Source organism: Gallinula chloropus (genome assembly GCF_964237585.1).
Source record: "Gallinula chloropus genome assembly, chromosome: 4".
Classification (NCBI taxonomy): Eukaryota; Metazoa; Chordata; class Aves; order Gruiformes; family Rallidae; genus Gallinula; species Gallinula chloropus.
The window spans coordinates 81,698,797-81,842,975 of record NC_140088.1 but is presented as its reverse complement, the minus strand read 5'-3'; the positions used below and the strand labels follow the sequence as shown (position 1 = coordinate 81,842,975).

The 144,179-nt window shown below is 37.8% G+C and overlaps 1 protein-coding gene across 1 annotated transcript; it reads left to right on the top strand.

Annotated features, from left to right (window-relative positions):
* Positions 1–55,235: 55,235 nt before the first annotated feature.
* Positions 55,236–141,401, top strand: MARCHF1 (membrane associated ring-CH-type finger 1; the record flags this gene model as incomplete). Its single annotated transcript, XM_084263487.1, has 6 exons — positions 55,236–55,337; positions 94,477–94,527; positions 105,221–105,300; positions 118,912–119,092; positions 137,429–137,576; positions 141,000–141,401. The coding sequence occupies 6 exons, from the start codon at positions 55,236–55,238 to the stop codon at positions 141,299–141,301; spliced, it is 864 nt and encodes a 287-aa protein (XP_084119613.1). The 3' UTR covers positions 141,302–141,401.
* Positions 141,402–144,179: the final 2,778 nt, after the last annotated feature.

The window sequence follows — 144,179 nt, the reverse complement described above, 5'->3', positions numbered from 1 at the left end:
ATTAGAGGGCAGGAAGATCATAGAATTATAGAATGGCTTGGTTTGGAAGAGACTTTAACCACCATCTAGTTCCCAACCCCCTGCCATGGGCAGGGACACCCACCACTACACCAGATTGCCCGAAGCCCCATTCAACCTGGCCTTGAACAGTGCCAGGGATTCAGGGGCAGCCACAGCTTCTCTGGGCAACTAGTTTCAGTGCCTCACAACCCTTACAGTGATATATGTAATCTAAATCTACCACTTGTTAATTTATACCCATTATGCCTTGTCCTATCACCAGCTGACCTTATAAACAGTGTCAGTTCCCTCAGTACCCACAGATGCATCTCATCGGGTCCTATGGACTTGTTCACCTTTAGGTTCCTTAGTCTCAAACCTGATCTCCTTCAGTGGGTGGTTTTTCATTCTCCCAGCCCATGTCTTTGCCTTCTGCAACTTGGATGGTGTGTCTAGAGCACTTGCCTTGAATGATCCTGGAATGATCCTTTCAGCCTTGGTTTCCTAGCTGTTCCCATCAGGAGTGTATCATGATTTCACCAGGTCTGACTGCCTGGCTTCCTTCTACCCAACTCTGTTGTTGGCATTTTTCTTTCTGACCATATTACACACTGTTTAAATGGAACCGAATATATGAAGCATAGAAGTTATGTGGAAGTAAAATTATAATGGGAGAAACAAATGAAAGGTTTTTTTTCCTAGAAGATTTATATAATCTGCAAACTTTTTATAATCTATATAAAGCAATTTTCAGAGATATCACTGTGACTAATAATGTTATATTTCATACATATTTCAGCACAGCTGTAATAATATTAATATTATAATAAAATGGAATGATGCTCTGTTAAACACTGAAACAGGCAGATGTGAACCTGTCTGAAGCAATATATTCATGACCAGTAATAATTAAAAATTATCATTTTATTAGCTTTTACCAGTCTCAGATGAGACCTAAATTTGAATTTTGCTATTGTATCCTAGAAAATATTCTTTAAACAAAATGTCTAGTCATCTTCTGATTCTTAATGTCATTGTGGCCTTAACGCAATTTGCAACTGAATTCTTTGCTCTAATTTGATGCTTTATCAGAATTCCAGCCTTTTAAAATTTATGGATTTTCTTCCTTACAATTTCATTTAATAGGCCCTTGCTTTCTGTCCTGACAAACTTCTTCATCTACTTTTTCTGTGTGTCTTTCAGTACTTTACTCATTTTTGTTTATCATCATTCATCTCTTCCAATTAAATGATCTGTCCTTTTCATCTGTGTTTCTGCAGATGGATGGTTTGTAGATTCTATACTGTTCAAGTGAATCCAACAGGGTGGGAGTGTTCATGGTGAATATTTATGATCTTGTGGTAGCTGTTTATGTGAAAATGAGTTTCCTCAAAAAGTAGAGAGGGGGTACATGAATAGTTTGTTGTTTTTTCTTTTAGTATAATTTTTACCCATTGATGCTGTCAAGTCTCCATTCATTTTGTTGGTTATACAAAGCTTCCATTTGATCCTAGTAGATTGTACCTATAATATGCTTACTTTTATGTTAGAATGAGTCATAATGATAGTTTCTTGTTTGTTGCAATAAGAATACCCCAATACCCCTGCTTTGTGGTTTTCATGATTAATTGTGTGCTCTGAATGGAAGATGGTATTTGCTGAGAGAAGACTTCTATTGTTGTAGGAAGTAGGAAGGGTTATAAAGATTCTTTGTAATCAGTGAATTTTCTCTTTTTGTTGTTTTTAACAAACCATACCAGTTTATGTTGATATTGCCTAAAATTTCTAATTTTAGTAAGACCAGGATTCTAATTGAGTAGACATGATGTGCATTAATATTCTTTTCCTGTAGGAGTAATACCTATCATCTAAATATAGGAAAAAAAATGTGTGGGTTGAAAATAAGGTATTACAGTTGTAGCACTTTCTTTAAACATAGCTTACTTCTTCCATCCTTGATCCCTTGTGTCTTGGTTGAAAGCATGTTTCTTAAAAATCAGCTTATAAGGAGAATTATAATGAAGTGTTAGTTCACTGCAAAAATTTAGTGGATATTTGTTAAGGAATTGCAATCACAAGTGAACAGATAGCATAGGAAGGCAGACACTCATACCTGCATCATACTCGTAGTCATCCGCTGCGTTCTGTCAACTGAGCTGTGTAATTCAAAGGAGGACCCTTCTCAGCTTTTTGTTACTCATGTACCAGCAGGGACTCCTGCTCAGGGGGCAGTGAGGAGTTTCAATGCTTTTCTAAAGCAAACAGTTCCAAAATTTGCAACTGTAGGGCGCTTGATCTAAAAACAGATTTGTACCTGCTATTAATTGGATCCAGGGGTGGACTTCACAGCACGCAGCAGAACGGGAAAATTTCATCTTTGCGTCACGAATATAATGAAACTCTTGACCCAGTGTCACTAATAGCCGTGGCTTAGTTGACGCAATCTTGTAGCTTTTTTAAGCTAGTAGGAGAGCAACATCTCAGGGCTGTGAAAAGTGTTTCATTCTTAGATGGTTAACAGGAGAGAACAAAGCTGCTTCATTCATTGCTTTGTGTCTCATAGACACCAGCTTTTTAGTCTTTCTGGTAATACTGTCATCTTATTACAGGTCTCATTCTCTGTTGTGTCACTTCAGTTTTTCTTACTATCTGTGAGGGGAAATCATCTAGCTTAGGAGTCATTTTTTAACTGCATGTTCTACCTGAAATGAGGATTTCAGTGGGAAAAGAACGCTATGGGTTTTCACCTTTGTTGGCTTGAGTTTACAGCTTATGCTGGAAAAAGCGAGTAGGATAAGATTTAAGTGATAAAATATCTTGTTTACCAGCTGAGGAATATTGGAGGATGTGAGCGAAGTTCTACAATTTAAGAGATAGAATGGTACTTAAAAGTAAATTATCCTTAAAACACTAAGAGCTACAAAGTGTTTATCAATGCATGATACTTGGAAAAGTGGTAATCAGCGCGAGATATGCCTCTGTTTTTTGCAGATGTTAAAGGTGCAGGCTCCTTTTAAGGTGCTTTGAGACTCATCCTTCTCAGGAACATGGATGTATGCATTCTTTCCTGATGGAATTTAACAATACTGGAGATTTTGGGAACTTTAGTAAATGTTCGGTTTCTGCTTCAAAAATATTTATTTTTAAAATTTATTTTCACCCAAACTGCTTCATTGGTGTCATAAAACACATTTGATATCTAATGTGTCTTCTTTTTTATGGCAAGACCAAACTTCCACTGAATTTGGTTTAATGAAAACCAAGGACAAACATGTGCAGTGTAGATTAAATCTATCAGTAAGGGAAAAAGATGGAGTTTTCAAAAGTGATCGTAGTGGATTTGCCAAGGAATTTGGTGCCAAATTGCCTTTGAAATTTAGCAGGCACAAGTCTCTTAATTTACACTCTTCAGGAAATCCAAAGGCTAATCACAGTTTTAGGCACTGAACAAGCAGTACCCTAAGTGGAGGATGTTTAGGTGCAGAATTCAGAAATACTCTCTTAGGAAAGGGATGATTTTATTGTTCTTTTTTTTTTTTTTTTAAAAACTTTGTAGCTATCATTTGTTTCTAAGGTGCCTATTAAACTGACACAATGTAGTCTAATAGTGATATTGTCCAAAGCCGTTACTAATTTTCCCCAGTTCTTTCTATTTTGACTTTTTTTTTCAGCTGCTTTATAACTGTTTTTGTTATTTACAAGTGTTCAAAGCATTTGCTGGGTTTCCCTATGGAGTATCAAATACTTATCCACTGGTATATTCCACAGTTTTAAATCATCACTAATATATGTGCCTGGTTACTAAATTTTTGTGCATTGAAAAAAAAGGGTTTCCACACGTGTTAGCTGGAGTTCGTGTTATATAGCCTAATATCTGCACAGTCTGCTTTGAGATGGATGCCATGCTTGTGTTTTTGCCAAGTTGCTGCTTAGCCCTGACATTATGATGACAAGGATCACATGAGCTATTGGAAAGGAATTGTATTTTCATAAAGCTGAGCTTTATCAAGGTTTTATTTTGCAGAATATAAATGGTGTGTGAATAGTTGCTGTTGTTTGGAAGTCACTCTCACACATTTTGAAGAATTATGAAATTCAGGCTGAGAGATATGCATGTATGTATATATAAGTGTATATAGAGAATATGTATGTTATGTATATATTGTCATCTTAATCTGACTTCTGAACAGGGTGTGAATTTTTACCCTGTAGTGAACACACATGAAGGAAACAGTTTGAAGAGTTGGGTGTCTTCTGTCCTTTTCCAGATACTGATTATATACTTATCGGAGGTTACAAAGGTGTTGTTAAATGTTATTTTACACAGATTCCTAGAGAATCTTAGAACTGTTCAGCTGTGAAAATACATGCAATAATTGTTGAGATACTCGACAACCTAAAATAAACTTTTCATCAGTATGTGATGTGAAGCAACTGGTTAGCTTTATGGTAAAAGGCGGGGGACAGGGCATGGGCTACTAATTCTTACTTCAACCCTGAGAATTAATTTATTAGCTGTTTTTATGTGGGAGATTGACAAATCTGACCTTCCGTTAATTTAGGCTTTTGATAACCTCTTCTAACTCTCTTAAAAAATGCAGTTATTCAGTGAGGAAAAAACCCAACAACTTACATATATCTGAAAACATTCTTGGGAAAGATGACTTCAGAAAATGTACTGGAGCCAATTTTCATGTTTTTCCCTGGATTGTTGTTGATTGATAAGGGCAAATGATGAAAAATTGTGTTTACCAAAAGTTAAATAGTTGTGCTGAGAATCTTGGCACTCTGAAGTGCTTAGCAGAATGTAAAGAAACCTTAACTAGAATTGGGTCTTCATGGGTTGGTCTTCCAGTGGTTAAGTATTGATTATAGAGCAAAGTGAGTTTCATGATATCCTCACTTTGCACAGGAGTCCATTGTAAAACTCAATAATTTTGTGTGGTATTGAAGAGAATTCATTTTTTTATTTAAGCTTAAAAAAACCAGATAAATATAATAGCATGTTACAGTTATTCTTATCTTCCCAAGGAAAGCATTCAGGTGGAGGTAAGGTAAAAGTATAATCAAATTAATCTTGAAGCGGTCAGAAATGTGGTCGTGGGTAACATAAAGCAATAATATATGACTTAAATCTGTGGTAGAGTTGTGTTAATTGGAATGAATATTTAAGATACATAATCTGCAGGAATACATAGAGGGATATGCAGTGGTCTTTATGGAGGCTTATGTTGAAAGGTGCTTTTCCTTTAGGAAATACCTGAATTACCACAGTTAGATGCTTAGTTCTTTGCAAAATAATAAACAAAACAACCCCCTGCAAGACTCTTGATTTCTTGCTCAGTAAGCACTATGTAAAAACCTGAGTATCTTTTCCTTTAGTATTTCTTTTCAAAAAACGTTCATGGGTTGGATAGTAACATGGTATCCCTCAGAACTTGAGGAGCTTGGGGGGGTTGTTTTCTCAATCTAGGTCTACTACAATTTAAAATGAGAGCTATGTTGTGATAGTAAACTCAAAGTTGTTATGGCAGTTTCCATCTGAGTGTAATAATTAATTACAGAATTAGGTAAGCAGCATAACAAGAGATTATATTTGAATAGAAATTAATATATGTTTAATAGATATGTGGCTCTGCTTTTGGTATACTTCCACTGCTTTAAGGTGAAATTATTAACTTAATCTCAAATTTTGTTGTCTTGGAATTCTCTTTATAGGGAGAAATTAAATAGGGGTGAAGAAGAAAAGGCTTGTAAATGTATGTGTGTAGGAGAATGCCACATCACACATTTCTAAACTTAATTATCTTTAATCAGAAATGTTTTCCATGCCTGTTAAAGAAGCAGTCTTTTCTGATTTCATTAAGATTCTCAGGCATCTAGAGTTTCAGCCAGGGAACGTGTTTTGTTTTGAACCTAGTCAGTGATCCCTATAAAAATGTTTAATTAACTTTTTGCCAGTGCCACTCTAGTTCTGTTACGCTCAGCAGACTGGGTGAGCTCCCTCTGGTGGGTCGTTTACACTGAAGTTGTGTTCTTTGCTTTACTTCAGTATCTGTTGACTCAAGCAAACAAGGCTGCTGACCCCAGGTATCAGTTGGTTCCTTGTGGGTTTAACGTTTTAATTGGAAAACATCAATAATTCTCTTACAGAATGAAACACCAGCATTTCAATTCACAGCAGCTTCAATTTTTTAGCAAAATAAACAGTTGTACCAAGCAACAAAGTAAGCAAATAAAAGTGAATTATTTCTTTCTAAGTATAAACCACACAATAGGTGGCTGGCAGTAATGTAGGGGTGGTGCCAATGTAGGATAGTGCTCTTAAACATAGGAAATACTTGGATATTAAAGGCAATTATTCAAGAATGTGAAGTCTGTGTTTTTTAAAATGCCTTAATCCTGTACCTGAGCTACAATTTGAGTTAAAATTAAGCTTGGCATCAGAATTAACTTAAGCTGTTTCATAGCATTAGAGAGACGCATAATACATCTCACTTATATATAGTTTTCCTAAAATTATGAAGACTTTATGGGCCAAAACCACCACCAAGTTTAAAGCGAATTTTCCACCTCTGTAATGTTAATTTCCATGGATCGTTCCAAACTCCATGGTCTCATAATTTAATGGGATAAGCCTTATCATACAGGCTTTCTCTAAAGCAATGGGAGAAATTTTAACACCAAACAGCATGCAGACTGGATATAAGGTTAAAAACTTGGTTCAGTATAGATTTCTTTTATTAAGCTGTTTTCAATAGAGCTGGTTACAGAACATAATATTAAAAAAAAACAGTGAAACTATGATTCTTGGAATATGAATATTTAGCCAAAGATAAAATTCTGTCCAGGTGTTTCTGAAGAAAAAGAGAAGGAAGTCATCATGGCGGATAAGAATGGGAGTCGGGTGAGGGCGTTGGGCAGTGGCAATGTTTTAAGCAACTAGAAAGAAGATAGAACTGTAAAGTAAAGGGGAAAAATACCATATAATACATGATAGACACCTGTAGGGAGTTGAATTAATATTAATCCACAGTTTAGAAATGAATATATTGTGTGTTTTCATGCCCTTTAAACATTGTGGCTGCTGAGATTCACAAAACAATGCTTATCAAACATGGGAAATCTCTAAAAGTAAACTTTCAGTATTCACACAGATGGCACTGCTTGTGAGATTTTATTTTTGATCACAAATTGTGCATGTCTTCAGTCTTTGTCAAATAATGATCATATTATAATCTCCAATATACTATGTGCCTGAATATCTGCATTAAAACAAACAAACAAAAAAACCCAACTGCTCTTCCAATCTAATTATATGTAGCCAGTAACAGAAGTAAGTGGGTTAGTGAATAATAATTTCCTGTTGTACAGGTGTGTTAAAACGGTTTCTCACTGAATCCGAGTTCAGCATCTCCTTGATGTTGGTGATCAGAACATTGAGAAAAGTATAAATTTTGAGGAAATTATTCATGTAGTTTCTTTAGGACTCAGAAGAATTGGCAATAACTTGTTTGGTTGCACCCTGGGTCTGTGATTACATTTTTGCGGCCGATGACAATTAGCATTTTCCAGTCATCCTTTGATTAAGAAATATGGTGATCCTTCTTATCAGTCTGTACTCCTGGCTGCTTTAAACCACACATGTTTTAATTCAGTCTCAGCTATTAGTTTCTAATTTTTTAAATTTGCTTATTGACTTGTACCCTGCCATGACCATGGATTTTCAGATGTTCCAAAAATGCTTAGGCAGCATATCTGCATAGATTATGCAAGTGGCAAGTAGGTTTTTCTACACTTGCACCGACTTCTTTTTCCTTCATGGAAAGACTACAAGGGAAGTCCTGTGCTTGGTGATGCTGCTATGAAATGGTGTGTAATGATGTGCAATATCCTGTGAATGGCAATATAGAGAAAAAAATATCCAAAGACATCCATTTGAAATTTGTAGTTGATTACTTCTTTAATACCTTTAATACAGCTATATTTATGTTATGTTATGTGGTACTTCTCAGGACTTCATGCAGTTATGAAGCTAAAGGAGGGCAAAGAGAAAAGCTGCCAAAACCTCCTTGAGAATCTAATGACATTTGCTACAATCAAGCTTGTATCAACTCCATATAGCATTTAAAAAGTGGCTGCTAACATGACATCTCGCAGACATTTGTTCTAATTCGTGATGAAGGCAAAACCTATTCACCTCACTCAAACAACTTCTAAATCTTGTTTCTGTTGAGGACCTAGTTGCATAAGAGTTCTGCCTAAAGCTCTTGAATTCCTGAGGCTTCTCCATTTGAAGACAGCCCACAATGAAGAACAGTATTTAAGACATACTGGTCCAAACAGCAGAGAACAACAGGTTATTCCATTCAGATGGAATATATACCTGAAAACCAGCCCATGCTCCTTTGAAATATTTGTATTTGGCTGAAGATAACCTTCGTATTTCCCTGAATTCCATGACTGACTTTGTACTTCAGTAGCTTTAAACTTTTTTTTTTTTAACTGTGAGGGATGGGAGATGATCCAAAGGAATTTTTCATTTATCTAAAATTTTCATTTGGATCTTGTGTCTGGTAAGTTGAGGATGCTGTGAAGCCCATGGGATTGGTTTACATCAGTCTTGGTTGGTCTGCCTCAGACAACTGTTAGCTGCGTTTTTAATTTTGGTGTTAGAAGCGCCTGCTAGTTAAAATGACTGTACTTCATCCCAGTTAATCACTATCTAGAACTGGTATCCACTTTGCACAGCTGCTGTGATGACCTGACTCGCTTGTCATTCACATCTTACAGCCTAAGATGTAAATGAGACAGGCTGAAAGTGGCAACAAGTAGCCTGCATTAAATTGGTTTGCTTTCTTTTTGCCTCTCAAAACTTCATGTAAGAGAGTAGCTGTTCTTTTAAGAGAAAGGAAGTCACGTTAATGATTTGTGAAAGTGGGCTTATTTCTGACTTTTACTTCTGAGTTTAAAATACTAAATTTTATACTGATTTTGTGTGTCTAAATTGCTTTATTCTGAAATATCTGCAGATAAGAGAACTTGTATATATAATTTTGTCTGTAGAGAAAACTTGTATATATAATTTTGTCTGTATATGTAAATAAACAAAGGGCTGTGAATACATACTGGTTTGTAATCTTAAGTTCTAGCTATGTGCTTGATACAGTTTTGATACCCTGATAGCAAAATTTCATTTAAAATCATAAGCAGAATTCTTTTCTTTAGGACCTGTCTATGAATTCTTTTGAAATTTGCCTCCTGACAGTGCCCCTAATTATTGTTGTTTGCAGTTGTTATGTGCTTTACTCTCTTGTCATCAGTGCAGGTCAAAAGGGAGAGGCTCAATCGCTTTGATGCCCTCAGAGGGAAATGGAATGGATCCTTTGCAGAAATGTTGGGTCACAGAAGGTTTTGTACTTTCTACAGGGATGTATCCAGGACTGTGATGCATCTAAGTACAGTAAAGGAATATTATCCAGTCTTTTCATAAAACCAGGTTGTTTTGTGGTGTTCTTAAAAATAAATTTGTGATGAGAGCAAATGAAGTGGTAGAGTTATACTTGCTCTTCATCAATTTCTTACTAAGGAAATGAAGGTAACGTAGATGCTGAAGGTTATACATACAAGTGACTCTTGAGGACACTGGAGGTATAGACTAGAGGTCAGGTGAGATGTTTGGAATATGTAGGAAGCATGCTAATAGATCTGGAAACATTTATGAGGGTGTAAAGTCTTTCCAGTTAGGTAATAAAGAGAGCATAGTCTTTCCAGAAAAGTCCATTAAGAAGACTCAGTTTTGGAGCTGTAGAAAGCAGGCATTCTTTATTCCAGTGCTGGATGCACCGGCAATCTCTTCAACCTAACATGCATCCTGTTGTGAGAGTGAATGTTTATGACCTTCTAGTGCATGCTTATTCATTTCCAAGAACTAATTATAATACTTACATATTCATTAAGATGCTTTAAGTCTCTGAGGGTCTTCTGTGAGGGTCTTTGGCATTCCTTTGTTGGTCCCTAGGGGCTATTTGAAAGTGCCCTTTTCCATGAACTTCTCCTTGAATCATGAGGTGTGGATTAATCCAGGTGGCTTGTTTCTTCTCTTACAGTTACCCAGTTTTGACCAGTTTCTTGCCCTCAGAGGCGTGGTGGAATCTTTCAGCCTTTGTTCAATGTATCAACGCGTACATGCAGTGTATACAGCTTTTCTGTATGATTGTTGAGGGCAGTGCAACTGAAACTCATTCCTAGATCTCAGGACTATAGACTGTAGGTCTGTACTTTTTTTCACATTGTGCATTCATAGACAATATATCTTTTTGACAAGTAAGGTGGAGCCTGACCTACCAACTTCTAAGCATTTTATGGCCCCTTTTTTCTTAATTCATTATAGCTTTTGGCTTAAAGATCATATAATAGATACAGTACCTCTTATCTAAAGATGATTTTATGCTGAGTAAAAAAGAATCATAATTACCTGTTCCTGATAAAAAAAAAAAGGAAGTGTTATTTACTCAGGAAAACAATATTGTATATTACTCAATTCAAGCATCATGCAAACATTTGGGATTCTGTAAGTGATGGCAACAAGGCAGAGTGGTTATTTATAAACTGCAGTAGTATACTGGGAGTACACTCATACAGAGTTTCCTTGTAATTGTGTTATAGAAGGGGTTGTATTGATGTTTTTCATGCTCTCACTGATGCTTACATCACCACGGTTGGACTATTTACTGTCGTTGATCAGATTCTCTTTGTGCTTTAGAGCAGTGCGCTTGTGTAAATGGATGTGGTGAGAAGAACATTTTCTCCTTATTAAATTAGAATAAAATCATTGTGTGTGTATGTAATGTTAGAATTCTGATTTCTTTTTGTTGTCTGATTCTTTGGGCAGTGCTTCCAGGGATGGTTTGTACAGTGAATGTACATGTCCTGAGTGTGAGAGGGTTTGTGGTACCCTTAGAGCTGTGCATGGAGGGGATAGACAAAGAGATTGCACATATTGCAGGCTTAGAGCTGAAACATATTCCAAGCTACAGAGCAGATCTGTGTTGTAAAACACCACAAAATTGGTTCATTTTTGTTTTGATTACTTTCATGGTCACTATAGTCTGACTGAGGGGAGACTATTGGGTGACTAAAAATTTAATAGGATCCTTTGGGTTCTCTGAATTGGGATTAGTAGCATCGCAAGCCATAGGCGAAAAAGAGGTTACTTCTCTCTTCCATCATTACTTGCTTCAAGAACTCCGGATTATATTTCTGCAATGTAAATTACTCACTGATGTCCCACAGCTCTCTTCCCTGACACGTCATTTTCACCTGCTCCAGGTCGCCAATTATCTTCTGTTATTGTCACCCCCTCAAGGCTGAAACTCCATCTAGCTGCTTTGCACCACAACTCTGGACTTCACCTGGCAGCTGTCAAACTGTTGTTCTGTGAGGCACGGCACCAAAATGCCCAGTCTTTTGGTGGTATGTTTGGTGAAATCAGGGTTGCTTAAATAGAATAGCCAAGGCTGATAGCCATAGGAAATGAGTGGAATTACAATATTTTCTAACAAGTGTTGTCTGTATATATATTAAAATATATATATTATACATACATAAAAACATTAAATCAGTTTATGTAAAATTTTATAGAGTTTTAAGAGAATCTTTGTAGGTAATTTATACCTTACAGTATCTGAGTAAATAGTTAAAGCCCTGCTCGGCAAGAGAGGGATGAACAAACATCTGGCACAAAGTTTATAGATTTAATCCACCTGAAGCCTACCTCAGGCTTGCACTTTTCATCCTCTGCTGCCTCCATCTTTCACAATAGGGCTGTGCCCACCTCCCAGTGACCACTCTGAGATACAGTAGTAAGTGACCAAAGGGAACATAGGAGCCTGGAGTTGTTCTCCAAACGATGTACTTTGGGATGGTGGGAGCTAAAAACATATTGTAAATTGCAATCAGTAGTTTTGTTGTTTCTGCAAGATGTGCTCCAATGTGGTACTGCTGTTTTGCAATCATAGGTGTATTAACACCTATGCTAAAGCTTTACGTTTTTAATTCTGTATAGTAAAGTTGAAAAAGCAAAGAGGGAACACTGAAATGTGGGACAGATAAATGATCCCAATCCTACCTCTGCCAGTGCCTTTTATGGGATGCTTTTGAACATGTCCTATATCTTCCAGCAGCTTTATTACCATGAAGCAGTGGTAGTCTCCACATTTCTATGTAAAGCAGCTTGAGGCTTGACTTTTTTCTCACTTGTTTTGGGTAGAGCCATGTTTAGCGTATGTAGGGGGCAGTTACATCTTCGTTTGAAATCCCCACCTGGTGAAGAAATGTAATTAGTGAAAAGCTTGAGCAGAATATGAGCATGGACTGACAGTGGTAAAGTATAGCCTTTTCTTTGTATTTTTTTTTTTGTTGTTACTTATTTTTGATGACATAGATTCACTCTAAGGGGCCACAAGACTTCATAATTTTAAAAAGAACAATGTACATCACACTCTTTAAGAGATTTTATTCTGGCTAAATAAAACAGACACAGATGGGATTAAAGAGATTACTGGTTAACCTAGAAATCCCTGACTTGAATCTCAAGTTCAGATGATTTAAAATGCAGAATTATTTGCACTGTATTAAAAGGCAAGTTGACTTTTTTTAAGCTTAACTAGACACGCACTCTACAGGAAAGCTCTATTTTAATACCTCAGAAACACTTGTTTTCTATCAGGGTTTTTATCAAAGAGGTAAGTGATTATCATGACAAAACAAAGCCAGGTTTAGGGATTCTTAATACCATTGTTCCTCAGAGGAAGGGCTAGTGTTTGTCTAGCTTTAAAACTTAAAAACTTTAAACTGATAAGGAATTTCTTTTGTAATATAGTTTAAGGTTAACAGTTAAACCATATCAGTTTGGTACATGATATTTCCTGTCTTTCAATACTGCTAGAATAAATGTTTGCATGACATCTGTCTTGGTAAGCAGGAGCTTGTCAATTTTCCTGATTTATATTTAAAATTCAGGAAAAAACCCTCCTTGTGTACATTGAAAGCTGTTTAAACTTATGCTTAAACTAATTTTGGAATATCAGAGAGTAAAGATGAAATAACTATGTAAAATACAAATAAAAAAGTGTAAAGGAAGAGTGTAAATGGCAGTAGACAATTTTACTCTTTGTAAATCTATTTCATGACTATGTATATATTAAAAGTTATAATGAATATATAAATATTAAAATGTGCCCAAATACACACGTGTCTTGCAGCATCTTTAAGCTTCTAGTTTAGTTAGACCACAACGTCCAGCTAAACCATGACATAGTGCAGCCTTTAATTCTTTCCTAATACATTTGATAAACCTGTATGTTACAGTGTGTCAGTATACTTGAGTTTAAACCAGTGGTGTAAAACTGGGATGGCAGTATGAACCAGATCCCAATTTCTTTCTCTTTCGTTACTTGAAACTCCGTTAGGTCATACAGAGAAATAGTAACTAAATGTAACGCAGTAGTGAGTCAACAGTATTCTAAATCCTCTCCACATGGCTTTGTAAGAAAATCCAGGCTGTATGTAATGCTGTTATTTCTTGCTAGAATTCCAACAGCAAACGTATACAGCTAGAAATAAAGATTTATTTCAAAGCCTGGGCAATACTTGTTTTTATTTAATGGCAACATATTAAAACGTTGTTTTAACATTGTTTGCTCTGTATCTGGTTTGTTGGTTTGGGGTTTTTCCTCCTTCTTTCCTGTATTGTTTATAAAAAGTGTCAAGAATGTAACTTCTGGTCTAATTATCCTTTTACTATTTTTTAATCAAAATTAGTTCTTCTTTCATTCCTAGTATTCATAAATAATATTAATACTGATAATTTTTACAGAAGTATTAATTTTCTTCATATCCATTTTTGTAATCTAGCACCTGGGATTTTCTTCTATTGCTTTGCATGTTAGGGGGAGGGGAGATGGTAAAACAGCTTTCCTGGGTGTTTTGCTTCTTGTTAACTCAGAGAACAAAAGCTGTTGGGTGGGAGAAACTCAAATAAATGCCGTTTTCAGAGTGTGTGACTACTGTAGAGACACGTGCGTGTCTGCCTTTGCCTTCTCCTGCTGAGCTTGCTTCTGGTGAAGCCTCGGGAAAAGACGAGCTCAGCAAAGGGTTAACTTTTTACTATCAACCTCAGAGAGGCACATCTGCAATCCCTCCCAGTCTTGTCTTCCTTTTTTACACCTCATTCGCTCACGCTGCTCTTCACTTCAAGGCAGATCCTTTGACCTAAGCAGATTATTGTGGATGCATGAAGGACACAGCAAGCTATCCGTGCTTTTAAAGGAGGAGATTTTGGCTCCAAAATAGGACACTAAGCTTTTCAGCCTCATGCCGCTTTACCTAGTCAGCGTGAGGCGGTGTCTCCGGGTGCTGAGTGGACTCCTGTGGAATCGGATGGGAAACAAAAGCTGAAGTGGCAGCGGCTGCAAATGTGGGAGCCTGTGCCATTAGAGGGAAGTGATTGCTAATAAGGGCCGGCAAGACCCGGGTTTCTTTGGTTTCCATGACAGTTATTAGGTAACACAGAAATTGAATTGTCTCCCACAATGCTCTTGGGGAACAGGGGGGCAAGGGGGTGCTCCAGGGATACAGCAGAGGAGTTATGACTTGCAGCAACTCATTACTCTAAGCATGCAAAACTCTCTGGATTATTATGCCTTCACTTCTCTGTGAGCTGTTTCTCATTTTTGTTTGCTATTTGCTCTACTTTACTTTTTTCTTTATTTTTTTTTTTAAATGGAAGACCCTGGCATATGCTACACAGTTTCTTAATATTTTCCCCTTTTTATTTAGAGCTGAGCTTGGCAAAGCAAGGATATGAACAATTATACAGGTGGGCTACTCGGGGGGAGTGAAGATATAAGGCATCCAAACAGGTATTGACAACCTGCAGCACTGTAAAAATGCCCCTCCAACAGATTTCTGTAGTTCCAGCACGGGAGACTGCCAGCAATGGGAGAAGTTCAATGGGCAGAAACAGAGAGAAGAGCAAGGAAGTTGAGGTAAGAGGAAGGTTTCAATTTGCTACAGTAGGATGAGTTTGCCTTTGGTAGCCAGTGGGTTTGGCTGCTCAGCAGGATCTGGGGTGCTGTAGCGTTACATCGTGCACATGGGTGCAGCATGCTTTAGCACACTGAAGCAATCTCGTGTGATAGCATCTCAGCATTACAGGAAAAGAAAAAAAAGAAAGAGGGTATTTGGAGAAAAAAACCCACCAAAGCCATGAATGAAGGAAGTTGCAAACTGGATTAGGGGATTTTAATGTTTTTACTTAAACGTGTGCAGGCTGCCAGTACTGACAAACAATCATTGTAAGCTGTCAAGTAGCAGTTTCGTTACAATAGGTTGGATGAAAAAGTAGCTTTAATAAGATTCCTATCCCTGTTTAAAAGCAACAGAAATACCATGCTAAAGCCTGTCTTTCTAATATGCATGTGTTATTCATAGCAAGTGTAGTTATCGGCTTTATAACTTACTCTTTATTATCATTTAGAAGGCATCAGTGGTTAGTTTTTGATTCCTTGACTGGTTCTCTGATTCATTAACATACAAAAGTGTTGTTCCATCAGTAAATATCATATCATGTTGTTTTCCACTTAAGAAACTACGGGTTCATAGTATATTAATGGTTAAAACACATACAGACAATTAGTGCAATATTGATGGTATTTTTATTTGTAGGAATCATTTTGATATGTGTAGATTAAACCTGCATTGTGCAAGACCAAAACATTATCTTCCCATCCCAAAACACAGGTAGTCTGTTTATATATATAGTCATAAACATACAGAACACAGACATCTGCTTTTTACAGACGTGCTTCTTGTCTTTGTGTTTTCCTGTTCTCTCTTGCTTTAGAGAAAATAAGGAACTATTGGGAAAACAAACATGATGTCTTCTAAGTATTATCTAAGAGTTTGTGTGCCAAGGTACATCCCTGAAAGAAGTATTTTAACTTTCTTTTTGTGGTTTGTGTGATGTGATTTTCAGGAAATTGTTACAGATACTCATAACGTGCCTGTGTGATTGTGGAAAGGAATAAAGGAATTTTTTTTTTTATAAAATGTCTTTTTTTGCTAAATATTTGGCTTTGACAAGTTCACTGAATGTAATCATCCTGTTTTTTGTTTGAGCACCTATGTGAAAGCAGTGTCCTTCCCTGGAAGTAGTCTCCAGTTGCTTACTGGTAGCACTGTAATCAGAGTTCATAATGTCTAGAAATTTGTGATGAGATAGAAAACTTTTGCTTTGGGCTTTTTTTTCTTTTTCTTTCCTTGTCTGTTTAAAAATGAAGGTTCAAGTGGAAACTGTTCTTTGTATTAAGACTCGAGATGTGAAAACTGGAAGTATGTGTTACCTAGCTTAAAATTGCTCTCAGGCATTCTTATTTTAATTTGATCATTAGACTTAAATGAAGAATATACACCCCATTCCTACAGGGGTCAGATAAGTGTGATAATTAATTTACATAGTGGTAGTAATTGTGGAGCTTCTGAATTGTAAGAAGAATCTGGTGCATTTCTGGGGATTTTTTGCTATAAGGGCATTTCAGCAAGAATCCGGTTTCTTGGAAAACAAAATCTTTTCTTGAAAATTGTGGAAGTTATATAGCAAAAACGAGCAAAATGTCTGGGATAATTAATTTAATGGAATCTCTCTTCTAAAATAAATATTTTTAAAAAGCCCCAACAAACAAACAAACAAACAAAAACCAAAACCTCCCAATCAACCTGCTCATTTAAATGTATTTGCCAAACTGACCTCTGTTGGGTGGAGCCTAATCATCCTGCTCAAATATCTGCTCATCCCTGAGGGTTTATGGCTGTTGTTTATATACCATAAAACTACCTAATGCTATTGATAGAGTACATCAAGTGGTAAGGGCTAATGTTTTTTCATATAATATCTACAGTTCATGTAAATTGTGACAAAGTTCATTTTGTGGTTGTACTTTGGGAGTAGTGAACCAGCCTTTTCATTGTCCAGACAGATGCTGCTCAGGCTTACATAGATGGTCTTCCATCCTTGCAATTCCTACACAGAGTGATCCTCACAAAGGGAAACTTCACTGCATGTACACATTGTTTCTGTCTGTGTTGGCGAATCTTCTGTCCTCGTGGCATCCCCTAATACTGTTTCTATGAATACCTGCTGCTTCTTCCCATTAGCCAGGCATTTTGAGGTGAAATAGCTAAATAAAGAAGTTAAATGAGCTTCCTAGAGCAGTGAGATCATCAAGATGGTTCTGGTTCAGCAAGACTTGAAACAAATGAAACCTCTGAAAGGTCTTTCAATTGCTAGGGTAACAATTGTTAGGTTTGTATGCCAAATTATGTTATTGCTAGAGATTTTCATACAGTGTCTTTAAAACAGCATTAAAATTTATGAAGAAGAATTAATCTTCTGTCTAATTGCAGTGCTTGCTGTAGTGGACTATTTCCAACTTCACAGTGAATTACACAAATCTGGCCTATTTAAGTACCTCAGTTGCACTGATGATGCAACTCATTCTGTAACACTTTTCTGTGAGTATAGTCATTCTCAGACATGTTTTATCTGCCACTTTTAATGTCTTTGCACAGTTACAGGTGATTGTCAAATATTGGTCAATTTTTTAGGAATAGTATCAAGGACAATATTAATTATGGGCCACAAGTGCCCAAAGTGGATACCTGACCAATATTAGGAGTACCAGGATGTTAACAATGGCCAGAGGGAGCTTTTTAATGCAATCTTCCTGTGCAGTATCTTTTGTGGGAGCAAAAACTTCTGTGCAGTCTATTTCTATAATTCTGGTCTTATTTGCCTCAATAATTAGTGGAAGTTGTAGCTAACAGTGAATTTTTGCATCAAATTAATCTATATAGCTTCTCCAGGCGTAGTCTAAAGATAATACAGGTTTTTTCCATAATGAAGCACTGAAAATGCTCTATTGTTGTATGACCTGTTGCAGCAGTCCTGTACTACATTTCCATATGCAGGCATAATCTTCCACTGGTTTATTTCACTAATTTTAGGAAGGCTTAATTCTACTTGGTGGTCAAAAATTTATTTGAATAAGCTGTCGGTCTTTCTTACTCTGTTACTAGTGCTACTGGAAAAGATTTATGCTGAAGTGAAGGCTAAACTGTAGAGTATAGGCTGCATTCACAACATGATGGGGGCTTTTTGGCTATTCAGTAGTTAATTCACCTTTCTTCAATATTTGAGAAAAATCCTAAGTATGCAGTGGGATGTGTAATTGTGTTTCTGTGATGGAGAAAAAAAAATCCCTTGGGTGTCTGTTTTCAGAAGAGTTTGTTAATAGAACTGTTGTTCAAAAGGAATTAAGTCAGAAACCTAAAAGTCAAATTGTCATCAGGACTCCAAATAGGTTAAGGTTTTGAAAACAGACTCCAGTCTATTTGCCATATTAATATGTCTCCCACGTACATATATGTATATGCTGGACTTTCAGTTGTTGCTTGGAATTACGTATGCCCTTTTATTGTGAAAAGCACCCTTTTTTTGGTTAGCAGATCTTCTCTTCAAGTTGGAATTGAGTCTGAAACCAAATGGTTATTTAAAATGTCACATTAGAGTAGCTAACACTTCTTTTAAATGCCAAACTAGAGTTACTGCTAACATTTACCTTAAAGTTTGTAAATAGTTTAGGAGACTTTGACGTGCTTTTTAATGGAGGGGGCGACAGCTGAGTATTCTTGATGGGAATGACTTTTTTACATTTACTTACATTATCTCACTTGTTTAACTTCAAATAGATGTGGTTAAATTTGTTAATGGCTTTGATGACTTTATGAAAAGATGAAATTAGAATAACTGTGAAAATATATATATAAAAAAGATATTACTTCTCAGGATGGCTTGAAGCATGTAATGTGAGCAATATAAGCCTTATAATTCCAGGAAACGAATGAAATAATTCTTCAACCATATACCGAATGTTTGTGGTTCTTAAAATTTCTTAAGCATAAGTTAACAGATAAACAGATATGGTCATTTATTACCTAATGTACAATTGGGTTGTTTTTTTTTTTTTAAAGGAAGTATAAGGATGTTTGTTTTCAAGTATAGCTGCCTGAAAAAAGTAATGTAATTGCAGTCTTTTAGGAGGTATAATTTTTTATTAAATGAGATGTGGGAGGAGGAGAATGGGGAGGCAGAACTCTAGCATATGAATCTGATTACTGATGTATTTTGACACATACTGCTTCTCCTTTGTAGTTTGGCTTAATGGGAAGTTCATTTTGGACATGATGCTGCATACAATACATGGCAAAATCTCTAATCCTGTATTTTGTCAATATTGTGTGGTATTTCTCAAAAGACATGGGAGGTTGTTATTCTTTTCTTGACACAACCAAGTGTCCAAGTGAAGTTTAAACTTGTATACTGTGTTTGCATGGAAATCCATCTGTATCTGTGGTTATAACAGACTTCGTGCTTTCTGATGAAGTTTTTCTGTAGTTCTGTGGTGATTTATTTTACATTTAGTGGTTGAAGTGTTCCCAAAGTATAGCTCCAAGTTAGCCTGTGGTATGCTTATTTTTCTTTAAGGTGCTTTAGGAAGTTAAGTTCTTTATCACTAAGTCTTCTGACTCCTTTTTGGGAACTCTTGTTATTCTGATCTGCCACATGATTCTTATGACAGTCAATTTCATGACAGTGAGAGAAAGAGGATGTGTTACCTAATACAGGCTAGGTTTGTTCTAATAATTTTGAATTTTATTTTTATATATTCCTGTGAACAAAAAAGTAAGTTACACTGCCAACTGTAAGAAAGTGATTTCCTGCTCTGCTTTTATTAGCATGCTTTGGATGATGTAAGTTCTTTCCAGGTTGCTTTTCCTGATAAGATTACATTAAGGCAACTGGCTGTGTAATATCATTGTCAGGATTTTTACGAAAAGACAACAGTAGATGCATATTTCACCAACTTGAGTTGCTGTGTGTAGACTATGCATCAAACACTAGTATTGATTTTAAAATTGGTCTTGTTGCTGCTAAAGAATTTGAAGCTTAAGATTCCATATCTCAGTAGTCTTCTTCCCTTTCATGCTTCTAGCCAGTGCTTACAATCTGCTGATGCATGTCTTCTGATGCTGCTGAAGTTTGACTACAAGTCTTATGAAGCTTTTAAAATTACTTTTATCTCTGGAATACCCAGTTCCAGCGAATTGAAAGTTTGATCTTGAAATACTAGGCTTTATATTTAATCTGTATTCCTTTTAATGTTAGATTGAGATTTTGCAGAGGAAGCATTGCCATGTGAAAAAGTTAATGAAAATTTTACCTGTTTTTTTTTTTTTTAAAGCAAATTCAAAAACTCTACAAAATAAAAAGAGCCTTCCACGGCTTCCTTAGTTTTATGACTTAGCTTCTGAATTAGGCTGAAACAGTGGCTGTAGCTGAGACAATTTCCAAAATGTGTTGTAGTGCCTGATAGCTGAATGGGGCTAATCTGGAACTGTAAACAATTCAGGAAACAGAAAAATGTATTATTTGCTCTAGGTGCCTCTCACACTGACTTCCATTATGGACTGTGCTCTGTGAACCATTCTCTCTATTGCAAATGCTTTTCTTCTGGGTGAGTGACAAGATGTGAATACTGTTTAAATCTAAGGCAGAACTTTGTCATCAACAAAGCCTGTGTTCAATGTGACTTCATTTTAGAGAAATACTGTCAATAGTGTTTTAACAAGCAGCTTTCACAGTCACATATAAAACACCCAATCTTGTTCTGATTGAAGGCAACTTATCAGGGACTGAAATCTGGTTGATTGCAACTATTCAATTAGTTAAGGAACAACACCATAGATGCTCAGATTGCCTGCATGTGCTGCCAGCTTTGCAAAGGTTGTGATGATAGCCCTACAGGTGTATCCATTTTTGTCTGAATTTACCTATCAAAGCAAAAATTTAAAGGATAAAAGCCTTATGTACTCAGTCGCATGGTCAGGCAACATGTATAATTGTATAGAATTATTATTTATGGTAATTAACTATTCTTCATAATGATGAACCAAATAATACTGAGTTTGGCCTGAGTTTTTTAATTAAAATTTTCCTAAGGCAGAGCAGGCTTTTCCAGATGGAAGGCCTTTCCAAAAGACACTTTGAAAGGAGCTCATTCTTATTGTGAGAGTGAGGGATTCTCTTCTATGTAACACAGCAAACACTTTACACTCGTGGGCGCTTCAGAAAACACTGAAATGAGACGAAACTTGTTGATTCTTCTGTTCCAAACAGGAGGCGGTTGCTGTAGGTGCGGTGGATGCCGTGCTGCTCCCAGCGCAGGCTGCTTTCAGAACCAGGGACAGCGCCCAGGGCCGTGGCAGCTCCCGCCCAACCCTCTCCAGCAGAGACTTCTTGCCTCTGGAAACAATTTTATTGGGTTTTTGTTTTTTTTAAATACACAAAATTCTTAACTCCTGTTTAATATGTACGTTTTAACAGTTGTTATTTTGAGTTTTCTTCCTTGATTGGAAGGAGCTGTTGACTCTGAGACTGAGGGGAGGCCTCATTGCGGTCTGTGGCTTCCTGACAAGGCAGGGAGAGTGAAGGGGCAGGCGTGGATCCTCTCTCCTTGGTGACAGGGGAGGTTTAGGTTGGATGTTAGGAAGAGGCTTTTTACTGAGAGGGTTGTCAGACACTGGAACAGGCTCCCCAAGGAAGTGGTCACAGCCCTGAGCCTGACTGAGTTCAAGTGGCATTTGGAGGATGCACTCAGTCCCATGCTCTGACTTGGTTGGTTCTGTGTGGAGCCAGGAGTTGGACTCAATGATCCCTTCCAACTCAGGATATTCTATGATTCTATGATATTTCTATTATTTTCAATAAAAAGAGAAAAAGCAAGATTTTTGATTGAGGACAATGTAACCTTACTTTTAATGGGAATGCAAACATCACCTCTTTCATGATCTAGGGTGGGATAATTTAACTTTAATAAGGTGATAGAGGATGGTTCTCAGGCTACTTTGAAATATGATTAGATGTCTGCTCTTCTCCTTTGGCTTTGAATACACAAGAATCATGACTATGTTTCCTTGTCAGTGCCATCTTAAATTGTGGCATTGGTAAGGCAGGCAATGAAAGCATTCCCTTGCCCAGAATATGTTTCTGAATTATATCCGTGATGTGTAATAAAATTTCTCAGTCATTAGCATGAAGTGCATACCTTCATTTAGTTCACTTATAAATCAAATTTGTCCAGATATATGGCCATAGATTTACGTGAATATAGAAGGATGTGACGCTATTTTAGGAACAGTAATAAGAAAACTGTATCTTGGAGCATGTAAGTGGATTGTCTGGATCCACTGACATGTGCTATCCACACCAAAAACAAAATGAGGTGGGAGGGGGGGGACAATCAACAATACTGTGGTAGTAGTTTTGACCTGTAACTACTTAGTACATGTTATTTCTGTGTAATTCAAAGACTCCCTTTCTTTATCTTTGGGAGAAAAGTAAAATGCTTGGTAACACGTCTGTCTTTTTCTATAGTAAGCAAGACTAACATAGTGCAAATAGTTAATTGGACAAACCTTGTGGAAAGAGTGCATTTTGTGGTGAAATGCTTGCTGTTGATATATTTTCCTTTTTGCAGTGAACTGTACACTGCTGGTGAGTATGGATCAAGACATATGAGTATGCTGTGTCACACCATAGGTGTATCTGGAGAGGACTGTGATTAGGCAGTATAGGGTCAAAGAGGATTTGGGTTGAAAACAGTGGAGACTCTGTGTACCTGGGAGTATGTTATATCTGTCAAGGTGAGAGATTTAAAGGTGCTGGAGTTGCATGGGATAGTGATTGTGTGAGTGTTGTGAAAGGTTTACTGCTCCCTGTCTATTTTCTAACCACTTTTAGTATCTTGATCTGAATACATGAGATCAGACACAAGTGGGAACGTGAATTGTCTTTCCCAAACCCTGTGTTAGGTCACAACTGTTACAGATAGGCAGCAACAGGAAGGCCTCTTATAATCTTCTAATGCTGCTGCTGTCTCCTACAGCGAGGAAAAGGAGGTCACAGCATGCATAGGGGTAGTGCTGCTGTGAGCTCAGCCTAACTACATGCCTTGCCTGAAATATGTTTCAGGTCTCATTAGTGAGGAATCCCTGCTGTAAGTCGGTGTTTGCAGGTACTGGGCCTTCCTGAGCTGCAGTGAATGTATTGAGTTCTCTGGTCCTTTTTATGGGATCCATGGCCAGCCATTTAATGCATGAAAACACTGTGGTTCTGGATATCAGTTTTTCTGCTGTATTTCTTCCTCCTTGCTCCATTGTCTGTAATGATGTTCTTTGAGTTGTTACCACAAGGACTGAATTTGATGGACACCTCTCAGTGCTCTGACTTTGGTTCTAATTCCAGGTGTATTTTTCTGTCCTTCCATTTTCCCCGTCTGAAATTAGCCTGACACTGCTCCTAATATGTTCATAGAACATTCCAAAATCCCTCAGTGAATTCTAATTTATAAGGGATATGGATGTATTGTGGTGTTTTTCCCTGTGGTTGGATCCTGTATGTAAAAAGTTTCCATAGAAACAATAGACCTTCAGTTTTTACAGTAATCATGTAAGTTCTGTGCATGTGATGCAGCTTGGCTCAACTTATTTCCCACATGGTGTCCTTGGTTTTTTGCCTTTCTAAGCTTTGTTTAAAATACAAATGTTAATCACTTGTCTCTTGTGCATCTGTTGAGTGTGGTCAGAAACTTGGACTACTGGTGTAATTATCTGTTTAAAATTTCTGAATATTAACACGTAGGAACTAAATTATTATGTTACAAGGTGTTGGAAGAATAATGATAGAATTTGATAAGGAACCATTAAATCTTAAGTAACATTTTGGTTGGTGTTCATGGCCTCCAGGATATAACTTCTCATTCATGAAATTTCTGGTATCTTTTTGACTGGATGAATATTTGAGGATTTTCTTCAGTAATATAACCTCTCTTATGTATTATTTATATGGCTGTAAACGTATTACTGGTCTTCTGTGTGTTTAGGAGATAGGTAGAAGAGCAGTTTACTGTATTTTTTGTAAACTATTTTGAGATTCTGGTATTCCAGTTGGGCTCACAGTGTTCATTTCTCATAAAATAAGAATTAATAGACTGGTCATGACAGTGATGTCTATAAGTCAAAAAGGAAAACTAGTCGAAACGCTTTTAATTTATTTTCACAGATTGTGTTATCAAGCTTTTTCTCTGCAATCATAACTGCAAGACAGTGGTTTTTAAGAGAAATGTGGCTTTCTTACTTAATAACCCAACTGTAAGAATGAGCTTTGCATTACTGACTTTGAGAAATTTCATAGTCTCAGCATCTGTCACCAGCTAGCCTGGATGGAAAATTTTGAGTTCATTTCAGATCTTAATATAGAATTCTCTCTTCTCCTGAATTGCTGCTGTCCAGGTGTTCTAGGAGAAATATGACAGAATCAATTTTCTCTCTGAAGCTAATGTAACCTTTATTGTCAAATAGCTAAGCTCAAATAAATAGATTACGACACAACTGGAAATAGTTACACTGCTGTTGCCATTTGCAGTACAGTTCACAATGCTGCCATACACAAGTGACAGACCTGTACTTTGAGGTACCTCTTTACTGTCTGTTCTGAAAAACTGGTTAACATTTAGCATTTTGCAAAGAAACAGGAAAATTCAAACATCTGATGATTGGATGGTTGATTCATACAATGTGTTTTGCTAAAATTTATTACCTCAGGTAATATATTTACCTATGTATGGTAACTTAGTGTGCATATATGTTGAGTGCAGGTTACATGTGTCTGGCTAATGTTTAACTAAGCCTTTTGTCTTCAACATGACATATTTTTTTTATTCTTGTTTGCTTCTTTTTCACTTGGCAGCCTGTATTGGGTTTCCCTGGCAAGGATTTGGTAGAGTGGGGCTACAGGGCTGGCTTCTGTAAGAGGCTGCTATAAGCTTCCCCTGTGTCTGATAGACAAGAATGACCTGTAACTGGCCAAGGCTGAACTTATCAGTGATGGTGTTAATGCCTCTAGGATAACTTTCTCTCGTGGATATCTCTTTATAACTTCAACTCTTGGATTGCTAAGAAGGGAGGAAAAAAATATGAGGAGCAATTGTGAGAAGATGTGAGAAACTTTGCAGATACCCAGGTCAGTAAGAAAGAAGGGGGAGGAGATGCTCCAGGCACAGGAGGGAGGTACTGGAGCAGAGATTCCCCTGCAGCCTGTGTTGAAGATCATGATATGGCATGGTATCCCTCTGCAGCCCATGGACCATGGTGGGGAGTAGAGATTCCTCCTGCAGCTTGTGGAGAACCCCACACTACAGCAGGTTGATGCACACTAATGAGGCTGTGACCCCACTGGAGGCCCATGCTGGAGCAATCTCCTGGCAGGACCTGTGGTCCTGTGGTAAGAGAAGCCCATGCTGGAGCAGGTTTCCTGGCAGTACCTGTGGCACCGTGGGGGACCCATGCTGGAGCAGTCTGTTCCTGAAGGTCTGCACCCCATGGAAGGGGGAGGGCCCGTGCTGGAGCAGTTTGTGAAGAATTGCAGCCTGTGAGAGGGAACCCACACTGGAGCAGGGGAAGAGTCTGAGGAGTCCTTCCTCTGAGGAGGTAGGCCTGGCAGAGACAACGTGTGATGAACTGAACACAATCCCCATTCCCTTACCCTCTGTGCCCCTTGGAGGGAGGATGGAGACAAATTGGGAGAAAAATTGAGCGTGGGAAGAAGAAAGGGTGGAGGGAGATTTTAAGATTTGGTTTTATTTCTCATTATCCTATTCTGATTTAATTGGTAACAAGTCAAATTAATGTCCCCAAGTTGAGTCTGGTTTGCCTGTGATGGTAGTTGGTGGGGTGATCTCTCCTTGTCCTTGCCTTGACTCACTGATGTGAGTCTTTATATTCTTTGTATTTTCTCTCCACTGTTGAATTCAGGGAAGGGGAGTGATAGAGCAGCTTTGTTGGGCACTTGGTGTCCAGCCAAGGTCAGCCTACCCCAGTGGACTGAGTGCAAGTTTACTTCTCTAAGACACTAATACTCTATGACTTATGACTAAAAAAAATTTAATTATTTCAATTGATTTATTTGACTTAAAATTACAAATGCATGTCCTGCAACATCCTCTCAACCTAGACAATAAGGATGTCACAACTTGGTTTTATCATGTGTAGAAAGGATTATTCTGTAGCGAAAACAAGATTACAAATCCCCCAAGCAACTGAGTTACAGATATTAATGTGTATAAATGCCTTATCTTGATTTTCACTGTTTCACGAAACAGCACAGCACTTATTTTTGCTGGTTTTCTATGAGAACTGATCTCACTCTGTGCTGACTGCTCCAATGAGATGCTTGGTACTTTCAAACAGTAACTACATGTTCACTGCAATTTCTTTCACATAGTTGTACTTGGAGATGCTCAGAGAGTCTCAGATCTCTGGACATACTCAAAACTCACCCGGACATGATCCTATGCAACCTGCACTAGGTGATCCTGCCTTAGAAGGAGGGGTTGGACTAGATGACCTTGAGAGGTCCCTTCCATCCCCTACTGTTCTGTGATCCTGAACCTGAGGAGATTTAAGAAATATCTGAAGCATCAAGCATTTTTTTCCTTGTTAGATAAAACTTGCAGTTGACATTTCAATTTTAGCTGAAGGTAAGCTGAGCTCATTCTTCTGACGAGGAAGGTGTTTGGGTATGAAACACAAGTTTGTGTGCTACTTCAGCTTCTCTTCTGTAAATACTGAGTCCCCCACATTTTCTAGGGTAATCTTTTGATTTACTGTTCTCTGTAAAGATAGAAATGTCCATTGTAGTTTTTGGTTTGGGTTTTGTTTTGTTTTGTTGTTGTTTTGGTGTGTTTTTGGAGAGGGGGTGTGTGTGTATGTGTGTGTGTAGGTGTGGTGGTGGTTGGTTTGGTTTTTCCCTGACAGGGTTTTGTCTGTTTTACATCATTGGTATCTTTGCTTTGGCTAATGGGCCTGATCATTTCTGGTTGTTGAGTGCTGTATGTAGGAGCTCCTTTGACTGTAAAGCTGGTTCTATAAGAAATGTTAAGTCTATTTTATACTAATGGTATTTTTGTATGACATATGGTTAATATGCCATTCCCCATTTCTGTCTGTTTCAGCAATTTGTAGGGTCTTGCCTTTATGGTAATCTGCAAAGGGATTTTTTTTTTATGCCTCATGCAGCTACCTAGTGATAACAATTCTCTAAAATTGTAACAAATTGAGGCTGTCAGAGATGGAATAGAAGTACTTCCTGGGAAACCATTGATTTGTATGAACAGTGTTTACTTGTCAGTGACAGAGAATCAAGCTTTGAAAAATTTGAACCTTGTAAGAAATCTTGCCCAAGTTGTTTGGGCAACTGCACTTGTTTAATGTGAAATGACTAGTTTTGGAAAAAAAATGGAGGAAGTTGGAGGGTAAAGGACATGTTCCAGTTCATGCTCAAAGCAACAGGAAACTCCTACCAGGTGTCCTCATAAAGTCATTTGGTATAACATTTGGTATAATGTCAGAGCACCAAAACCCACGTTATGGCCTTCACTTCTGCACCTGAAAATAATATGTCTGAATAGCAATTATTCCTCATGCATGTAAAATTGTGGATATAAGAACTGCAGCAGAGTGTGTCGCTATGAAAGTCAATTTGAAACACTTTGTGCACTGAGTAGATGCTCTGTACAATTCATCTTACACAAAAGGAAATAAATGCAGTGGCTATAAAGAAGGGCACAGCAGAAATGCCTTTAGTGTAAATTTGTGGGTTTTTTCTGTGCAAGAAAAAAAATTGTTTAAAGGAAAAAGCTATCAAAAAAATCACAACTTTGGAAAGCTGAGTAGCTGATAAAAGGTGCCCCTTGATGAAAGTGGCCATACTGATCATGTTATTGTTGCAAGTTTGCACAGCTTTTATGACCATTAGATACCAAGAGTCTGTGACTTGAAGATGCCAGATGAGTGAAGTGTGTATCTGTGTGCAGAAGTATCTGACTTGGGTCACAGAATATAATCATTCTCTACCATAATTTATGTTTTCTCAGTGTCATGGGCATCTGAACATATTTCTGCAATTGCATTTAACCTTCTGGGTTTTTTTGTTTTAATATAGAACTTCAGCTTGAAGAACGACTGAAATTATGCCTAAAAGGAGGCAATAACTCATCAAATAATTAAGAATATATTCAAAACTCCATTTCAGTTATAATGTTGAATCTTTTGATGAAACATTTAGAATATTTTAGAATATCTGTGTTATTTTAACCCAGAGTACATGGAAGTGTTACGTGGGAAGTAATTTCCAAGTATTTTTAAACATTTTTTTCCCCTCATTCTCTGTGTGTATTCTTCATGACTGCATAAAGCCTGTACCTTGCTTATATTTGACTTTCAGAAATGAAGCTTCATGATACCTAGCATGTTCTTAGTCTTCAGATTTAGAGTAAGAGAATCAGGGAGGAAATAGTTCATATGATACACGTGAAATATTTCACAGCCATTAAGTGTAGAGCTGTATTGCAGCATGCAACGTTTGTAGAATTTTCAGTTAACACTAAGTACCACTTAATCTCAGTGTCAAATGTCTTTTGACTGCAGAACTTTAAACGAGAAACCTGTAAACTTGAAGTAGGGAGAGGATCTTAAGAATTCTTGATCATAGTATTGATGGTCCAGTGTCTCTAAACTATTCTCATGAGGATTGTTTAAAATGTGGTGATGGCAAAATGTATTTAACCTGAATAATTCGTCAAGAAAGTTTTTTATTGCATTTTGAGGTACCTCAGGGTGCAATTTTTTAATTGTTATTTATTAGAGATTATTAGTGTGGATTTAAAGCTCTGCACGTAATACAGAGACCCTCTGAGAGGAAAATTAAATATTACTGCAGGGGAATTTAGAGTGGGTTATCTGCAAGAACAGAACCACACCATGGCATAAATAAAATAACAGATAATAGTAAAAAAAAAAATCTTCTCCTGTAAGATTTCCTATGAAACTTGCAAATTCTGTAAGGGGACACACCTCCCAGTGAGGTACCTGCCCCTCTGGCCCAGTTCATCAGTGCCACAGGCTGTGAGGAGCGGGCACTTGCTCCAAAAGGTCCAACATGTGCCCTCATCCTGGCTTGCTGCTGCCTTTTTTTGTTCTTTGTTTTTTTTGAGTAGGCAGCTGTTCCACCCCTGTCTCAGCCTTCTCAATGTTTTCTGGCACCTACAGATGGTTTCCCACTGACTGACTATTTCCTTCAGGTTTATTTGTTTGTGACCTAAGTGGTCAGGAAAAGATGCCAACTGCTTCATTGCTGTGCAGTCTTCCACTAATGTTTTTGGCTTTTTCCTGTGCATCTGAAGCTGTGGTTCTTACCTGGGTTACTATTGCTTTCTGACCCTTCACCACAAATATGCTGCAAGGATGTAAAGTTGTATGACACGCTTCTTTTCTGTGCGTTCCTAACCCCTGGAACAGGATGGACCCCCTCATTTGGCAGTGATTTGGGCAGGCCTCCCCATGCCAATGATCTGTGTTATCTATGACAATCATCTTTGTTTTTCCAGGTTGTTTTAAGGGTGGCAAAATCTTGAATTACAATTTTATTTTATTATTTTATTTTAATTACCATGATTGCTCTTGTGGTTTGTGGTTCTTTGTGCCTAAATCCTGAGGGACAGGAGTTTAGACAGTAAATAGCTTATGGTGTATTTTCTTTACTTTATTTTCCCCAGTACCGTCTCTAAAACTTCTGAATTTATCTGCCTTTTTAATTTTTCTGGCAAGCATTCAATTTTAGTGTTTTCTTTTTGTAATGATTTAACAGTGAAATAAGTTGTGTGTGGGACTTTTAATGACCAACAGCTGTTAAGAGAGTACTATTAAAATTAATGATGGAGGTGGAAATCACTCAGTAATTTTTGTGCTACCCCTTTACTTTCCTTCCATTTAATTGTAGTAGTTCATATACCAAATTCAGTCTTAATTTAAAAGTTTCTTCCTCCAGTGCCTGGCTTCATTTCAGTATATTGGTTGTTCTGATAAAGTAGAAAATTTTGTCACACTGTTAAATCAGAATGGCAAACTTTAAATTACTGGCTGATAAAACTATACCCATATATCTGTAATCGGTTAATGGGTAGCTATTATTCGCATACAGTTCCTGACATAGATCTCCCATTTAAAGTGCTTTTTATTCTACTATTTCTACAGTGAGACCCCTCATTTTCCATTTTGGCTAATGATACAGTTTAATGCTAGTTTCTAACACAGAACAGCAGTTTAGGAATTTATCTGACCAAGAACATAAGAGCTTTAGTTTCATCGACTTTTGAGGGGTTGGTACTTCAAATTTTCAGTGTCTGTGAGACATGAAAGCTATTGATCAGCATAAACTGCATCTGATTCCCCTATCTTTTCTCTTTCCAATAACTGCTGCAAAAGGCTGTAGCAGTAGGCTAGGAGCCAACAAATGTTTGGTGGTGTATATATTTTACTCCATCCATTTTTTTCCCTTACTAAACTCAGGTGAAGAGGTGGTATATCAAGCCTATTAAAATTCTAACTGTGCAGATCAGTGTAGGGAGTGCAGGATTTCATTTTTGCTTCATCAGGCACCCTGCTATTTTACACAAATACTTACAGTTTTGGGTAGTCATTTGGAAATACTGTGTGACTTCTAAGTATGTTTCAGTGTCACTAGCTCTAAAACATTTGTCTTGCTCTCCACAGTTAATGTTACTCAAAAAGTTTAAAGGTATTTGTGGTGGTTTAGCCCTGGCAGGAGGCCAGATGCCCACCAAAGTCAGTGTATTACTCCCCTTCTTGGTTGGACAGGGGAGAAAATATAGATTAAGAAGCTCAGGAGTCAAAATAAGGACAGGGAGAGATCACTCTGTCATCAACGACGTGGGCAAAACAGACTCAACACAAAGTAAAAAAGAGAGAAACTACCTATTTTATTACACTACACTACAACTACAAAGAACAGTGAAGAAACCAGAGTTGAGAGCGTGACCAGTTCTTATAACCAGATCTTAAAACACTTTTCCCCCCACCACTCCCTTCTTAGCAGACTTTAGTCAGGATTTTGCTCCCTACTTCCCCCTGGTGGCAGTACAGGGGGGGCAGGGACTGGGAAAAAATGGGGTTCTCAGTTACTTCTTCATGAGCTGTTTTCCTTTTCCAGATCTTAAGACACCTCTAACCTCCCTCCCCACTTCCTTCTTAGCAGACTTCACTCTAGTCATGATTTGACTCCCTTCTTCCCCCCCACCCCCCCCTTGCAGGGGGCAGGGACTGGGAGATCGGGGCTTTGGTTAGTCCCTTGAAAGCTGGTTTCCTTCTTGGCTGGGGGAGTGGGGGGGCATTCATTCCACACCCTCCCCCTGCTGCACCGCGGGGTCTCACCCACAGGAGGTAGTCCTCCACGAACTTATCCAACGTGAATCCTTTCCCAAGGGCTTTATCTATTCACCAGCTGCCCTGGCATGGGTCACTGCTATGGCGGGCAGTCATAAATCACAATGTCTCTCAGTCCCAGTCCTCTGTGGGGTCACCAGCCTCCCCCAGCAAACCTGTTCCGTTGGAAATCTCTCTCTCACTCATCTCTTTGTCTCTGTTTCTCCTCATGGCTGCAGGTGCTGGCAGCGGCTTGTTCCAATGTAGGGTCACATAATCTCCTCTATGCCTCCACCTGCTCCATCCCGCGTGGAGCCCCTCCACGGGCTGCAGGTGGGGTCTCGGCCTTTTCCATGGGTTTCTCCACAGGCCGCAGGGGCATCTTTCTCTCCGGCACCTGGGCCGCCTCCTCTCCCACTCTTCTCCGGCCTTGGTGTCTGCACAGCTCGTTACATCTTCTCGCTCCCTTCTCCGGTGGCAAACTGAAGCTGCTTCCGGGTTGTTTTCTTCTATATGTGATTCTCAGAGACACTTGACTATCTCTCGGGCCGTGACTTTGGCCTTGAATTGCTCGTTGTTTATAGTTTAGGCTGGCAGAAAACTCTTAACTGCTGCTTAAAGAAACCGTCTCAGCAGCACAGCCTCACAAAACTGCAACAGTGTTCTGCCACCAAAATGCAGAAGACGGTGATACTGTTTAAGAGTGAATGATAAAACAGTAGTTGGACAAGTAAACCAGCAAAATTTACAGCCTTAATAAAATGAGAACGCATTTGGGAGGCTGATACAGGGTTTATTGTATTGCACTAGGAATGTAATACTGTAATCCTTGCAGCAATTCCTTACCATGAATCAGAATCACAATAAAGAAAGAGACAATATGGGTTTGGTAGTTTTGTGCATCTTTTAATATTATTTGTTAAACATGAAACTTGCAGTGGTCTAAATACGCAACAGGGACATAAAGGGACATTCCTGTTAATAAAAAAACCTTATGGGTTCTAAAAACCAGTTGCTGGTGAAAAAAACTGTTTCGGATGAGTGTCGTGGTTTCTGCCCCAGCTGGCAGCTGAGCACCATGCAGTTGCTCACTTGCATCCCCCACTCCAGGGGGAAAAATGGGTAGGGGGAAGACAAAATAAGGAAAGGCAAAGGCAGACCTTGTAGGCTGGGATAAGGACAGTTTGCTGGCACAGCAGAGAGAGAAATAAAAATAACATGACTTTATAGGAAAATATACAAAACTGGTGATACACGATGCAGTTTCTCACTGAACTATACAGCTCAGAGCTGTCCCAAAGCCGGATGGTCCCCAAACTGTGTGTCCTCCAAACTGTGTGCTCCTCCCCCACCAGCCCCCCTTTATGCTGAATGGGATGTCATTGGTATGGAATGCTCTTCTGGGTCACCTGTCCTGGCTGTGTTCCTTCCCAGCTTCCTGAGGGTTCCCTGCCTTCTAGCTAGCAGGGCAGCAGGAAAAGCTGAGAAGTCCTTGACTGCTTGGCAACAACTAAAATATCAGTGTGGTATCAGCACTGCTCTCATCCCAACTCCCAAACACGGCACTACACCAGCTTCTAGAAAGAAAAGGAACTCTATCCTAACCAAGCACAGGACAATGAGAAACTGATAGAAGGTGTAAATCTTTAAACTAGACAGTAAGAAACTTTCTGATCATATTAGACCTCTACACAAAAAGAATCCCAAGTCCTTTTTCTGTGTAGCCAATGTTAGTATAGTAAGTATTGATACTACAAAATTTTTCACCATGTTTCTTTATTAATAATCACTGCACATATCTAGAATGGCACCAAGATAAATATAAGCAGTTCTTGATCAGAAACATGGATGAAATTCATGAAAAATGAGGGGAAAAAAGCAATTTAGGGAAAGTGTATCCATTATGACAGGCTACGCAATTTTATATATCTTAATTTTAACAGGATCTGTTTGTCCTTATGTGTGAATATGTATTTATATGAAGGCAATCCAAAGCATTTATACTAAGTTTAGGCTTAGTTAATTTGTTGCTTATAACATTTCTTTATAAGAATTTCTATTTTCAATTCAAATAGAATATACTCAGTCATCAAGAAATGTCATGTCATGTTACTACTAAATCATCCAGCTACTTGTTGTCCTAATTAAAAGGGTTAAACCCATAAAACTTCACAGTTTGTTAAAAGAATGTGTTTCAACTGAGAAAAAGAATGGTGTCAAGTTCAAGAATACTAGTTTCCTTCACAAAAGATGGAAGTCCTGTTTGGATATAACTGTAACAAAAGGTAAATCCTAACTAGCTTGTTTGAAAATTAATGAATCTTCAAGCAATTTACAACATTACTATATTTCCCCCAACAGTAAATCTGTCAGTCAACAACTTTGGGACTCAATGGCAGCAACAACTTTTTCATTTCCCTGTTGATTAACAGCATGATTTTGTTGAAGCAGATGAAGGGAATTTTCAGTAATCCCTTAAGTATCAGAATAAATAATAAGTAGAAATTGGAGAAAACATTCCTTAAATGCTTTTTTTGTTTGGTTGGTTTTAGTCGGTTTCATTTTGAATTGGTAACTGTAGTCCATGGAACTTTCTTTTCCCATTAACATCTGATTTATTTACTAATTATGGTTGATGCATAGCAATTGCTATACTCCTGTTATGTTGAATGTGGCAAATGTAACAGATTTCTGTTAATAACTTTGTTGTTATGCCTTACGCATTCCTACTTACAAAGTACCATTGCCCATGTTCCATCCTTTGCACGACTGCTGTTATTCATTGTTGCTTCTCAAATAGCCATGAAAGCAGCTCATGTTTTCTGCTCAAAACAAAATGATGGACTTCTGGTTTTTTATGACACTGTGAACACGGAGTCAGCATGGAATGAAGTAAGACAACAGAATAATGCTTGAGCAGCTAATGCAGAATTCAGCTTCTGCAGCCTTTCCAAGAGTGCCAAAGTCCAGACTCAAAAAGCCTGAAGTTGAGGTCATAGTTGGCTTCTGGACTGTGACAGTTATTTTGTCAGGTTATGTTTGGGATGTGATGTGACCCCAAAATATGGACCTGAATTAATACAATAACAGAGAAGTAAGAGGAGTAAATAGGGCCTGCAATAGTGAAGATCAAGGGTATCATTTCACCGGGTATCATTGCTAAGCTAAATAACTGTAACCTTCAGGAACTGGAGACTTAAGCTCAGATGAGCCATATATATTAGTTCCCAAATATATTTAAGTGCTCTGACAGGCATCTAGGTACTGAATATCTTTAAGAACCCGAGTTTACGGCATAGCCATAGAAATTTGTAATGCTTTGTATTATTATATAAAGTCATAAATTTGGTGTTTGCTTTCCCTTCTTAGAAAGCAATGAACTGAATTTAGCAGAAATGTTCTCCAAGCCTAACAGTTGTACTTCTCTTCCTATTTTAACAGAAGAATTCAACCAGACAGTGTGAATGCAGAGAATGAATGAATAAGGAAAGAGTAATGCTTATCAGGACACTGAGTTTTTCAGTTCTGGGTCACTCTGTAATAAATTTGCTGCTTTGTTGTAGTTCGGATTCTAGATTATATATTGAAGGGACATATCGAAGGGCTTTTGTAAACAGTAAAACCAGTGAGAACCTACTCTAATTGGCCTATGGTAGCGTATTTCCAGGAAGCTAGATTAGATATAATTATCTTGGGAGGTTAAGCAGCCCTCTTATCCCCATTAGTGTACTTACGTAATGTACATTTTAATACCATCTCACAATAAGGCTACTGGTAAACCGTAGGAGATAGGCAGATTCCCAGTGTTGCCTTTTCTTTCTAAAATGCTCAGAGATTCCTCTGTTCCTGGAAATGTGCTTTTCTTCTTTGTCCTCTATTTGATGTAACTTATTACGGGTGGTTGTAATTTTCCCACTAGCTTGGTTTCAGGTGTTTGGTCGCTGTAAAGGAAAGAAAAAACTGTTGTGAACCAGGGTTTCCCTTCCCTTGGAAAGAGGGCTGCACAGCTGATGGTATTTGATCAATCTGCTTGTAGAAATCAGCAGAAGAGGAGAAGCAGCATGATTTCTTTTTCTGTAATGAAGAAAAGTGAGCCTCTAGGTAGAAACTGATACAAATGGGAGAAGTATTACACATGTAAATATATAATGTCTGTACAATATTACTATGTAAACAGCATTAGTAACAGAGCAGATTAGGTTTTGACATTCAAGAAACCCCTCTTTAAATCCTCTGAGTGCAGCTCTTACTACTTGTGTATTAAAAAAAAGGAAGGTATTTTCTACATGTACACATCATGCCCCCATGAGTGCAGTGCTGTAAGAAACGTGGGAACTTTTTGAAGTGTCTATCAGTGGCTCAGTAGAAGATTTTTTTTTTCTATTTTTATTTGCCCAGGTTTTAACACTAGCAATTTTAGTGATCTGACAAATGTGAGGACTTTGCAAGTGCTGTCTCCTTTTGTTTCAGCTTTCTTGCTAGGATTTAACCTATTGGGAAAGTTTGTTTTCTGTTTTTCTTTTGTTTGTGGTGTGTCATCTCCCTCCACCTGATGTCTAAACTGTTTAGAGTGATAGGCACCTGCACAAAATTTCTTTTATAAAATATGAGTACAAGAACCACTACCCAGCACTGAAATAATGAATGGCATTCAGATTTGGAAATGTTTTATTTCTGTTATACATTTTAGACTGTGTGTTTTCCTGACATTCTACGTTATGCTTACTGATACGACCAAAATACTGATAAGGGGCTATTAGGATGAATCATGTTATTCTGATAAGGACTAATAATACCCGTTTTGATCTTAAAAATCAGCAACAATAAACCCCACAACCATAATAAATCCACCCAAATTGACTACATTTCATTGTGAGAACATTGCACTTACACATTTTACAAAACCTGAGTGCCTGAGTGAAAAGCAGCTCCTGGACATGCAGCCTTCTGTGATGGGTTCTTTCAGTATGTGTTTGTCTTCTTAAAGATGGTTTCCTCCCCCACTCAGCTCTGTGCAAGCTGAAGTTATTTTAAGCAGCCTGGATTGGCAGAGGGTAAGTCATTAATATTAATGCCTTTACAACTTCTGCATTGAAAACTTTTGCCATGTTAGTTTCATGGATCCTCCTGGGGAGAAGTGCTGAAATCCAGGATCTTGATTATACCATGGTAATCTAGATCTTTGTATCTGTTTTGGAATTTGTATGCTGGTGTGAAAAGCAGACAAATTCTTGCAGAACTGGACTGCACCTTTAAAACCAGTTGCTTTCAGTACTTATCTGATATATCATAGTATAGAAATATACTGTTGACAGCAATAGCTATTGGTAGTACTAGAAAATATAGAATTATATCATGTCTCTAGCTTTGAAAAGGGTCTTTAGATTTACAGATGTGAACAAGAGTTATCCCAAGATTATGTGAATCAACAAAAGTAATCCTCAAACGGGATTGAATGTTTTTTCAGTTTGTCTAATTTCAGTGTAAGTTCTGTGGGACTTTTTGTTTGGCAAAACACTGGATTTTGTAATTTTCTTTGATTTTTACAACATTATACATGAAAAAGGAAGTTCTGTTTTAATTTATAGTTCCTCCGTTTCTTGGGGGATGAAGATATTCTCTGTGACCACATTTAGATCATAAATGGTGTAAGACATAATCATAAGAAAATAAGACATTTACCACTGCAGTAATTTTGAGGAGGTTTGGATTTTCTTGACGTGCAAGTTGGAGGTGTCATAGATGTTAGGCAGTTTATATCGTATTTTTGGTGGTTCTGACTAAGATGATGATGAATTATGCATTTCTGGTGGACTGAGTTTTAAGAACAGAAGTGAGATATGACGTGAATGGTTGACACAATCCATTTAACTTACCAAAGACTTTTTGAGTAATTAACTTGTGGTTTTTCAAGAGTATTTGTAGCCAATATGTTTTGCTTTGAGATTCAAAGAAGAAGATATGTAGCAATAGTGATGGTAATAATTTTATTATTCATATTTTTGTGGTCATCTGTAATTCATCATCATTAATACTCATGAATGTGTGAAAACAACATGGAATTATCTTATTCTAAATATAGAACACACATAACAGATCTTGCAAATATTCTGAATAGTTAAAACCAGTTTAAAATACTTCCTGTGCCTCTCAGTCAATTGCTTACCTTTTGCTACGAGGTCAGTATTCATTGCAGTAACTTCACCTAGGCATATGCAAATAGAGTCCAACCTCAGACCTTACCTGTAAATGTTCCTAGTTATATAGGGGTGGCTGCACTGACATGCTTCCATAGTGTTTTCTAGTCTGTCCTTGTCCTGTCATTGATGTGTTACCTATGAGGCAATCATCAACCAGAGTAATTCACTGCTATTTCACAAATCTCTCATTTCAGCCCTGTTTTGAGTTCCCCTGGACTGTAAGCTTATGTGTAATGCCACCAAGTTCTGCACCTGAAGACAAATTCCTTATTTTTTTTTCTCTTTATTACTTTTAATTGCACAGTTAAAACAGAAAATAAAATTAAAAAGAGGCTTGATTCTTTGCTTGATGTTTGTGCAACTAATATTTACAGACTTTCATCTGTATGAAAAAAACAGTAGAATTGCCAAAGCATGAAGAGAAATTATTCTGTAGTGTGTGATTTTTGATTTTTTAAATTTCATTTTTTTGGATAATACATGATTTGGCAGCATTTGCACTTGGACAATTTATATAGCAAAGAGTGAAAAAGAGCTGTGTCCAGCACCATTTTAATTGTTGCTGATCAGAAATGAAATATAAGAAAAACATAACTTTGTACTACTAAACTGTTTGCTTTGTGATACTCAGCTGAGCAACTTTCTCTGCCTACTGAATGTTTTCAGTAGTGGAATATCTCAAGGGGAGGAAGAGTTTGAACAAAAATGTCACTTTCACTCCAGGATTTGCTTGCTGCTGTCAGCATGCCAAATTTGAAAACAGATTACATGTTGTGAAGTGTGTTACAGATCCTGTTTTCAGCAAAGTTCATCTACTTCTGAGAAAGTATTAAATAAATCCTCTATGGAGAGCAGTAGCAGAACACCATGGAAGACCCCCACTAAATGTGATCACTGAAAAAGCACGCACCTCTTCATTTTCAGACTAGTTAATTTTTGCTATTTTCCATCCTCAGTTTCTCATCTTTTCCTTTCCTTACAAAATGTTGGGTAGCACATATTTACACAGAACATACTATAAATTTTATCAATCTTTATATAATTGAGTTATTAAAGTACACTTACAGATCTCGTATTTAAAAACTTGCCTTACAGAAGCAGCTGTACTATTGTTAAAAGTGCCTGGAAACTGGGTTTTTCTCAAGCTCTGGTTACTGTTTTTCTTACTCCAAACTATCACCTCATTATACACCACCAGAAATATTTATATCTTTTTTTTTCCTTTGTTGTTGTGCCCCCAGAAGTGGGTCATGAGTGTAGGGAAGACCATAGCCAGCATATACAACATGGGAGAAATAGTTCTGATCGTATATACTGTTCCTGAGTGTTTTAAAGCCTGGCCTCCTGGCAAACTATTTATTTTCCAGGCCAGGTTTCAACTTTTTCGTCATTACAAATCTAAGTTTCTTCTCACCAAAGATGCACTTTCCTGCCAAATCTCATCCTCCCCCTGTTGGCTTTGAATTTGCCCAAAAATGTGCCACAGGAAACTGTGGTTTACTACTTTAGCATTTTAAAACTTGAGTTAAAGGATTTCAAGAGAATTATGGGCAGAAACTGAGCATCAGCTCAAAAGGTAAATGTTTCAAATAATCAATACCGCCTCAAAGAGCAGGATGTTTACAATTAAATGCTTTCTTAATTTTAGCTGTAGCTAATGATTTTGTTAGGATACTGTCTGTTATATTTTAGTGTGTTGAAATTGGAGTAGCTAGGCAGAATGTCGATTTCTGATCTTATGTTTTTCAGGGACTGTCAAACGATATTACAACACATGAGGTTGATGCTGCTTGTCATACTTAGAAAGCTGTGCCAATGCTGTGCTTTCAACTGTGTGTTTGCCTCCAGTCCTTTTAGAAAGGGAGGTTTTCCATACTTTGGGCAAACCAGGTTTACTGAGCCTTGTGGATCTATCAGAGAGAATAGGGAAGAGTTTGCTCGGAAGTGTGTTCAGGCAAGAAATCAAGTGTTGTCCCTTTGTGATACAAATTATTTCAAATCCTTAATCTGAATTGCATAAACACAATTTTTTTACTTTGTTAAAATCCTTGGTTTTTCAAATGTCACTCAAATGAGGCAGTGAGCTAATGATTTCACATTACAGGAGAAGAGGCCAAGTAACTCTTTTTTCAATCAGCGCTATCTATTTTCGATATCTGAGATATGGAAGGTGTGTCAAATAAGAGGCTTAATTTCTAACTTTCTAATTTCTGTTAAAAGAAATGCTGATAAACACAAAAAGGAATGCAATTGTTTCACCCTAGAAAAGATTTTGTGTTAGAAAATAGGCTTTTGTTGCCATGAGCTGAAATCAATTGTAACAACAGAGGAAGGTGTATTTATATGGGCATATTAGTCTGTTCTGAGAGAAATGATCCTCTCAGATGATTACAGTATATAAAATTACTTATCACTACCAAAAAATAAATTACTGTGGTTTTATTGTTTCAGAAATTAGAGTGTGTTTGTGCTTTTGCTTTGTTTTCTTTCAGTACAGAACCACAAATTCCTTAAATCTCTTTGATATTAGTTATCTTGAAACGTTATTGAAGCTAGAGACTTTTCAGGTTTGCTACTGGCTTATTTCTCCTGTTAAGATGAGAAATTTCTTGACAAACTTTACTGTGTGGTTTTGTTGGGTTTTTTCCAATTTCTGGAGCAGATGTTTATCTCCTATGTGAGACAAATTGTAGGATGTGGTAGAGGTGATGAAGTTTACACTTTTCATAGCCTTCAAAAGTTGTCGTAAAATTATCAGCTGTGTTCCCATGGGCTTATCACTCAAATACCTACTCACATGATCCATGAAATTCCAGGAATAACAGATTTCATTGAGTCAGTTCTTGAACCAAATAATATAGATGTTCTTAATTAGGTGAAGCATAATCCTGAAATACAAGATTTCTACTCTTTTCAAACTCAGAAACCCTTCCTAAATGCATAAACCCATATGTTCCTCATGCTGTGCAAAACTGTTCAGAGGGAACAAAGCCAGTTAAGAATTCAGAGTTCTAGTGGAAATAGATAGCTGAGGAAGATGCATACTATTAGTTTTACACCAAGATTTCAGTGTGGATTTAAGGATTAATGAGGATTCAAAGCCACAAAACTTTAAATTTCCATTGGTGACTGGAGGATTCCTAACAGCTCAGCTCAGATCTGTTAACAACATACTGCGAACTAGCAAGAACAGAGCTGCTGGGCATCATGAAACTGCAAGGCTACCAGCCCCCTTCAGGCTTTTAAAATTATGTACAAGACTGCTTTAGCCTCATAAAAATGGTAAGAGTGGAAGGATATGAATATTATTGCGAGGCAGTTTTTATTCTCATTCCTTACAGTACTAAATACAGAGTGTTGTAGAGATGAAAACCAAAATGAGATCACATATGTATGAAAGACCTCACAAATTTTATGGATGCCACAAGTTTAAAATGAATGCTTTGACATTAATGAAAATGCCATTAAAGGATAAATGTTAATATATTTGTTCCAATAAAAGAGCCAAAGATAGAGAATACTTGAGGGAGGAAATTTTCCTTCCTAATTTTCACTCCATCCAAGTCTCACTAAAGGTCACTCATTGCATTAAATACCGGAGAAGTACTTGTTATAAGCGTTTTCCCATAAAAGAGGTATAGAAGTGTAAAGAGCTAGGCACCTATATTTCAAAAGATTCAGAAAAAGAAGCCTAATTCTAGGCTGTCACCTAGATGATTTTTGTAAAGTTCTATGTCCTGGTTTCGGTCAGGATGGAGTTAACCTCTTTTGTAGCAGCAGATGGAATGTTGTGATTGGGTGTTAAAATGGGAGCAGTGCTGCTAATATCCTGATGTTTTTAGTTGTGGTCAAGCAGTCAAGGACTTTCTCAGTTCTTCATATTTCTCTATTAATGAGAAAGGAGGGGACGAAGCCAGGACAGGTGACCCAAACTGGCCAAAGAGAGTATTCCATGCCAATACCTCATGCTCAGTATAAAGGGGGCTGATGGGAGGAGGAACGGGGCGGCTCCAGGACACGCGGTTTTTGGGGGACGGTCAGGTTCCGGGACAGCTCTGGGTGGCACGGCCTGAGCTGTGGGTTCAGTGAGAAACTGCATCCTGTATCAACAGCTTCATATATTTTTTTCTCTAAAGTCCTGTTAGCATTGTTATATTTTATCTTTCTGCTATTCTAGTAAACTATCCTTATCCCAACCCATGGGCTTTTGGTTTCTTGGTTTTGGGTTGTTATTTGCCCCTTCCCCTTCCCCTTCCCCTTCCCCTTCCCCTTCCCCTTCCCCTTCCCCTTCCCCTTCCCCTTCCCCTTCCCCTTCCCCTTCCCCTTCCCCTTCCCCTTCCCCTTCCCCTTCCCCTTCCCCTTCCCCTTCCCCTTCCCCTTCCCCTTCCCCTTCCCCTTCCCCTCCCCTTCCCCTCCCCTTCCCTTCTCTTTTCCTTTAAAGAGCAGGCAGCTGAAGCCTGGGTAAAACCACAACATTGTAAAACTAATTTATGTAAACTGTGGGAATTGACAATCAGTTTTTTGTTGTCTGGGATAATGGAAAACACGGATAATATATCACCAGGGCATAAAGGTATCTGGCATGAAGAGAAGTAGTAATCTTACCCTCACTCAAATGGATTTGTACAGAAAAGCTTGGGCATCCTTTAACAAAATTAAAGAAATGCTCACAACTTTTCAGAAGTCCGTTTAGATGCAGACTTGCTTAATAATTATTTCTCAACTAAACTGTTTCTAGGCCTATAACCAATATGGCTGCTGTCATGTCACAGGTCAGCGAAGTAAGTGTTCAGAGCTAGGGTGTGTTTGCACAAACACCAACTCTGTGGCTGCTTCAGAGCCACAGATAATTGGTAACCTGTATGGATAATGGCACGGGGATAATGAAGAATTTTCTTTGTTTTTAGTAATGTTATCGTAAAACCAATGAGGAAATTGAGATTAATTTTGAAGAAGGATCTAGACAGTGCGGTAAACATGGTTTCATGGTTTGTTTTTTCTCTCCTTTGTTAAGTGATTATTTTCCACTGTGTGTGTGAAGTAATGACAAGTAGAATATGACCCTAGAACTAATGAGGTTATAGTGCATGTATTACAGGCTGTTAGAATTATAGTGGGTTTTTTTTCAATTTATTGTGGGATTTGTCAAATTTGGCGACTTTCTTCAAGCAGCAAATTCTAAATTTCAGAGTTGGAGGACCATAGTGTAAACCCTCGAAGCTGTCTTCACAATAGAAAAAGCTCAACCAAGAAATGTTTTTATCCAAAACAGTTGCTTACTTCTCATGATTACTTAGTTAAATATATTTTTGGGAAGCTGTGACCTATAGTTCTTTGAGGTAAATAGGAATTTCTATTCTTTGTTCATTATACTGTTGACTTTCCACCAAGAACTGCAAAGGATCAAAGAAGCAGAATTTGCCTTAATATGTCTCCATTCTTTCCTCTTACCTCATAGTTATCTGTTTTGTTTTAGATTTAGCTAATTCTGAAGGTGCCTGGCTTAATAATTCTAAAGACTATTATTGGTGTTTTTTCTAAAGGGAGTTGCTTAAGCAACCTCCAGAGTGTCACGGCCAGGTTTCAGTTCTGTGTAACTGATCAAAATGATAGCATGCAATAGTCCAGAATAACTTAAAATTTACTTGCAGCTTTTGTTGATTGTGAATATGGTTATGCTTCACTATTAGCAAACAGTTCTGCCAAGCAAGCCTATTTCAAATGTTCAAAGCTAATTAAACCGTTTTTCTGTTAATCTGAAATTCCTCATTATACAACAAATGGTAAGCATGGTTTATGGATATCTTAATGTATGCTTGTTGGAAACTAGGTTTTGCAATATAAATATTTAGATATGCTGGAACTTCAGAATTAGGTTAAGCATATGTTTGAAATTTAGATTTGTGACAACAATAGCTCTGTGATGACTTATTGTAAAATGGTTTTATCATTAGCTATGTGTAGCTCATTGATTCTGAATATACAATTAGTTCAAAATCTGCTAGAGAGGTTTTTGGTGATAGCTGTGGCTTATTTCTATAAGAAGCTTAGAAATGTTCAGAAGATACTAATACAGTTCCCTCCAAGAACTATTGTGTTTAACTAAACAGTCGCGAAAGAGAAGGATAGAGAAGCAGCAACAAAGTCAGTGGGTCATAGTTACTGGGAATGAGTCTACCGACATTGGTTGTCACCTCCCAAGCAGTCTTGGTTTAGTTCTGGCTAAATGAAAGAAATTGGAAGATTGACCTGCTGCTTCAGTTTCAGAGGAGTATTTAGCATATTTACCTGCTCCTTGATGAATAAGAAATTAATTTTTCTGTACAAAAATAGACTGAATGAGGAGTCTAAACTCTTAACAGTGAGTTTAAATTGATGCCGTGCTAGGAGTGCTACTAGTTACTACTGTTCTTTTTCTTTCAACATACAAAATTTAAATTTTGGAACCCAGAATTCCCACTGCTATGTATCAATTACTTTATGATAAAAAAAATATTTCAAATATCTTTATTCCTAAGAGGAGGGACAGATAGGAATAAACAAAATACTTCATGTTTCGGCTAGTAGACTATTTAGTAGAACTATTTTCTTCTACAGCTGGGTTTTATACTGTAAGTCTGTGACAGCTTTCACTTGACCTGATTAAATTACCTTGACTGATTACTGGTTGTCAATAAAGTATATCTATATAGTGTCATCATTTAATTAGATTTATATAATCCCCTGACATTACTGGAGAAGACCTTAATTAGTAGACTCCAATAGTTTTTAAAGAGTATGCTTGACATTTTTCATTTTCTTGATTATTTCACCAGGCTCTGCATGTGCAAAATGTACATTCTAGTACTTTTTTGGGTAGTTTATATATATATATATATATTTTTTTTTTTAGTGTGGCAGCAGTTAGTGGCAAGCAAAGAAAATGTGTAATTTTCTCACTTTTGAAACCATGTCTCGTCGTACTTGTGCTGAGCTTACATGAAGCAAAACATGTTTTAAGTTCCAGTGTTGTTTCTATTTCAGGTCTTTTGATACTCTTGTAACTTTAAGGACTATGTGGTGCCTTCTGTAAAACTGTAAAAAGTATTCCTTCTGTAGTAGAGCTCCTGTGCTTCTGAAAAGCAAATTTGAGCTGGCACTTTCATTCTACACTGCTACTCATGTGGGCTTTTTATTTGATGGGAAAAGAATTTTCTGGGATGAAATTCTGCATATATGATGACAGAAAGAAAGATGTATTTCCTTCTGTCTTATGGTGGAACTTTCATTTAAATGTCCTTTGGAGAAAAAAAAGGCAAAAATAAAAACTATATCTGATTTGCTTGATAATGTCACCTTAAATATCAGTTAGAGGTACATTCTTAGTGTAAATGAGAACAATATGTCATTGCACTTTGTTGGCACAGTTAAATGTGTTGTCATTCTCAACATACTGGCACATCTTTTCTTCCAGCCTGGGGAGGTCCTGATCCTTCAAAATGTGACATAGCTTCAACACAAGATTAACAGACTGTCCTTCACTTCTTAACCCTATCTAAAGATTAGCAGAGTGGGTTAATGAGATCTTAAACACGTTTATGGAAGTTCAACTCTAAGACAGTGCTCAAAGACTATTGTCATTTTTGGCTAAAAGATTCTTTTTCCTGCCTCTTTGCTATACTGCATGCTCTGTGCACATTTCATTTTCCCATTTTTCACAGCACAGACGAGCCGTGTGTCTGACCACACTCTGTGTATCTTTGACCACACTCTGTGTATCTTTGACCACACTCTTTGTGTATCTTTGCACTTTTCTATTTGTCTTTTTCTTATTCCTTTCCAAGTTTCATCTGATTATCAGGGGTCTGACCTCAATTTGCTATACCCTGAATATTGGAAAATCTGAGGGAGGGGCTGGTACTTGAAGTCTTTTAAAGTAAGTATTGTCAGTAGCAATACCCAGCCAGCCTGTATGTCACCAATACATTTCTTTTTCTCCTCAAGACTTCTTGAAATTATTTTTGCAGGTGACTATCCTGCAGTTAAATACAGCTTTTACTTTCAAAGTTAGTTTCTCTCTATTTAGCCTTCTTAAATGGGTATTAAAACTGAATATAGGCCAACTACCTGCCTATGTTTTCTCATTCATCTTTGTTTTCCATTATTTTGTGTTTCTTGAGGCAGAAGTGGTTTCTGTGGAGCTGTATACAGAGAAAGGGTCATTAATAAAATCTCAGCTGTTGAACTAGTACTTAGTAAGCATATTCTAGGTTCACTCATGCATCTGAGGAAGAGGGAACAGAATGGCATTGGGAAATGATGTACTTATTCTAATTAGCTAGTTGAGATTTGTAGCATGGCATGTATTTCAAAATTGTAAGTGTGTCTCCTAACAATGTAGTAAATATGGGTTTGTTCAAGTTATATGCATCTGTAGATGTGCCTTTATGAGTTCTTGCTTATTTTTGTGATGTATTGGTTCTAGCAGGTTGCCAGAATTTTGTTGGTGAAATTCTTATTTATTAACTCTTAATAAAAATTTCTAGTTCAATATATTATTCTGAAGAGAATAAAGCCATTAGTGCTAGAAAGGAAGCCTGTTTGATTCAAATTAGAGACCCTCTTCCTGTAAAAATGCTGTGATTAGAGATGTATATATATGAAAATAAATGATACAGAATAGAGTTAGAAATATCAAAGTACCACAAACCTGTCATGGCTGTGGGAATTTTGGTTACCCTTGAGAAGGAATTGAATGCAGGTCAGGAATGGTATAAAGTATCTTTGTAAAGGTAAGGCTTCTCTCTTATGCCTCAGCTGTAGAAGGGAGAGAATAGCACGTTCATATCTCAGAGATGATGAGGATACAAATAATTCAAAATTATGGGATGTTCAGGTATTATGTGGCACAGGCAAACTAAATACCTGAAGATAATGCATTAAGCGACACTGCAGAGCTACTCAAGTTAACCCTGAGCTTATCTGAGAAAGCTGAGTGACAGCTTAAGGAGGTCTCACGCCACAGTACAATAGTTCTTGTGAGGGTAAGGCTTAGGGCTTAGCCATGGAGCTGCTCTTTGGTACAGCAGTTAAACAGCTTTTGGAATGGGGTCTTTGTATAGCACAGGACTGTGTTACATAGCTGTGCCAGGTCAGGTCATCCCGCAGCTGCCATGGGGATGCCTCCACCGTGCTATACTGTGTACTATTGTCTCAACTTCAGCACTGGTGTTCAAGTGTAGCCTAAAAGACAGCAGTATGGATGGCAGCAAAGTCAGAGAAGGTTATAGCTGCAAGATGACATGCTTCAGGGGATTGTCAGAGGCAGAAATCAAACCTTCTGGATGGTGCAGGATGAAATTTGGCTGCCTGACTGCTGCACCACAGCCATGGCAGAGAAGCATGTTCACCATCACTCACTATAGGGAGCAATGCTGTGCCATTAGGTATTGGGTTTCTCTTCTGTACACTCAAGATCTCAGTTTTATAACTACATTTTGTCTGTATCCTTGCCAACATCTCCTTTCTTTGGGGTTCTTTGGAATTGCAAGAAGGTGGATACCTGTTCTGTAGTTAGGGTTATTTTGAAGTAGAAGAAACTGATGCTGTGCTTAGTTTTACACTTTAATTAACAAACACAACGAATACCATCTTTTTAAAAATGGTTTGTGAAGAGTGGCATTTACAGATGCAATGTGCATATGTTCTGTGTGAATCTTAGCTCACTGGCAGCCATGAGTGTTGTGGTGATGGTAACTACATGTCCTGTATTGTTTCATCTCACAAAGGACCAAAAATCAATATTATCTATGGAAAATAATTAGTAAATCTCCATGGTCTACTATTATTAATAAGAGTATAATAATAGTCTGTTATTATAATGTTGGGGCTTTTTTGTTCAGCTGTAAGTACCATTAGTCATTTGCCCTCATGTTCTGTTAGATAATTTTATGAAACATTGTTTTATGAGTAATGGCTGCGGTTAGTTTATTTTTATCTGTAATAAGTAATGTTTGCAATAATTACCTACTTACTGATGAGCAATGAAGTCACATCCCCAATACAAAGTTTTAGGCATCCTGTGACTGATGAATAGTCATGAAATAGTTTATTTGAATGATGGTTGACAGAAAATTCAGTTACCTCTGGAAACTGAGGTGTAACTATTTTCTTGTTAACAACCACAGACTTGAAATTAGTTAGAAGGTGAAATTTGATATAAAACATTTGCATGTGTTATAATAAGGAAAATTCTGGTAATTATTTTGAAGTAGGCTTATATTGTTGTGAAGGATTAACTAAGTGTACTACCTAATAAATTGATGTAAATACCAGATTACATTTGATGAAAACTCGTAAGAGATCTGCTGAAGGCAGAAAATTTGGATTAATTTTTAACAAATGTTTAATAAGCTCATTAAATAGTTGCTACTACTCACTAACCAAAGTATAATATTGCAAGTAATCCTTTGTCACATTTCCTCCATCCTTGTGAACTTTGTTATGAAGATGATTACTTAAGATCTGACCTCTGCTAGGAGGAAATCGTGACAGATGACCTATTCAGGGTTTTTTGGGATAAAAGGATTCAGGTTATTTAAGTTATAAATAATTACTGGCCTACTGGCCTAATGCTGTAGTTACTGGTAACAGCTTAAATAACTAGTCCCTTACATAAGTAAAGTATATGTTAACCTAAAAGCTAGTCATTATGTGAATAAACTTTTGAATAATCCTACTGTGATAATCTTCTGCTGCCATTTCCAGGAAACAAATACAAAATTTGGCCATTGAAATGAATGTGTAGATGCAAAAATATGACTCAGTTGAAATATTTTATCTAAATGGTGCTATCATTAGACAGTAACAAATACGGTGGCATAATTATTGGAAGCAGTTATTCTTGTCACTCTGGTTGCTGTTAATAAAAATTGGGAAATACTTGGAGAAAATGAGTAGGGGAAAAAAGGTTGAAGGATTATGTAGCCCTTATGGCTTTTATGTTTGTATTTTACTTTGTAATATGTATAGAAATGTTTTGCTGAATAGATAATAAATTTGGAGAGGTGCCACAAGATTGGATAAATATCAGTATAGCACTCTCAACTGAAATGAATGGGATTCTTAAAAGTGTCTTCAAATAGTTTCAAATGAAGCCTGAACCTTAATAAACTCTGTGACTTTTTAAAAAAAAAGAGGCAAAAAGTAAAAACCTAATCAATATCAAAGAAATTTGATAAGCATTTATTTAATGATAATACTTTTATACTGTGGTGGTTTGTGAAATAAAGCACAAAGAGCCAAAACCAATAATGAAACATACTTCTACATAAACCAGTTATTTAAGGACTTGAATTTAAAAAGAAACAAAATCCCTACAATAACGTATAACCATATTCTCTCTTGTCCTAAAGGGTCAGCAGAGAATACATGCAGAAAATATGCTGGGTGTAGTGGACTTAATTATTTTTTATCAAGCTTTTATTAAAAAAAGAGGGAAAAGCAAAAAGCTTCATCTTGTTTCTGTATAGCAAGTGAACATCTTGGAACAGGTTAGAATTTCACAGGTGTGTCTGCTCATTTAGTTGGGGTGCAGCAATTGCTTTCCTGTCATTCTGATGTTACTTACCCTAAACCAGATTCTGAATACTATCTGAAATTACATAACAAACATTTAAGAAACTAGCAAAGATAAAGTAGCAGTGGTATTCTAATATAGCCTGTCCTGCTGTAGAGTCATTACAGATAGCATTACGAAGAGCAATGGTATCTAAGTAACAAGGTTTCTGTGTTTAGGGTTGTCAAAGGAGGATGGTTTATGACTGCACAGAACATTGTATTTGACAGAAGAACTGTTAAAAATATTTCAAGGAAGAGATGCCTCTTCTGTTAGACCAAGTGTGGTCTTAGGGCACTGTGGCATGTGCATTTCTGGCACTTCAATGAAATGTGATTTAATGTGATTTTTCCCTTTGTTCTTAAAATCACATTTAAATTCAGTATCAATTATGCATCCTTTGGGGGGGGGGGGGCAGTGTTTAGCTGTTAAATTATTTCTTTTAGACATCTAACCTTTATTGGATGAAAAAAAAAATAAAAGCTACTTCTCTCTTCTTCATATTTCACTTCAATAACAAGCTCTACCTGATTCAAAGTAGGCTTTATCTTACACCATAAATATATCCTCCTACTCTAAATAAACCACGTAAGAATGAGGGAAAGCTTCTTCAGATGCACTTTTCCTTTTAAATATGCAGAATAAGGTCTTTTAAAGACTTACTTTAGCTTCTGTGCATTTGGATACCTGCATGCATAGCTTTGAGTTAGTTAATGCTTTACCTTGTGGATTTTTTGCATGTTATGCTTTCTGCTGTTGCTGAGGATTTCCATCTGCCAAGCGCTTGGTATGGTTTTAACATCTGCACTTACCAGTCTTTATTGTTGATTCAAGCTTTGGTTTAAGCTGCTTGGCAATCATGTATGCTAAAATATATGCAAACTCACAAAGCAAAACCAAGTAATTTGTTCTTGTTCTCAAATATTTTTGTTTTTTTTTTTTGTACTTGGGAGTCTGATGCATCTGGAATTTACATGGAGAGGTCCCAGGGGAAGTGTTTGGCATCTATGTCACTCACCTGTAGGCAGGAATGGATCACATTCCTGCTCATGCTTTTGCATTGCTTTTGCAAGCTTTGAGTGCATTCAGTGGAGACATCAAACCTTGGATGAGCAAAGCATTCCCAAGAAGAGTAGCTGTGATATTAAGAGCAAGAACATTTTGGGGTGGGGGGGGAAGTCATATTTGGTGATGGTATAAAGGTTGCTGATTAGAATAGTTTGGAAATTAAAAAAAATAATAAAGTTCTGCATGAGCAAATACAGATTTGGCATTGTCTGCATGTATAAAGATTATTTTTTAAAAAATACTAAATCAGTAGCCAAAAATATGTATTTCTCATAATTTAAAAACATTTTCTTCATGCAGTCCTCATAAACACAGAGAGGTAGAATTGCACTGCCAAAAATTTGCCATGGGAAAAAAACCCCAAACAACTGTGGATTCTCTAAAGAGCCTTGAGTGATTTAAAATTGCTTTCTGCTTTACACAGTAGATACCTTTTATTGGGAGGAGGGAAGTGTGACTATAAGGACAAGCATATCCACAATTTTTATATCTTTGGTAACCCAAAAGACTATTCTCTTTGAAAGCTTGTAAAGATTTCCTGTCACTCTTTGGGTGTAGTGGTAGTGGAGTGGTTACACAAAGCAATGTTAGCTACAATAATTTTTGTACTACTCATCTTAAACTGATTTATTTTCAAGGATTAAACTGTTTTAAGTAATGGGTGCAATTTAGATCCTTAATTATGACAAAAAGGAGTAAAAGTCTTGAAGGGCTAAGGACCGTTCAGAATATATCAACAGTATAACGGAAAGGAACTATACATAGATTGCCTTATTGGGAATAATTATATGGGTAATTAAGGTACAGGAGCATCAAAATAGCCACTTTGTAGTCTCTGAAAACTGATTTGATAAAGTAGTAATTTGGGAAGATGCTGTAGTTGACAATTTGCAAGCTTAAATAACTGAAACAAGTTCTATAAAACTCAAATATAATAAAACTTTGAATACTCTAAAGAGAGATGCTGATACTGTGCTTATGCTTTTAAAGAGCTGCTGAAGTGACACATTTGGTAAACATAACTAAGTTAAATGACATTTCTGTTTGCCTGTACATCTCGGAAAATACATTTACTTGTGCATAATTGGGTTTACTCTTCAAGTAGTGCCCTAGAAGCACTTCTGAAATCGGTCATTAATGAATAGGACATGTTTGAATTCAGATCCTTACATCCACTTAATGCAGGGGTGTTTGACTATGTAAATCCAGTAGCTGTACAAGAAAATTGGTACTCAGAGGCTTGATTGGTACCATCATTCTAGGTGTCAACTGAATAGTGTGTGAGCATGTGTACTTGCATTATGTTGGCGTCTGAATTTTTTTTTAATGAGGCTAGCACATTAGGTACATATTTTAGCTAATTACTGCAAGTATCAGTCAGGAAGATAACATTTTACTAACTTGATGGCCCTGCAAGTTACTGACGTTGCAAGTTAGATTCATTAAATGCGGGACTCCCAAAGTTGTTCCTTACTTTGGAGGGGCAGATAGTACTCAGCCCTACTGACAGAACAAAAAAGTTTTACAGATAGTTTCCACATTTGTGCTCAGCAACTGAAGGGTATTTGCATTTCAGTATTTCTGCAGCTCTAATTGATGATCTGACAAGTCATGCAGTGTTTCAGATGCTGGACAAATACTGTCACTACGAAGCTATTTAGCTTAGATAAAGAACAGTATGTTTTGTGTTCACTTTCCTGGTGTTCTGTGGTGTAGTGTTAGATCCTGCTAAGGACTGAAAAGGCATAACCTCCTCATGTACTTCATCTTAATTCACCCTTTGTTGAGACCTTTGTTACCTGAATTTAATTACATTCCTGAATTAGGCTTACTGTTTCTTTTCTTATGCTAGATTAATGAACTTTTATTGGAGACGTTATGCTTTTATTTGACATAACTGGTTAATTTTTAATACATCATCCTTAACTAAACCCTTATTCATATAGTATTAAAATTGTGCAAGATGTGCTTGAATCTAGAATTCTCTATGTCCCTTTTTTTTGCCTAAATTATAGGTAAAAATTGCTTCCCCTGAAGAAGTATGAATAAAGTAATTATTTTGGTTTTACACAAATTTATAAGGGATGAATTAAGATACTTTTTTCAGGCAATTTATTTGAGGTTGTGGTTCTTTAGTTGTGTGAGGAAGTGCAAAGTCATCCTTTTAATTATGATCTGTATAGTGGTAGTCATAATTTTGATTCCTCAGGGCAAAAGAGAAGTTGAAAATGTTCCAAGAGCTTCTCATCCCCAAGAGAGACAGAATAGGACTGTAGATATAATCACATGATTCCCTGTCTTTACAGGTGCAAGCAGTATAGAAAGAATTGTCTCATCACTTACTGTGGGGGGTGTCACTCTTTGGAATGGTCTCCTTGTAGATCCTTAAAAGGCTGGTGCCACAGCTAGATGGCATGCACTGATCTTGGGCATCCACTCTTTACTACACCTACGGCTCAGGTAGACTCTGTGCTCTAAAACTCTGTTAGCTCTAAACTAACATTCTTTTAGAAGGCTGTAAAACTTTGAGAATGTAAACTTCTTGCCAGCTTGACATTACAGAGGATCTTCTGCAGATCATTAAAGTGCCATATAGCTGTCTTGACTGTAGAAATTCAAAATGTAATGACTTCAGGTAGTTACCTTTGTCATACCAAACTACAGCTGTTGCCTGGGGTTTATGGCTCTTTGTCAGTTCTAAGTACCAGGAGCATCCAGCTGTGCAGAGTCATTTTGTAGAATAACCTTAGACTGCTATTTTTTCACTCATCTTTGATCAAACTCAAACTCTGTAGAATAACACAGTGTATGCTTGTATGTGATGTGTAGAGTTGTATTCTCAGGTTGAACTGGCTTATATCCACCTCAAGCATGAGGAGTATATGACTCTAGAGATGGTGGAATTTGCATAACTTTTCTATGCTAAACAAGTCTCTGGAGGAATTTGCTGTACACTGAAACATGCAGCAATATAGGTTGATTTCTAAAAGTTTACCTGAAATTTTTTTAGAGAATCAGAAACAAAGAAAATGTTCTGACACATGAAGTTATTTTAAAATACAAACCGAAAATAAGAATAATAGTTCATCAGAAGTAATAGAATATTGACAAGGGTCTTCAATGAAGACCTGAAGCTTTTGCTCTTAACAAGTGTTCATGAGTGTGATGGTTCAAATGGAAGCTTCATCTGTCTATTTGTGTGACTAGCCATATTTATTCCAAATACATGTTTTATGGGGGTTTTAATTTTTTCAGGATTTGTTTTCTCTAGTCAACATTAATCTCCGGTTTCCAGGCATCTGTGCAAAAAATGCCCAACAATAGCTCACTGATCATGGAAGAATGCAGTTCAGCAACGGTAATAGATGAAATATGCCCACAAGTCCTGTGTCTAGTAAAAGATTTTATGAAGGAGTTTACCAATTGACTTTACTAAAACAGAAGGTGTACCTCCCCAGAGCTGTTTCTCTGTAGATGGAGGTTCAAGTGGCATGAGAGCTTGGCTCAACATCTTTCCTATGAACCTCACTTGTTAGGCATAAAGCAAACAGTACCTCCTCCCCCAGGCTCCAGTGCAATCATAAAGAGAGCAGCAGCTCATCATCCCTTGTCACCCAGTTTAATAGCTGATCATGTCAGACGTGGCACAGCTCCCCTCCTCTGCTCGTATTTCACTTACAGGACAATATGTGAGGAACCACCAGGTTCCAAAACAGCAGAAACAAGTGGTTTGTCTCATTTAAAAATGTCTAAACAACACTGAAATACTTTCTGCTTGAAATTTTGAATTAAAATTAGGAAATTCCAGAGATACCAGAATAGTTTTGAAACAACAGTTTATCAGAAGATTTTGTGTGTGCTTATTGAAAAACAGAAAAAAGCAGGGGGAGGCAAGGAGGGTACTGGGGACTAATTTATTAGAAATGAGCCTCCACTGTTGTTTTAAATCCTGTTTAGTTGGTAAATGCTGTTGTATTTCAATGCAGTTCATAGAAATTACCTAGAATTTCCAATACAAGCTTGAAAAACTCCCAAAATTCTATTTGGCTTTCTCATAGTAAGTACTTATCTTTAAAAAAGAAATTTGTAATTAATTAGTGAAGTTTTTCATTGAATATCTACCTCACCTATACCAAGTGGGAAAAGCAGATTGTGAAATTAAAAAAAAAATTATGAAGGTTTCTTATAGGTAAAAAAGAGTTCCCTTACTAGCCCTGTATTTCCAGAATGGGTTAGTGTTACTTAAAAGGTATTTTGTTGCTGTTGCAAACTAAAAATAAGTCCATACCCAACTTAGATTTAGTATGTGGCATTTATTGCTGTTGTGTGTACATTACTTTTTGCTATTTATAGCACATCCTAGTGTAACACTTCAAGACAAGTCAGATATTTTGGTGTGTGTGGCCATGAGTACATGTTTGTTTTCACACTGTTGATTTGTATTTAATATCTGCTACTGCTGTTGGGCTATTTCTAGTTATTTCAGGGAATGTGGTGGGTTATTGCACCCAAATGTTATATGGTTTTAGGAATGGTGCTAGTCTCACAGTTATTTTGAAATAAATGTCCTATGAAGTAACACTTGTTTAATTAAAGTGATAACTTAAGAAAGAATTAACATGGAGAGGAGGCACAGAGTTTGCTGGCACTGAAACAGTATTAATGCATGTAAAGTCTCCTGAAAGTGTGTAATTGTTTTCTAACCTGCAGGGCATAACCCTTCAGAGCACTTTAAAGAAACCTGTTATTCTAAAAATATGTTTATTAGCTTGTTTAAATTTAACTTAAAAAGCTGTTTTTAAAGGCATGCATCCAGAGACATGCACACAATAAATTCAAATTGTCAATGTTTCAGGGAATCTAAATTATTTTCAGAATTTCAGAAATTGAGAAGGTATAAGTGGAAAGAGAAAATGTTGGGCTGGTGCCAAGCGATAGCTCGTAACCCTCACAGACTTCCAAACAGCACAAGAACACCCGAGGTCTCAGGTGATGCTTCACATAACTCTACTTTGGTGAGTGAAAAGTTGCATTTCATGATGGTGGCATGCTCAGATGAACTTCAGAGATGCTGAATTTATTTTTCAAAATGTAGTGTTTGCCATTGAGTGCCTCAGCTCGGTGTGTGTCATGTGCCATTTGACATTTCTGCTGTTTAATCTTTCCGTTTGCTATTTTTCCATCTTTTGTTATGCACGGTGCGTTCTGACTTGCATGGTATGTCTATAAATCAGTATTGATGTTTTGTGAATAGTGAAGTCTTTAAGCAGGAAATATCTTAATATTGATAACTCAACGTTCTTTGTGTTCTTCATTGATGCACTGGCATTTGGGCCCTGACAAATACAGCAGGCTATTATCTGTCTTTGCTCCTGCCTGTAACAGGGACAAAGTATAGTAAGTCTGAATTTGTGTTAGACAGCTGGACTTAAAAATTATCTTCATATATTTAACATGATACTGCAAGAGATGTTTGGTTTTCTGCATGCAAAGCTATTGATAGTAGTTATGCAGGCAATGTAAAGTATACAATTTACATAGCAGAGTTACCATGAATTGTATGAAGTTGAATAAAGTGACTCATTGACAAGAATTTTGATTCTGCAGTGTTTGCTCATTCAAATAAATCCATTCAGAGCAGTAGACCACCCCAGGTGAGTAAGAACTGATGCTTCAAGGCAAAAGCTTCAGACTGTCCTGCATGTAAGAGCAAAAATTGTCTATGTACTTGTTTTTGTTCAACTGTATTGACATGTTCAGACTATAGCAAAACTGATTATTTGAAACATACTCAGTTAAATATACCTGGTCCAATTTCATTAAGGTTAAAATAGGCATAACTTCCTATTCTAGGAAGAATGAGGTGTCAGGAAATACTGCCCTTCCATTGCTGAAACATGGACAGGATGATATCTAACCAGAAAGATGAATAATTATTTATAACCACTGATGAAATGTGGTATTCCAAAGAGTGTGAAGAAAGTCATAAATGAAGAGGCAGTGGTCTGAGAGCTGTTGAAGTGTTCGTGAAAAAAGCACCTACTTAATATCACAAAACTATCTTGTTCAGTGGTAGATTTTATAGAATGTAAGTTTCTGCTAAGGAAGGCAACACAAAAATGCAAAATTTTATAGTTTACTTAATATCCTACATTATTATTATTATAGCTTATATTCATCTGGAATTATTTTCTTTCAGAGAAATTACAAAATCACAGAATCACAGAATGATGGGGTTGGAAGGGGCCTCTGGACTTAGTATGTTTTAACCTTATTAATATTAAAACTTGTTCAGAAGTAAGTTTGCATGAAGCTATATAGACTGCTGCCTAATTGATGAAATGTGTAAGGACGCCAAGGATATACAGAGCTGTGGAAGACACAGCATGTCCTATAATGTTGTGTTTGGCTATATAATAATATTCTTTGCAGCCAGAAATAAGGCCTTGTCACTGAGGCCTGTTAAGCTTTCCTCTTCATTTTCTTTCCTTCCTGGTCTCTCAACCATTACTCTTTCTATCCATCACTTCTGAAGAAATGACATTCAGAATAAACTTTCGTTGACAGTGTCTTTCCAACTTGTGGGCCATTATTTGTTGTAAGTGTACAAAAGTCACTTCCAATGACACCTTCAAGTCCCTTCTGAGTGAACCATTTTTCAGTGCATTGCAGCTCCTCTGTGGACCCAGTTCCCTTAGTAGGGGTTTACTTGCTCTGTCTTGCAAGCATGGTTACGGCAGGAAGGGCACAGCTCTGCTTCCTTAGGCTGTGGGTGGCAAGTCTGGGTTTGTTTGGGAAGTAAACTGGAAGGAGCACTGTATCTTTTTTCACCTGTGACATACGCCTTTTTGTGTATGCCTCATGCAGCAGAGTGTCTTCTGTATTTCAGAACTTCAACTAAACCTTCTGAAAAGAAACTTCGTATTTAAAAATAAATCCCCAAAGTGATCATTTCACAATGATGCTTCCCCAAAGGGGAATGATCTGAAAATTGCAAGTACATCTTATTAATTTTTATGAAAAGAAATATTTTTCTCCCTTAGTGTAAGCATGGAAGTGGTGTAGGAAGCATATTATGATCATTAACAAATTGCTTTTTTCATTAAGCAAGTAAATGGAATACTGAACAGCAGCACAGGAAAAAAAAAGAAATTAGCTCATGAAAACACTGAAATACATTTAGAGTTTAATAAATTCAGTTATAGCATTTTGTTTTACTTGATGTTGAGTTTAGCTTCATCCAAATCAAGTTCTGAAATATTTCAGCAAAACCAAACTAAATGTTCTTAGAAATATTTTCCCATTATTGTTTCCATATTAATTATAATGCTATCCCCAGGCTTTATCACCTTAGTCTACTTTATTTGAAGATTAAAGCCTCTGTGTTCAACTTTTGATGGAACCCTAGCTTCTTGGTTCTGATCACATATAAAAAATTTTGAGTAATTCTGTAATAAAAGGAGGCATAACTTCTCAAAAAACAGTAATATTACAATTTGTTGCATGTTGGGGTACATATTGATAGTTTTAGATTAATAGGGAGTAGACCAAATTTTATTTTTTCTCATGCTCACAACAATTTTATGTAGCTGGTTAACTTGGTATAATGGGCCATGTAGCTGGAATTGTCTTTTGCTTCTCTACTAACTAGATGTCATTTCAAGCTGAACTTCTTAACGGTTTGTGTGTGTTTGTCATTTATATATTGTTGTGCACAGTATCCCTGACCAAACTTTCTCTAACAATTGTGACACTAATTGTTCCTTATCCAGTATGACATTTATCAAACTGTATAGATTTAAAATCTCATTATTGATCTACATATTTTTTGTAGCTAACTGTTGTTTCGGTTTTGAGACCAAACCCTTAGACTAGATTAAGTACCTGAAGATTGTATCAGTTAAAATTATTGCTCCTCCATTCACTGCTTTTTATATTTTTTTCGAAAAAAAACCCTTTTCCTATTTTTATTAAACTTTCTTTTTGAAAGTTTGATTCTGTTTGGTTTCTGCCCTCCCCCACCCAGTAAGTCTCACTTTTTCATTATTTTCTAGTATGTTTCTTTGCTTTTCTATTTCATGTAAGCTTGCTTCATTTCATCTACTGTATTTATTCAGAAGTAGATATTAATTCAGACAATTCTGAAGATGTTCAGATTATTCTCTACAGTTTCTTTTCTTAAATGCAAATTAATGTAATTTAATTTTTCCCTTTATCTGATTTTTGCTAGAGTTGGGGAAAGAATAGTAATGTTTTCTTCCTTACCTGAAAAGAGTCCAGGTCTTGAAAGCTTATAATTCTGTGCAATAGTATTTTCAGATTTTTTTTGTCTTCTGAAAGGATAATGGATATAATTGAAAACATAAAATTTTAAATTCTTTCTTTGAGTCACTTGTCTCCACACTGACAGCATCTATTTTTACTGTGATTCTGTAAGCATATGTATGGTTAGTTCAAATGATTGTGATGGGAATACATAAATATGTATTAACATTGATTAAGCTATTTGACTAGGAGCAGTTCTGTGTCTATCTTCACTCAGTTTTTAGTGTTTCTTGGGGTCCTAATTTGGAATTTGAGCATTATCACAGTGTATATTCATAATGGTTATGTACAGCCTTTTCTGGATGGGGTATGGATTGGACCTTGATTCAGTGCATCATGTTAAACAGGTGAAGCGAATGGGACGTGAGCTTAATGCTGAATTGTGGTCATTAGTACATTCTACTTTTCCTGGTTATATTCTGCACTAGATGAATATCTGTGGAAGTATAGTCACGTGCGTAACTAGATAATCTATGTTTGTACATGCAAATGAAATTAAGTCATGGAAAATGATCAAGCATCTAATTTAACTCTAAGGAAGGATTTTAATTTTTAAAAAATATATATGCAAGCAAATGATACCATCTGCTTCTCCAAGGGAAAGTAAAATATTTTTATGAATTATCTGTTTAATACTGGCAGATCCCAGGTTGCCACGTCTGATCTACAGATGTTGATGAAGCAAGTTAATAGTAGTCAATGATCATTCCAAAATATAGTTAAACAAACAATGGTTTCTTGTGGTTTAACCCTGGCAGACAGCTCAGCCTCATACAGCCACTCACTTGTCCACCTCGGGGATACAAAGGGGAGAAGCAGAGGGGAAAAGTGAGAAAGGTCATGGGTTGACATTGAGACAGTTTAGCAGGTAAAGCAAAAGCTGTGCACACAAGCAAAAGCAGGAATTCATTCACTCCTTCCCATCAGTAGGTGGGTGTTTGTCCATCCCCAGGAAAGCAGGGCTCTATCATGTGCAACGGTTACTTGTGAAGATAAACGGCATCACTCTGATCATTCCCACTTCCTCCTCCTTCCCCCCAGCTTTTATTCCTTAGCATGACATCATATGGTATGGAGTAACCCTTTGGTCAGCTGGAGACAGTTCAAGTCAGCTGTCCTGCTGTGTCCCCTCCCAACTCCTTGTGCACCCCAGCCTGCTCACTGGTGGAGTCTGTATTTGTAAAGAAATTAAAAATATCCCTGAGTACAGCATATTTAATTACACACTGAACAAAGGAACCATGGAGAATATAACCTTTTGTGGTTTAGGTGTACCGCTTCTGGCTTCTGTGTCAGCTTGTGGAATAAAATATGAGGTCTCAATAATTTTTGGGGGAAGCGGAGGATTCCAGATATCTCATCTTCTCTGGTTCTATATATCTCAGGTGGGCTGATTCCCTCTATTCTTCTGGTGCTGAGAAGTTCTGTCTTGAGTGACTGGCTGTTTTTTCTGTTCATTTCTCATGGACATTATGAAACTTCTAGAGCATTTCAGCAAAACCCAGCATTTGTTTGGGTATCTTTGGGCTAAAATCCTTGTTGCCGTTTTTCAGTGTCCTTTTTGATTCACCTCACCTGTGAATCTTTCCTCTAAAGATTTAGATGCTCTACAGCCTTTTGAGAAGAAACTTAATTAGATGCACATTCATTTTTAGCATTTTACAGTGGGTTACTTTTTAATTTTATAGTTAGTAACTCCCTTAGCATCAATTGACGTTAAGCAGTGGAAACTTTTCCATGTGAGGTACATATTCCACATGGAGCTTATCCTTGTACACAATGATGCGTGCCCACAGGGCAGTTGTTTTAACCATTTCTTAGTTTCCAATTTACAGGGTCAGCCTAAGCTGTCAGTGGCCTCAGTAGTCGTGCCACCCCAGGCCAATCTTGCTGATTTTCCTTATAGTTAAAGCCAATTAGCAGTCATAACCTGGGTTGCCATCACCTTCTGGCTTCTCACCACAAATATGTTCTAAAGACCTAAAGTTGTTAAGAGTTCATTTGTGTTTCTTTTCTGTGGATATGTGAACCATTAAACTGGGGTGGATGTAGGACAAAGCTTTGTGTTAGTTTCCCCCAGTGTTCAGTTTTTTCCCTCAGCACGTATACCAGCTGCATTTTAATAGTTTAAGAGAAGGATGCATGTGGTCAAACTTTTACTTATTTGACAAGTGATTTCAGTGATGCTTCCCCTGTGACAGGCTTGAAATTACAGTCCTCACTTAAATAATTTTCCTTTCTCTTGTGAAAAGGATGACATGTTTCCTGACAAAAATGGAGGCCACGCAGAAATTGCAATTATAGAAGCAACAATAACTTAGATATTGGAGGGAAAAGAAGTAAAGCTTACCCAACCGCTGCCTTTATTACACACAAATAGTTGCGTTATGATTTTTAAAAAGTAATGTTTTATTTAGCTTTATAACTTGTATGATATTTACATTTTCTAGGTTTTAGGTGTCCCCATTTACAGATACCTTTATCAGTGGAATTTGCAAAAAATTATTTTCTGTAGATCAAATTGCTATAAAAAGACATTAACAATAAATATTGTTAAATATCTGTTCAAACTGTATTCAACCCTTTATTCTTTCCCCAAAATATTTAATACACTTTGTTTCTCACATCAACATGTGATCACAAGATTGGTTCAAACCCATTTCATATAAATTATTCATAACTTTTTTTCTTTTTTGTGTATTTGAAGATGTCTTGTTAGTCTGTTTCACCTAGGAAAAAGGGACATCTTTGAAGTGTAGGATTTAAAATGTATTAAATTTTTCATTTTGGAGACAAGAGTTATGTCTCAGTACATTAGACTTGTTCCCTTGTTCACATTGACTGAAACCTCAATAATAATTTTCCTAGCAATTTTTAATATGTCCATAAAAATCTTAGATTTATTTTGAAGCGTGTAAAGCTTCATGTTATATGATGTAGGGTTATAGACACTGAAACAAAGAGGGGATTACCAGATCACCAGTTTCTAACTGGAAAATGAGTTCTAGAAAAATAAGAAAGTCAGAAAGGGCCAAGTAATTAACCTGCATTTTACAAGGGAAAACGGGTTATTCTCATTTTAGCTCAGCAAAGCCTTCAGTCCTATCATTAACTAAGAAACTACACTGATGGGGAAGCCAGGATGACAGGAAGCATCGAAGAAATGTCTCTGCTCAGTCATTTATTGCCAAAGTAATAGCAACAAGGAAAGCTACAAAAGCACATCGAGGAGGAGGGGAGAGGGGGGAAGTATTGGTAGAATACGATTCTGACACTTTACTTTGTAAAAAAATCTCGTGGTAATACTATACATTTAAGTATTCGAGTTAAATTGAAGTTTATAGTACTCCCTTTCCTGAGGATCCATGTTGTTTGCATGGTATTTTGCAAAGTAATAATAGAAATACAAGATCCAGAAGCAGTTTTAGGACAAGCTCTCTACTGTGCTGACCACTTTGGTCTGTGCAACACAGTTCTGTAACCAGAAATGCACATGCATAATTTGCTTGGAGCATCTATACTGACACCATTTGTGTGCTTACACTGAAGTAAGCGCGTAGAAGTTTGTACAGGAGTTTAGAGCATTGATAGAAAAGGGTGAGAATTGGGATTTCTTGAATATTTATTTATTTATTTCAACCCTGCTAGTTTAAATTGTACCTAATCACATGTTTGTTCACTTTCTGCAGCAGGATTCATTCTCACTGTTAAGTGGTTTACAAAGCAATTATTACTGCAAAATATACTCCAAAAGGCTCAAAAAAATTTCTTAAGAGGAAAATGGTGTTGTACGTGCATGCATAAAAGCCATTTCATGCATTCATATTAGTACATAAATTTAGCTACAGACAGTAGTGGAAGAAGAAAGTAGTAAGCTACAGTGAGCTGTATGTCTCCCTAGACACAGCCTTAATGTGGTGTTCTTCTACACAGTCCTTAGTAAGCATCTTCCCCACCCTGCAGATGATTTGGTGTTGGTTTTGTGGCATAGAAGGCTTTGCAGTGCACTTCTCTGCAGGGAGCTGTTCTGATATGACGGTATGTCAGTGAGTCATTCAGCACTGTGTCCCCTCAACCTGTGGGCTGGTTTTCCTGTAGAAATCAGAATTATCTTATGGACTCTTAGCTTGTATAGAGATGGTTTGAGTCCTCATTGCAATGCTCTGTGGTTCTTCCTTTTATTTAGCAGAGGCATGCTGTAGCATAGAAGGTTAAGTAGGGCCTCTTGAAATATGAAGCATGTCTGAGTTTCCCTTTTTATAATATTTGGATAGAGTACTGAGCTAGGGCAGGGTCTTCAAATAACCTTTATAAACAGATTCTACCGTAAGGACTCTGGGGAACATCTGGATGTGTAATGTTCCGTTTTCCAGTTGGCAGCATCGTTGAATACTTGCCATTGCAACTGCTATTGTGGCATCCCCTTTACAACTAAGAGCAGCAACCATGAGATAGGCTGAGGTTTAGTGTTTATTCCACAGGAGATGGAAATAACAGCATGAACTAGGTACCCTGCTGCAGTTTGAGGTATTAATTCAAATCTTGGTCATGGAAATGCGTCATTAATATAATTTAAAATGGGCACATGGTTGAAGATGGCCATGTGTAGATGCTGACTGTATCACTTCTGTCAATATTGTTGGCTATGAAAGAAAAAACTGCCTGTGACCTTGTTAGGCTAATTAGATCTGGGGTTAATATTTTATTCTTTCTCCCTTGCCCTTTCATAAAGTATATGGGAGTAATAGCTGAGATTAAGAAGGAGAAATTGAGACTGAAGGTAAAGTACATGCTCTTGACAATGAAATGTCTTAGGCTGCTGTATGATTTTATACTGAAGGTTACAGGAATTCCATGTCTGCATCCTTGAAATTTCGCATGGAGACATTTGCACATGATATTTGTATTAGGATTTTTACTGCCTCTGGTTTTCTGTGCATATAGGGTTTTTTCCTATTTCTAAAATACATCCTGGCTTTTCTTGCCCTAGTGATCCTTCAATAAAATCAGTGCTAGGCACAACTTCTGTACTAGATCAGTCGCCTGGCTCTGAATTGTCTAATAACTAAGTACTGTTTAAATAAAGTGTTTAGATTTTATCCTTTATGAAGATCTATTGCTGTGTCTCATATTTTTATCTTTTTCAGTCTGCACTGACCCTGCCAAAACTTCCTCATTAACTGTGTAGATGGTAATTTACATAACTGAGTTAATTAATTTTCATAAGGCATTGTAAATAGATCTTTTTGGCCCACCTTACATAAGAGAGGCACCAAATGTAGCCAGGCATTTATCATTTTTATACTAAAAAAATTAAACACTCATTCTCTTTCATGATGGATGATGGAGAAAAATAGTGTATTATTTTCTGGGTTTTTTTCTCTTTGCTGCTGCTTTGGAGAAAAACAGTTTTATGATGTTCAACATAACCATGATATGGCAGAAAAAGGGGAAGAGCATGACAAAATTTGATTTCATAGATGTTTCTGTATTGCAAAGAGCAGTCTTGTTTTTCCATTTATACCAAATTAATATGTTTAAATTTTGAGAGGTGTTTGTTATTCTAAGTTTTAATATTGCACTTATTTAATGTACAAGAATTATGCTTTAAGTTGTGTTGAGGTGTGCTTATGTGTGTAGTGTATATTGGTTTTTTTCAGGCTTTGAGTCCTTGTTCCAGTGATATGTAAAGGTGCTACTAAACATATTGTGAGTTTACTAAATTGGAATACTGAACTTTATTTTTCTGCTGTGAGAAAGAAGGAAGATTTTAATCTTATAGAGATACTTAGGTTGTTTCTTCCTTATTTATTTATTTAGAATCATAGGAGGTTCATTTAGGTTGGAAAAGACCTTTAGGATCAACTCCGACCATAAACCTAACACTGCTAAAGTAGAAAGTTTCCCAAAACAATTCAATTTGCTGTCAGCTGTAGCTACTCTTCCCCTTTAATATTTGTAAATATATGAAAACAGCTCTGGAAAGACTTTGGGTTTTTTTTAATTTAAGATTAGGATTCTAAAATGTGCATGAAAAAAGAACATTAAAAATTCTTCTTTGAAAATGTAACTGACTAAAACATTTGAAATTAAAATTATTGATGATGTCTTTTTTTAATAACCTGTACTCCTTCCACAGAAATCAATCAGATAGCTTGTAGCAGTTTTGACTTCCTTTGTCAGGAGTCAAAGACAATAGAAAACAAATACTGAAAAAAAGAAATACATTTGAAGGACATAGAATAATTATATTAATTCAATGCAATGCCACTTTTTTATTCCTTGGTATAATTTGGCTCATTAGTGTCTTGAAGTTCAGGAAAGAATCAATAATCTGTTGTGGGTTTTACTTTCAGTCAGTCCACAATTGAAATTTTCAGTATAACCAATGGAAGAAATATAGAAGGGAAATGTGTAAATAAGGGGAAAAGGTGTATTGTTGAAGAAAAAGTGATCGTAGAATTTTTTCTAGTTTATTTTCTGATTAGGCCATGAATTTGAATTTGTGGTTTCCCCAGACAATGAAATTTCCCAAAATAAACAGAAGAAAAACCTCCAAACCTGAAGTATCTGGAGACTTTCTGCTCCTTGTGTTTCACAGAGAAGCTGTTGATTACAGGCTCTGCATAGGATTAAGTTTGAGGGTAGTTGTGTTATACCCAGCAGCTGGTGTAGTGATGTGTTTTGGATTTAGGATGACAATACTGTTGATAGCACACTGATGTTTTAGCTGTTGCCAAGCAGTCAGGGACTTCTCAGCTTCTAATTCTGATCTGTCAGTGAGAAGGCAGTGGGCCCTAAAAAGCTGGTAGGGGGAACAATCAGGGCAGCTGACTCAAACTGGCCAAAGGGATATTACATACCATATGACATCATATTCGGTATATGAACAGGGGGTTGGCTGGGAGGCAGAGCAACTTGGGGTCTTGCAAAGCATCGACTTCAGGTGGTGAGTAATTATTCTTTTGATCACTTGATTTTTATATTTTTTATTATCATCATGTTCTTCTTTTTCTATCTTATTAAAATGTCTTTATCTTGACCCAGGAGTTTTTGTTTTGGTGTTTTTTTTTTTCCATTTTCAGTTTTCTTCCCTATCCCACTGGGTGGGGGGTGGGGAAGAGCAGACAAGCAGATCTATTTTAGCTGCTGGCTGAGCAGAATAAATTTATATGTAGTAAAATTTATAATAATGAGATCATTGTACCAGGCTGCGTGTTGATGTCAATCCATCCAATGGACTCAAACCCACTGTAGGTGAAGACCAAAGATGTGGTAGAGATGCTTCCTAGGGCTGTCAAAGTAGTCTGTTGATAATCTAGAAATGTGGGGCATCAAAACTGCATACTCAAACTTCATGTTTAGTGGGGAAATATAATTTTACCAATTTGGATTTAGGCATATACTCTTCTTGGTAAGTGACACTAATTTAGACTACTGTATTTCCTGATGCTGAAATAATTGAATTTATTTTTTTATTATGGAAACCTGAGTTTATTTAATCATGTTTGATGTTTGTTTTCTCTAGGTAATATTATTTCAGAATGTGCTAATTGCTTCTTGTAATCTTTGTAGTCTATAAATATTAATGCTTATGAAATGTTAGTAACAGATGATAAAAATAAAATGCAGAAAAATAAGCAATTCAATTAATCAATTTTAATGATTTTATAACTGCATAGATAATTACTAAATTGTCAAAACATCAGTAATGATGTCTGTTGAACTACAGTAGTATGAGATAGTTGAATGTTTTATACAATTTCCCTTCAGTTTCTTTGCTGTTGCAGGTTTAAGGCCATTTTGTTTAAAACTGAGGTTACAAAATTCTGAAAATGGCCTTTTGTGGATAGCAAATTCAAGATACTCATGTAATTTTTAGAGATCCTAATTTCCCATTAACTTTAAATGCCTCATGATGCTCCCTATCTCTGAAAATCCTATTCTATAGTGAAAACAGTGTTTTCAAAAATGTGAATGTGAAAATTTGCTTTTAAATAATTATTTGGGATTTCAATAAAAAATGTCATTCAAAGCAACCAATTTTAATTACATGTTTAGAATATCTGACATGATGGATCTCTGAGTTTTGTGATTTAAAAGCGTGATTTTTAGGCACAAGGTCTAATTTAGATAGCATCAAAAAATCTACCATGAATGAAATCTTGAAATAATCAAGGTTCAATACTGTCAGGAGTTGTCTGAGATAATCAGAGGATGATTGAAGCAGTACTTTATTTTTTTTTCTTTCCACTATGTTTAATTCTCCATAGAGGACAGAGAAAATGAAATTAAGAGAGTGGGGGGGAAAAAAACAGGACAGAAGTGAACTGAACTGTGTATAAATACAGATGTCAACTCCACTTTGATTAGTATCTTGTACAACTATGCATTCACTTGTTTTCTAGTATTCATTTGCTTCCAAATACTTTGTTATCACACCGTACTGACAATTCACCTTGGCTTATTGATTGGTGATAGCATCTGAAAGGCTGAATGTTCTCTATGTTGACACTTCCAACTAAATGCATTTTTTTAAAGTGTTCTGTGGGTGCCTACCTTTTTAGCATGTAAGCATGTTTAAAATATGCTGTTTAAAAAAAATTGAAGAAATTAATCACTAATCTATTGGTTTTGAAGATTTGTTCTAAGAAAAAAATGATTTTTTTTTTCACCTGTACAATCATTGACAGGAATCACAAATAGTTGTCTTGCTTCTGATTTCTGTATTTTAATCATAGGATCTTTCATTTTTCCTGCTGTCTTGAACATTGATCATGTGTTCTTTCTAAACATAGACATAGTGAACATACAGTATAAGATAATTAGGTGTGTTTCTTGGAAAACATTTTTCCCATGACTCTGAAGAAGTAATAAAAAGGTGAAGAATTTTGCAGTGTGTAACAGTATAATTTTGCTATAATGATCTAAGTGACCTGGAAGCTTTTTGTTTAACATATACAAATAAAGCTTTCAAGTAACACATGTCTACACATAGGGTTGAGTCAAGAAATGTTAGTTTGGTACCACTCTTGAAAGCATGCTCTGTTCTTCTTAAAACCCAAAAACTGTTTAAGAGGAGCTTTCTTACTGAGTTCAGATATGAGAGAATTTCAGCATTAAGAACCCCCCTTTTGTGGCATAAGTAATTGAACCTACATTATTGTCTCCTATTGCCTGGTTCAGGTGATTTTGGTTGGGATTTTTAGAAGGCAGAACGAAGGTGGAGCCCTACATTCTTAAACCACTGCAGCATCACGTGGCTGCTCCACAGTGTCCTTTCTGTCACCAAACTGTGGAACATACCATGAACTTTAAGTTGTGTGGAGCTGTGGAGACTGTTCATGGCTGGTTTCGCACACTGCCCTGAATTTAAACTGGTACAGAGATCCTGTCTGCCACTCACAACGCCTTTGGAATTAATTAATAAGATAGAGGTTAGGCATAGGTAGGGGTTTTTTCCAACTCCATATTTATCATTTGAAGAACCATTTGCAAAGAGATACTTTTTTAAGTGTGGATTAAGTGTGAGTTAAAGCTTTGGTCATTTGGTGCCAGCCATGGAAAAGGTGTTGCTTAATGTCTTCTCTGGTGCATGAGATGGGCAATTAGTTTAGCAATTTTGTATTTTTATTCTCAAAGTGTTTAGTAAAGCAAACGGTTTCTTTGAAAGCAATTTAATTACCTGCACAAAGGCCAGGCAGAATAGAATCTGTGTATGTATGTGCATCTGTTTATCCATTCAGAAGTAACTATCAAATTGTCTGCATAAAAAAGCCCATTATATTTGGGTTCAGAATGTAATTTAATTAAAAAAATAAAAATCCCTGCAAACAAATGCCTTGGTGTGATTTTAAAAAATTTTAGTCACCTAGAGAATTACTTACATTATTAGGAATTTTTGTTTCTGGGGGCTTGGGGGGGTTGGGGGTTTTATGTTCTATTTTTCATTTTATTGCTGCATGGTACAGGCAAACTCTTATTTTACCACAGTATAAAGGTGGAAAAATGTTAGCTCATAGGGGATCAGACCAAGTGCTAATGTTGGGTTTTTTTGGATGACTCTGACCTTACCTATATGCTTTGTGTTGTAAATTGAGAGACTAGAAACCTAGTATTTGCATTTTCCTGGTTATGAGCTTATATTTTGCCACCTTCAGATAAATAGACTAAAAAGCATTTTGGCAAGCTTGCAGACTTGCAGTATAGCACTCTCAGGCAAAGTAAATACAATGTCTAACTTAATCTGTTAGAACTTCTTAAAAAAGTTAATATATTCACTTTAATTAAAGTAATGCATTTCTGAGAATTTTTATGCATTTTTGTAATAGATGCAGTTTAAAGCTAAAGAGAAATGGAATAGATTCCAATGGATAAACTCCTGGTGTGGCTTTATTTAAAATAATAAGTAAAATGTTTTTTTTTTTTCATTTAATATTGCTAAGAATGTAGCAAGACTGTTCTCTAATGCAGCTTAGTGGCTTCTGCTTTTCCCCACTGGCACTATACTGTCTAGTTTGCTGAACAGCATTTTTTTTTTTTCCCAAATAACTGCAACAGCTTACCCACCAAATAACATCTGTCTTATCATAAAATTGTAAATGGTGGTGTAGACGTTCTTGCTCAAACAAGCAGAGCACTTCTTCTAGGGCTTTCTCCGCACTATTATGGTCTCAGGTTTAGCACTTAGACTTCTCTGAATCTCTTTGTATTTAAGTCTGTAAACTATGAAATTTCTGATGTCATGTTTCACAATATATTTATCTGCTTTTTTTCATTACACATTCTAGGTAGAAGATAAGTTTTATAAATAAAAAACATGAGATAAGAAAAATGAGAATCAGTAACCTGTGAATCACAGGAGTAGTGGAAAGTTTTTGTGGGTTTTATTTTAGTTATGAGGAAACATTTCAGAAACCAGTCAATTGCCTTGGCCTGATAGCAGCTGACAGAAAATGTAACTACTTCAGGATTTGTTAGCTGGGAGTTTGTATGAATCCAGAGACCATCTGAAGCTGCTTTGAGGACTATTATTATTATTATTTTGATTCTTTACATAAAGCAAAGAAATGAGATAATTTGCATTATAATTTAATTATATTTAATAGGGAAAAAACTCATTTACATTTGAGACATGAGAATTACACTACTCAAGTTTTCTACCATGATTAAAGAATGGGGAGAGAAAATAATTTTCTTTTTTTTTTTTAAATAGGGTGTGTGAGGGGAATCAGCTACGTGAAACTGCAAAGTAGGATGTTTACACATCCACTCCTTTCCCCTTCAGCCCCAATACTAAATGAAGTCCAAGACTAAGAAATGCTAGCTTTTTAAATACCTTATTTAGCAAGCTGCTGGTGGAGACTGAATGTATTCCAATGCATTTGACCTCTAGGTTATCTTTAAAACAGAGTATAAAAAAACCCGAGAGAGATTCAGTAGGGAGTCTGTGAATAACACATCTGCTCAAGAAAGCTTATTATTGTTCTCTAATAGCCTTCCAGTCACTGCTCTGGCTTTGGATGGCCAGAGATTGTTATATTAATGAAAATAGTGTAGTTGAAATTGCTTTATAATTCTCAGTAAAACCTATGCTGTCAGGAGATTGCTGTGATGAAAGTTTCACAGTCGTGATGCTGCTTTTTTCCTGGAAACATCTGGTCTTGTATTGTATTCTGTAAGGCTCACCTTTGGAAGACAAAATGGATTTTGCTTTGTCTTGTGATTTGGGTTGGCATAGCTAGGTTTTGGTAGTAGTGGTGGGGCTGCAGGGGTGGCTGCTGCACAAAGCTTCCTCCTGGGTCTGACAGTGCAGAGCCAATCAGCAATGGTGGTAGTGCTGCTGTGATAAAATATTTAAGAAGGGGAAAAAAACCCACCAGCACCAGCTTTTTACCACCAGAGGAAGGAATGAGAAGACATAAGTTCTTAGCAGACACTTAAGTCAGTGAAGAATGTGTGGGAGGAGGCCCTCCAGGTGCCAGAGGAGAGATTCCAGGAAGATCCCATGGCGGAGCAGGTGGAGACACCTGAAGGTGGCTGTGACCTGGTGGGTAGCCCATGCTGGAGCAAGTTCTTGGCAGGACCTGTGGAGAGAGGACCCCACACTGATGCAGGGTTGCAGGATTTGTGACCCCATAGGGGACTGTGCTGGAGCACTCTATTCCTGAATATCAGCACCCTATGGAAGCCACGCTGGGGCAGTTTGGACGAACTGAAGCCCCCGTGAGAAGGACTCATGTTGGAGAAGCTGGTGGAGCACTGTCTCATCTGAGAGGGACCCCACACTGGAGCAGGCAAAGATTGTGAGGACTCTCCTCTTGAGAAGGAAGAATGAGCAGAGACAACTTGTGATGAATTGACCAAAACCCCATTCCCCCTGCCCCTGTGCCACATGGTGGGGTGGAGGAGGGAGAGAAATCATGTATAGAGCTTAGCCTGAGAAGAAGGGCAGGGATGGGAGGAGGTATTTCAAGATTAGGGTTTATTTCTCATTCCTATTTTGTTTTGGTCGGGTAATAAATTAGATGCATTTTATTCAATGTTCAGTCTGTTTTCCCTCTGACATTAATTGCTGAATCATCTCTTCCTGTCCTTATCTCAATCTGTAATCCTCTCATTCTGTGTTTTCTCCCATGTCTAACGGAGAAGGGGAGTTATAGAATGGCTTTGGTGGGCGCCTGGCCTCCAGCCGGGGTCATCACACCATGCTTGTAAGAGACTTCTCTATTTTTTAATCAGTGAAAGCCCTCAGTGAAAGTTGAGTTCCTTTGTTAGAATATTTTTTTTAAATTTAATTTTATTGTTTAGATTGCTTTTAAGATTTTACATTTTTAGAATGGTTCCACGTCCTTATTTTAAATAATAAAACCTAAAAGCTTTCAGTACATTTCAAACTCAAAAATCATCTTCAGAATATATATGCTATAGTGTGCATACTGTTTTCTTCCATTTCTTATAGTGTAATACATTCTTACATCCCCAGTTAAAAAGGCCTTTGCATTTAAGAGGGAAGTATTGCAGCATTTCATCTTGCAAATTTTAAAACCCAGTAATGGTCAGCATAAATGTCACTTTTTTTTCCCCCTTTTTTTTCAGAGGAGGATTTTCTACACAATTTTCTACTATTGTACCTCTCACCTTGTCAACTATATATAAATTTTAAATACACTTCAACTCACAGGTATGCTGTGATCATTTTAAATGCTCCTCAGTTGTAATCACAGCTTCAGTACTGCAGAGTAGAAGGATTTTTGTTATGATTTGAAAAATGTTGTCTAATTTTTGGATTAAAATAGAACTGGCAAAACCAGAAGGTTTGATGATTAAAGATTCATGGCTGATTTTGATGGTGTAACCAAATTTTCTTATCTGAGTAGTTAGTTCTTTTTGTTGCAAGAGGATTAACTGCCTAGTAATAATACTAATCAATGCTCAGAGAGCTAAGATCTAACCAAATGCATGCATTATAGTGCTTTTAAAGAGTATCTTTTTCAATGGATAGGATAACTAAACCTGTTCATAACCTTAAATTTCTTAACCATGCACTATAGACCATGTCTCTAAAATGCACATGTGCATGTGAGTTGAGTGAAAGGCCTAATGAGTATTTAGAGACCTATAAGGGACAAAAAACCCAAACCGAACACCAAACCTCCTTTCTTGTTAAGATTTAATTTATTTTTTTTCAGCAGATGTTTTTCTTATGTGGGTTTAAATTTATTTTTTTCAGGTGTATTATTTTGAAAATGCAAATCAAGAAATTTCCCAATTCTTCTCTGAATTATTGGACACACAGCAGTTACATCAGTTTTCTTGTTCTCATGTTGGGTACTGGCTACAGCTTTTACAAAAACACTTGAGTATACAGTCTTACCTAGAATGCAAATATGTTTGTAATTCAAATTAAGTTTACTTATGTTTACTCTAACTACCAATGGAATGTCTTTATATGAAGCTGAGTATTATATAAAGTAAGCCATGAACTATATTTTTGGGATTGAAGGAAGTTGCAATATGACTTGGTATTAACTGTAGTCCTATAATTGCAACTCTTGGAATTATTTTTCTGTTTTGTCAGTGTTGAATAATGAGAAAACAATAATCCAGTTCAAACATAAACGCTTTACATCTTTGTCCACTTAAAAAAGGTGGTCATGAAAATCATTCCCGACCCAGATTGATCCAAAATCTGATGTATTTGCATGGTTACTAGAGGATTCATCTAGCCCAATGTCATGTCTCCTTCAAAAATGCCTGATCCCTGTGGAAGAAGACAAATATCAATATTTTTGTGGCATGCTCCTCAAATCTGAAGAGGTACACATTCACAGGTCATCCTCATCCATATGGGACAACACTGGGTATTTAACAGCCCTTGAGAAATGTTTCTCCTTTCATTAATTTCAACAGTTGCTTTTTATATCCATTGAACATTAACTTTTGACTTAACCAGTTTCTCTGACAGCATTTTGAATTTTAATTACTTGATTCTGTGAAGAAGGTCTGCTTGTTGTTGTTATTGATAACCCTGGGCTCTCAGATGCATATTGGAATAAATTATCAAATCTTCAGAAAGAGTGCCATTTTTACCTCTTTCACAGCCCAAATTAAAAAAAAAATGGAAGCCTCCCTGGGAGCCAACAATGTATTTGTTGTTTCTGAACAGTTTTGAGGCTACTGTGGAAATTTTGCAAAGGACAAAAAAAAAAAAATCATTATTGGTACTATGTCCAAGATTATGCCTTTGACAGCTGCAATTAAAGAAATTAAACTTAGGTGCTTTAAAACACCTGTTTTGTTGTTGAATGTCTAAAGAATATGAATGATCTTCAAAAGCCTATCAGGCAGAGGGCTACTCCTAACTTTCCCTGCGCAAAATAACCAGAGCAGGAGAGACTTTGTCAGCAGGTTTGCGGGCACTGAAAATTCAGATGAATGGAAGAGTAGAAGGTAGCACTAACTGTTCCATTTTGGCAGATCCCACTCTTTCCTGCAGTCTTGGTGCTGTGCCTACTCAATTCAGGAACGAGAGGCAAGGACATCACAGTGCACAATCAGGATGATAATCACAGAAATTGCTCTTTTTTCACTCCCAATATTGTTTGCAAGGGTAATAAAAAAAAAAAACAGCAGCTTTTCCTGAGCTGCTGGCTTGATGGTTGAAGGGTTTGAGGAAGGGGATGGAAGTTTTGTGTAAATAAAAATTGCTGAATTAAGTATAGATAATTAAAAAAAGGTTTATTTTCATGAAAATGCTGAATATGTTTGGAGGATGGTTTCAGATTAAAATGTAACACTTTTTTTTTTTAATTGAGGCAGAAAGGCGCTTGGAATCAGGGTGGAGTCTCTGGAGGAGTTGGTTGTTCTTGAATACTGCTTCTTGAAAAACATCCTCTGAATAGATGCAGAAAGAAGTTCAGTTTATAATTTTGTGTCTGGGTTAGTTCTTTAGGTACTTTGCAGTAGAGTTTCTCTCATCAGACATAAGAAAAAGTAAGTTTGAAAGGTTCACGTTTCTACCTGGAGACAGATCTTCTGTGATTTCCAAATGTGGAGCTATTATTTGTATGAAAAGTATTGCTAAAACAGATGCTCTCTCATTGTTTCTATGAATTCAAAAGTGCAGAATGATCATACGTGTTTCAAAAGTAATTGATATACCTCACACAACCTAATTTTGGGGTGCCTCAGCATTATATAGCTTTTATAATGTACAAGATACACACTTAGCTAAAAGTCAGATTTTGATTTTGATATGGGGCTGAATTTGGCCCCTAATTTGTGCAGACCCCCTGCAATATCTAAACACTGTAACACTTGCTAGGAATTTGGCTTTCTGCTGTAATTCCCAAAGTCTGTTCTAAATCTTATCCTCAGTTTCATTTCAAAGTAGTTATTTTTCTGCCTGACATATTTACATAGGAAGTAGTCTTTCATCTGTCTTCATGAATTATGCAGACACCCAAGTTATCATACAAAGGTGGAAAAGGCTTTATGTTCAAAGGCTTTGCTAGAGTCACATACTGTCATTAGAAGCTCTCTCACTGGAAAATAATAATTAAAATGTTTTTAATCTGATTTTAAGGTGAGGTAAAGCTAAAAGTGTGGAGATCAAGAAATGCTTCTTTGGAGGGAGAAATGATTGAATGCAGTCTGTATGTGAAAGCAGCAGACAGTATTAGCAGACTAGTCCTGAAAATAGGACTGCAGGTGACCTGTTTAGCTTACACCTTAACTTATTTATCCCTCATGTGGAGACATGCTATTTAATTTTTTGACCAGAAAATACTGTCATAGGGCAGGGTTTTTGAATGATTCCATATTCCATGGGGGGGTTTTTTGTGGCTGTTCTTAACTGTGAATTTGTTTAACCTTTGTGTTTGAGTTTAGAGGCTTATATTTTGTGTATGCCTTCTATTAGTTATGCAAATATTTAATTGTATATTTTTGGTAGGTTACAACAGCAGCCTCAGAGTATTTTAAAGTAAAATTTCGAAGTGGGATCATGCATCTTTAGAAATGAGATGCTTAGTTTTTGTTAGAGAATCTTCAAGCACTTTCAAAACATTCAGCTTGTTTTAGAAATAGCTTGGGGCTTTATATCTTAGGAGGAATGTTAAATGTGCCTTTTGCTGTTCTCTGTCACACAGGCATTAGGAAGTATAAATGCAGCATTTTCAGCCAGTTATCTGGAGTTTACAGTTGGCAATAAACCGCGTGGGTTTTTACACTTTTTGTAGTTTTAGAATTATTTAATTATTTCTTGTTCTGTTAATAATCATAATAATAATTTCTTGTATGCATACTATGCTGAAATATGGTGTTTCATCAGTTCCAAGTTAAAATCGCCTAGGTTCTTGTTAACCATAATATTAATTTTATCAGGTGCGCAGTAAGATTTTAGATTATGAAAAGTTATTAGTTCCAGTAATTTAGTGAGTTAAAAAAAGACATTGCATTCCTGTTGCATTGCTGAATATCAACATATACTGGTTAGTTTGCATATATGAAAATGTCTACACTGCAGTATATGTAAAGCTTCTATGATCATACTTCTAGCTGTATGATCAAATACCTTCTATTTAAGGTCATGTAATACTTAAGTGAGTTAAAAATAACACCATAGCTAAACTGTTCAGTTATATATTTCTTTTCTTTATGATTTCCTTTTTCTAATACTCCAGTCTTTAAAAATAAGCTGGGGGAAAATTTACAAGTCTCCCACGGCACCAGCATTTCTGTTCTCAAATTTATCCATAAAAATAATGAATAATTTTCTGAGTTGTTATTTTAGTGGCCCTGAGTGTAACCCATCAGCTTGACTGGAGGGGTGGGGTATTTCTTTGACTTCAGAATGAATGTGACAGTTTTCAGGGCACAGTTGCGTTCAGGCTTATGACAATGATCTGGAACAGGACTCAAAATGAATGCTGGTGGTAGCATTCACTAGGAGTACGAGCATATCATCAGACACTTCATATTAATTGTTGTATTTCCAGCATAACAATGACTTTGTTACAATTACGTGGCTATATAGCCATGCTTGCATAGCAGGATTCAATTTCCTACTGAAATAAATGAAGCCAAAATGCTGGGCAATTCAAATCATTCGAGCTGAGGCTTTACACTGAATGTGTAGAATTGAGTTAACACTTCTGGTGTTGTTACCAAATTGGATGGGAATGTTAGATGATGTTTTCTCTATCGTAAACCACATCTGAATGAAAATGGTAAGCAGTAACCAGAATGTGGAGCATGGAGAGGAGATAATATACTAATGTACAGATCTTCACACTGCCTGCATTATGGTCTACATCATAACAAGCCAGTGTGTATCAGCAGGGCCAGTCCCCATGTTGCAGATTTGGAACCAAGATTTTCTTAAAACTCAAGAAACATGTTTTCTGTCTGCTCGTTCATTGATAAGCAAATGAAGAGATCTCATCAAACCAGAACATGTTCCTTTCAGGTGCTGTTTCTTGTCATGCAGCCTTGCTGGGCTCCCTTCATTTAGGGAAGACTAAAACATGGTTTTCTTCACATTTTTACCTTGTCGTAGGCAACATGAGCTGCCAATGTGCACTTGCAGCACAGAAATCCAACCATAATCCTGGGCTGTTCAAGAGAAGCGTGACCAGCGGGCTGAGGGAGGTGATACTCCCTCTCTGCTCTGCTGTGGTGAGACCCCACCTGCAGTGCTGCCTCCACCTCTGGACCCTCAAGACAAGAAAGACATGGACCTTTTGGAACATGTCCAGAGGAAGAGGGTCACAAGGATGATCAGAGGGCTGGAGCACTTCTCCTACAAAGATGGGCTGAGAGACTTGGGCATGTTTAGCCTGGAGAAGAGAAAGCTCTGGGGATACCTTATAGTGGCCTTCCAGTACCTGAAATGGACCTCACCCAAATCAAACAAGGAAATCCAATGCTGTATCCTATTACTGAAACTGAATAGAATAAACAGAGATTAGAGTTTAGATATTCACTACTATCCTAAAAGGCAATGTTTATTGTATAGTTTGTAATTTAGATGTGTTTTCATAGAATCATCAGGGTTTGAAATGACCTTCAAGATCATCAAGACCAACCATCAGCCAGCTCTACATGACCATAAGCACTAAAACATCTCCTGAAGTGCCTCATCTACCTGCTTTTTGAGCACCCTCAGGGACAGCAACTCCACCACTGCCCTGGGCAGCCTGTTCCAATGCTTCACCACTTTTTTAGTGAATAATTTTTTCCTAATATCCAATCTGAACTTCCCCTGGAGCAACTTGAGACCATTTCTTCTTTCTATTTGCTAGGGAGAAAAGACCATCTCCCACCTCACTACACCCTCCTTTCAGGTAGCTGTAGATAGCGACAAGGACTCCCCTCATCATCCTCCTCTTCAGGCTGTTCAGCTCCAGCTCCCTCAGCCTCTCCTCATCAGACTTGTGTTCCAAATCCTTTACCAGCTTCATTGCTCTTCTCTATATATTTGCCATTAAATAAATGTACCTCAGTCTACTTAAACATTTAGATATTCCTTGGTGTTCCTTGCATGGCCTGCAGAATAAGGGCTACTGTAGCTATATGTACACACCGTGAATTTAGGACAAACATCTGGGGATTTAGCTTCTGGTTTTGGTACTTCAGAGCTAAAAAAGTTAGTTTGCTACTTTACATAGTATAAATGTTTATTTAATACATGATTTTTTTAGGTTGCCATGTAAACATGCTGTCTAAAGTGGTACATTAGGCAGAATGTACAGTGATATTAGCTTTGAATTTTTTTTAAAAAATACTGTCATGAGGATGCTCAGCTACTAATATGGGTGGGTGTGCTGACACATTGCTCTGAAACTTTTTTCCATTAAAGAATGATTAAATATATTTTTTGGGGGGGGGGTTCGTTAAAGACAAATTGGACAACTAATTTAATACTAAAAGCATAATTAATATCCAAGTTATATTATGTTGTATCTATAACCCTTTTGTAGAAGACATTGAGTTTTAGCATAGCTATTGTAAATCATTTAATTCAGTTTCCTTATAAGTGATAGTATTTTTTCAAAACATAACTCGGCAAAGGTGAGGGCTTATTGTTTAATTTACTCTGAACTTAACCTGTGAGGAATAAAATGTGGACAAAGCTATGGATAAAGGTCTAAATCTCAAGTCCTTTTATTCACTTTTTACTCAAATAGTCTTCAGAGGAGGGCCATGAAGATGATTGGAGACCTGAAGTTCCTCTCCTATGAAGGCAGGCTGAGAGTTGGGCTTGCTCAGTCTGGAGAAGAGAAGGCTCAGGGGGGACCTTATAGCACCTTCCAGTACCTGAGGGGGCCTACAGGAAAGGTGGGGAGGGACTGCTTACAAGAGCATGTAGTGATAGGACGAGGAGGAATGGTTTTAAATTGGAAGGGGTGGATTTAGAGGGGATATTAGGAAGAAATTCTTTACTATGAGGGTGAGGAGACACTGCAACAAGTTGCCCAGGGAGGTGGTGGATGTCTCCTCCCTGGAGATGCTCAAGGCCAGGCTGGATGGGGCCTTGAGTAGCCTGGTCTAGTGAGAGGTGTCCCTGCCCATGGCAGGGGGGAATGGAACTCGCTGATCTTTCAAGTCCCTTCCAACCCAAACCATTCTATGATTTATACTCACCAAGAACTTTCCCAAATACAGGTAAATTAACAGTCTGTGATTCACTGCAAGTTTTGACATTTGCATTAAAAAAAAATACCTCCTCACAGCTTTTAGAGCTTTTGAGTTTCCATGCTCTTTAATTTAGTGGGAGTTAGATGATTTGCTTTACATTTGCAAAGGTATCTTCCAGAACTGAATTAGTGAAACACTGTTGTACATAATATTGTACAACAGTTTTACTGATAGTGTGAAATGTTCTCATTTATCTCCATTTGGTAATCGAAATAACAAATTTCAGTCTTATAATTATCCAGTTTATGTCTATTAATGTAAGAAGGTTTAAATGAAGACAGACTAAAAGCCTGTGTAGCCTGGTATCTCAGACAATAACTAATTTTGAATGCTATGGGAAGAGTAAGATAAGAGTGTGAGCTGTTAGTGTGGCTCTGCAGAATATTCTCTCAGACTCCAGTAAATTGCAGTTCAGGGAGTTCCTGGATAAGAAGTAAATTTTTACATGTTCTTCTTGAAGGAACTTTCCTTCTGCAAATACGTTCTGTCTCTTTTTGATCCTTTGTAAGCTTTAAAAATTTTCTGATGTGCTTATTAAACAGTATTTGCTTTGTTCTGAACTTACCACAAGATAGTTTGATTTGGTGGTGTCTTGTTCTAGTTCGGGTAGACTGGAAAATTATTTCCTGTTTTCACACCTCTTGAGATTTTGTGGCCCTCTATATTTTTTCAGCTCAGTTGCACCTCTTCTTGTTTGAATGGCTATATAGTTTATTTAGACCTTCTGCAGAATTCATCCATCTACTTATTGACTGTAGACATCTGACTCTTCGTGCGTTTATGGGAAGGAAGAGAATTACTGTGAATGTTTATGCCTTTGGCAAATTGTTGCTCATTGTCTTTTTTAGCACATATGTTTTTACATATAGTCATCCAGAGGGTATGTTTCTTCATAATTTCATTATGTGGACACAACCTCAACTTTTTATAGGATCCCTTCACAGCTGTACATTCATTTTTTTGAACAGTAAAGGGTACTGAATGCAATGTGAAAATTTACCCAAGAGTCTCAAATTTTAATGTCTGGAACCATATATAGATGTTAAGGCAAGAAAACATATCTTGCCTAACTGCTTCATGAGCCCAGATGCAGAATTTCTCCTTGTGCAGAATTTGAGGTCTAAAGGTGTGTAGATGAACCTCAGTCATTTTCATGGGCATTAATAGTGCTATTAATTTCTCTGCACTTTTGAATAGATACGTACACTCTAGATCTGTAGTACTTTTTTGTTATATCTGAATTTGACTTCTCAGTACTAAACAGAGCACCCAGTCAGACCTGGGTGTGACATCCATTGTTCAACAATGGTTCTATCAGGTTAATAGAAAGCAAGAGCTCAGAAAAGAATTTTTGCCTGCCTTGGTTATCTTAATTCATAAATTCTTACACAGGAAGCTTAGAGTCACAACAGAGGAAAAGAAGATAGATGGTCAGTGGTTAATAAAATAATGATTTTCCATGGTGGCTAAGGTGAATTTGCAAAGGTGTGGCAGAGACAAAGAAACTTTGGGAGGGAAGTGTTTTTTTTTCTTTTGGCTACCCTAAGTATACAATACACTGTACAGTGGATTTTCTATACAGTGGTTGTTAAAGCAGAACTGGCAGTTACCATACATTGCAAATGCATACTTAATAAACTAGTGATTCACCAGCTAGTGTTCATTTGACAGGTCTGAGTCTTGAAATAATTAATTCATTGAAAAAAAATACCCCTGAAAAACACTGCCTTTTTGTGGTGGTTCTGCTTTGTGTCATTTTCATCATGAAAAATATCTTGAGCTGTTTATTATATTTCTCATTATTTCCTTTTTATGCTTTTTAAAGTGCCTGAGAGTAAAAGAGGAGAGGAAATTACCCGTAATTTACCAGGTTTTTTAAGTTGCCAAATATACAAGCTTGTTGCCATGGAGATCAGTGCACAACACGTATGCCTGACTCACTGCTGGTACAGGGAGCATGTTAATGGATTATCGGGTGAATGTTTGACTATATTAAATAGCTAAATAAACTACAGGGATCAGAATATGTTTATTTTAGGATGCAAGGGAAGTTACTGTTCTCCCAATGTCTACTCTCAGATTCCAGTAAGTACTTGTAAAAGACATACAGCTTTTCATTCTCTCCTGCTATTTCATGTCCTGTTTTCGTAGTGGCACAAAAGAACACGTGCCAATTATAGCCCATGGAGCTGTACATGGTAAAACTGAACTGAAAAGCCAATATAAATACGAACTCAAAGCTGCGTGTGCTGTCGCACTTGAAGAGTGGGAATTTAGCTTGGAGCGCAATGAAGAAGTGATTTGAAGTGGTGTAAAAACATCATTTTATGCTTGAAGTGGAAGAACAGATTCTTGCTAATGACTGAGCATCTAAGAGACAGGATGGGGTTTTCTTCCTTGCGTCTTTGAAAACCTGTAGCTGATTCAGTGCTCCTAGTCCTGATTTTTGCAGTGAGGGAGTGACAGCAAGGCAATTTTAATGTGGGTTTTTTTAAACTGGAAGTGTCCCCTACTGTTTCTGCAATTATGAGCTAATCTCACTTTCTGTCTTCTTATGTTGTGGAGATTCTGACTGAGCAGCTCAGACCTGAGAAGGACAGAAAATCCAGCTGTGCTACTTCCAGTTAATTGCAGAGGGACAATTACTTGCACCACAAAAAAGTCCCCCAAAACATAGTGAAGAGGGGTTCCAGGCATATAACACTGTCTGGTGTACAAGGAAAAGCTGGGACATTTATATGGCTTCTCTCCCACATGCATATCCTTATATAAATAAATATTATACTTTGCCTTATAGATACTTTACATCACAGAGCCTTAACGTACTGTCTGTGTAATACTTAATCTTCTGTCTTTTATATGGGCCTTCTAAGCTTATTTTAATCCAATTTCCCTGGGAAACGTAATGTAGAGAAGGAAATGATCTCACTTGATGCTATGAGTAGAGAGCAGGCTGCGAGAGTTAGGATGGCTGAGATGTTCATGGGTAGAGTAGTTGCTTCTGTCTTTTGCATACACTGAGATAGGGAGAAGATGTTCACTGTCCTTTCCCACTAAATGATGTGTCAGTGGTAGCTGCAGTTTTATACTTCCAGCTTGTTGCAGTCCCCCCAGATCAGTAATAAAAAGGTGGCAAATATTAACACATTTTTACTAGTAAAAGAACCTGCTGTAATTTAAAGACTATAAATGTACTCTGATTTTGAAAGAGAAATCGTGTCAGAGCTGTTGTTATTGGGGATTATATTTTCATCCTTTACTGCCAGTAAGATTTCTCCATCTAATCACAGTAAGGGCTTATTTTCCTCATCCTCCTAATTGGCATCATATTCAGAAGTTTTGTCAGTTTGTCCTTATCTTCCCTCCTCAGTTTGTCTCTAATGTGGATGAGTAAGCTGAGTTATGTGCTGTAGAGCTCAGCTGTATCACAGTTCAGTGGTTTTAGCACATCTATTTTCTTCGAATGCAAAGGTTAATTTTCCTTCAGTGTAGATTAAATCTGAATTCTGACCTTTACAACTGGAAAACCAAATAGAATCATGGTTTAATTGACATCCCAACTAGGATACATACTTGAAACATACTGAAGAAAACATAAGCTTTCCTCCTGGGAGCCACATAGGAATAATGGATCATTGATATCCCGAAACGTTAGAACTGTCCAGAAAGGAAAAGTTTTATTACTGAAGTGATGAAGCATACAGCTGAGCTTGGAAAGAACTACTGAAATTGGAATATTGAAATTACATCTTCAAACTTTGTCTTTATTGTGAAATAGGAACAGCAAAGGAGATACCAATTTCACCTGCTTCTGTATTGACATTTTCCCTTATCTGTCCTCTTTTCCAGTTCTCTATGGTAGCGTTCCATGGCCCTTCCAAGTTAAATCACAATTTCTGTGCAATTAGACTTTGTGCATGCAAGTTTTAAAAAAAAACCTGAATTCTGGAAGGAAGGGAAAAAAGAAAATAGATTTAATCCCGTTACATTGTTTTAGCTTGATCACTCACCATTTGTAACCAGTTAAATGCCTAATGAAAAAGTCAGAACTGCAAATTGCATTCTTAATCCTTTCTCTGAGGCTCTTCTCTGTAATAATTTCTTCTTTAGTATCTCAGATTCTGAAAGCCCTGTTTGCCTCTTTGTCAAGAATATTGCTCCCGTATGAGGAGGGAAAGAATTAGTTGGACCTAAAGGTGGGGTTTTTTTTAGATCTAAAAGAGAATCACCTGAATAGCATCTGCATTTTTATAGCTACGTAAGCTAATGTGTGCCAGAGTTGGGAGTCCCAGCTCTCAAAAAATCTGAAAGATAATGTGTTACTGAGGATGTTCTATGAGCATCATATTTCAAAGTGTGGACCACTGTCTGAGATGAATGAGCCAGATCTGGTGCAAGTTGACACTGAATAAGTCACTAGGTAAATACTTGCCAGCTACAAGTGGCAGAATATTTTTTATTTTCTTAAAATAACTTTACTTGAAGTCTTTTCCAATGTGGATTACTAGAAATCTGGAATTGCACTGAAGGCTAAAAATCTAGATCACTTATTACATTAAAGACTTACTATAGTGAAGTGAGAGGACGTGTGGTATCTAGATAGAAAATGACAATAGTGATTTGTGTGTAATGTTATTTGACACTATGTGTTGTGACTAAGATTAGCAGGATTCCAGTACAGAAAAGAATAGAGGGGAATCACACATGCTTCATTGTGGCCTGCAGTAATGCAAAAAGAAAAAAGCAAAGCATAAGGTATTAACTGATATCTAAGAGAGTAATTAAAATGTTTAATGAATAAGAGACTGGATAATTTCAGTGGTGTTTTTAACAGCTAGAGCCTTTGAAGACAGACATATATAAATGTTGTGTGGAACTACTCAAGTCAATTACAGTGTCAGGATGATATTCCCAACACATTAGTCTAAATTCTATGCAGTAATTAACAGTTATGAATAAAATAAATATAGTTTATTATATATTCTAGGAAGTAGTTATTTATAGCCACTCTGGGAAGATTTGAATTATTGTCTGTCCTAATTATGCCAAGGACTTTTTTTATTAGGCGTGAAGATCTGACTGGGAGGAATTAAGAACTCTCTACAATGTCTTTACATTATAACTAGCTAAATAGCTTGGCAGAATAGCTTCCTGTATTTTTCTTTTATTTTCTCTGTTCATTCGTTTATTGGTCACACCTGGAAACAGAAATTGTGCTCTCAACAGTAAAATATTCTATTACTTAAGACAGGGTAATCTTGCTCAGGTTCTCTTGCTCAGGTTGTTACCTGTTTTCCCCAAACTTCCTCCTTCTTTCCCCATGGGTGGTGGTCTTTCCATTTGAGAGATTTCTGTTATGACTCAAAATCTGCTCAAGGGGAGTAATCAATAAATGGTGCATATCCACCTCTCAGCACATCATTGAGACTAAATACGTATGTGATGTCTGGAAATAAAAGGTGTCCATTATGAAAATATATATATTGCCAGGCAAGTCTACTAGGAAATAAGTGGATACTGTGTTCCACACACATTATTTTAAGTGGAAAATAGGATCAAGATTTAGCCTTTCAATTAAACATTAGTGTACTTTTAAAGAAGAAAAAAAAAACAACCCAAAACTTTTGTAAAATAGTTTGTCTTGATCTCCTGACTGCATAAATCAATAGATCACTGAATAAATCGATACGTAAGAATAAGCCTGATGTAATTTTTACATTATCCTTCCTCCAATGAATGTACTGAATAGTTCAGAAAGCAAAATTAAAAAAAATTAAAAAATTGTGTCCTGGATCCTGAACCTTGCTGATGTAAAATATTCCAGATGTAAATGAAACCAGGATCTAGTCTTTGTCATGGAGGCTCTTCAAAGGTTTGGAGTAAGTGACACTTCTGTGTTTGTGCAGTAATGAGCTACTATTCTGCTGCTAACTTCTTTAGGAGAAGACTCGGTAACTTTAGAGATGCAAATCAGACAAAGCTTACCTGTAGGCAAAAATTACCATTTCTATAATAAAGATTTGTGATAGCATATATGGAAACTTCACAGTAGGAAGGAAACTTTGTATTACCTTGATGGTGGATCCCATCACTGATGAAGGATTGTGATTGCTGGATCAAAGTACATAGAAATAAGATTTAAATGAGCTTCAGTATTAGTTCTGAAGCAGAAAGAAGTGGCTGTGGATATGTATTTTGTCTTGAAGCTATATTTCCTCCCTATTTTCTACACATTATAGTGTGAACAAATATATCACTCCATGAATGTTCATATACAGCTTAGCTGAAAAGCATGTTTATAAGAATTTTGTCATTGAAGCACTAAAGTTTATCATAGAATCATAGAATGCATTAGCTTGGAAGGGACCTTTAAAGGTCATCCAGTCCAACAGGTAGCAGGGACACCTTTAGATCAGGTTGCTCAGAGCTTTATCAATACAGCCCTTGAATGCCTCCAGGGATGAGGCCTCCACCACCTCTTCAGGAATCATGTTATCACAGAATCACAGAATCATAAGGTTGGAAGAGACCTTTGAAGGTCATCATGTTTTGTTTTGATGTTAAAAGGTTGATTTATATTGAAAATCAGAAACTACATAACTAAACTAATGTGTAGATAATTACATTAAGCAATAAGCCGCAAACTATTTAATTATTCAATTAATCTAGCTTTAAGATGATTTTTTTGATTTTTGGAAGAGGTAAGAAAGATGCTGATGAATGTATCTGAGGGATCTGTGTGCATCACTGATTCAACTGGCAAAAAGCTTCCTTCACGTCCTTACGTTTGTTATTTTCAGCTCGTGATAGTAAGGTTCCAGGTGTGCTCAGTCTGTAGCACTGAGAGTCATGGGCTTTTGAATCTGGGCCTGCTGGTACAGAATTCAATTATTCAGCTGGTAACACCTCTGACTTTTCAGCTGCACCCAGCAGTAGCAGCCCAGACCACCAGGGTTCAACGTAAATTCTTTTAGTCCCACTCATCTAATGGCAGTATTCCCTGTAAGCTTTACTATTCTGCTTACAAGCACATTTCTGTTATGCACATAGAGATCCCCGAGATACCTGTTTGCTGTATATCAGAAGCGAGACATATACATATATATATATATATATAAAAGCAACAGTGTTGTTCTTTGTCAGGTTTTGTTTCCACATTTATATTTTTGCTCCTGTTCTTGTTTCAGTTGGGTATCAGTGGGTTTAGGCTGTGTAATGAATTAAATTGGACAATGAAAGGTGGCACCTGTACCTTAAAGGATTTGAATGCTTAGATAGTCTTTAAGAGGACTGGGGAAAATGGTATTTCCTTTCATGTTCCTATTTACTTGAAGTTAGAGTTAAAGGGAGAAGGTTCACTGAAGACATCGAACTTGTAATCAGATAAAAGGTATGAAAATGTGATATTTGCAAGTACAGCACGTAATTGAATAATGTTTAATAACTGTAGCAATTGAGACACTGTGTGTATTTAATTAATCTTTTCTTTTTTGATAAATATTTGGCTGTTAGACAAGAACTTGGCAACCCAGAGTCTTTCAACTCTGATACTGTAACTGCCAGGAATCTAGCAGGTCACAGTAAGTAGCAGAAAACAAAGTGACGTCTGAATTCTGCCTTCTGAAACAAGTTCGTTTGTCTTTTCAATTTAAAAAAAAATTGTGTAGTCATACTTAACAAAGAAAATTGAGTGCATGTCATACTACGAACTTAAAATCAGATTACATGGTTCACAGACCATGTCTACTTTCTTCTAGAAAAAAATAAATGCTATCCATTACCCCTTAAAAGTATTTGCTGAAATTTGTATACTGAAGAGTGTTCATACTATAGAGGATCATTACAGAAACCAGGTGTCTGGGGAAATATCCTGTAGGATGAGGAAAGGATGTCACTCAGAGAAAAAAGAGGAGCAGTGAGCCTGATAACTGAACATTGATTGGAGTTCAACATGGTGTTGAAAAGACCAAGTCTTCTTTTCAGAATCACTGAGCATCTTATTGAAAAGCAAAGTTTCATGTGGTACCACGAGCTTTGGAAAATAAGTGTAGTGGCTATTTTACTGAATTTCTATCATGCTGTACCAGATAAAATGAAAAATCAGATATTTATTGATCAAGGATGGAAATGCTTAAATACATTATCTGTAAATTATAGTGATGTGTAAATGATAGAACCATTTGATTTAAGAGTGCTGCAGTGAAATGTATTGTGTTACATTTCTGTTGATCACAGAGGGGAGACAAAAGAGAAATCTGATGCTGTACTGAGGACGATTCTATTTCACTTTCTTGTTCTGTGTGTCAAACCCATTTAAGGAGGGTAACACAGTGTGAAAATAAGTGATAATTAAATAGTTGGTTTATTTCATATTTGAAACCAAAAGGTGTACAGTGGCAGATATTTGTCACACCCATGTAGAAGTAATAAAATAAAGCTGAACTCATGTATTAACAAAACAGATTGACAAAGTAAAGCCATCAGACAGTTGCCATCTGTATTTTATACGGGGAGGCGGAGGGAAAATTGGTGCTTGTATTCATTTTCTATAACTGAATAATGCAGAGGAAAAAAAAGGTGTAAAAATAACATTGGCAATTTCCCAACGTAAGGTATCGTTATCAACAACACCCAAACACAAAATCTCCCATAGTGTGGCTCTAGTAATAAAGGAATGTAAATAAAATGTTAGTGCAGTCATGCAGGTTGTTTATAATTGCCAGGTAATTTAAACATTAGCAAGGAAGTAGCAGAAGGTGGTTTTGACATGTGGAAATCACAAATTATATTTCTATCTGTTATAACTGAAGTGCTCTGTAGTGAGATGGTTGAAATTAAACAGGCTGTAGTTAGATATTGATACAATAATAATAAGCAGCTCTGTATTTTTGCTGAAGAGAAGTATCTTGGCAAATAGCAGTGGAAAACAAAAACATTAGTAAGATGTTTGTCAGCCTAAATTTGTTCCTAAACATGGTAAGTAAATCCTTTATAGACACTGTGTTAGAGCCTTGCATTGAGTGTGCCAATACGTGCACAGCGCTTTGGTGAAAAACTAATGTCATGAATTTATGCTATTACTCTCCCTCCCTGGAGGTTACTCTTTTGAGTCTAAAGAACCAGCTCTTTTAAATGCCTGTATGCATTGGGGAAATTTTGCCTTTTATGTAGTTCCACAGTTCGACACCACAGGGAAAATGTTTTCCCGTGTTTATTTTTCATTCCATCTTTTTTCCTTTGTATCTGCCGCCTTCTGGTTTTATTTATTCATTTTTGTAATCTTTTCTTCAGTTATAATTAATATTATCACTCTGCAGTTTTCATTTAATTAATTCTCTTCGCAAATAGTGTTCCATCCATCCTGCCCCTACTGTGTCATTAGAGTACAGACCTGCAGCTTGTTAAATTGTAGTCTTTCTGTGCTTTTTCCCTGTGACATTTTAATAAGAAGGTAATGACAAGTTTCACTTGTCCAAAAATCTATTTTTGCAGCTTTCAATTTTTAACTATGTGGTCAGCTTTGGATAAAGAAAGGCATCACATGTATCTTGTTAGAAAAGAACTACTAGGAGTTATAATTTTGGCAGCTTCCCCCCCCACCCCCCCAGCCCCAAGGTATAAACTGAAGAGCAAAGGCAGCTAATTACAGTAGATTTTTCATGCAGTGTTATGCTTGTTCACCAAACAGTTCCTGTGTTGACAAGGACAGATACTATTTTAGATGTGTTTTTGCATACTAAGAATGATTTAGAATACCTAATCATAGAGAACAACCTTGGATTAAATGCTTGTGATTTTTTTTTAAGGTTAAAGTAAGAAAAAGAGTAAATGAAACCTGATTAGTTTGAGAAAATAATATGCATATTGTCAGTCAGCTGATGAATTCAGTGGGTGAAACAGGGGGTATATGGAAATTTCACATCTATGAAACCAGTCACGTGAAATTAGGTTTTGTTGTGAGCATGAACCAAGATACTGGTGAGGATATTGGTGCCCACAATTTCTGATAGCTAGTGTCATTTGGAAACGAGCTGGGTGATGTAACATGGGTTTCTTTTTGACAAGAAGAGTACTGTGAACCTCTCAGGCAGGAGTAGGTGCAATATGCTGTATTGCCTCAGATCAAGGAGGCAGAAAGATCCCTGGGCGCCAGGCTGTGCCCAAACACTGCATTACCTATCGTCCAAGTCTGTTCTAAGTGGCATCTGTGCTTCACCTTCTAGTAGGTGGGGAGATTTTTCAGAAATGTGATGCACTGTATTGAGCAATGCAAAATACTGGTACTTCTTACTTGTTTTGATAAATCCCTGAATTCTCTTTGATATTTTAATAATTTGATGCTTTGGATGCAGAAGCATATCATACTTTAAGCCAGGGTTTTCTAGCATCTTTTCTACTTCAAATATAATTTCTGAAGGATGTTCTGCTGCTGAAGGATATATATGCATTTTGTGACATTTTTTATATGCTGGAACTTCATAAAGAAAGCTTATATTGGAAAGTTCCCCACTGGTAACTTGTTCAATCGCTCAAACCCTGAGTCACGTGTGGCTAAGGCTGGATTTTTGCACTGCGTTTTGTTGACTTGGATGAAGAAGTATGTAATTTGCAGCAGAAAAATATGGAAGGCAGTTCTTAGATCAGTTTAAGATTTGTTCAAGTTCTTTTCTTCCATTCAGTGAGGGCAGGAACGTGATCTCCCTCAGCCTCTGAACTGACTCAAAGGGCTTCTCTTGGTCTGGAGGTGCAAAAGAAAATGAGAGCCACATCCATCCCTCAGTTTCTGGTTATCTTAATTGCAGTAGGAATAAGTTCTCTTTGCTCCCAGAAAGCAGGAGGCACTGATGATCAAGACCCTTTGACTCCTGTCTATAGGCTGTGAATAGTGACTGCTGTAAGACTCTTCCTTTTCCCATTGTCTGAAATCCCAGCCTTTTCTATTTTCCATTCTGGTCATTTAACCTCACTGGGATTAGTATTAGGCATTACTGGAAATAATTTTCTGATAAAAGCTTCTGGCTAGCTTCTTATCATCAGTCAAAGGCAACTACTGACACACATTGTTCCCTCATTTGTGTTGAACTTATTTCCAACTTCATGACTGTTTCATTCATCATGTTGGAAAGGATTTCTAGGAAATTTTCACTTTTTGCTAAGTGTGGTACAACAAAGCAAAATCTGGCTCTTATGTGAACTGTTAAAGGCACTGTACTTACGCCAGGTGAGTGTTCAGTATGTGCAGTTCTCTCACTGTTACTGTGCACGTCTGTGCTGTGCTTCAAGGTTGATTTGATGCTGGATATTTTTTTTTAAATGTAAGGGAGTATTTAGTCCCTATTTAAAAGCAGTTTTGACCTTGTACATGTGTGCAATACAGAAAAAGTAACTGAATGTTGTAACATGGAAGTTGTCCATAGAATTGCAGGTAGAAGCATCGCTGTGAAACCCTTATGTTGTAACAGCAAGCGTGCTATTGACTCATCTTGGCCTGTGATGGAAATTGCTCTGAGCCTCATTAAGTTGTAATTAGCATTTTCAACTCAAAAGGATGGTGGATCAGATTCTGCTATATTTATCATGCTTATTAGCAGCTTACACTAAGAAAAAAAGCTGCTACACTGAGACCAGTGAGACTGATGTGGACTAAGACGGTATAAGATAGGAGAGGAAAGGAACCTAAGCACACTAGAGGTACCAGTGCACAAAGCATCTCTGAGTCATACAGGGATACATCTGTGCCATGCACTCCTGTGGCATTTCTAAAACATTAAATTCCAAATCCTGATTCCAGTGAAAGTGCCAATGCGTGCTTTTTGTGGTCTTACATGCTGCAGATCTGGCCACAAGGATATCTTAGTTGCTAAAGACATAACAGGGCATATGACAAGTAAAGGACCTGTGCGTTATTCTTACGTAAGGTTACCCAACAGCCCACCAATTGGGAGGTTCCTTCATCATTGCTCTTCTGCCCGCATATGAAAACGAAAACCAAGCGAATCCTAGGGTAATAAAACCAACATCTTTATATCACACTGGATTATGTGGTAAGTTTTCACAGGTGACAGTCAGAATGACATGTTTGAAATGCTTTCAGCATCCTCAGAAGCTTCGTTTGTGATTATCTGGTTTTGCACAGCTGTGCTTTACAATAGAGACCTTCAATCTGGTTAGATTTACCTTCTACACAGGCCTCTTGCCCAGTGACCCTGTGATTGACACTGATGTTGAAATTGTAAGTGAAGTTACAGTTTCTTAGAATGGCAAGTTATTTGTTTACAAAGAAGGGAGAGAAATTTTAAATTTCCTAACGCAGACTTACCTACCAACAATTTCATATTTGGTGACTGAGTGGTATGACTCATTTATAAGAGGAGTTATGTGACTAACTGCTGAATATTTGAAAGCATCAAAAAATAACGGCATGGAAAATAATCCCATGAATAATAAAAGATGACTATCAATTCATAATGACCCGGTTTCTCAATATTATTTTTGGGCTAAAATTTGCTCTGTGTTCCTTCCAGGACTCAAATTCCTCACATCAGATTAGAAATTGCTGGTTAGTCTGTATATTGTTAGGCTGCTATCCCCCAGCAACTGATTTCCCCCAGTACCTTCTTCCTGTAGAGGAAAGGCTGTCCAAGCCTGAACTGGCCAAGAGGCAGGTTGTATGCTCTGTCAATAATAATGTTATTACCTTCCTCATATAAATAGTCATAAATACATAGGTATATACTTATATCTGCTTTAATAATTTAGACCCCAACTTGAGGAACTGTGAAATAGTTCTTGAAAAATGTAACAGTAGCCACGCTGCGGGAGACGGCATTATCCTGGCTCTGGTCATGCCCAATAGGAGATAACTAGGAAAGTAGTGAATACATTTACATATCTATACTTATAAATACATTAATAGGTAGATAGTTATAGCAGTTTGCATGTTTTATTGATATATGTATAGAGATGTGATGTAATATATATTAATAATATAAACAATACATACTAGGGGTATTGATGTTTAGTTTTTCATTCTTTATTATAATTTACATGTAATTATCATTATAATTAAGGCTTGCATCTGCATCACAGTCTTTGATATTTGCAGCAGACTTTTTTGTTCTGTGAGTTGGCATTTTGAACCTAGCTGTTCTGTGCTATTGAAAACAGTCTGCGTTCTACAGTAAAATTATGCACAATGCCCAGTAATTGCACAGTGTGTTTATGTCTCTGTTGATTATAGGCATTTGAGTTTTTTGTTTATCAGTTACAGCAAGTGTTTCCTGTTTTGTGGTTTTTTTTGTCTTTCCATTTTATTGGTAAGGTATTTAAATGAGTGTAATGAGTCCACACATCAGTTTTAATAGTATTAATTCCTGCTCTTTAGATATCCAGTGACATCTCTGACAGCTTAGGCCATAAAGTGATCACTCTGAATATTTTGGTTTTACTTTGCTCACGAGCCAGACCTCTACATGTGTAAGTTTAGAAAACTCAGTCAGGGAGATCAAGAGCCCAAGTTACAGACATTAAATAATTCCCGCTAAGAATTGTTAATTCTAAAGGGCAGATGCTACTTTCTTTGAAAAAATCTGATTGAAAAGACACAAGAAGAGGTTTCCCCGATGCACAAAAATATGTATGGATGTCTGATCATATATTTCTTTAGATATAACCTCTCAAATGTAAATTAATGTTGAATCTATGGAAAAAATGTTTTTACTGGTGTTTAGCAAGCTTTTAGGAAAAATGTTCTTCAATAAAAAGTTTCACTTACAGTAAGGAAAAGGAATCAATTATTCTTAACAATGTGAGTGCTTTGTAAAGATAAACCATTAAAAATAGAAGCATGCAGGCATTCTTTAAGGACACATTTCAAAACAGATTTTGCCGTAACTTCTATTCTGTTCTTTGTTTGTATGAACAGTCACACAAGTTCGATCTGAACTTGAATGAAGAATTCTACCTTCAATTTATGTACAATTACTCAGTGCAACATTTTGTGGTTTATTTTATGCTTTCCAGGATAAATCACCATGACAAATGGGAACTTTAAAATTATTATTAAGCTTATTTCTTTATCCAAAAGCTGTAGATCCTGCGCTCTTTCTCACTACTTAGACTATTCAGCAAACGAGTTAGGATTTGCAGGGTGTGGATGCTAGAAGTCTCCAACTAGAAGTTTAGGAGCTTGTTGTAACTAAAGTGAAGGGGATATGTGCCATAGTAAAAAGCCTAGAGAGCTGTAGTCAGAGGCAGATTTTGAAAATGGATCTTGGATGAAAGATTATTAAAATAAAGGAAGTTAGAGTTCCAGAGTTCACTTTACTGTCAGAAAATACAAATGAATTCTTTAGTCCATCTGATGGACGTTTGCATGTTTTTAGGAGGGAGTTTCTTAATTAGAATCCCTGTTCATAATTTCTAACCTCAAAAGGGGAATCAGTTTAATGGGTCCATAACTTCTATTATTTTGAGGTCAAAGCAGAGCTTCTCTGAACATTGAACCAAAATATCCAATGTGTATTTTCTATGAGTATAAATGTAGACATTCAAAACTGTGTGTGTGTATATATATATATATATATATATATATATATATATAATGTTGTCTGGAAAGGATGAGCACTTACTAATTTCTTACCAAAACTATGGCAGGTAATATATCTCAGAACATTTGAATCACAGAACACTTGTACAATTTTTCATTAGAAGCTGTGATGATACATTAATCATTCACTCAAAATGTTGTTTAAAAAAACCCCTGCAAAATAAGCCAACAGTAATTAAGTGCTAACATTACTGATGGACAAAAAGCTGGATGTGAGCCAACAATGTGCACTCACAGGCCAGAATGCCAATTGTGTCTTGGTCTGTATCACAAGAAGTATGGCCAGCAGATCAAGAGGTGATTCTGCCCCTCTGCTCAGGTGAGACCCCACCTACAATGCTGCATCCAACTCTGGAGCCCTCAAGACAAAAAGAGCATGGACCTTTTGGAGTGTGTCCAGAAGACTGGAGCACTGCTCCTACAAACACAGGCTGAGAAAGTCGGGCTGGTTCAGCCTGGAGAAGAGAAGGCTCCGGAGAGACCTTAGAGCCCCTTCCAGAACCTGAAGGGACCTACAGGAAAGCTGGGGAGGGATGTTTACAAGGGCATGTAGTGATAGGATGTGGGGCAGTGGTTTTAAAGTAGAGCAGGATAGGGTTAGATTAGACATTAGGAGGAAGTTCTTCACTGAGAGGGTAGTGAGACACTGGCACAAGTTGCCCAGAGAGGTGGTGGAGGCCCCATCCCTGGAGACATTCAAGGGCAGGTTTGATGAAGCTGATGTAGTTAAAGATGTCCCTGCTCACTGTGGGGGGTTTGGACTAGATGACCATTAAAGGTCCCTGCCAGCCTAACACGTTCTATGATTCTATGATTATTTTGTTACAGAGCTTTTATTCAATTTTTACTGTTGTCATATGAATATTGTAACGGTTTATTTATTAAGCTGCCCTCCATTGTACAGTCAGCAACCATACTGAATGGAAGTAGAGAAAATCATGTACTCAAAATCACAAAAAGAACAACTTAGTTTGAATTGAATGACGTGACTTCTTTCATCTTTCAATTTTGTTTTCCAGAATGACAAATCCCCAGGGCGTTCAACAAGTCGATCAAGTAACATTTCAAAGGTATATGAAATCTATTTTCTTTGTCTAGAATTTAAAGAAAATATAAAGAAAGAATTATCAGATACCATACAGCACTTTACTCTGCTTAACCATATATGCATATTCAGATGTTTTCTTCACCAACATCAGGTTTTAAGTTTTTACTGCCCAACATTGGAGTTTCCATGTAAAATCCATCTTAAAATATAAATATTCCATTAGTCATTACTGCAACATGTTTAATGATAATAATAAGCAAATAGAAGTTGTACTTTTTTCACCGACTTTCCACAACCGCTTAATGTAACATTAACACTTTGTCTTAAGATGGAATTATGCCTTTATCTTTCTTTCCCTGCCCTACCCAAATGCCGACAGCTGTAGAGTGTGAAGCTATGAATGTGTCATAATTTCAGACTGAATTCTGAGTTCTTTTTTCAGGGATTTATGGTTCAGTGCTGCCAAGACTTTATACCTAGATGCTTTTTAGTTTCTAGGAAATGGAGAAAGGAAACTGTATGGAGAGGCAGAATGTGATTTATACTGGAGTTCTTTGTTTTTAGCTCCCATTTCTCTGTATTTTTGGTTCAGATGTGGCTGAAATATGTGCCAAAAAGCCAGGATATGCACGAAGTAAAAGGTAAAATCTCAATAATTGTTTGAATCCCAGACAAACATCTGACATGTATTATGTTTGTATCTAAAGAATAATATTTTGCATCCCGGTAAAGCACAGGATCCTTAGGCCTCTTCCCCACAATATTATTGCCTGGGGGGTACACACTGTAAAACCAGCTTTCTTCTCAGAGCTGTAAAAAAAAAAAAAAAATTGTGATTTGTTAATTAAAGAAAGTAGATATATGTTAGGTTCTGCTCTTTTACATTTAGAAGGAAAAAAGAGCAGGCAAACCCATGTAGAATATATCCAGCCTGTTGCAGGATATGGCAGAATCTATTCCTCAATTTGAAAAAGTCTGTAGTTATATACTTAGAAGCTTGATCTCAGTGAATTATGTGCATTAATTTCACCAAGAGTTTAAAGTGTATGTTCATAGTTATAATTACTGTAAATCTATGTGATTTTGATACTACTTTTTCTGCTTTAAGTCTGTTGCATGGGTTGCAACGTGACAAAGCATGAATACGTTCACTGGCATGAGACAGGTGGCAGAGACTAATGTTTATTTTGAAAGAATTTCTGCAGAAATCAGTATAGGTGCTTATTAGAAAGGGATGCTTGCATCGTTTCAAGTCGTACATTAACGAGCAAGGTTTTCAGGCATGCACGTTATCAATTTCTGATGAACAGCATCATTTGTTCTTTGGGTTCAGTTCAGTGACACTGCCTGCTGGTGAAGCTTCTCAAATGTTGAAAGACACTTGATTGGAAACCCAGTTTCCAATTTATTGCCTGTTCCAAAACGTTGTGGGTTTTGTGTAAAACGGGAGGGTATACATGTGTTTATACATAGAAAAGGAAACGCCTGACTTTTCAGGTTACTATGGCATGGCACAAAGTAACAAATACTGCACCCCAAACCAAGTTTGGAACCTTGCAGGTGATATAAACTATATACAAAGGCAAGAGTTGAATCCCGTGTGGCGACAGGTATCACACACAACAAAATCTGCAATTGACAGAACAATTAGGAAGTCTTTATCTAGAAATGTAAATAACAGTAATCAAAACATACTGTAGTAACTTTATATCTTTTAGTGCTTTAATTTCCCTGTATGAATAAACTAAAAAGGGTCAAATAGAGAGTTTAGATTTTAATAGATACTGTATACTGTGCATGCCACCCTTGGATGTATATGGGGCTCTTGGTGCAGAGCAGGGTAGATGTTCTCATGTCACTGCATCCTGTATTACCCTATTTTTGAAATGGAATATAGCAAAGATTCTGCAAATAGAGAGTCGTATTCATAATGCTCTTAAGTTGCTTATTCAGAGAGGGCACCTGAGGCTTGCAGCACGTGCTCAGGCAATTTTGTGTACTGGGTATGTTAACTTGGAATTACATTGTGTTACAAACTGAACTGAGTTGTTGAACATTAAATATATCTCATCTAGACATAATGAGGAGGAATTCTTTTAGTTTTTTTGTTATTTACCAGATACTAGTTAGTATAAACCTATCCAATCTATAGATTTTCAAATCAAGCATGCCTGGTGGGGGTAGGGGAAAACCAACACTTCAATTTTGTCATTCATTTTTGCTGCCCATTGACAGCACAAAAATTTTACACGTTGCAAAGACTTTTCTGATATGGCATATACATTTCTGGTAAGAATTTCACTAATAAAATACCTTAGGCAACTGAAAGGACAAAACTTAAAATATTTCGATAGGATTTCATTACAATTTTTCTTTATAGTCTACTGTAATACATGTTCCCAACTAAAAAATAGTGGTTGGCCAATGTGCTTCTCTACATGTACTACTATAAAATCAAGCCAAATGCAGAAAGTAATTACTTTCATGTAACTATGAATCAAGTGTTATTATTTGATTTGTGGGCAAGAGTACATGCACAGTGAACATGAAGTATAGTAGGGCTGTAGCTCCCACTCTCCCTTGTCCCCATAAGACACTGTGCTTTACTGCTTTACACCTCCAGCCCTTGGCCCTCCTGTGCCATTCCTGCACCATTTCAGTTGGCAGGTAGGAGGGAGAGCATTCAAACTTATTTGTTGATACATCTCTGTGTTGTTTTCCAGTTCATTACGGTGACCTTAAATGTCCAGTTTGTGAGGTTACCACTGAGTTAATTACAGGTTTTTGAAAATAATCTGGTATCATTTTGTACTCTCACTCTTCCATACTCTGCCCAATTGTGTCTGCCTGGTTCTGGTACTCCTGACTGACAGTCAGCTGTGGCTGCCTCAGTGAATGTCCACCTGGGACATTCTTTCATTCATTTGCTTCAGCATAAACATTAGTAAAACTGTACTGGGACTCAAGAGCAACTGCTTCAGTTAGTTTTCCAAGCAGAGGCAATTAGGAAAATATATGTGTCTGCTTCCTGATGCACTTCTGGTAATAACCAGTAGAAATAAGAAATCAATAAACAGAGCTCCTTGCCTTCTGCCCTACCAGCATTAGGAGTAAGAGATCATATTTTGTTACTGATCTGTAATTCATATTATCTCATGGTGACAAAGTGGAGGCCTAGTTACTAGCTATGGCTTTCAAAACCTGTCTACTGTAAGAAGTATAAATAAAAACATAGAAGTGTTGGAAATGTGAGGTATGAGCCAGCCTTGCTGGTTTTAAATATACATTTTTCTAAACCTGTGACTTTCACAGACATTTCCCACGTTGCTGGTAGTAGGGGCGACTATTATTCTTTGTAAGAGATAGTCTTGTGCAGTGTTCTGGATTTCAGCATTACAATTATCTTATCTCTATGTGTTTAACATCAAAGTAAATTAGAAACTTGGCCAGGTTCGTTGCCTATCTGCCACTGCTTAATTCTGTGCACTGTAGATTTTTTTGTTAAAGTTGTTATGTCTTCCTAAATACGTATGTAGCTTAGGAGGAAAGCTAGTCAGAGAAGGATCTGGTGGATTAATTTCTTCCTGTTGTGGTTAACCAGTGGAACAAATCTTGTGTTTGATTTACAGTCTGTAGAGGTTATGCTTATATATGTTTCTGAGGCTGCCTGGTTATGTTAAAATGTGTTATGGAAGAAATGTTTCTAACACACTGTAATTATCTTTTTGCATGTTAATTATGGTTCAAGAGCTCCTTAGAGAAGGTTGCGTTCTCGGCAGTAAGATTTTAAATTCTCTGATGGGAACTTTGGGTTTATTTTTCAGTGCAAAGAAACTCAGGCTTGGAGCAAATTGCCTGATTTTTGGTTTTGCTCAATTACTTTCCAAAAGCCTGAAGCAGGTGTTAGAACATTTTATTTACAAGTCTATGAAGCATCCATCTAATAAAACTCCACTGAATTACATCAGGAAGAAGTGAGATGATTGTTTTTGAATATTCTGTGTGATAATACTCATTGGTCTAATTTAGAGTATGAAAAACAACAGAGAAAGGAAAGAAAGAAAAAATGTATTTTGCTAGATGTTCTTGCAATGGCTATACTGATTTCTTATGCCAGGTTGGGCTCTTCTCAGTAAGATACAAGTGAAAAGTAAAAGGCAGCAGCATGTCAAAGTACTGCCCGCTAAAGTTTTAGATGAAAAATTTATTCCTGACAATTTTTAGGATGTTGATTTGAGATACTCAGTTTGTGATTTTGAAATATATTCGAGAAACTGAGTATCAATTTATATAATGTCTAATATAATATTTCAACCTTTTGAAATACAAATTTCCTTTTAATCTCTTCAATTAAAATTGACTGCTCTTTCCCATGGGTTTTGATATTCCCCAATTTTCCTTCCTCTCTCAGTATGAGGTGAGGTTATAAAGAGTTCTTTGTCACTGTTTGGATGATTTACAAAACTTGAAGCAGAACTCACTATTACACACACTCAGTTTTCAAAGGGTAAACATGCCACCATGTCTTTTGCAGTGATGCCAAAAGAGTATGGACAATATCTTCTGCCGTGTTTATTGTAAGCACAAATGATAGGTTTTATGGTGGAAGAAGAACTTAAATGTTTTTTCAAAAAAAGTTCCTATCACAGACTTTGATAACCTGAAAGAGGCTGCAGCATCTACAAGATACCTGTTCCATGACTGAATCCTAAAGAGCAATTGTGTGACCTCTCACGTTTTGCTACAGGGGAGAGCACTGCTACGAGTTGATCCACATTTGCTATTCTTACTGCTCTTTTCCAGCATCACACTAATCATAAATGACAATTCTTTTCCAAACTGATGGGTTGTTTTGGGTTTTTTTTCATGGAACCATGTAGCTCCATTCTCTCCAAGTGTAGCTTCTAGAAGCAACTGAGAGAAAACATAGAGCTTTCAAAAGTGAAAATAAACCAAGAAAAAAAGGTCCTTGCTCTTGTAAAGCACAAAATGTCAGCCTTCAAAAGTGCTATTACAGTGAATAATACCATGTATATAAAATCAGTGTTAAAACGTGAGTGTAAATGTTATGTTAGTCATCTAAACGATTCTTCTTGCTCATAAACAGAATCATTAATATCAATATTGAAGACTAACCTGGCACTTAACTCTCATTTTCTGTAAAGAACAACAGCACAAAGTAAACAAGTTACTGAAGAGTATTTTGTTCATCAAAACATAAAGCAGAAAAAGGCAAAAATGTAGGACTAGATACAATAACATAATAACTATCACAGCATTTTTTTTCCCTCTGAGATATGTTTTATTTCTTTGTCTAGAGAACACTTTGTATCTTGTCCGTACTGTTTATTCCATTTATTATTTACAATGAGTTTAATAAAAGTCATGACTGCAGAATTTACCTAAGTCTGCCTGAAATTTGAACTTCTGAATAAAATTGCATTAAATACATCTGAGTTCCAGGGAACAACCATTAGAAAAGAATACATTTTCAATTTATTCTTGGATATGCTTGACCTGTTTTAATCTCGTGTTCTAATGAGAAGGAATGCATACAGGAATACAATTGTATGTGTACAATAATGCATATAGTTGCACAGATTTTGCTTTATTAAATCAGGATTCTTATCAACATCTTATTCTGACTATACCTAAATGTGTCACATTGACACATCCAGACAAAATTGCATGTGTGTTTGAAATGTGTCAAGTAGCAGAAACTTTATGTGCTTGTACAAGCTCACTTGGTGTAGGTAATGCCTGTATCTAATTGCCATGCCTGTAAAGGCATTGCGTTAGCACAGTTCTCAGTTCTAGCCTATGATGTGCTAACCATACAGGAGTAGTAGCTTTGATTTACCCTTAGTAAACATGGTTATTACATATGCTTACTGTTTAGTTATCAACAAGAACTGTGATCAGTAACATGTGTGCTCCATAGGTGCTCCTGGAAATTTTTATGTGGCATTTATTCTTCCATCATGACACTCAGAAGCACATTTCAGGTCTTTGCCCTAAAAATGAATTAAATTAAGCAAACTTTATTTCTGCAGCAACACAGAACTATTTTTTGCTGCAATCTGAGGTTTATTGCACTTCATAAAAATATGCTGAATCCTGTTTTTCGTAATGATGCATTGTCAAGGTTTCACTGTCTTTTGGCTTAGTCATTTCAATACTCTTTATACTGCTTTTTCGCTCTGGTGCATTTAGGTTTATCTCTTCCTCAGGACTGGAATAAATAGCTATCAAATACACGCCAGAGCAGAGTTGTTCAGATATCATAATGATATCCTCACAGATGGGAATTTATCTAGTCTGTCTCCTGCATAACCCATCGGACCAAAGAAAGAATACAGTGAGTCTGGGCACTCATACACACACAGTTGTGGAAGAGTGGTGGGGATGTCATGTGACTGACAGCTGCTTAGTATATAAAAGCATTTTGAGACTTTAAGTCTTGTTGATAGAGGGATATGTAGAAACAGATGCCCTCTTTGGAAGAGAAAGGCTAGCTGATGTTCTGTGGCTACTGATTCAGGCTGCCTTTAGAACTCCAGTGCTGCAAATCCAGAAACAAAGGCAGCGCAAGTTTTGTGCCTCACCTTTCCTACAGGCTAAATTTGCATGTAGCTCCTTCCAGACAGCCAAAAGCTGCTAGTCTCAGGGCTCTGCACCTTTGGTATTCAAAAGACCAGCACATATTTTTTTTCAACTGCCTACATTGGTGTAATTAATTTTCTAAGAACTGCAAAACATTTTTATTAAGCAAGTGATAAGTTATTAGAAAGATGCATCCTTGAAGAGAAACTGTGAGTCAAAAATACTGTGTTGCTGCCGTACAAAGGCTTTTGTAAATTATCATTCATCTGATAATTCAAAGCTTGGTTAGCTTCTATGTTTATAGAAAGAGTGGGTTTTTGAGTAAATTGTCTACCTTTTAAATAAAGATTAATATAGATCTATAAGATAGGAGAAAGGAATTAAAAAAGCTTATTGAAGCTGCAGTTCAAAGTTGTAATTCCTTTTGTTGGTTTCTTTTTTAAAATACTAGGATTGCTTCGCCAATCGCAATTTTGATTTTACTTAATAGCCAGTAAACCTGCTTTAGTGATTTAGATTTCAAATAATTTCCTAACAGGATCATACTGACTTTCAAAGGTGCTGAATGGTATTGTTCAGCAAAATAGTAAGGATAATTCCTCTCCTTCCTTCTATGTTACTTTTCCCTTCATTCCTTCTTTTCAGAGGCAAGTGGAAGGAGGGGAAGGAGGACAGGAGAGGAAGAAAATGTTTGAGGAGGAAATGTGCAGTGAAGAATTAAAAAAAGAACTGAAAGAAAATGCAACAGAAATTGGGTTATCAATTAATTTAACAGTGGCTGTGAAGCCATCAGACTGTAACACCTTTGAAATCTGAGCATAAAGCAGGAACTCCATCATAAAGAACCAAAAGAGAAAAGAAAATGAACCGAATCTAAACCAAGAACTCCCCCATATGCATTAGTCTCAGGTGCCAGCAAGACACACTTCATAAGATACACCTGGCTTGGGTCATTTCTACCATGTTTTGATCTTTTTAGATCTGAGGAATTATCAAATAAAGATGGATGTTTTGCATTAAAAGTTGCATGGTTTAAAAAAGCAGAAATTTTCAGACAAAAGTAAGCAGACTGGATCTCTTTATGAACTTATAGAAAAGCAAGCTGCATTTCCTTTCCATGATTACTTTAATAGGGTAGAGTTTCAGCTGTGAGGTCCATAACTAAACATCAGACAATGCATATCAGAAACACTTTCTTGGTTTTAGAAATTACCTAATCAGTTAATTTTCATTTCCCCATCACTGGACACGTCTAAGATTCAACTGGACAAGGTGCTGGGCTGTCCTGTCTAGATGGAGCTTTTGCCAAGAAAGACTGGACCAGCTGATCCCTCAGGTCCCTTCCAAACTGATGTTCTGTGATTCTGTGATTTTACCATTAAAACCTATTTTAAAGTAGATTAAAATAAAATTTATATTTAAAAGTTGTAGAAAGCTATTTAATGCAACTTGTTCACAGATAAGAATCTGAATTATCTTGTGTGTAACTTGGCATGTTGGAGTTTTGCTGCTTTGTTTTTGAAGACTTGAATGTTGCACATTCCCAGATGTTGGATTTGTTCCAACAGGGATTAGCCAAACAAGCAAAAAAAAAAGTTTCTAAGTTTTTTTTAAAGAATTTGATGCAAATTATTTTAGAAGGAAATAAACCTTTCTCTGAGTTATGTGCAACTGAACATAACAACATTATGCCAGTGCAGGGGAACTAGAAAGTAAATTTGACTGAGCAGGGCTGAAACAGTCCAGACCTCTTTACAGCTGAGAGTGAAATGTAAGATTTTAGCAATCAAACTGGTAATGTAATTTCTATCTTAAAATAATTTGATTTCCATCTGTCTCCAGTCCCAATTAATAAGTGTAAGGTTTTTCAAGGAATTTGTTTTAATTTTTGGCTTGATTCCAGCCCTCTTAAGAACCGTCTAGCTGACTTCCTGCTTTAAGAGCTGCTGAAAGTTTCTTGAACTTGTGCAGATCTCTTGTATGGGTGCTTGGCCAGCTTAGCCATCCTCCTTATGCCTTCATTAGGGTAATGCTTGTGGCAAGACGACATAAATCTGGCCTTTATGACATGGGGATGACGTGGCTTAAGATCAGTCTGCACCTCTGTAGTGCAAGATCCTGAAAGAAACAGTGGTCCAGTCCTGCAGCTGTGAGGGGAGATAAGAGGTGGGAGCCAGTCACAGGAGATGGATTCAGGAGTCTGCACTCGACTCTGGGGCTGGATTTCTTCAGTAGCCCCAGAGCAGCAGCCCAACAGTGTGGCCCCGGTGCTGATGTCTGCATCTTTCCTCGTTAAGTCACTGCGCAAATGGCTTAAGGCATGCCTAATCACTTAAAGCTAATCACAGAGGCTGAGGTGGAAAAAGATTATATACCCAACCATACATATACCATCTGTTTCTAATGTGTCTGTGAGAACAATTCATATTCCTTCACTGTGCGTGCAGCTGAAATGTTGCTTTTGTAGAAAAAGAGATATGAAATGCAAACAGTTTCTCTCACTGATACTTGTCCTTTTTTCCCAGCATTAGACTGTATGTAGACACACTGATGTTCCTTCCCTGCCTGGTGGATCCAGGCACTGAGAAACGGTTTGAACATGGGGATTGTGCCCAAATGCTTCATTTGATTTAATTTCTCTCTCTCTCTGAGTTTCATTTTGTGGAACTAGCAGTAAAGCATTAGTAATATTTCAATGTGTTGTGATACTAACACATTAGGAGGTAAATGGGGTTACTTCAATTCCGAAGATAGAAGATTATTTTAATGCAAAAACCCCATTCTTAACTCTCAGCTGGTATCACATTAAAGGCAAAAATGGACAGTGACTGACGTTTCCTAAAGATCTATGCATGAAATACAATGGATATTAAGAACCTTGGATAAAAGTGAAGTGTCAGCAGGTACTTGCTGCATTTATTTATTTTTGCTTGTACTGTTAATTTTGAACATGTTGCCACAAAAATGTCTGTGAAAGGTGAGCTAGAAATAATTTTAATTGCAGACTCAATGTGTGACTGTACATGATTTGCTAGTACAAAAGCTTAGGATGACAGCCTGTGCATCTTTGTATTATTTGTACTTTGTACTCTTGCTTAATGGGCTCTCTCCCCTTGCATCTGGTGTGTGACCTTGTGGAACTCATAGGCTTATAGTATTTTGTCTCTCTTTGATAGTGGTGCTCACAATGGGACAGGGTGGCATAATGAAAATTATGTAGATTTATAGCTATTATGTAGATTTATAGCCTTATCAGCCACAGGCCTTAAGGATTATTTGTTTTGAACCCTCTTCCAGCAATACTGTACCTTGGGAGCAATCCTGAAGAATCTCAAAGCCTTGGATTTCAATTTGGATTCCATACAGCTATGCTGTCAGTGGACTGTGAGGCAGATTGAAATGGTTTGCTCTTAACATCATCAAAATAAGTTTTCAGTGGAAGTATTGAGCAACTGAGCCTGCAATTTGTACCAATATTCTTATGAGGAAAATGTCACGTTAAACATGTTTTGTATTTCCCTTGCTGTCTGAGGATCTGATCAGCTCTATAGAGATGCAGCCTGCACTTTGGTTTTCTCAGGCTCATCTACTTAGCATTTTTCAGCTCTTCTAGAATATCTGGTTGTCTTGAAAGCCTTTTAGAACATACTTTAATTTTCTCACTGTTCTGTCAGTCCACTCAACCTCGGTTATCTCTGTGCTCTTCAGCACTCAGCATAAGGTAAATGCACTTCACTCCATTTTGAAAGGAATCATCACGGTTGGTTGATTGCATGAAACAAACCCAACATCTTTCCCAGCAGACATTTACAGTAGATCAAAACCAAAATGAAAATTCAAGTGTTGAAAGCTGCTTCCTCAAACAGTGAGAAGAAGCAGTCGTGAGCGAATAGGAGCCGAAACACTTCAGTCGTATTTAGTTCCACAAATAGGTTTTGCTTTTGGTCAGGCTTCCTGTATTTTGTGAGCTTACATGTACTCAGCAGTGCGCTATGAACAGCAGCAACAGTAACAGCAGCTACTTTAATTTTGTAATCATGTGGCAAAGCAGTAAAATATCTGCAATGTATTTCATGGACAAAGATTCCAAACTGTCTAACTTATTTCAACAGGCAAGCAGTCCTACAACAGGAACAGCTCCCCGGAGTCAGTCACGGTTGTCTGTCTGCCCTTCCACTCAGGACATTTGTAGGTATGTGCTGAGAAAAATATACTCTACTCTGGCTGATAGTCGTTAGTTGTTTTTATTAAATAATATGTAGCTCTTGCTTCTGCTTAACACTATTCATAATTTACATAGACTTTAGTTTTCTTTCAGTCTGTCTTTGTTTTGGTTCTGTTTTTTTATTTTCAGTCTCATGTTTTTCTATTAAAATTCATGTTCTCATTTTCATTCTTTTTTTTTGTGATTTCTCTCTTTCCACCCACCCTCACCATTTCCATCCCTTTCCTTTGCTTACTGCTTTGTCTAGATCTACTGCCTTGCATGATTTGTCAGAAGATGAGCTTGAACATGCAACCCCTGTCATGGTGCTGACTCCTTCTAATAGGGAGTCTGGTAAGAAACCAGTAAAACGAAGGTTTAGGAGAAAAGAGAGACTGGAGACAATGGTGAGCATTCAGAAAAGCAAGGAAAGGGAAAGACTGTAAAATTGCATCCTGAGCCTGCAAGATCCAGCTGGAATGCATCTGATTCATCATCATCATCTTCGGATGAGAGTCAGTGGGCTCAGGCTAGGAGGAGAGCAAGAGAAAAGGCCAGAATGCCCAGGAGAGGGAGAAGAAATAATAAATCATGCAGTAACCAGAATGGGTCCTCAAACAGTAATGCTGTTGAACTTGTCACCTTGGGGACAATGGGGAAAAAGAAGCAAGAGGTATCTGGCCCTGAGAATCCTACTTTAAATCACCGCCGAAGAAATGTTCCCATGCTTAAGGAATCACAGTCTTCAGCGTCATCTCAGGAAGCAAGGATTTCCTCAAGGAAATGTGGGAAAAGCAAAGGGAAAAGCATCTGCAGAGATCAGCAGCCTGCATCTTTCCTTAAACACAGTAAAGATTCAAAGAACTGCTTTGCAGAGCCAGGCTCTGGCAGTGATGCTTCGGCAGTCCCAGATAACAGCGCGCCTGCTGCGGCAGGGCCCAGTGTGACTGATGCTGTTCAGAAGCCTCCAGTGTTGTATGATGACTGGTCTGATGATTTAGAAGTATGCAGGTTAGTTCCTAATAAGAAAGATTTAACATTCTTAAGAAGAAATTCTCACTGCCGTGGGCTGAGGTCCCTTCTCTTGACTGCTTTCTGTCACTGTTTCTCAGTAATGAACTGCTAGGCAGGACTTCAGAAGCAACAGAAAAACCTTTGCTACAGAGAAGTTAGCATATCTCAATCTGAAGATGTACTTCTCTTATTTTAAAACAGTAATCCTAGAGGGGAACTGAATGTTTTTCTTTGCTCTGCTCTGTCCTCTAGCAGGGTATTATTGTGCTTTAAATCTCCAGCCAGAGACAGAGTGCCACATAGTTCAATACAACGGGATATGGAGTTTTTCCCCTTTAGGTGATCAGTTCAAATCCAGCTTTGGTCCCTCCTTGTCATTTTTCATTGGCTTATATGAACTAAATTTATGGTCTTGATTCAGTGTCCTCTAGAGCTGCCATTACCACACCAGTCTGCTGAATGGTGCCTGCAAAACACCCTCTCCAGTTGGGCATAAGTTGTATGGGGCTTTGCACTGCTGAACACCTCCATCCTGTGAAACATGTAGGGGCTGTTAGTTCATTACCTATCACAAGGGTTGGAATGGTACAAAGGGTGATTGGCCAGAATAAGCATTAAAGGAAGCTTTGGGAAAGAAAAAGCAACGCCAACACTTCCCTCTAGTTCAGACTTCTGACAGTCTCATACCCTTGTTACGAAGCCTGCAACGAGAAGGTGAACATTTTCCCCTGGAAATGAGAGCAAGCTGGCCATTTCTGAGTTGAAGTTCAATTTGGAGTAGACAGCTGGGTGGACCTGAGTTACTTAATTTAGTGATGAATCAAAATGCACCATCCTTAAGTTTAGCAGAACTGAAACAAGTTGAAACAAGTATTTCTTTTTTCTTTTTTTTAATTCCCTCCCCAAACTTTTGAGCCGGTAAATGAGGATCAGGCTTAGTTTCTTGTAACCTAAAAACTTCTCACTTTTCTTTACTGGGAAGTAATTTGCATGGAAATGTAAACACAGTCAGAATCAGGAAGTTCATGATTACACATCATGCAGGTTCACAGCATACTTCAACCTAGAAACACACGGCAAAGATCCTCGTTTTAAAAAGAAAAAAAGATGACATGCCGGCATTGTGTGTGCTTCTTCACCACAGGAGACACAAGCCATTACTAATACAGCTAGTGCTATGTACTCCTTTTTACACTTAGAGAGCCAGAGTCTACATTTCAGTTGTCTGAACATGGTGTCATGGTAATTTAAGATTCTTCAGAATAAAGTCCCCGATGTGTTTGAACATTGGCTTGTACATCAGGACCACACCACTGGCTTGGGATCTCTTCACTTTATCACCTTACAGAAATGCAAAGAAACAGCAGCAGTGGTCACCATGTTACATGTTTTTGAAGGGCTTTTCCTAACGTCTGCAGGGTATGATGCAGTGATGTGCACAGATAACTATTTCAACAACTTCAGAGTTGTCTCAAATTTATGAACCACCAAGACTGCACGTCCGGTGTAGCAGGTACAGTACATCTGTAATAGGGTCACTTAATATTATTCACTAACTGAATAATATGAGCTACCAAAAAACCTGGAATAAATTATTTCAGTATAGGTCTTCATATAGGCTTAACTAAACTGTGTTAAAAAAAAAAAAAAAGATAAAGTTTTGTAATTGTCTCACGTAGATTCATCCTGTTACCCACATCCCCAGAATAAGACTCTATTCAGATAGAAGGTGGACTCCATTTTTTTATCTGTTATTTCAACCCATTCCATTTTATTATAACTATTCAGGCACTTTCTGTAAGACTAGGTGCTTGGTTCAAGGATGGACTTTTTGGATGTGCATGCAGACTTTTCAGCTAGGCTCCTGTTTTGTAGGGGAGGGATGAGAGCTTCTGCTAGGTATGTGTCCTTAGGCTCACTATCAGTGGAGATTTGCTTTGAACAACTGCAGTTAAGCTCAACACAGTTGATAACTTGGCCTGTTGTGTAATATTTGCCAAAAGAGGTGTAATTTCATTTTTCTTCATGTCAAGGGTAACGCTATTTTTTTGTTCTTGTCATTACTAGGTGCATCATAGTGATAGTAATACATCTAGGAAAAACATTACAAAATCAAAGACATGTTAATTCTCCATAACTGTTAAGTTGTCTTAATTTCCAGACAGCTGAAGAAAGAGGAAGACATGTTTTTGCTAACAATTATTAAGTATGGGCTGTAGGTTTTGTTTTTAAATACAGGTCCATGTGCTTAATGGATTTGTGATCTCTGCTGTGTCTTTCTTCAGATGTGGAGTCTTTCATCTGAAAAAAACCACCACAGAATTACATTTCAACACAGATGGCATATATACAGTAACCGTTTTTTCTGCATGAGAAATAGAAAAAGGAAGGGGTTGTTACATTTATTCTGAGGCTGGAATTAACACAGCTGGTTGTGATGTGGAAAATTTGTTTCCTTGAGGTGCTTCTTCAAGCTTTTCATCCTAGATAATCAAGTCTTCTAATTGATATGGCAAAACTGGCTTAGAGGAATGGCTGTCACCTAGATGGAATTGTGTGGAAATATCAGAGGAACAGGGATCTTAAACATCTGGTGCCAGCTATTTTGTCTTTAAGTGTTTGGGTAGGCAAACACTTAAAAACACTTAACTTCTTCATGAATTACTAGCAGTTGTTTTTTATTAGTTGTGATGGGAGAATGTAAAGATTTTTCCTGTTTGATGAGTTATGCTTTTGGTGTAAAATCTTTCTCTTGTACTGATGCAGTCATTTCAGCAGTAACATGGTAATCAGCTGAAAGAAACCATACACAAATATGGTGGAGTTTGTCACTATGAAAAAAATGCGTATTGGAAGTAGAATTTTGATTTTGTTTAACTCTATGAATGACTCTGTGTGCAGCCAGGTAAGGACAGATCCTCACTTGAGGAGTAAATAGGACAAAAACTTGTAAGAATGGGGATAAGTCATCAGGGATATGATGAAGTTATTTAATGAAATCTGCAGATTCTACTGCAAGCTTAATTTGTTTAAGTCAGCGTTAAAAACTTAGTGTGTTATTTAAAAGGCCATTGTCAACTTAGGAGAAGACTAATGTAGGTATATCTATGTGTAAACACAATGATAGGAAGAAATAGGGTACATTGAAGTTCGCATGAGGTGATATAATTATACAGTTTCTGTGAAATTAAGTGTTATAACATGGTGGTTTTTTCTATAATATTATTTAGCAGGACCTGAAAAAGGGTATCATGCATGAAAATACTGACATCCTGATATACTCATGTCCTAGAGTGCTCGCAAAATCAACAGAGAGAGAAGGCCTCTTGGGAGAAAGCAAATCCTCATGGACTTGAGGAAAACAGAGAAGGGTGAACAGAAGATAGGTGTATAGGTTTGAATGCTCCCACTGAAGTTTAACACTCCTTTTAAATATTCATACTGAAACCATGAAGTTGGATCCAGTAAATAATTTAAACTGGAGTGCAGAATACGTAGACTTGAAATACCATCCAGAGCCCTCTAAAATCACCAAACACTGGAGGATGCTGAACTGCCAGACTTCAGTGTTGGGCTGAAAAGGGCTTTTAACCTGTTTTTCCTTTGGATGTTACTTCCTTCCTCAGGGTTTCAGGGTGATGCATTCCTTCATTAAGAGCCAATTCTCTGAATCTTGTGCTGTGTGTTGGCTCCTCACCCCTTCCTTGTAAAGAACTGTGAGTGTTATTTACTTTCCTGTTCCAAGTTTTCTTTTTGCAAGGTGACTTTCTGATAGGTATCTCCTCCTTTTTGAGGAATCTCCTCCTCTACAGAATGGTCCAGTGGTTCATCCATCAGTATGAAATCCTGGTTAATTCTGTTCTCCGCCTGATGGTTCAAAGGCCCATCTGCCACCTCTTTAGCCATCTGGTTATGCAGTCACTTTTGGAAACTCTCCATGATTCAGAAGGATGCAAGAAGAACCGAAACAAGGCAAGGATGTCTTTGCTGTGGTTAGTGACACTTGACTGGGGGATAGGAGAGTCCTGGTACCTGCTTCTTTCTCTCAATAAGTGATTTATTTCTAATTCAAACAGGTGAAGTGGTACTACTTCTTGCTAGAAAGTTTGGGTGAAAGGAGACCCCTAGTTTCAAGGGTCCCACTATTAAATACTTAAAGCTTTTATATGTTCTGTAGGGACTTTAATTAGTTAAAGCATTGACTTTCACTAGGTGCATGGGAGGAAACCTAAATACTTTTTAAAGATGCAGTTCTTTCAATTGCATTCAGCACAGTTAAATCTTGTCTGACATGTATCTTGAGTTGCACTGACAGTGCATCTGAGACAGGAATTACTTGCAAATCTTTAGGTGGTTAGATACCCTATTTATCACCTATAATGGAAGATTAATAGAAATATGAGAAATGTTGACAAAAATAAAAGGCTTAATGTGCTTTTGCAAATGTTGTTTGCTCTTGGGTCTCTTACAAATTCTGATCACATTTGCAGAAATCAAGAGAAAGCTTTGCCTAGACCATTATGAAATTTCACTGCTGTGATGCAATACTTTGAAAATGCTTTTTCCTCTAGTCAGGTAAAGGCAACTGACTGTAGAGCATACTGGAAGGGCAGGAGTGACAGGAAAGTGGTATACTAATTGATTACATCAGTACAGAGAATTAATGTGCTTCATTCAAACTGTGTTTAAATAGAGAGGAAGACCAATCTGTCATTTAGATTACTTTATAATTTAATAGCAAAAAGAATGGAAATGAGATTTAAGGAGAAAAAAGTTGTGGTGGTTTGACCCTGGCTGGAAGCCTGATGCCCACCAAGGATGCTCTATCATTTCCCTCCTCAACTGGACAGGGGAGAAAATATATTAGGAGTTGAGATAAGGACAGGGAGAGATCATTCTGTAATTACTGTCATGGGCAAAACAGACTCAACACGGAATAAAATACATCTAATTTATTACCCAGTGAAAACTGGGTAGGATAATGAGAAATAAAACCAAATCTTAAAATACCTCTTTCTGTCCCTCCCTTCTTCACGGGCTCAACTTTATTCATGATTTCTTTCCCTCCCCCCAAGTGGCAAAAGGGTCAGAGAATGGGGGTTTCGGTCAGCTCATCACAAGTTGTCCCTGCTGCTCCTTCCTTCTCAGGGAAATGACTCCTCGTTCTCTTTCCCTGATCCAGTGTGGGGTCCCTCTCATAGGAATCACAGAATTGTAGGGATTGGAAGGGACCTCAAGAGGCCATTGAGTCCAACCTCACTGCCAAAGCAGGAGACAGTCTTTGATGACCTTCTTCAACGTGAGTCCTTCTCACAGAGCCTTCAGGTCTTCACAAATTTCCCCAGTGTAGGTCTCTCCCATGGGGTACAGACCTTCAGGCCCAGACTGCTCTAGCATGGTCTTCTATGGAGTCACAATTTCCCCCAGAAAACCTGCTCTGGCATGGGCCCAACTCTCCAAAGGATGCAGGTCCTGCCAGGAGCTTGCTCCAGCACAGGCATCCTGGGTCACAGCATCCTTCACGTGTCTCCATCTGCTCCACTGTGGGGTCTTTCACAGGCTGCAGGTGGAATCTCTACTCCCCATCATCCTCCATGGGCTGCAGGGAACAACCCACTCCACCATGGTCTTCTCCATTGGCTGCGGGGGAATCTTTCTCTCTGGCACCTGCAGCACCTCCTGCCCCACCTTCTTCCCTGGCCTTGGTGTCTGCACAGCTCATTACATCTTCTCACTCCCTTCTCTGTTGGCAAAGAGCGGCTGCTTATGTTGCTTTTCCTCTTCTTAAATATGTTACCACAGAGGCTCTATCACCGTCGCTGACTGGCTTGGCCTTAGTCAACGGAAGATCCATCCTTGAGCCCAGCTGGTATTTACTCTGTCGAACCTCGGGGAAGCTTCTAGAAGCTTCTTGCAAAAGCCAACCCTGCAGCATCCCCCCAAACCTTGCCTGCACTACCAAAACCTTGCAGACCAGAAGGCCTGCAAACTGGTAGCAAGGGAAACATGGGATGCTGTAACTTACCACAGGATGAACATAGTGAATTGAACTTTTTTTCCCCAAGTGGTAAGTTATGCAGAAGTGAAGTTTGGTTTAATTTTGTTTGTTTCTGTTTATGAGTTAATTATTTGCTGGGAGTTGTTCATAAAGTTTTTTGCTTTAATTTTAGATGCTGTCTAAAAGCATTGTGAGCACTTTGCAAAATGGCGGGAAATTACCTTTTTTTTGGACAGGAGATCAGTTTTCTTAATATTAGCAGCCAATACCAACAGCAATTTTGTGTATCCTTTTGCAAACCTGTGGAATTTGTTCCTTTTAGTCAAATTAAGATCACCTAGGGGCTCGTCATAGTTCATGCTGATAGTTAATAATCTTCACAGCCAAAAATCAAAGCCAGGGATTCACTTGGTCATTTTCCAGCTATTCTTTTTCTCCCTGACTAAACTCCCTTTAGTGACAGTGAGATATAGCAGTGGGATTTGCCCACTGAACGGGATAAGAATCTGTCTTTGCGTAACCATTTCTAGCCCAGATATGCTTTCCTGTGAAGGTCAAGATTTTAACTGCCTTTTCAATAATAATTCATCAAAAAAAAATTAATAGGCATTATCTTCCTCAAGCATGTTTATACGGATAAGATATTTCTCCCTTTTATTAGGGAGATCTCTGAAAAGTTTGAAAGCATTTCTGTTCTACTAGTACACTTCCAGCCACAGGAAAATGACAGTATGAGTATTTGGCATCCACACTCCTGTCCTTCACAGTGCACAGACATCACTTCACAGTGGCAGTAAACACATCACAGTCACAAGGCGGTAGCTCCACCTAATTTTGTCAGTGAAGTCACTTCCATTAGTGCTTTAGTTCAGATAAGGATCCTGCTATTGAACTGATCACCTTCCTGCTACTGAACTGATGGTCTAAACCATGTTCTCCAGCTCTATTCCCTTTGAGTGGAAGTGAATTGAATTCTTGGGCCAATCTCATCAGTTTATCAAAGCAAACCCCACCCAGATGAGCCTTTTGTAGATAGCAAGTTTTTAGCACCAGCTGTTTTTTTCATGATTTGCTACACTTCCAATGTTAGCACAGTCACAGCTCTATAGCACCCAGGAATATTGGAGAACAATGCAGATTTTACATAATTATGTCATTTATAGCCCATACATCAGTTCATACATAAATAAGTATATTAACAGTATGCCTCTGCCCCTTCTATATTTGAAATCCTCAGATGCATTTCCTCTGGGATGTACATTTGTTAATAAAAGTAACATTTGGCCTGGTATGTTTTTATGGAATACTATAAAAACTATTTGCTCTACACTGATGTAGCTAAACCCTTTGCCTGTATCTAAAGGCCCCAAATCATGGAAAATTTATTTTGGTACAGAGATGCAGTGCCAGTCTCTAATATGTGATCCACTGAAGGGGTTTTGGTGATGCAGAACAACTGCAAACTCTTTTCCACCCGCGCAGCTCCTAATGACAAGGCTCTTACATGGCTTGGAGCACAAGCAGGGACATGCTGATTCATCCCTATACCCAATCAGCATCCTTTAACAATACCAATCTATGGAAGTCGGGTGTACAGATCCTGTCACAGAGGAGCACTTGCCAACTGAGTGAGGGTAGAGCACTGAGTTTCACAATGTATACAAGACTGGCAGAAAAAGTGCATTTTCTACTTCACTGCAGTGGCATAGAAATTGGCCTATTTTCTTAATTACTGAAGAGTGAAGTGGATTAGTGAAAGATAGGTTAGGGTAAGTGCTGTTTTCCCAATGAGGGTAGAGATTAGCAGCTACTCTCTTTAATGAGAGAAAAATTGTTACCTTGCATGTCAAGGAAAAGCTACAGAGCTGTTGGAATTTATCTGCATCTCTTGCAACAAGCAGTTCAGATGGTGACTAACCAGCTAGGTTGTGATTTTGGTCGCTGTGATTTTGCCCAACTAAACCATTGTCTGGAAACCTGAAATTTTTCCTTTTGAACTCCTTCCTTGAAAATTATTTTAATTGACCTGTTAAACAGAAATTCGGTGAGAAATGTTTGTCTGTATGGGGAAAAAATACCCTTAATTTGATGAGAAGTAAAGGGTAGTCATCTAGGATAGCTCTTGCTGTTTTTCTGAAAATCAGCCTAAACCCAATTATCACATGAATGTCTACAAACTGTAGCCATCTAGTTTCACGCTTCCCTTCCTGCCTTCTAGCTTTGGCAACAAACAGGAGCAGGGGAAACAAGGGAAAACAGTTCAGTTGTGGAATTAAAGATACTGCAACAATACCAAATTCTGTAGATGCCTCACAACTGAGTTCTTAGTTTAGTAGCATCTCATGATTTTAATCCAATAAATGTCTCTTTGTTATATATATATATAAATATATATATGGTGTCAATAGATCCTTCAGTGAAGTTTAAGGTATACTTTAAGCTGCTGGCAATGTTTCTTTACTCCTGTTGCATAGTCATTATGGTATAAAGTTTACTGTGTTGTATAGAATTTCCCAATGAGGCACTGAATTACCAGTGAGTTTTTCCAGCATCATTTGAGAGTCCCTTAAACTCAATTAAGGTTTTGACAAAAAAGAAATTAAAAAAAAAACATTCTAAATTTCAACTTTTTATTTTTACATATATCTAGCTCTAAAAATTTCCTCTTCTGTTTCTCTTTGAGAGCTGGGTTCTGTGTAGGGAACAGACAAGAAGTATTCAACAGCTTTCATATGAATTCTGCAAAATCAAAAAGATGCATTTTTTTTTTCAGTTTAGCATTGGTTTATTTTTTTTCCTGAAAAGAGTTTTTTTTTTCTTGCTAATTTATTGCATTACCAGTGAACCTGCTATTTAACAACATTCTTTGAAGAATTTTTATGGATTTTTGTCTGACATATATGCCAGTGTTGCCATAAATTTCTCTGTTTGGTACATCTCTGTGCTGAAGACTGTGGGGACAGTTCTGTGCTGGAGATATATGAGTTGGGTATTTCAAATGCTGACATATAAAGCAAAAATTTAAGCATAGGAATGACTGCACTGTTAAAGTATATCATAAAGTTGCACAATGACCTTTCTTTAAAGAAAAATAAATTTTCTGTGATTTCAGTGTGTAGCATGAGGTATGTCTGTGGGTGTATATTACACACACACATACAAATCTGTACATCTGATACAGAAGTCCATCTAATAGCTTCTAAGTGCTGTATTGGAGCTTGGTGCTCATCTTTTCCTTAGGCAAGCAAGGTCCTGTTCATAGAAAGGGAATCTTTAAAGCACTAAGCTGTCAAACCTCCCAAAAAAGAAAATTATGCAGGCTCAATTTGTGACTATAAAGGGATTCTAACTAAAAGGATTTGCTCGAATATATGGCTTCCTTCCCTCTCCTCCCCTCCATTTCCAGATATTCAAAAGTATTGCTCTGTAATGAAGGCCATTTATCTACTAAAGGACTAGCAAGTTGAGAAAAGCTGAGTACATAAATTCTGTAGGTGTGCCGGAGCATCTGAAACTGCAGCTATTAACCATGATCAGCGCTGTACAACTTGTATATAAATCAGTATGGATTTAGCAATTTCCTTTTTATTTCTTCATCTTTATAGTGGAGAGGGGTTTTTTTCACTGAAGTAATTTCTGCAGTATGTAAGAAAATTTTACTCTCACAATAAGGTCAGCCCTATAAAGAGTTGGTCTGATGAGTAAAAATTTTTAACAATTGTGATCATGTGAAAATAAGAAACCAGAATAGAAGTTTTCTGTCTCCAGCTTGGTTTGGATACCACTCAGATAATTCTATGCTTTCTATGCTACCTCAGTTCAGTTGGCAACATATTTTTTGAAACCCTTATTTGCAATTTATTTTCTATAATTTGTGATAATTATGATGTACATGATAGATAAATAAAGGGCAAAACCATGTAAAATTCTGATTCAGTACTCATGACTCAGCAAGTTATTAAAAGTTATCTGGCCCAAGTCTTTACAAGATATTTAAACTGTTAGCCAACAGCCTGTTCCAACAGCTGCCAGGCACCCACGTATCTTCAAAGCCTGTGACTGTGCGTTTAGGTAGCACAAATTTCTTTTTCAGCTAATTTATTCTGGTTAAACACATAATGAAGAGCTGGATCGCACCAAAGAGTATTCAAGCTAATGCAAACCTATGCCTTTGGTTATGTTCTCTGGACTTAAATTCCATTTGAAGTTTGTTTTTATTCTCATTATAGATTTCATGGTTAGAAAGCTAGAAGAGGCCATTAGATTCGTTAGGTGGAGCTTCTGTGTAACTTAGGTTCTTAATGTCACCCTTTTATTTATACACGTAGCTTGTAACTTCTGTACACTGAAAGCATCAATAGAATGTATAATTCATATAATGTTTTTCCTCTAGAAGTATTTCTACTGAAGAATACAGCTATTAATTTCAAATTTGCAGTGACACTTTATTTGAAGATCACAGTGGAATTTTAGGCTTGTATTTTAGCTCTTAAAATAATTTTAAGCAATTCTGGCAGTAGTAGAAAAAAGGCTCTTGGGTACCTAGCTTACTTGTCTCATTTCTAAATAGTTTAAATGCTAAGCCTGTAAAATAAATTATGTATAGCTTGAATTTAAATGAACACAGAATACTGGTTTTCCTTTGGGAAATAGCTTTAATTTAAAAAGAAAATAATGGTTGTTTATGTAATTCCCAGCTGGGAATGCATTTGTTTTAAAGAAAATAGCTATTTGGTGTTTTGAAAATTTAGTTCTGCTTAAGCTACCATCTGCATAAGAAGTCAACATAATTTCCATTTAAGAACTAAACCTCTAATGCATGTAGCTTGACTGGGTTAGTAAAGAAAAGACTGTAAATCTAAGTCTTGTAAAATATGTCTCAAAGATGAATGTGTGCAGGATGGAAGTTGTGGGTATCTTTTCCTCCCCTCCACTCTCATGGAGTACAAGATGCTGTACAGGCCCCACTGCAGATGCTGAAACTAGGGTTCCAGAACTTCATTTTTCTGTTATTTTTTTTTTGCTCTCTTTCTGTATGTCCACCAAAGCAGCTATGTTCTGCTTTCCCATTAGTGTAGGCTCAGTTTCTGATGGCTCTAGACTACACTGTGGATGAATAGTGAAGTAGCTGGTTTTGACAGACAGTTCTATTGCTTAGATCTGTCTAAGATCTATCTGATGCATATATCTATCGCTTTCCTCCTCCCTTGCTTGTAGGCTTGGCAGTGTCAGTGCTGTGCTGTAGCTAGTCTTCCACAGGGTTTCTTTGCCAGGCCTGATACACACCAGGTCCTCCTGTGGTGTGAAAAAGGTCGCCCTTCTTCCCTCACCTGGCTGGTAGGAAGACAGCCTCACTGCAGGGCCCTCCCCAGCCCTTTTCCTACCCCAGGAGTGGTGGGCCCACAGCTTCCTGCGTAAAGGGGAGAGTTACTCCTCAGACATGTTCTACCTCCTCTGAAGACATCCATCTGAGGGTGCCTTTCCCATGTAAGAAGTTTCTAAGCTCTGAGTTCTGTTTGCGTGACACCAGGATCTGTGCTGTTGTTGCTACTTCTCTATTTTCAAGTAACATTTCTCAGGCTTCAGGCCAGCCCAGCCCTGCCCACCCCCCATGTCAATTTGGCTCTTAGCACATTCTTTAGTACTTTATTGTATTTTGCTGGGCTGGGGGGTGGGAGGAAGTTACTCTTTGTTGAGGTTAGCCTTCAGGTGTTTGGTTAAGCTTTTTTGCACACCTCGGCCCCGCGCCAATAAAGCTGGCATTGGTTTCAATGGGTGAACATTTTCCTGATAGTCAGGAGTCTGGAAGAGGGGAAGGTCGCCAAGGCATTTGGACATGTGTCCCAGAAGAAAACCATCCGATTGTGATGTTAAGACATTGGCCATTTTATGCAAAACCTCAACGTGAAAAGCTCTGTATCCCTTTGCAAAGTAACAGTTCTGGGACCAACTCCTGCCTTAGGATCTGCTTACAGCTTTAGTTTTTGTTTTCCCAGATAACACATCTATCTGCTTCAAAGGGACAGCGAAGAATGAAAAAATGAGGAAGGACCATGACTTTTTAACATCTGCCTCCTAAAATGTGTGTGCATGCGTGCGTTCACTATGCCATACGCATTAGTCCAGAGTACTCAAAACTGTTCTCTTACTATTCTCTTATCCTTTTAACCATGTAATGCCAAAGAGAATTTTTTATACTTTTTATACTGGCTATTTCTAGTTTGGGGTTAGATTCTGCTAACTTTGTGTATTTTATTGGCTATACTTGCAGACCAAGAACTATTCAGCTCTTAGAAAGATCACTGGTATTTGTCCTAAAGGTTTTGATATGCATAAAAGGCAGAGACAGTGTTATTTCTGTTGACCATGTAGCAAAATTCAAAGAGAAATAATGAAGTGAAGAGAAATTGTTAAGTGGCAGAAGAGAACAAGGAATATTTTCCTGGGCCTCCATCCAAAAGGTCATATAACTTTCATCTTATGAATGTCAAGTGTGAAAATGAAGAAGCAGTGTAAATAAACCAGTGCCTTTGAATTGATGCTGGTTGGCAAGTTCCCTCACTAGCTGTTGCTGTCCTTCCTGTCAGGATCTGTCACTGTGAGGGAGATGATGAAAGTCCCCTCATCACACCATGCCGCTGCACAGGGACACTGCGCTTTGTTCATCAGGCCTGCCTGCACCAGTGGATTAAGAGCTCAGACACGCGCTGTTGTGAACTCTGCAAGTATGACTTTATAATGGAGACCAAGCTCAAACCTCTTCGGAAGGTATGCTGCTTTTCAATTTAATTATCCTCAAATGTCAGATAGCCAGGGTGGCTGCACAGAGTATTGGCACAATTAAAGAAACTGTCCAAAATGGCTTTGTGTTTCCTCTTGTTAAATCAGTTCCAGTGATTTTATTCATTTGTTTAAGTTGGTTAATTTATAGTGGCAGAGGATTTTGACTCAAGACTCTCTTTCAGCACACATGCAATATAAATGCCCAGCTAGAAGGTTTTTGTATTTAGAGTTTTTATCTTCAGCTTCTTGGTATTGGCTGATCAGCTTAGTTTTAAGCCAGCTGGGAGCCTTACTCCTCATATTCTGCTCCTGAATAACACCAGGCCGGTCAAGCCAGTAATTTTTACACTGAACCCATAGCTTCTGCTTGAGAATGCTGTCTCCACATTGGTATAAGCATCAACTATGAAGTAATACAGTTGATCAATTTAGCTGCATCTGTTCTGTTATACTTGTGGGCAAATTAATCACTGGTACATTAAGATTAGTTAATGGAATTTATACTACAGGGCGACCTTGCATCCTGAAAGTTGAATGTATGTTCTCTGCACTCACCTGCTTTCCAGGATAAATCAGTTTAATCGTACATGGGTTGTCAGTATAAGGATGGTGAAGAGTTTGTTAAACATACGTGGGGTTTGTTTTCTTTGGAGTGATTAATTTCTCCTCTAAAATGCTGTCATCCTTTCTGGGTTTTGTTACATCATTAAAGTTTGAGCCAATCTAGAACAGGGCAACAGAGCAAGTTTTTATTTAAAATAAATTTGAATGTGAGATCCCTTGAAAAACATACAGAACTAGCTAGTTTCTAGCTAGTGTATACATGTGTAGAAGTGTTTTGATGGCAAAAAATTTGTCAGCCTTGCACAGGCAGCAGTTCAGAGAAAGGAAGAGCAACTGAAATCCCTTCTCATTTCCCATCTAGAGAAATTATCTAGTAAGTCCTTGATGATAAACCACCGAAGATGTAATTGGGATTGATTTGACAAGCAAACCTTGTGATTCAAAAGGTCACCATTCTCAAATGCCTGGCAGATCTTGCCAGGTAGACTGGAAACTGAAAGAGATGGAAATAAAAAAAATGATGGCTAAAAACTTAATTATATTGACTTAATTTTTAGTAATTGCAGATAAATTTTGGGTAATATGACAGGAAGAAGATAATTGTATAAAATCCCCTGCCTGTTGAATATCCTTTGTTGCTTTTTTTTTCAGTATATATGTTTCTATTTTCAACACAAACCGCTGTAACCTTCCATCTAACAAACACACTTGCAGCAGCCACTTTTCCCAAGAGAATATGCAGATACTACTATTTTGAACAAAAGCCTTTTCCTGATTGTGTAAGATTTTGCATCTTTAAAAAGCATCCAAGGAGAAAAGAAGTGAAAAATATGCTTAACTGTTAATAGCAGAAGTAGGAATTCTAACTCTGTGTGTCTCATCATTGCCACCCCGTTGCTGCCTTTTTGTTTTGGTTTGGTTTGGTTCTGTTAATTGAAATAAATCAATGGAATACTGGCAGATTTAGAGTAGAAATGTAATTCCTGCCAGTCTGTCACTTCCCAGTGGAATGATTACCATCTTTGGCAGCATCATTGGTTGTCAGGTAACTTTTTGATTTCCAAGATAGCAAAAAGGCTGTACAGTATGGACCCAGCATCACTTTTTCAAAGTTTCTGAAGGTTTCAAGTTAAAACCAGCTATCCTTTTTGCTGTTATTGCATTCAGCAGTGGCACCCTTCATAGGTTATATTAAACTAAATATATCTTCCCTAGTAAGTGTGTGTGTTATCATCACCATCGCTCAAAAATTTATGAGGCACCCAACAGTTTATGAGAAGCTGTTTTGAAAAACCAAGCACTTTGAGAACTGTAGCAAAGACAGGGCAAGGGTGGGGGGAAGAATGATCACAGAGAAACCGGCCAGGTGAGTACAGCTGACTGGTAGACTTCCACCCAAACATCTTGTATAAAAATGACTGAAGGTGCTGTTTTGTCAAAAGCCTGTGTATTTTCCAAAAGTGCAAAGAAAGTTCTAGTGAAACGCTGCCAGACTTTTTGCAAGCTCTGACAGAGCCCAGAACCTCAGCTATAGGGTGTTCCCTAGGAGGCCAGATTTTCTGGAGACAGCATGAAGACTGGTTATCAGAGACAAATATGCTCTGGGACAGGCAGTTCAGAGAGCAGAAGCTCCCCACAACCCTTTTTATTGCAGAATCTGAAAAGTATTACAGACATTTTAGGATTCTCAGACTCTTGAAAGCCTTAGGTTTTGCTAAGGCTTGGCTATGTATGAGACCCTGAGACCCTCCAGTCTCCAGCACGAAGTCCAGCTGGACTTCCAGCAGTGAATTAAAATTGCCCAGATCTTCTAAGGATGGAAAAGGTATTTTGTTTTATACTTTGGGGAATTCTAAAGCCAGATTTTGTTTCAGTGTTTCTGAACCAAAGACCACTGATTTACCTCCAGCAGAAGAGTACCTATTCAGTTCCATAATAAATTCATGTTATATCTATAAAAAGGAAATAATTTCATTTAAAGTGAAAGTTTCGAGCCAGCTTCAGAAGGTGCCATTTGCGTGGCCATTAGACCTGGATTCGAAGTGGCATTCTGCAAGTGAAAGAGCCACATCTCTCAACAAGTTTTGATTTTTAATCACTACCTTATTCATGAAGTGAGATTAATTTAGAGTTTGGTTCCTGATTATGCATTGCTTCATAATGATGAATTTTACTGTTCTCCTGAAAGAAAAAAACCACCAAACTTTATTACAGATATCTATACTTTTGGTTTTGCAGTATTACAAAAGCAGGCTTTAACTATAAACCAAACTATATTATTCAACTGGTGGATTACCATCTTTATTCACACCTCAGCCTTTCACACCCCCTCTATTTTTCTTATTTTTCATCAAAGTCTAGGGGTTTATAGCAAAAGCACATTTCAATATTGTGTCATACAGCTGTTAACACCCATAAGGGACCATGTGCAGCATACTAAGTTCACATAAATCAAGATACCTCTATTAAACCAATTGTGCCAATATGCAAGTTATTTAATTACAGAATCCCTGAAAGCACCAGACATCAAATACAACTTAGTTTAATCACTTTAGTGACTCTTTGCATTGAAGTAATCCTTTTAAGCATTGATCAACAGGCATTGCAAGTGTTTCATATATTTGAACAGGTCTAATTACTTGGCTAAATATAAATATTAAGAATTGCTTGGTGTGTCTGTTTTGTTTCTCATGGTCTCTTATGTCTGTCTATGGTCATAATTAACTTGTTTCACCATTCAGCATTTTCAGTACGTAACACAGGATTTCTCATCTGTTAAGTGCCTTTATCATGGAATGAATTAGAAAGTGGCAAGAAGCTTGTCTGAGTTTCTCATTGAGCTCTGTCAGATTGTGGGTATGAAATGGATTAAAGTGTCAAATTAAAAGGTGCTTAAAATGCAGAAATGTCTACAAATGGGAATTTATCCACAGTGTTTTGCTATACTTCAGAATACTTTTCATATTGCTTTGAAATTATTTACCAATAATGTCTTTCTTATGTGAGGCCTGAGCAATATTGCACATTGTTACCATGTAGTTTCTCTTGGTCTTTAAGAAACGGCAAGTCAGTTTCTTGATTTGGGAAGCATTATGTACCAGTTAAAGTTGATTTTCTTTCTGATAGAAAAGAAAATCCTTTCAAAACTACAGGATTGAGAATGATAATTTACAATGAAGTGGTAAGTTTCCGTTAAATTAAACAGAAGCAAAGCCAGTCTTAAAACACTGATAATGAAAGAAACTTGATCATCTTGTTTATTTGAATGTGTACATATATATTCTGTTTACTCTTCTTGTATCTTGTATTTGAATATATACTGACAGATTGCACTTCTAAATAGGATGTAAGATGCCCCTCTTGGGGTTTTATACCCTTGAACTCTGTGGAACGTCTTCTGTACCCAGCCATTGTTTTTAGAGCAGAAGGAAGGAATGCTGCCTCTCCACTTGGCATCATTTATTTTATAAATAACCATATTGCTATAAGAGTGATAAAGTGTCCATGCCAGTTTTAAGTCCCGTACAGGATTCAAAGGCTTAAGTGCCAGTTGGAGATACGTGGTTCACTGCTCTGCAGAGGTATTTAGGTCCTGGAGAGAAGTTTTAGAGCTGGCTAATTCAAATTTCCTTGTGGATCCCTGTCCCTTTGTGGCTGGATTAGTGTTTAACTGGTTAAATCAGTTCAGGGGATATTTTGACTGTTTAATGCTGATTTAACTATCGGATAAAGAGCAGTTATTTACTTACAGCATAGTAGGTTAAAAATGCTCTGTTTGCAACAAGACCATTGGATTGGGAATAGGAGCTGTGTAACCAATTCACATAGAGGGTTTGAGCCACCAGACAACTTGTGGGGCAATGCCCAGCTGTAAGGAAGAGAAAACAGTAATTCCACAGGCTGCTTAAAAAAGAGTTAATCACTTACAAAAGCAACAGAAGAAAATCAGAATGCTGCTTTGAGAGCTATAGTAGACAAAAGGAAAGTCAAAAGTGAATCTTCTGTTTCTCTCCCAGATGTAGCATTTCTCTCTGGAGGAAGGACACATCTGCTTCTTCTCCCCCTTTCGGAGTTAAAACTGTACAGGGTGCCTTTTTTATGAAACAGTCATAATCTGCCCTGCTAGAAATCCAGTTGTTAGAGCTTTTAGCTAATGTGGAGATTGCCAGATCCAGCTGTCTCCTCTGTGCTCAGTGCAGTCCTACAAAAAAGAGTAAATCTTAAAAATGAATTCCTTAAAAAGGATGTTGTTCATACCTGGAAGCTTTACAGATAAATCATTTTTGGGAAAATCTGGTAGTGTGCATGATAAATTCAGTAATGGAAAAATATGTTAAAGGTCTTGATTTATTTTTGGTTTGGTGTTATCTGGGTAATTCATATTTACATTCCTTATTAAGAATATGACAATCACTGCCAGAAGTGATGCAGCCTGCAGAGACATCTTTGTGAAATCCTGTGATGAACTCAAAACTGGTCACCATTGGAAACCACTTCTCTCACCAGAGTAGAGTCTCTCAGAACTAGAAGTGATCTGCAGATCACAGAAACTTTGAGGACTCATTAGTGTGTCACTTGCTGTTTACTTCTTATTGCCCTGTGCTGTGAAGTGAGAACCATCTGGCTTTTTCATCACTTTTCTAATAAGGCTTGTGATAAGAAGTGGTAGCTAATATTGCATAGGTCAGGTAACGCTGACATGCTGTGGGATTAGTTCTCTTTTAACCCAATTTAGTGAATACTTTGCAGTCCTTAACATAGGAGAAGATCCCACATTTCCTTTTGATTTCTGGTGCAGTGGCACAGCGTCGTCAAGGCAACCTGCTTCCGTGTTTTCTTTCTTCCAGTAAACTGTCTCAAAACATCGCTAGCCTCAAATCATTTCTTGTAATATGTGGGGTCAGATACTTCACCAGTATGCACAAAGGCACAAAGCTATTATTTTCTTACTGGCTATCATGTCATTATAGTGAATAACTGTGAGCTCAAGGGAGAATGTGTATATTAAAGCTTTTAAAGTAAAAATTCTATAGCATTTATATCCTATTGTGATGCCTTGAGGATGCAAGGGACTACTTCATTCAGACAGTTGCATTCCTAATTTTTGAGAGAAAGTAATAAAGCATTACTGCTAATTTATCTGTAGTTTGCAGAGTAAAATTGTCTTGCTGTAACAAGAATAACAGACTTTGCCTTTCTTGTAGTGGCAGAATTTAGGTTAGCTTTCCACCTTCCTATTTCTTTCTCTTCCATTCAATGCAGCTTTTATTAACACAGCTGTGCCAGTTCCAATGGACTTGTCATGAGAGATGCTGACGTCTCATTCTTTGAACGAGATACCTTGAAACCATCATAACATAACTTTAGGCTGGCAAAAAGCCATCTTACTATGATACTTTGCTGGACATCCACATGTGCAGCATCCTTCCTGGAGGAGGAACAAAACAATATGCTTTTATTATCATTGCTTTGAACTTGGGTTCTCTTAAGAAGCAAACAAAAATATCTTATACCAGAAAATAAAATGAAAACTTTTTCCTCTTTTAATTAGCTGCTAGTAACCAAATTTGCTACTTCTGCTGCTTGGTAGCATTTGCAGAAGCAAAGGGAATTCAGGAGATTGTCCAGCTCTGGGTATTACCCACTCTTGCACAGAACCATGAACGTGAGCTTTGGGATGCACAAATCCATCTGTGCTTTCTAGGGCTGAAACAGGCAGTTGGTCTGAGCTGTTTTACACGTGTAACTTGCGCCAAAAGGTTTCATGTTCATTTTACTTAAAGGGTTCTACACTGCCCTGCAGTTCATCAGTTATTTTATAAGTGTATGTTGTCTCCTTTTCTCTCTTTCCTTTTTTTTCCCTTTTCTTTTCATTCTTTTTTTTTAATTTCAGCCCATTCAGTGTTACGTTTTACGGCTTGGCCTCATCAATAGGTATAACAGAAGAGGGGCTAGGTAGCTGAAGCATGGAAAGTAATTAAGGGACTCTCTTGCTACTGGCTTTACAACTAAATCAAGTGTAAATGGATATAAAAATTAAGGAGCATAATCAACCCAAGCACTGACCTCAGCCAGTCTTTGTTATTCATGGACTTTTATAAAAGTGCCATTTTTACTGTTTAATTTTGAAGCTAGAGATTTTACCAGCTTAATGGCAGTGGGCTGCTATTCCTGATCTGATTAATGTAGGTAGTAATCTCTCATATAATTAGCACTTACAAATTTACACTAGTTATTTGCCTCAAGTTTATTTGGCCTGGGACCTATTGATATGAGAATGATCTGAACAGAGTTTTAGTTCACAGGCTGATGCCTGGTTGTTGGTAGAATTCATGCAAAAAATGGCTTCTTTGAACATACAATACCATACTTGATCTAAATTATTATAAAATAAGATAATTATCAGTTTATCAGTATATTTTATGATTTATAGTGTTAATATTTTACTCCTGTACTAAAATTACTTGGAAAGAAAACCGCCTTTTCCTTCAGGAATTATTCAGATCTTTACTCATCTGCTCCAATTCGTGTGTGGCAAATTGGCATGTGTGGCGTTCATTGGAGGTCTTTCAGAATGAATTGCTTCCCTCAGCTCTTTGCCAGAGCACTAGGCTGTAGTTTTGCATTAATTACTGTAGCCCTTCCTCAGGAGAAATTTCCTTTATTTCATTTTTATTTAATTGGATCTCTTGTGGGAAAATTAAAAGGCAGAGAAGGCAACTGTAGCCATTCACTGAGAAATCAGTATTCTTGCTAACGTCATATTTATAGATTTCGAAGCACATCAGCTCCTTTTTTAAATCTTGGTTACATGGCAATTCAGACATATGCTTATGTCCTGTACATATAGTTTCAAAAATAAGATATGTCAAGATAGTGTTTAAACAATTCTGTATTTAAAAATACCAGGGTTCTGTTATGCAAGGACATTTAAGCTAAGCAATATCTTTGTAACAATTCTGACTGATTTTGTTAAGCTAAGCTGAGAAATTGAGTTACATTTTCTATACAGTGTAGTTCATTTGCTGTATACAACTTCAGGAAGAAAATAACGACCATATACAAATGATTAGCATTCAGGTTCACTTATGCTATTAACTTAGTGGGTGACGGGGTAGGGGAGGAAGAATTGGTATGAGCATCTTTGATCTATAAAATTGAAGAATAGAAAATGAGATCAAAGCCATGCCAGATGTTCTTGAGGTACATCCAAGACTGCCTCAAGTACCAATGTCTGCTCTTCATTCAGCGGCCTCCAGACACAGATGCTTTTCATTTCCATGGCTGCTACACATCTGTCCATTCCTGTTAACACACCTTGGGCTGTAGTGATGCAACACAGGCTTCCATAGTCCAGGTTGCACAGTTCTCCAGGTAAATGGCTTTAGGATTTTTATTCTGTGAGACACAAATTAGAACTCTAAGGCATTTTACATATGGGAGAATTGAGGACATGATCAGCAAGCAGAAAACAACAAACACATTTAGTACAAGGCAGTAATGAGTATCTTCATGCTTGTGTTGGTTGCAGAGATGGCAAACTTAGGTGAAGAATATTTTCTAGGTAGAAGGTGGATTAACTTAACGTTCTGTGGTACCTCCTGGAGAAGACTCTGTACAACATTTACAGCTACAGCTAAACAAACAGAAAGTATATTTGTTAATTCAGCTTTTCAGGTGTCACCAGTTTTACGTCATGAACTCTAATTGCAAAATTAATGCTTCAAGATACTTCTCAGCAGGCTAGACAATTTGATATTGAGGAAATTAAGCAGTGTGAAGAATATTAACGGGGAGGTGATTGAAGAAAAGAGTCTCTAACAAAGCCGTGGTCATACATTGTAACTGTGCCGTAGGTGCCTAAAGGAACAGTTCTTCAGAGAAATTTCACTTTAATTGGGCAGGACTAATGAAAGTAGAGAGGTGTACAAGCCCATGTAATGGGATGTTGATCTCCAAAATGTTGCTCTATCCACCTTTCTCTCTGATTGTTCTCCTTTTCCTATCTCTACCATGCTATCCCAGCTTCTGTCACACCATATAACCCAAAATGCAAAGGGAGAAAAGGGATCCCATGCTACTTGGCGTTCAAAGACTCTGGCACAGGCTGCTGGGAGATGGTTCGTTACGGCTGCTGTAGCAGAGGAAGACTTGAGGTTGCTTTGACACATTTGCTGGCACAATCCATCTCAAATCCAGCACTGAGCATGTCTCATGGCTGTTCTTGTATTGTCCATAGTGAAATGCAGCACTCCCCCTGCTCAGACTGGAAAATGAAAATCAGCTTCACTGGCCTTGCAGCAAAATTATGACCTGTGCTTTATGGAATGGTAGTTTGATCCTTTTTTTATTGGTTGGTTGGTTTGTTGTGGGATTGCTTTTTGGTTTGGTTTTTTTTGGGTTTTTTTGTTTTTTTTTTTCTGGAGGAGCGGGGGATATGTCTAATTTGTTTGAGAGCAGAACTGTGATTTAAAGGCATTTGCTACTTAGTGACTGGGGGAAAATGTCATGCCTTCAATTAGGTGTGCTGCTCTTTTGGAAAGACAGTAGGCAGATGCAGGAGACAACTAGGTGCATAGGGATTAAAAGTGACGCACAAACTAGATCCTGTTGATAGAATGATTGTGGAGATTCTGCAGGGAGAGCAGGTAACAGCAGCATCTGCTTCTGTTCTTGACTAACTGTGATAAAAATTAATGGAGACAGATTGTACCCCTTCTTTTTCCTTGCTTCTTTTTGGGTTGTCCACCTGTAGGTAGTGTTTACATTTTTGGATAGTAAAGGCATATGCCCAGGTACCTAAAGTAAATCTTCTCTAGCGTTCCAGAGGTGTGCCTCTTGCTCTTAGTACCAGGCATTCCCCACAGCTTCCCACTATGGTGATATCTCATCCCTAACCAGCAGTTCAGTGTTTCACCTGCGGTTTATCTGTCAGGATTATCTTTTTAGATAAGGTAGCTGCAGTGTACTGTGCTAGGAGATAACAGTACTTTTCTTAAATAGCTTACAAGGTGAGAGAACAAACAGTAATTGTGAAAGAGAAGCTCACAGTAGTCCTGAAGGCTGATGGCATAGATATCCGTTGAGAATTGGTTAATGTTTCAGCATTCGAAAAGGATGCTACACTTTGCAGAGTACTTTTGCATTCTATATATTGATGTAAAATAAATTCTAGCAGATGGGAGCTAGGAAGAAGCTCCCAATACGGAGAGATTATGCTATAATTGCTTGCCAGGGGGTTTCTCGCACGTCTCTCCCAAGCATCTGGTGTTGGCCTCTGTCCGAAGCAGAGCACTGCATGAGAGGGACCTACAGTCTGGCCATTCCTGTATTTCCAAAGCATAGCATTTGTGTGCTTAGTCTGTGTTGGGATGATTGGGTTGCAGGTACCAAAGTTATTCTATTTGGTAAATGACAAGTACTCTCTATAGAGCTTCCAGTTTGCAAAAGCTACTACCAGAAATTACCTTCTCAAATTATGCAATACCTTTATTTTACAGTTTTTAAGGGTCTGCTAATTGATGACACACATAGCTAAAAATTACATGTTTGTGAGGAGTGAACAGTGATTATATGACTCAAGTCCAGCACTTTTAACTGTCTCTTAAAAAAGAAATACAGTGCTGTCTTGATTTGGAGAAAACTGAATTATTAGTTCTTTGCAGATGATAATTTTATCCAAGTGAGACTTTTCACTGTGTGGTTCTTCTATTACTCTAGGCATGCAGGTCACACATAGGAGTGAGTTACAAGGTATGTGTCTCTAGAAATGCACCCATTCCTGGTTCAGTTTTAAACTTTTAATAGGGGTTTTAAATGCACCAGAGACATTCATTTGAATTCCAACCAGGTTTGTTTAGTGTCACCTAGGGACAGAAATAGATTTTTATGTAAGCTTCAGAGAGGTTCGCCAGAGAAGGCTTTGTACCAGCTCATCTTACAAACTAACTACATGGAGGTGAGGTTGTGCATAGATACAGCTGTACGATGCACTGTACAATATGGGATTTATAAAATTGATTTTATTTTTGTGTTCAGTGGCTAATGTAGCAGGGGTCTAATTCTGGTCTTTGATCTGTTCTTGGTCTTTACATGAGTTTTTTTTCTGGGCTGTATCTTTTGACCTAAGGCAATGACAAGTAAGTTTTAGGTGTGTTTCTGTGAACCTGCTCAGTTCTTCCACTCTGAAAGTGCTCTGGGTGTGTTTGGGGAAAAACCCAGACCCACAGCCCAAACCCTTCTTTAATCAGCTGTCAGACCCAGCACAGCCTGTTGGATTGTAGGAGGGGCACTTCTTTCTGGGAGGGAGATGCAGCAGGGCATGGCTTGTCCTTCTTTAGATGCAGCCCCTCAGGCACCGTCTGTAACCACCTGTTGTTTAGATGGCACAGTGGCCCAAAATGCTTTTATTCAAATTGCCAGGTTTGAAGTCTCATCTCTGATCAACACTTCAAATCTGCACGAGGCTATTTTCTTCTCCCGACATGTGTGGAGCCCTGTGGTCCTTTATTACTATTATTTCTTCCTCCCCCACCCACTGCACAAATTCCATTCCTGTAAACTCCTGTTTTGGCTGCTTTCCTCCAGCTGGTAGGTTGATAGTAGTCAACAGTTTACTGTGGAGCCTGAGCCAATTAATACTGCAACAAGTGACCCAAAAGCCCCTCCCTACACTATGGGAAATAAATAACTCAGAGCTACATGTTCAGACTACTAAGATATCTTCACTGCTCAGCTCAGTTCATCATACATGGCTCCACTTCTTAAGAGCTTCTTTCAAAACTGCTGGCTAGGTCCTTCAGGCTGGGTTTGAGATAAAAAAAACTTGTCCTCCTCTGTACAGTGTGCAGAGTGCAGTTTCAACAACTGCTCCTAGTGAATAATTTTAGCTTTAATTTTAAAGGCATGATTATGTCAAGATAGAGGTTGGCTTAAACTCTTTCTGTAGATTGTAGAAAGGATTCAGAAATGCTGCATGATGACTTCAGCTCTAGGTGAGAACAGAAGGAAGTCCTTCCAGCTGTGGGTGCTTTGACATTACATTAATTGTAATTTATTTGCTAAATCAGGGATAGGGAGAAAAATGTCAGAATGGGAAAAATACTTAATATCAGCAATGCCATGTCCATACTGCATTCCCCTGTCTGTCCTCTTTGCATACAGTTTTTTAAAAAAATAGAGTTCCTGAAAATACCCAGTAGCCACGAGTCCAACCAATCATAGCATGTTGCAAAGCAGCCTGGTAACTTCACCTTCTGTTTGGCATGCTCAGTGATGACCCTCCGCACGACCCTCAGAAGGAGGGCGACCTTCTGTTGTAAAGGTGTTGTGGTGGGTTGTTTCTGGCTGGAGGGGGGAGCAGAAGATATAACGAAAGGATCCTGGATTGAGATAAGGACAGGGAGAGATCACTCACCAGTTACCCATGGTGGGCAAAACAGATTCAACTAGGAAAAAAACCCATTTTGTTTATTACCAACACAAAACAGAGTAGAGCAATGAGACATAAAACCAAATCTCAGAACACCTCCCCCCATCCATGCCTTCTTCCTCTGCTTGACTTCATTCCCAATTTCTCTCCTTCCTCCCCTGTTCTGCCCCTCCCCCCAGCGGCACAGGGAGATGGTGAATGGGGGATGTGGTCAGTTCATCACATGTTATCTCTGCTGCTCCTTCCTCCTCAGGAGGAGGACTCCTCACACTCTTCTCCTGCACCAGCATAGGGTCCCTCTCACAGGAGACAGTCCTTCACCGTCTTCTCCAACATGAGTCCTTCCCATGGGCTGCGGTTCTTCATGAACTGCCTCAGTGTGTGTCCCTTCCATGGGGTGCAGACCATCAGGACCAGACTGCTCCTGCGTGGTCTCTCACAGGGTCACAAGCCTTGTGCCAGCAACCTTGCTCTGCTGTGGGCTCTTCTCACAGGTCCTGCCAGGAGCTTGCTCTAGAGTGGGCTTCCCAGGGGGTCACAGCTTCCTTCAGGTGTCTCTACCTGCTCCAGCATGGGGTCCTCCACAGCCTGCAGGTGGGATTTCTCCTCCCCATCATCCTCCAGGGGCTGCAGGATGGGACAGCCTGCTTTACCATGGGCTTCTGCAGGGGAATCTCTCCTCTGGCCTCTGGACCACCTCCTCCCCTTCCTTCTTCACTGACCTTGCTGTCTGCAAAGTTTCTTACATCTTCTCACTCCCCTCTCTGGCTGCAAAAGCTGCCAGTCCTGGTTTTTTCCCTTCTTAAATATGCTGTCACAGAGGCACCTCCACTGTCGCTGACTGGCTCAGCCTTGAGCAGTGGTGGTTCTGTCTTGGAGCCAGCTGGTATTTGCTCTGCTGGACGTGGGGAAAGCTTCAAACAGCTTTTCCTTCAAGAGGCCACCCCTGCAGCCCCCAAAACTTTGCCATTCAAACTCACAACAGGCGTGAATCTGCAAACCTGCTGTAGGTGTGGACTTGCTTCAGGAAATCTGCGTAGATGAATTTTTGTAGCCAAAGTGACAGAACATTACCAGCAGCAGGAGGCAACGTGCAGACACAGAATGGGCATGGGGGCCGGCAGACAGCAAATCTGCAATCTGAAGGCAGGGAAAAGGAGTGCGGGCAGCAGTTTGCAGGGCGTAATTCTGTGGTGTGGGAACAGCTTTTGTGTGAGCAGCGTGAAACTTCTGGTTCTTCACTGGGCCATCGTGAAACCACTTTGCAGAAAGCTTAACATGTGGGAGGGAGTTAAAATTGCAGATGTAGTTCTGTCTATAAAAAGAGAGGCTTTACTGGAACCTCTAGGATATGAAGCAACATCCCTAGATCTACTAACAGTCCATTTTCAGAGGATATTAAAAAATACCTGTATTTATTCATTGCCTATTGATTAACCAAGCTTTAGTAGAAATGTCATGCAGGAAGGCAAAGTTTGGCACTTTAAAGTAAACATCAGAGATTTTCTCAGACTGTGATAGAGGAAAGGGAAGTGGGTGACTGCACAGCCTTGCAATGTTCCTGTGAGCAGGCAACTCAATTGTTTTTACTTGGTTTTTTTCTCTTTTTTTTCTCTTTTCTTGCCCCAGAAGACTCATGACTGCATTTGGACATTGCGAGAGCGGGTTATGAAATCAGTAACCATTCTCTTAAAGTTTCAGAGCAAGAGAGCCCTTAAGAAACAAATCCAGAACCCGAGGCAGAAACCTGGAACAGGATACAGCTTTGCAGCTGCCACTTTCAGGATTATTACACGCTTCTCTGCCAGTAAAGGCTGAGATGCGCGTCATGTTTTTAGGCGTACGTAGCAGTTGGGGTGGGCGGTGTGTTTCTGAGAGCATTTGCAATCCGGCTTCTTTCCTTTGACACTGAGCTCCTTGGTGGGAAGCGCTGAGGCAGGCAGACAGTCAGTCTGCTACCACCCTCCAGTGGCTTGGAGCATACAGTGCAAGCGCCCTGTTAGCTTCAGGAAATAAAGAGTTGGAGGTATTTCGAGCCTCTCCTCTCTGCATAAGTATAATCACCTTTTTGTGTTGCTTCGTGGCTTGTGTAAAAGCCTCGTGGTTGCGAGATGTTACAAAGTGTTGAGACAAAGTGATATTCATGCTGCTGCTTGTTTGCTGGACACGGAACCGTCTGCATCTGTGGCGTAGCTGCCAGAATTAACCGATCTGTGGGTTGTGACAGTCGGATGTACGACAGTGGGGGAGTGCTTCAGAGGAGTCTGGGCAAAAACTCTAGTGTTTCTCTATCAATGGAGCGACTTGGTAATTTGCAAGTCATTACAAATGTCTCCTCTGGGTGTTACAGTCTTCTGTTTCTTTCTTCCAGTCTCCAGAGCACCTTAGGAGTATTAGCATACATGTTTCCAGGGAAAATTGCATCTGGGCACTTACTTTTTTGTTATTTTTCTGTTCTTGGTGGCAGTCTACCTATGTCACCTCACAGCGTCACCAGCCTGATGGCTGTATGGTTTTCCAGATGACTGATGAAGCTAATAAAATGTAATGCAATTTATATTTATTTTGCCATCATGCAATGGATGTAGAGAGCCATGAGAACTGTAGAAGTTTCAGAATACAGCAGGGACAAACCTATCAGTGGTTAAGGATACATTGATGCACTGAGTGACATGGTCGCAGCTGCCAAGCTTACCTACCCAACTGGACTACATAGCACAAACAGAAGGGGACGATGCCTTCATTGCTCAGTATGCTGTTGTCTCACAACCTTTGCTATGGACTTTCCAAAAGTTTTCCCTGAAGTTTAACCGAATTTTGTCTTCTGAGCTCAGCCCATCGTAACTGGAGTAGAGGAGAACTGGGACTGCAATTAGGGCAGAGCGAAACAGAAGCTCAGCTTTGGGAGACACTAAGAGCTGTAAAATGCTCCCAAATGCTATGATCCTCCTGCATCTGTCCATGTGAGCAGGAGTCTCTCCTTGGTCCTTGTCCCTTTTTTGTATCCCAACTGGGAGTATGTGGTGCTCTGCACAGTCTTCCAGTTCCAAACTACCCATTGTCCTGGTGGCCTCTCCCAGCTTTCCAGTAGCCAGATTATTTCTGGTGTGGTAACATGCGTGAGGATAGAATAGATGCACAGGCATGCTGATCTGTGGGAGGAGAAAAGAGGACAAAGTCTGTAGGCTTTGGCTTGCTTTCTGGCTGGATTTGATCATGGGATGTTGGCGAGAAGTTCTGCTTTAGCCAATTTCTAGCCCTGCTAGCTGCCTCTCCTGATACACCTCTCTTGTAAATCTCAGCAAGTGTGTGAGGTTGTTCCTTTGTCTGCCTGTCTTGCCTGACAGTTGCTTGTTTCTGTGTCCTTTCATTTTCTACCTACAAAACGTTTATATTTAGAGTGATGAGACCAGCATTATCCTGACTTAAGAATTTATTTGACTGGGCATTCAGATCAACAGTGTGTAAGGCTATTGTATATGTTGCAGAGAGTAAGATGGCTGCAGTGAAACTATAGATATACCTGACCATGACAATTTAGCACAGAATTTTCTCTCTAGCAGACCAAAGAGTGTAACATCGGTGTTGAGATGGCTGAAAAATTCTGTTTAAGAACACAGTTCATTCTTCTCTGTACTGAGCATTCAGCTCCCACTAAGCATACAAAGCTAACTGAAGGGTTAAGGTAAAATCTTTTCTTCCATCTGGACAAAGACAACTTTTTATTTGGAAAGAAAGCCCGTTGCAGGGCTTGAATTGAGTGCTCACTGCAAAAAGGAACAAAGTCACTAGGTCAACTGCTGTGTAGCTCTGTGACTGTAAATGACACGGTACTGTAATGATAATGCCGCAGTCTTACCTCGTCCCTCTAGGGACTACAATGAACTGAGGTTCTAGGGCTTTATTATTTTATTTTTTTTAAACATCCCACTTTTACAGGCTGCTATACAAAAATCCAGCAAGCAATTACACATCTCAGGAACTGAACCTGTGTATCAGCTGGTAAACAAACTGCTAGCTCTATCTCTTTTTATATTAATTAGGACATATTCCAGTTCTTCCTAACAGTTATTTAGCCTTGTGTTTGTAAAATTCTGGAAAGGGCTAGAAAATGTTCCAGAGATAGTGTTTTGAGGCAACAGCTCTGAAATGGGCATGGTTTAACTACTGCTGAAGAGTAAGATTTGCTTTGACCATTTGTACTCCTTCAAAATGTGATCAGACAGCAGTGTCCAGAGTAGAAGAACAGCCATGTTGGTTCAGGTTAAGGTCTAAGAGCTTAGATGGTCTCTCCAACACTAGCCATGAGCAATTTGGAGAAGTTCGTTATTTGCCCCAGACAAAATTTTAAAAACCAAACAAAAAACCCACAAAAACCCAAACAGCTGACAAAACCTCCCCACCCCCCACAAAACCAGAAAAACAAAGCCAAACACATACTTTCTAAATACATTTTTAAACCTCAGTGCTCTGAATACCAAAGGTCCATGGAAGCACTTCAGCAAAGCCTTTGATGTAGTCTCCCACTATATTCTCCTGGAGAAGCTGGCAGCCCATGGCTTAGCCAGGTACAGAGCCAGCAGTGTGCCCAGGTGGCCAGGAAGGCCAATGGCATCCTGGCTTGTATCAGGACTAGTGTAGCCAGCAGACCAGGGAGGTGATCATCCCCCTGTACTCAGCGCTGGTGAGGCAGAACCTTGAATACTGTGCTCAGCTGTGGGCCCCTCACTACAAGAGGCCCTGGAGTGTGTCCAGAGAAGGGCAACAAAGCTGGTGAAGGGTCTGGAACACAAGTCTTATGAGGAGGAGCTGAGGGAACTGGGGCAGTTTAGTCTGGAGAAGGGAAGGCTGAGGGGAGACCTTATTGATCTCTACAACTGCCTGAAAGGAAGTTGGGGTGAGCTGGGAGTCAGCCTTTTCTCACAGGTAAGCAGCCATAGGGCAAGAGAGGTGGTGGATGCCCCGTCCCTGGGGGTGTTCAAGGCCAGGTTGGATGGGGCCGTGGGCAGCCTTGTGTAGCTCCAGGCCTGGAGATTGGTGGCCCTGCCTGTGGCAGGGGGGTTGGAACTCTGTGACCCTTGGGGTCCCTACCAACCCAGACCATTCTATGATTCTATGATAAGAGGGAATGGCTGCAAGTTGTGCCAGGGGAGGTTCAGGCTACAAATTAGAAGAAATCTCTTCTCAGGAAGAGTGGTCGGGCAAATTGCCCAGGAAGATGGTGGAGTGTCCCTCAGAGTGTGCAGGGAAAGGTTGGGTGAGGCATTTAGAGACATGGTTTAATTAGTACTATTGGTGGTAAGGGGACAGTTGGACTAGATGATCTTGGAGGTCTTTTCCAACCTTTATGATTCTACTAGCTTTACTGTCCCAGTAATCAGTGTGGTGACTTGGATCCTGAAGCACAGCTCTGTCTGGCTTGAATGAGCACGACTGCAGAGAGGTGGCACTGTCGTGTTGTGGTTTGTACTGCTTTCATTCATCAGATGGTGGCGACTGACACGCACATTATTCATTGCAATTCAAGCATTTCGCTGTTAAATGTCATACTTTTTCATCTGTTTTCCAAGGTAAACATTTTAGTAGAGAAGGGGGTTCTTTTAAAGAAGCCCTGAAAAAAAAAATGTCTTCACAAGTGAGATTAAAAAAAAATCAATCTCAAGAGTTGTATTGTACAAATGCAGAGAATAACCTACTTCATTTTAAACCAGCCTTAATTTAAGCTAGGATTAAGTGCCATCTTTCACACACATATGCCTGCAACATCCTTCTTGCACTACTGAGGCTGTTTGACTGCTGTCATGTACGATCATTTCCACATAAACCTGTTTCCAAGTTGATTGAATTTAATCCTCAGTACAGTTGCATTTCTTATGCTTTTATTTTATGGGAAGACTGCTGCACAACTGCGTTCCCAAATTTTAAACAACCGAGAATGGTTTAAATGTTACAAGCTAATGCTTGGGGATCTCCTTCTCTCATCCCCAGAACTGTGCCTCAGATGAAATTCGGGTAGACATTCAGCTTCTTTACCTGCCCATTAACACGCTGTGGCTGTACTGTGACACGTTGCTCTGGATGCCACTCGCAGACAGAATCAGAACACAGCTCTTCATTCCTCTGACTCTGTGAAAATGAGATAATGAGGAATTTTACAGTGACAATGCATGTACTGCTGTAATGTATCAAAACATATCTGAATCAAAGGATTTCTTAATTTTTATTACCATTTTGGGTTTTTTACTAGAAAGAGCAAGAATAACCTAATCAGTTTCATGTAAAAATTTACAGGTCTGATCTTTATTTATTTATTTTTTTAATGACAGTGGGAGAAACTACAGATGACGACAAGTGAGAGGAGGAAAATAGTCTGTTCAGTCACATTCCATGTAATTGCAATTACCTGCGTTGTTTGGTCTTTGTATGTTTTAATTGACAGAACCGCTGAGGAAATTAAACAAGGCAATGATAATGGTAAGTATCTTTTATCTTCTTCAGTCTTGTTGATAATGCAATGGGGAGATGTGAGATGCAGCTATGTCAAATTCTGTTCTTCAGTAACAGCTCACCCATACATGGCTACAGCAGATGCTTTAATGTAGACATAATGAATGCATCAGTCTTAAAAGCTTATGCTATGCTCCTGCAGAGATATCGCTACTTAGTGTAATCATTACAACAGCTTAACTAGCCTGCTGGTTCTCCTTAGGTTAATCTCCCATTATCGAGATATTCCTAAAGCTCAGAAAAAAAGATGAGTCAAATTCAAACAGCTCAGTGCAAGTTCAGGTCATAAACCAGCAATTTATTTCTATTACCCACTTGAACCTTGATACCCTGTAAAACATGATAGAGACTTTGCATCAACAAGCTTCCTAATACGAACTTCCAAGAGATCGTGTTCCAGTCGTGTTAGTCCCTCGTGTGGGAGTTGAGTGGCACAGAAAGCCATTCCTGCCTTCCTTCACACAGAATTTCACTGTCAGTGTCCTCATTCCACTTGTGTTTACCGTGAGGGTGGTCAGACGCTGCAGTAGAGAGGTCGTGTAGTTTCCATCTGTGGAGCCACTGAAAACCCAACTGGACTAAACGCATGTGTAACATAAGGAGGTTTCTTTTTGCACTGCACTTACCATAGGGGGAAATTGTATTGCAAACTTAACTACCATTTTCCATTTTAAATCTATAGGTCTTGAATTTAGTCTTAAATATGATCTTCATGATGAAGAGGATAAAAAGCTTTTGAGCTTTAATCTGAACTGATTTTTAGCATTAGACAAGAGAGGAACAAAGGTCTCTAGGTTTGTGCCATACCCTGAAGCTAAAATGGTAAACAAAATAGGCAGGGCTTTGTGCTTTGCTAAATAAGTAAGTATTTGATGATACTCCTGATGCTTGTCTTCCTTGCCTATAAGAGGAAAATACATAAGAAGCATCAGTAAGTCACAGATGAATGTGTAATACTTTCTTTTGCATTCTTTCTAAATGGGTAACTGTTTTTCATCTCAAAAAAACTGGCCCTGAGGACAGGACTAGGAATGACTTTGAACTTGCATTTATGAGTACAATTACACCTCCCTACTTGTTTAAAAGGGAGAAGGCATGTTATACAGATTGCCTAAGAATCACATTCATTAATCCCGGTAGGCTCAAAAACTATTTGTGATTTATATAGAATTCAGTCGTTGCCAAATGTTAACTGATGAATCTCCACACTAAAAAATGGACAGAGATGCCATGGAGTTACATACAACAGACAAAAATAAGTGTGTGTGAAGAGAACTGTTTTGCTCTGAAATCTGCCTGTTGGCAGGGGGAAAATATGTGTCAATTGGGTGGGGATATATGTCGTTTGCTTTTCTCTTTATCTCTGTAAAAATGGGAAATGGGAGCAAAAGAGACAGTGAATGCTGGAGGAAAAAAGTTTATGAACATATTTTGAGGAGAAAACCTGAAAGCCCTGTTAATATTAGGTAAGTTTAAAAATATTTTTTAAAATTTATCTCTTAAAATATTTAAAGGGACTTCTTTTCCTCACAAAAGCATTTGATGCAAATAAATGGAAGTGTAAACCTCTTGACTCTTAAGCCTGTCACTGTCTTGGGAAGACGATTTAAAATGTATGTAAAATATTCTAGAATTTGTATGGGAGCACTGGTAGGTAGTGCAGTTCACACACATTTGCTCTACTTTAAGAAACAGGGCTAGGTTTAGCTGAGCTTTGTCTCTTCTAAGAAGCTAGCACCTGGGAAAACATGTCAACCCTGGAATATACTGAGAGGTACAAAATGCACTGTGTATTCCTTTGTTAATCACAAAGCTGCACTTCCTGTATTACCATGGCTGAAGCAGCAGCACATCTGTACTGCTGAGAGGTGAAGGAAACTCTGAAGGAATGCTGAGCCTTGTTCAGCATTCCAGCTGTCACGTGCTGGTTCTAAATGTCAGTACCCATTGACAGGGCTCAGTCAGATGCAGAGCATACTGTTCTTCTAATTAAAAGTGAGAAAGAAACAGCAATTTTAAAAGGCAGTTAGTAAAGGGGGGAAAAAAGGAAAAAAATATCACTGGATATGACACCTTAGCAAAGGATTTGCTACTTTTTTTTCCTGAGAAGAAGGGACTGAAGAAAGGCATGACAAACATTTTGTGAACAAATTTAACAAGTATAAGATTTATTCTCAGCAAATTCAACTAACTGGAGAAACAGTAGTGTTGGGGCGGGGAGCAGATGCAAAGGGATTGACATGGTCTTTGTATGATTTCATTTTGCTGCAAATTAATTAGCTAACACCATCAGTTAACACATCATTACTATTTCTAAGTACTATTGACGAGTTACCAGAACAGGGAAAACTTCAGCTATGTCATGTCAAACATTTTGTGTGGTTTTGCAATAATTAATACTCTTTTGGTCTCTGTTTGCTTATGTAATTAAAAGCCTAGTTCCTATGTGTTTGACTGTAAAGTGGATGCTTAGATTCAGGAGACTCACACAGCTGGCTAAAAGCAAAGACTTACTTTAGGGTAGTCTAGGTGACCAGGTCAGGTCTAGGTGGTAAGACGTAGCTGCTCCTTTATGTTAGGCAGAGGCAGCAGTATGAATTGAGGAGAAGGCTGTTCTTAACACAACATTAATTTATTCTTTTAAAATCTCACGATTACATTTAGGCCAAAGGAAATAATTTTAGTATAATATCATAATCAAGTTCCAATGCTCTCATTTCTAGCATTTTTGTGTTGGCAGCCATGTGAGACAAGTAAGAACAGATACACCAAAAACTACATACTTTTTTAGTGCACAGGAATAGCTGTTCTGCTTTTTGATATCAGCGTTTTCAGGGGAACTGCAGGAAAAAGATGCCAACAAAAGCAGGTGATGCAGGAGATAAGAGCCCCTTGACTGAGCTTTACTACACCCTGGCTTCAGGGTGAAGCTGGGACCAGTTAGTACTCTAAATGTCAGTGTTCCAGGTACCCTGAACAGTGTCATGCTTCTAGCATGATGAAAAAAACCCCAGTTTCTAGCACCCAGTTTATCTGTTTTGGTAGTTGTACTTTTGCTTAAGCAAGCTATCGACCATGGGGATGGTACTGAGGAGCAGTAGAGCGTTCTGACTGTATCATGCATTATGCTTCACCTCCTTGGTGAGAGTGGCTGTGCATAATGACCAAATGACTTGACCAAATGGTGGTGAAGTCAGTTAGAAATGGGAGGCAGAGAGAGCTTCTTGGCTGGACCATGGGAGAGGCTACTGCTGCTGCTTTCTACCTGAGCCACAAGCGCCCCGATAGCGTGTACGTATCTGGGAGTTCTCAGCAAGTGGCTTCTTTTCAAACATTACTTGATATTCAATATATAACAGTGGTAATAAACATAAATATTTTATTCCAAAGGTGTCCTTGAATGGCCATTTTGGACAAAACTCGTTGTGGTGGCCATTGGATTCACGGGAGGCCTTGTCTTCATGTACGTGCAGTGTAAGGTTTACGTTCAGCTGTGGCGCAGACTGAAAGCCTACAACAGAGTCATCTTTGTTCAGAACTGCCCAGACACCGCCAAAAAACTGGAGGAGAAGAACTCTTTGTGCACTCAGAGCTCGGACATGAAGGACGCAGTGGTGGTGCCAGTAGCACAGACAGGTACAAACTCTCAGCCGACAGCTGAAGAAACGTCATCTGAGGTCATGCCAGTTTGACAGACGCAGCACTGCTTCTTCCTTGCAGAGTGAGGCGTAGTGGTTTCTTCACTACAAATGCTGAAGGAGAGTAGAAATGACTGCATTTTTTCAGTTAAAAACAAACAAAACCAACAAGAACCACACAGACACACACACACGCAACCCCTACAAGGAAAATGGATCCAGCAAAGCAACTTGTTACTGTGTGGAATGTGACTGTTCGTGAAGTAGTTTCTCAACTAGTCAGCAAGTGTAGTGAAAAGTGTAGAAAGTGCAATAGAGAACAGGTTTAACAGACAATGCCAAACCCCTGTGACAAGAGGGTTTTGTTTGGGGTTTTTTTTTTTTTTGATTCGTTTTGTGGGGTTTGTTGTTTGTTTTTTTTAATTGGGTGGCTGGGAATGTAGAAACAGCCCTGATACCATTTTGTTTACAGAAAACGAAAACCTTTTATCTGTTTACTACTAAAAATTGTGTTTGCTATTTATCTTCTTAAGGATACACTTCCAAAGGGTACCAGTCAAGTTATATGCATTAACTGAATGGAAGTCTGAAGAGCTGTATCACAGCGCTGACCCTCTAGGCCTCGTACGGTAACACACGTTCACGTGACTGCGGCACAGCCGCAATGGTTGTGCAGCTGTGTCATCTGAGGATATTTGCAACCTTTGAAGGGTAATGGTGGTTCCAAATACGCCTGAATTTTTGAAAAGAAAGCAGTTCCAACCAGTGTAAACTCATGTCTAATAGCCACAGCTATTAGTTTTACATATAGCTGTCAGCAAAGTGAGTACAGGAAGGAGAGGATGTGTAGATATGTATTTAGAAGAGCAGCTCTGCTGTTTATTTTACTTTGTAAGAGCAAATTAGACATACATTGGATACACAAAGCTTTGAGGCAGAACTAGAAATGGAAGAAACGCAGTTTACTGCAGAAGCACACAAAAGTAAACTGCATGTTATCAAAGGTTTGAAAAAGGATGACCCAAAGGGAAGGTGGAAGCCATTTTTGATTTTATTTTTTAAGATTCCTGACACCAGAAGGTAGATGTAAGAGAATATGTTCTTTGTTCTGCAAAGCTAATTTTTATCTTCCTGACTGAAAAAATAAATCAGTGGTTTCCCTCTGTACAGGTAAACTCGAGGTGTTAGAGATTCAACAGTTCAGTTGTCAACTTCGTGTTTTGAGCATCTGCATGTAAAAATGAAGAGTGAATGAATAGCATTAAAGGGTGCAATAGATAGGTGTAACTGTGTCCAACAGGGTGAATTATATATAAAGAAACAATTTTGTGATTCACTTTTCATACCTGTGATGTTTACCATCAGGACACAACAGCAAATATTGACTGGAGTAACTATGTACTGGTATGGACGAGTCTGGGGCCTGAACATGGTGTTTTTGTTTTAGCTTTAAAAAAACAAGAGTTCTTTTTTGACCTTGTATTTAGGTAAAGGAGGAAAAGCAAACAATCAAATAAAGAACTGAAGTAAAGAGGATAGGAGAGCACAGGTTCATCCCCACAGGGGGAAATCTGCCACAATTACAAGCAAACTAGATTTCTACAGCTGCCTTGCAGGTTCTAATGGCAAACTTCCTCTTTACGCACTCAAATCTCTGCAAAAAAAAAAAAAGGAGAATCATCCCATTCCTGCAAATATCCAGGGTGGTGGCCTTAGGATGCATTGGACTTTCTTTATTAGACATTCCTTTGTGAATGTATTTACTAGCTTAAGGCTCTGGGAGTACTGGAAGTATTGGTACTAGCAAGATGTGTGTCTTTCATCAGACTGTTCTATGTGGGAATCGTTCATGTAATTTGGCTGTGATGAAGTGACTGTCATCTGGCTGGGCAGGACACCAAATCGTGGTGCTTGAACAGGCTCTAAGTACACATGAATAATTGGTCTAAGTTACTCAGGGCGAGTTGGATTAATGTTTATGTGCTTCACATAACGATGGGCTCTTTTCCCATAAACTAACTCCCCAGTTACACAACTGCAGATTGGGATTGTGGCAGTTTCTTGTTTGAAATGACATGCAGGAGTAACCAAATTACTTCTCTGTTTGTAACCGTGGAGGAGACTTCAGAAGATCTTCAGAAAATAATGACAGTACTAAGGAGTGCCTCATAACTGCAGGTTTAAGATAGTCTGCAAAGGCACAGTGTTCAAAAAAGTGTAAATCTACCTATTTCAGAAATTAGAGGGTTAAAATTGCTAGCTACATCTAAATGATCAGAATGATGTTTACAATAAAACCTGATAAATCATAGTAAAATTGACAAGAAACATTATTAAGGAAGATAAAGAGCTTTCTGAAATAATGAGAAAGCTTCTTACTGACAGTAACCCTGCTCTTGAGCCAGCTTGTTCTTTGACCTGCTGTAGCATCATGACCACAATGAAGTACTTCCCCTCACTATTTTGACAGTTTACATTGGGGTTTTTCTTGAATATGTATAAAATTCAACTCAAAGAAGAAAATGCTTGAGGCTTCTGAAAGCAGATTTGTAGCTTCCAACATGATTACTGTACATTTTTCAAGAGTCAGAAACAGAACAGACAACTTGCAAAATTTTATGCTAACAACTTCAACTTAAAAAACACTATTTGGGCACTCAGCTCAACTACATGTACAACTGTGCTCCCAGTTAGTTCAGGATAAGAGTGGAGAAAGACATTGGTTGAAATTCCTCCTTTCTCTTTTAAATACTAATTTGGACAGCAGGAAATGGTGCAAAATGGGACAGTGTCTGCAGAGACAGACAATGAGAAAAGTTAGCAGCAAGAGACTACGGCAGGCTTGAAGCAGTCTTTACCCTTTTAAAGCATTACAGCATTAGCCTGTGCATCCTTTTCTCTTCTTCGGTGCACTGGATATTCTAGAGCTTTC